This window comes from Sceloporus occidentalis, unplaced genomic scaffold (assembly GCF_023333645.1).
Source record: "Sceloporus occidentalis isolate IW3139 unplaced genomic scaffold, rSceOcc1.0.p SCAF_1, whole genome shotgun sequence".
NCBI lineage: Eukaryota > Metazoa > Chordata > Lepidosauria > Squamata > Phrynosomatidae > Sceloporus > Sceloporus occidentalis.
Window position 1 is genome coordinate 117,239,849 of NW_028316981.1, and position 144,179 is coordinate 117,384,027.

At 42.0% G+C, this 144,179-nt stretch overlaps 2 protein-coding genes across 10 annotated transcripts in view; both read right to left on the bottom strand.

Moving 5' to 3' along the window:
• Positions 1 to 34,560, bottom strand: part of CACNA1A (calcium voltage-gated channel subunit alpha1 A) — a 446,503-nt gene extending 411,943 nt beyond the window's left edge. For all 7 annotated transcript variants that reach the window (XM_089532659.1, XM_089532648.1, XM_089532678.1 and 4 more), the window contains exon 1: positions 34,477 to 34,560. The gene's annotated coding sequence lies outside the window, so the exon portion shown is untranslated. The remainder of the gene's footprint in view (positions 1 to 34,476) is intronic.
• Positions 34,561 to 47,084: 12,524 nt separating this feature from the next.
• Positions 47,085 to 102,170, bottom strand: LOC149321998 (low affinity immunoglobulin epsilon Fc receptor-like). 3 transcript variants are annotated; one of them, XM_089506183.1, is made up of 10 exons: positions 102,053 to 102,170; positions 92,027 to 92,077; positions 86,884 to 86,979; positions 80,640 to 80,756; positions 79,521 to 79,583; positions 76,786 to 76,875; positions 72,637 to 72,812; positions 68,823 to 68,932; positions 48,757 to 48,959; positions 47,085 to 47,908 (listed from the first exon to the last, which is right to left on the bottom strand). In XM_089506183.1, the coding sequence occupies exons 1-10, from the start codon at positions 102,129 to 102,131 to the stop codon at positions 47,823 to 47,825; spliced, it is 1,071 nt and encodes a 356-aa protein (XP_089362309.1). In that variant the 5' UTR covers positions 102,132 to 102,170; the 3' UTR covers positions 47,085 to 47,822. The 3 variants fall into 3 exon arrangements, with proteins under 3 accessions (XP_089362309.1, XP_089362239.1, XP_089362380.1); XM_089506113.1 differs by having other exon boundaries at positions 48,753 to 48,959; XM_089506254.1 differs by lacking the exons at positions 47,085 to 47,908; positions 48,757 to 48,959 and adding an exon at positions 55,240 to 57,489.
• Positions 102,171 to 144,179: the final 42,009 nt, after the last annotated feature.

The following is a 144,179-nucleotide window of genomic DNA, read 5'->3' on the forward strand; positions in this document are numbered from 1 at the left end:
TTTGTTTTGGTGTGATTTGTTGTATGTGAGCATCTGCCTCCCTGTGTGTTATCTGGTTTTCTTTGAGGGTGTGAGTTGTGCTCAAGTGTTTTGTTTTTCTGTTTCTCTGAGCATCACTGATTTCCTTCCTGTGAAACAGATATTTTTGCTTTGCTTTGCTTTGCTTTGAATGGGCAAATAAGTGTCTCAGAAATGTGGGGTCAGACAACACCTCTGTCTTGTACAGGGTTTCTTGGCCAAATTACTTGTCCTTGTTTCATCTTCATTATAATCATTATTCATTTTTGTCCCACTTTTATCCCAATAATGGGACTCAAGGCAGCTAACACCATATTTAAAACAATAGAAATTAAGAACAATACTACAAAAGTATTAATACCATTATAAATATAAGAATAAAAAACAAATAAACAATTTATGAAGTTAAAGCACTAAACCTTAAAATCTTAAAATGTATTTAAAAAATATAAAAAACAGAACTGCACATCATTAAAACTCAGCCCAAGTTTGTCTTCTGTGAAATGGGTGTTGGAACTGAAAACTAAGTACAAAAGAGCAGTTTCGTGGTTCAGAGTTCATGCACCACTTCTATTTTGCCTACAGGCATTTGAATAAGTCACTTTTAGTCCCATCCATTTGCCTTTTGGGAAAGTGATGTTTTTGTGACTGGGCAGCAATTTTATAAAAGTGCCCATAACACTTCTAAACACCCCCCCCCCCAATCATAGTTATTTGAAATGAACCCAACATAGCATACTCCCCTTTCAACAACTAACTTGTCATCTTCCCACCAGAAATGAGAACCCAAAGGTTAGGCAGCACCAAGGATAGCTCCAACTGAATATGTTTATTCTGAAAATGACTGGTGTTAAACTGAAGCCTCATAACCTGCTGGCCAAGGATTCCTCCATCCAGGTCTCACCACTTCCATCTGACAGAAAACTCCCTCTCCTACAGTGCAGCATTTCATTGCCTCTCCAGATGTTTCCATGAAGTGCACTTCTGACATTGGCATACTGGTTTCCACGATCTCCCTGAAGGGGGGAGCCTGTTCACACCAAATTAGAAGGTGCTAAAGTTGTCATGGTCCTCATGTTCAGGGGTGTTAGATCTGACCCACTCCAGGGTATCAGATTTTACTGGATCATGGGTGAGAAGTTGGGCCATCTCTGAGGCAAAGACCCCAATGGCAGAGGATCCAGGAGTATCAGCCTTGGCTAGCTCAGCCTTGCCTAACTCAGAGATGTTAGTTCCAGCCAACTAAGGGATGATCTTGGTTGGATGTCTCCTCGAAGGGCTCTTTATCCTGTGTCAATGTCCAAACCTCTACTAGATTTCTGTGTTGTGACACCACCATTCTTTTCCCTCCCACTCTTTCAAAAATCTACTCTCTCTCTCTCTCTCTCTTCATTCTTCACTTCTTCTCAATAGTTCTGTCTTGTACATCTGCTTCTGAATTTTTCAACTGGCTCTCCTGTCTGTCACTATAATTCCATAACATTACATTTTACTTATGCCAATCATACTTCCACTGATTCTTCTGTTATTTCCCTCCCAACAACCCAATATCTGCTTCATATTCTTGTCATCCCTTTCACTGCCTACCCATCCCATTGTACGTGCACCAGAACAACCAAGCTGGGCCATCAGGGGATTAACATTATCCCACCTGGACAGGGGAAATGATCTGCACATTAATTAGAAAAGAAGCCTGGAAGTAAACATTTGTCATCTATAGTCCTTTATCTTCAAAGAGAGGGAAGTAAACAATGTTAGCTTGGAATTTCAAAAGCATTCATATATGAATGCTCTAAGGTGTTCAGTTCACTGATGAGATTGAGAGGCTCATATGCCCTTCCGGCTAGACACCATATTATTGAGATACTAGCAGCTAAGCAAAACCAGCAGCCATAGAGCCAAAGGTTTTGCTAGAAACACCATGCAAAAGTTTGATAACTGTAAATTCCTCCTATAAATTTTTGCACTCTAGGTTCATATGAAGAAACAAATCTTAGACTATTTACTATTAGCCCTGGAACATGTAATACATTTTCCTCCTGCATGTTTCAAAATACCGTTTTCTCTCTTCAAGAAGTACCCTTCAGTTGAAGATTAGACTTTGTGTTCCTGGTTCATTATACAGTAGAGTCTCGATTATCCGACGTAAACTGGCGGTCCATAGGTCGGATAGCCGAAAATGTCAGATAATCCGGAGGGTCATAGGAAAAGCCTAGCAATCACTATGAAAAGCTTTCCAATCACTATGAAAAGCCTTCCAATCATTATAAAAATACAAATTGCAAAATTTTTTTGCTTGGAGCCCTTTCCAGCTGGGGGCGTGGCAAGGGCTCCAAGCCACGCCCACTGACCTATCCGACGTCGGATAATCCGGAATGTCAGATTACCTAGAGTTGGATAATCGAGACTCTACTGTACCTGTGAACTGACAAAGGCATCCTAACAATCCTGCTCTCCCATGTGACTGACACAGCTAGAAAACCAGGTCCCTGGAGGAAGTAGGACATTGCCACAACAGAAATTAAGAAGGGTGTTGTACTTAATGAACGCAGGAGCTTATTTCTGAACAGGCATCCATAGGATAGTCTTAAAGTAAATATCTTGATCAATGGCTCTCTGTGACAATGCAAGACACTTGTACCAATCACAGGAAAGTAAAGGAACAACTTTGACAGACCGCTTTAACTGCCCTGGCTCAATGCTAAGGAATTCTGAGAACTGTAGTTTTGTGAGCCATTTAGCCTTCTCTGTCAGAAAGCTCTGGTGCCACAATAAACTACAGTTCCCAGGATTCCCTAGAACTGAGCAAGGGCAGTTAAAGCGGTCTCAAACTGGATTATTTCTACAGTGTGTGTTTTGGACCTCTGTCTCCCTTGGTTAATCTTGCCCTTTCCCTCCTTGATGCCTTTCATCTCTGGAACTTTTTGTGCTATTACACTACAAAGAACCCTTGCATAGGAGATGCCCATATGGCTATATGAATCTTCCCAGTGGACATCACAACAACCCACATTAGGCATACTCAGAAAGAAATATTTTATCAACCACCATAGTTTTTCAGTGCAGGTAAAAATAATAAAATGTTTCTGGTGCCTACACTATCCCGTCTTCCAGTCACCCTGTTAACCCAAAAGAACTGGGGAACGTCCCAACCATACCACAAAACCCATACCCTCCTCCTATGTGATGCCAGGTCGGTTAGGAACAAAATTCACATAATCTATCATCTGTTAGAGCAGGGATAGGCAACCCTTTTGAGCCGGGGGCCGGGTTGCTGTCCCTCAGACAACTGGGGGGCCGAAGCCAAAAAATAAATAATTAAATAATTTTTTAAAAGTTAAATAAATAAATAAACCGGGACAAATGTAGGACAAAATTTTCAAATGGAGGGCACTTTTTAAATAAAAAATGGAGGACACGCGAAAAAAATTGCTGATTTTTTTAAAAATGTTAAGATAAATGCATGTTTCTGAGGCTTCTATAGACAATTGCTCCACCATGCCCCTCGCGTGAGACGCCAAAGGCCACGGCGGCAATCGGCGGCAGGACCGGGCTGGGGCCGGTCCCAAGGCCTCGCCAGGCCGCATCCGGCCTGCGGGCCGCAGGTTGCCTATCCCTGTGTTAGAGGAAGAGTATGCCAACCTGGCATGTTTTATGGAAATCTGGCTGGGGGAAGATAGTAGTGTTACCTGGGCTCAGACCCTCCCAGCCGGGTATGCCGTTAAGGAGCAGGTTAGGGAAAGTGGGCGAGGGGGGGGGAGTTGCCATGGTCCATAAAAGCACCTTCACATTGACCAGGAAAACTGTCCAGAAAACAGATCACATCGAGTGCATTTACCTGACCCTGAAGGCTAAGGACAGTCTGGGGATTCTCTTGGTCTACCGTCCACCCTGTTGCCTAACAGACTCACTGGCCGAGCTGACACAGCTCGTCTCGGAGATGGTGTTGGAGTCTCCCAGGCTTTTAGTCTTGGGGGACCTTAACATTTCCTTCGAGTCTGGCTCACTAGATCTAACAGGTCCAGTTTGGGAATTCATTATTTCCATGACAGCTGTGGGCCTGTCACAATTAGTCTTGGGGCCACCACACTGTGTGGGTAATACACTTGATGTACTCTTTAGTACAGAACAGGGATGTTCGTGGGCAGAGATTCACACCTCTGCTCTGTCATGGACGGACCATTTCATGGTCAAAGTGGGACTGAAGGCTACTACCCAAATCCCCCTCGGGGGTAGAGGACCTATTAGAATGGCCCGCCCTCAAAGGCTGATGGAACCAGTGAGGTTCCAGGAAGCCCTAGAGGGTCTTATGGTTGGGAATGACGGCAATTCTGTTACAGCCAGATTGGTCATCGGTTCGTCCAGGTTTGACCATATAACACCAGTTCTAAAAGCTCTTCACTGGCTGCTGATTAGCTTCCAGGAACAATACAAGGTGTTGGTTATTACCTTTAAATTCCTACATGGCTTGGGCCCGAGTTACCTCTCAGAAAGCCTTTACAGCAGTTGCTCCGAAATTGTGGAATGGTCTTCTGGAAGAGATCCGTCTCATTACCTCCTTGGAGGCATTTAAGAAGGCACTTAAGACAGATCTCTTCCGGCGAGCTTACCCACCTGACATTATGTAAGAAATACCCTCTGACTATTGTATAACTCTACTGCATTGCCACTATCTGAAGAGTTAGTTTTTAAGATTGTTATTAATTTTATTGATGTGCTTTTATATCCATTTTAAGTATTGATGTATGTATTTTGGCGGACTGTAATCCCGCCTCGATCCATCTGGGAGAGGCAGGAAAATATAAACTATCTATCTATCTATCTACCTACCTACCTACCTACCTACCTACCTACCTACCTACCTACCTGGGGTATGGAAAAAAGATCCATGTTTGCGCTACCGCTCTTGGAGACAGGGAGGGTTGGGCAGGTATGGAGAGCTGACCAATCCTAGCAGGCTTTGTATACAACAAGTTTTCCTGCTAAGTACCTGCATGTCATAAGCATTTGAATTAAAAGTATCGTATTGAAATCAAATCTGATGTTTTTTAAATTTTTATTTGGTGTGCGTCAGAAGAGGGGTAGTCTTATACGGCGAGTATATCCCAAACACTACATTTTAACTGGAAAAGTTGGGGGTCATCTTATATGCCCAGTCGTCTTATACGCCATAAAATACAATATGTATTATTTCCAATATTAGATAGGCAATCAAGTTTGTTTTAAATGCATTTGGGAACATTTACACACACAAATAGGGTGGTTTCAAATGTTCTGCCTTGTCTGTCTTAAATTTAAATTGAGCCGCTCCCTCAGTTTACTCACCTGGTAAAATGCCTCTGCCCAAGCTGCTTTTGGTTCAAAAGTAAAACAAACCAAAAAGAAATTAAGAAGAAGAATTTATATAAGTCTACATAGATCTGACTATATGGGCAGCTGTAATTCCTTGCAATACCCTTACAGTATTCAGGAGCTTTTCTCTTCTTGGGCTTTCCTTTTGTGTTTGACTTCAGCAATTGGGAATAAAAATCTATCTCTTACCTTAACTCTGGGGGGTATCCCCCCCCCCCATTGTACACATTATGGTAATGAGTAAGTAACAAGCAATACTATTTCTTACAAAATTCTAAACTATTCCAGAAGTTGCAAGCAGTAAAAGCAAAAAAGTGCTAACAAGGGGGTGGCATAGCTACCACTTCTGAGAAGCCTGTCTTGCTCTTTAAATGAAAACCAGAAGCAGCTTAGAGCTAGAGGATGTCGCTCTTGTTATTGAGTGGGGCTAGTGACGCTGAAGCCAATGGCAACTCACCACCTTCTCTTTCTGGAAGGACACACACACCCTCTGGCAGCTACTACCACCATGTTAGATACATCAACTAAGACAGCCATGTTAGATGCATCAACTATTCTATGTCCCTTCAAGCAAAGAGGCCTCATATTGTATAAATCCTCTCCCTATAAGCAATATCATCCAAAGGAAGGAAGATGCATTGTTGTTCCTGGTGCAGCCTGAGCTATCCTACAAAAGGAATATTTGTCCATTATCCTGGGAATAGACAACAAAAGTAGGTGGGTGTATCTTTGAGCTGAAGAGCAAAATGAGCCTCTAATTTTACTACAAGAGGTTAAGTACCATCATGTCCCAGGTACAAAATTTTATATATATATATATATATATATATATATACATACATATACATACATATATATATATATATATATATATACACACACACATACATATACACACACACACACATACACACACACACAGGATATTGGCCAATGATGCTTCCTCCTGCATTAAAGCATTTGGCTAAGTGCTACATTTACAGTCCATTCAAAATCAATACTAGAGCTCGAGGAAGTTACTTTTTGGGGACTACAAAACCCAAAATTGCCCAGCTAGGTAGTAACTTTTCCAAGATCTAATTAAAACAGAATTAATGCATTCTGCCTTATCTTCTTACACATTCCCAGCAACACATAAAGGCAACACTTATTAGGAAGGCAACAAATTATCATTCTCTGCTCTCCTTTCTTTTTATCAAAATTAGAAGCAAAAGGTGTACTCCACCTTCCTCTTATGACATGAATAATGGCACAGACCTTGGGTAGGGGGAGCAGCTGGTGGGGGTACAGAAAGAAGCTGAATTGGCTTTTTAATGTCTCTCGAGTCTGATTAATTAATTCCGTTGATCTACTCACAGGAACCACTGCATCCTTACCAATGTTTAGTCTAATTTAGAGTAGTGTATTATCTTACAAGAGGAAGACCCCAAACAGTTGTTTCATCTATTATGGCTCTGGATTTGATGTGGTGTCCAGTCACAAAATATCCTGTTTATAAATAAATATTCCATGGTAAATGGAAACAGTTGCTTTCTACAGGGGGAAAAACACTGAATACAATATGAGGAAATTCATGTTTAAATATATTGAGAAGGAAACATGTGAGGCATTTTTTTAGCCTGAAACCGCTCCTGAAGCATGATGTTCCAGTGATTTTGAAACCTCTGAAGACATTCCTATTTTTTTTCCTTAATACTTTCAAGGGAGGAGGCCTCAGGTGCTCACTAGTGTTCTGATTTACCAGAATAATTTGAATAAGTATGACATGATAGAACCTTTGTGAATTTCAAACAATTCTGTTCCATATGAATGTAAAAAGATACGGAGTTTGAACGCATTGTGAAATAATACCATCTTTGCATTACATAATCTAGGACTATGTTTTGTAGACACACAGGTGTGAAGCCAGATCTTCTGGTTACATAATATTCTTAGGCTTCAGAATAGAAATAAAATCCATATAAATTGTATGTTACATTACTAGTTACATTAATGGATGGCCTATGAATTAAGAGTAGTGAGGTTCTATAAATTAAAACTAATGGGTGTTATTGCAGTTCATTACAAATATATGTAGGATTCTTTCTTACAATAATATTAAGGAGGAATTACAGGAAGTTACAAACCCTTCTTGGAGGATGGAGCTGTCAGTGTCTACTAATCACGATGTTGTTGTTATCTGCCCTAGAGTTGACTTTGACTCACGGCGACCCTGTGGATGAGACATCTCCAACTCTCCCTGTCCTCCATTACTCTACTCATTTCTTTCAGATTCATGCCTGTGTTCTCCCTAACTGAGTCTAGCCATCTAGTGTGTGGTGTACTTCTCCTTCTTCTGCCCACAACCTTTCTCAGCATTATTGCCTTTTCCAATGAGTCATGCCTTTTCATGATGTGGCCACAGTATGGCAGCCTCAGTTAAATCATCTTGGCCTCTAGGGGTATTTCTGACCTGATTCACTCAATCTCTTTTCAATCCCTTCCCTTCTTATGGGTGCATTCAGATATGCAGCTTTGTAGTTTTGTGAAATATTTAGCCATCTCTGTGAGAGAGTTCAGGTACCACAACAAACTACAATTCCCAGAATTCCATAACATTGAACCCTGGTAGTTAAAGTGGTGTCAAACAGGATTATTTCTGCAGTGCAGAGACAGCAGTTAGAAAAAGAATCAAGGAGATTATAGGAAAGGGGTCCACAAAATGTTGGCGTTATAAAAGTTGGGAATAGCTAAGATGGGAGAACTTGTTCACACTTCCCCCTACCTCAATGCTCCTCTCTTCATTCTTTCCTTCTCTCTTTTATGTCCGTTGGATTTGGGATTCACTGTCTTCTCCATAAATGAGAGAAAGAAACTAAATTTGTTGGGTCTTGGGCTAAAGCTAACTCATGAAATTTCCCTCAGATATATGAAATTAAGATTCTCATGTCCATTCATAACTTTCCCTATACCCTTGTGTGAATTTCTCATTCCTAATTTTCCCATTTTGTGTCTGGATTTCATCCAGAGACACTACATCTCAAGACAAGTGTGTGTGTGTGTGTGTGTGTGTGTGTGCGCGCGCGCGCATGTGTGGTGCATTTTCTTTAAATTACCTTTGGTTTTCAACCTGTAAAAGCTTGTTGTCGGCTAAGCCTATGAAAAACTGACCCAAAAATAAATTAGATATTTGAGATCCAATCAGACTAAGCCAATTCCTAAAAGGGCTGCTTTGTCAAATGCTTCTGCTTACTTCTATTTTATTTTGGCTCATATATGAGACATTTGATTCAGACTGTGTCTGAGCACACTACATTCAATCTTTAGCAATCTAATATTCTTTATATCTAAAGCTTTGGCTCTTAAAGGCAGAAGGGCTGGAGGGTATAACAAATGTCTTATAGTTATTCTGCCTTGCTCGCTTATAATTCCATGCTGTCATAGCTTTAATAGTTGTGCTTTAGTCAGTGATAGCCATATTATTTCTATATTATTCTATACTATTATATTAGCCTATATTATTTATTTGCTATCCATATTATAGTTGCTTAAGTTGTTATGGTGTAACCATTTTTATTACTACCATTACTTCATACTTTATATTACTCACTGTTTTCATGTACTGCTTTGCATCAATTATATGATAGCCCTGTTTGATATGATTGGCCCTCCCACCCCCCCTCCACGCCGGAGGCTGGGATGGGCTTTTTGTTGCCCTCCTACTGGTGAAGACCAGAACAGTTAAAATCATGCCATGGCTTGTTGCCATGGCATCAGGCTTTAGGGAGTGTGGTTAAGGGCATGCTTTGCCTGCGGTGTTGAGTGTGCATTACACTAATTGTGGTTTTTCTGTTTTGTGTTGCTGGTGTGTGGCCACAGCATGGTCTACTGGGCTGGTCGTCACGCAAGTTCCAGTCACTTCGGTACCCAGTTGGGCCTGGGTGAGGAGGCCTGTCTGCAGTGGATGGGCAGACAGGGCCTGCATTGGCATGGCATGTTGCCATTGCTGTTAAAGGAGCGCCGTGGGCTCCACCCCAAGTTTTGGTTATCCACTGCAGTGGTAACGACTTGGGGTTGTTGAAGGGTAAGGTGTTAATCTTGCAAGTGGTGCATGATTTGACTCTTATCCAATGTTCATGGCCTGGTGTGGTCATTGTTTGATTAGCCATGCTTCCTCGGCTGGAGTGGAAGTGTGGTGGTGACCCGCTTGCTGCTTTGGGTAGAGCTGGACGGCTGGCTTACAAAGAGATTAAGAGAGCCCTGGAGGCCAGGCTATGCCTTTTTGCCCCATCCCCGAATTGTTTTTCAACGGCCTGAACTCTCCAGAGCTGGTGGCGTCCACCTTTCTGATTTAGATAACGATATCTTCTTAACGGACCTGCATAATTGTTTAAAGGCGGTGCTCAATGCCGTGGTGGGAGATAAGGACTAAGTAGACACTTGCCCATATCTGTGGCATAAATCTTTGGATTTGATCTAGGCGAGCACCTTGGACACCCCACTGGGTGTTAGAAAAATTTCTGTAAGCACCTCTACGGGCCTTGCAACCTGGGGGGTGGATGAAAGGACTGGACCTTGGGTCTGGCTGGAAGGTATACCCCGACTTTAATCTTCGCAGATTGGGAAGGGGGACTTCTTGCTGGGCTTCCTTATGCGGGCTGTTCAACAGCAACCCAACTTATGGACTGTCATTGAGGGCCCAGGTGTTATTGTCCTTGATAAGCTGCAGAGGTAGTCTGTGGTAAGACACCGGTATGCAGTTTTCACTGTCTCCCACATTTGTTTTGGTTATGATACTAGTTGCAGTTCCATTAAGAAATTAATAAATAAATAGGTCAATAAATGGCCCTGGTTTTAACCCATACATCTTGTGTCTGGTCTCTTTATTCCAGGGGTAGGATAGCAAAGCGCTGTTTAAATATTTGAAGGGATGTCATATTGAGGAGGGAGCAAGCTTGTTTTCTGCTGTTCCAGAGAACAGGACCCAGAACAATGGATGCAAGCTACAGGAAAAGAGATTCCACTTCAACATTAGAAGGAAGTTACTGACAGTAAGGGCTGTTCGACAGTGGAACAAACTCCCCTGGAGTGTAGTGGAGTCTCCTTCCTTGGAGGTCTTTAAGCAGAGGCTAGATGGCCATCTGTCGGGGATGCTTTGATTTGGATTCCCTGCATGGCAGGGGGTTGGACTGGATGGCCCTTGTGGTCTCTTCCAACTCTCTGATTCTATGATCACCTTGTCTATCATTTCAATAACTTTTAAATCTGCTTTTAAGTGTGCTGCTGGTTCAAAAACCATTCTTCCTTACTCACTGGAGCTATATACCAAAGGTGGTATAGAAAAAAGAACCCAGGTTTTCTGTGCCCAGACTTAAATGTCACAAAATATTATTCTGAATATATTTCACAGCTCACTAGCCGATGCCCACAGAATGTGACAGACAAAATTCTATGCTTTAGTAGGTATCCTTTAAAAATACAACTGTGCAAATAATTGAAAATATTAATAAGCATAAACTACAAGGAGTCAAAAATCTTAAGTCTTCCACCAGGTATGTTACAGAAAAGCGTGATGGGGTGGGTTATAGACCGCCGCTTTGAGGCGGTCTGCTGCCGCTGCCGTTTGCTCCGTAAGGGAGCCGTCGCAGCCACACCGCGCAGCTCCCTTGCAGAGCAAAAAGGAAGCTCCAAATTGGAGCTTCTTTCTGCGGCGCCCTAATGATGTCGCGAGGCACAGCGTCCGATACGTAAAGATGGCACCGGCCGTGTGGAACGGCCGGCGCCATATTGTACGGACAGAGTCGGTATTAGAGCCAGGGGCGTCTAGAAGAGACGCCCCTTTTTTAAAATGGGACGTCCTGCGGACGTCCCAAGTGCCGGTCTGTAACCCGCAGATGTTCCCCTACACCAAGCGATTAACAGCAGCTAATATCAATGGGGATTTGCATTTAAATTAATTGTAAGATACCAGAATGGTCATTACCCTGGTAGAAGCTGCAGAGCTATGTGAAAGTCTAGATAGTCTATTTGGAAAAAATGGCAGAAAAAGTATCTATTCAGAAGGAGGATTGTGCCTTACTAATAACAAAGCCTCTTAAAAATAGCTGATCATCTTTCCAAAGAAGACACACACACACACACACACCGCATGTTTTGACAGCTCCTGTAAGCAGTGCTGATTGTGACAATTAGTGGCGTGGGCAAAGTAAATAATAATAATAATAATAATAATAATAATAAGTATTATTATTATTATTATTATTATTATTATTATTATTATTATTTCCCGCCTCTCCCTGTGGATTGAGTCAGGATTACAGCAGTCAGCAAATTTCAACAATAAAAACATATTAACATAATGTTAATATTGGCAGCTTCAGAGAATTCTCTGAAGATGCCAGCCACAGATGCTGGCGAAACTTCAAGAATAAACTCTTCTAGAACATGGCCACATAGCCTGAAAAAAAAAACAAAAAAGAAGGAACTATTGCTTACAGAGGAGACACTAGAGCTTATATACCTTAGAATTATGTCCCAAGGTAACCCAATTTTGGAATCACTACAAAATGTTACACATCAAACAATTTTTAAAAGTGGGGCATTACTATTATTAGGATTTCAAGGTCAAGCACAACACGCTAGTACAAGGAATTGCTCTGTTACCTATCAGGAGCAGCAATACAGAATATAGCTGTGTACGGAAAAACTCTGGAAAGTCTTTCCATATGTTGATGGATGGATAGGATTTTGAACAATGTGTTCACAGAAAAACTCATAAGAAATTATATAGGTTTGAAAGGAGTAGCCATCAAGGATAGAGCTGAATTGTCTTGGTACCATTTTATTATCTTTGCAAACAAAATAATCCCTCCATATGGACCTCCAGATAATATTTACAATTCCTAGAAACATTTGAATATATATATATATATATATATATATATATATATATATAATGTGCAAACGTATTGCTTAAATTTTCCCTGGTCTGGCAATGTGAATTATGTTTTTATGCTTTAATGTTTATTGTTGTTTAATTGTTGTTGTTGTGTGCTTTCAAATCATTTCTGACTTATGGCAACCTTAAGGCAACCCTATCACAGGGGTTCCTTGGCACAATTTGTTCAGAAGGGGTTTGCCTTTGCCTTCCTCTGAGGCTGAGATTGACTTGCCCAAGGTCACCCAAAGGGTTGCATAGGCTGAGCAGGGATTTGAACCCTGGTCCCACAGTATCTTAGTCCAGCACTCAAAGCACTATACCACACTGGTTGTCAATATTAAATAGTATAATTTTTTAAAGTCCAGTTTGCCTCTGACTAGTAGTTGCTGGAAAACATGAGCAGAAAAATGCTGCAGAGGACTATGTCCTGCATGTGGAATTTCCACTGGAGCATCTGGTTTCCCACAGTGGAGTAAAGAACACTTGATTCAAGAGAGTTTTAGCCTGACCCATCAGGGCTCTTTGGTTTGATTCTCCCTCATCATTAAAAACTTTTTTAAGATCACATCCTTCCTTTTGAAAAGAAACTGCTAGAGGAGGGGTAAACTCCTGGATTACAATGGACAGCTCTTTATCTAATAGTTGTATGAATTTGATTGTGAATTAGAGCTATGGATCTTATCTAAGGTCACTAAGATATACGTACGAAAAAATATTAATAGCGGAAAACATCAATGACTTGGAACAATTACTAAGGAAGGTCATGGAAGAAAGTGCAAAGGCAGGCCTGCTGCTGAACATAAAGAAAACAAAAATAATGAGCATGGAAGACCTATATAAATTTGAATTAGACAATGAGGAAATTGAAATAATCAAAGATTTCTTCTACTTGGGTCAAACTTTACCAGGAATAAAGACTGCAATCAAGAAGAAGACTAGGAATGGGAAGGGCAATGATGAAAGAACTTCTGTATATACTCATGTATAGATCAAAAATTTAACCCCAAAAAACTGAGTCAAGCTATGCACGGGTCAATATAAGTACTATACTTTAACTCTTATTTCAAAGAATGAAAATAAGAGTAAAAAGCAAGAGTATAATCTGTCCTGGAAGCACTGAACCCCTCTAGTCTCTCATCCATCCAGCCTTAAAAGTGAACACAAAGTTATGTCTGCTGGATTTTTGAAATTTCTTTGACATTGTTTTGCTTTGCTTCATCCTTTAGATTCTTTGCTATATGCTCCTAAGTTTTATCCTCAACTTATCCACAGGTCATAGCAAAATCCACAATTCTGGCCCCAAAACTTGTCCTCAACTTATATATGAGGGCAACTTATAGTCGAGTATATATGGCAGACAAGATCCTAAAGAGTAAAGATATACAACTGAGTATCAAAATTAGAATTGTCCAAGCCATAACATTCCCAAACACTATGTATGGATGTGAGAGCTGGACTATAAAAAAAGGAGATGTTATTTGTAGAAAGCAGTAAGTAGAATATCTGTAACAAATAAATTAAATATATAAGGGAGAAAGAGGAAGAGAGGAAGGTAGAGGAAGAAAAAGGAAATACAGTGCTTTGTAAATTTTAAGAACTCTTTTTTGATAATTGGACAGGTGTTTTCAAGTGCCTGAGTTGAATTAAAATAGTAAGGAATATGCTGAAGAATTTATAGGGGAACTCAGGGGGCAGATTATTAGAAATACCAGGAAGATCAAACAGATTGTGATTACTTGTATGTTTGGTTGTATACCAGTGGAATTATTACTTGTTTGGCCAAAATATATAGAAGAAATGTCAATGAATAGAAAAGTAACAACTCAACCCATGTCTCACCCTCCCAAAAGACCATCTGTGGACTCAGTGCTCAAACCCACTGAATTCAACGAACTCTCAATGTTAGATGAGATAAGACGAATGAAAGAGGAATTGAAAGAGGACAATGCAAAACTGAGAGAAGATTTGAGATTGGAAATAAGGACTGTGATCCAAAAGGAAATGGGAGAAATAAAAGGATCCTTGGAGAAAATAAACAAAGATTTGGGGAAAATAACCAATAAAGTGGAGAATCTTGAAAGTATTTTAACCCAGTTGGAGAACAGTGTTGCACAAACAGAAATAAAAATTAATAAAATAGAAGAAGAAGGGAAAGCGGATAAATGGACAATAATAAGGCTTGAAACTAAACTGAGACAGAATTGTATCAAACTACGTGGGGTTCTAGAACAAGAACAAGAAAATCTCTATAAATTCCTGATACCAATACTGGCTGATTAAGTTGAGGAACCGGCTGAACAATTCCCTTGGGAAATTGACACTCTATACCGCATAAGTTCTAAAGTAGCAAGGCAGAGAAACCTGCCTAGGGACATTGTGGTGTATTGTGTGCGTAAACAAACACGGGACCTGATAATCCAACAAAGTTTCAGAAAGGAATTAATTATCAAAGGTCGTATAATTCAAATTTTTAAGGACATTCCAAAAAGTGTGCTCAAATCGAGAAAAGATTATAACTTTCTATCGGATCAATTAAAAGTATATCAGATCCCATTTAGATGGGATGAAGTTGAGGGATTATCTTTGACCTGGAACCAAAAAAGATACAAAATCAATTCAGTAGACAAAGCAGCGGATTTTTGGAAAAGGAACAGAAAGGAAATTGAAAGATCAAGAGAACAAGACCAAGCAGGACCCAAAGGAGGGGTGAGAACTAGACAAATGACGGCGAGAGAACGGGAACAAGAATAAAGTAAAAAGGAAGAAGGAAACAAACCTGAAGAAGATGATAAATCAGAAGGAGAAATAGAAGAAGAGAGGGCTTAGTAGAATAATAGACAACTGTTGGGGTGTTTTTCTTTTAGGCATATATCCTCTTGTGTTTTGCATTTCTATTGACTTTTTCTTTTTTTTTCTCTTTTTTTACTTGATTAGGTAATTTGCTTCCTCATATATTTGAATACTGAATTAAATAAAGTTTGTTTCTGTAGAACAAAGAAAATGAAAGTACTCAGTTGGAATGTGAATGGAATGAACTCCCCGCATAAGAGAAGAACGATTTTTCATTTCTTATTAAAACAAAAATGTGAAATAATCTGTTTGCAGGAATCTCATATTAAACAAGGAGAAGAGAAATATATTGAGAATAGAAAAATAGGTAAAAATTATATATCAGCAAATAAAAAAAGGAAAAAAGTAGTAGTAATATATGTGAAAGACCAACTAGAGTCTAAGGAAATTTACAATGATAAAAAAGGACACATATTGGGCATTGAAGTAAACATAAATGGTAAAAACATTTTGGTAATAGGAATCTATACACCACAGGAAAAGAAAGCAATTTTTTTTGAAGATTTACAAAATATTATGCTAGAACAAAAATATGAGAAGATAATTGTATTGGGGGAGTGCAATGGGGTGAGATAGGAATGCAAAAAAACCGATAAAAGATAAACAGGGTAAGCTACCAAAATCTTTTTTTAGGCTAATGGAAAATTTATGTTTGGTAGATACCTGGAGACATCTATATAACAATGCTAGGGAATACACACATACCTCTGCTAGACACAAATTGATGGCGAGAATTGATCTGATTCTAGTCACTCAAACGCTAACAAAACTGTTGAAAGAAATGGAAATTATGCCGAGAGTAATATCAGATCATAATCCCCAAATACTAAAATTGAAAGACACTACAAAAGAAAAAGCTTTTTTTAAATGGAGACTAAATGTTGATCTCCTGTGAAATGAAGAAACAACAAAAAATATAAGAACAGTTATATCTAACTATTTTAAAGAGAATTTAAATAAGGGAACAGAAATTGAGATTGTATGGGATGCTGCGAAAGCGGTGATAGGAGGAGCTTTAATACAACAAAATATAATGGCAAAGAAAAAGAAAAACCAGAAAATGGATCAATTAAAGAAGAAACTTAAAGAGAAGGAAAACTTATTAAACTTATTAGACTTTTGAGAAGATTTTCCTGGGTTAAAAAGTAGTCTTATACACCAGAAAATACTGTATGTGTCTGAAAGGGTGAAAAAACAACAGTTGGATATGTTTATCTGTCACCAAGTATGTTTTATAAGCTTTTTTTTAAAAGCCAAAACCTTGAAATATTTTTAATGTATTTAAATAAATAATTACACATGCCTGCAATTTAAGTCTTGTTGATTATTCATTTTTAGTTTAGAATTAAATGGTTTTATGTTGTTCTTAAAGTGATTTGTATTTCATTTTTAAGTCATTTATGGTTTTATTTGTAAAATAAACATTTTTGCTAGGTATATAGAAAGCCAGTGTGGCATAGTGGTTTGAGTACTGTACTATGACTCTGGACACCAGGGTTCAAACACTCAGCCTTGAAACCTGCTGAGTGACCTTGGGCAAGTCACATGCTCTCAGCCTCAGGGGAAAGCAACAGAAAACCACCCCTGAAGAAATTTTCCCAAGAAAAAAAAACATGATAGGTTTGCCTTATCGTCACCTAAGTCAAAAATAACTTGAAGGCACATAACACACACATAAAGTAATATATAAGATTTACTTAAAATATATAATAAATTTATATATTGTTTCGTAACAGTCATTATTTCTTTGACTCTTTTAATATTGTTGCTCCATATTCCTGCCTGTTATTTTTATTTCATATTTGCATTCATGTATAATGTTAAAAGTGCTTATCAAATTTGCAGATGACACCAAATTAGGAGGAGTAGCTAATACCCTAGAGGACAGTATCAAAATTTAAAATGACTTTAATATGTTAGAAAGCTGGGCCAAAACTAACAAAATGAATTTCAAGGAGAAATGTAAGGTACTAAACTTAGGTAGAAAAAAATGAATTGCACAGATATAGAATGGAGACACTTGGCTTGACAACAATACATGTGAAAGGGATCTAGGAGTCCCAGTAGACCACAAGTTGAACATGAGTCAACAGTGTGATGCAGCAGCTAAAAAAGCCAATGCAATTCAAAGCTGCATCAATTGAAGTATAGTGTCTAGATCAAGAGAAGTAATAGTGCCACTGTATTCTGCATTGGTCAGACCTCACCTGGAATGCTGTGTCCAGTTCTGGGCACCACAATTTAAAAAGGATGTTGAGAAACTGGAGCATGTCCAAAGGAGGGCGACCAAAATGGTGAAAGGTCTGGAAACCATGCCCTATGAGGAGAGACTTAGCCTGGAGAAGAGAAAGTTAAGAGGTGATTTGATAACCCTGTTTAAGTATTTGAAGGAGTGTCACACTGAGGAGCGAGCAAGCATGTTTTCAGCTGCTCCAGAGAATAGGACATGGAAAAACGGATGCAAACTCCAGGGAAAGAAATTCCACCTCAACTTTAGAAAGAACCCCCGGACAGTAAGAGCTGTTCGACAGTGGAACACATTCCCTCGGAGGGTGGTGTAGTCTCCTTCTTTGAAGGTCTTTAAGCAGAGGCTGGATGGCCATATTTTGGGGATGCTTTGATTGTGAGTTCCTGCATGGCAAGGGATTAGACTGAATGGCCCTTGTGGTCTCTTCCAACTCTATGATTCTGATTAAAACAACTAAAAGACAAGACGAATGTCTAGCATTGTAGCAAGGCTTTGAATTCCATCCCTTATTCTTTAGTTTCAGTTATTGTCAGGTTAAATGTCCTTTCCCTTTAAAAACCATACATATGTCTAAAAAGAAGGAATGAGGAAGACAAGTATGACAACAACAGCTGCCATGGCCCAGGAAAGAGATCTGAGGTCATGATGATAGAAAGAGCATTAATAAGACTTAAGCAAACACTGTTATCTGTAGTTCCAGATGCAGCATAAAGTAGAAGTACCTGGCACATATTCAAAACAAATCTTCAACAGCATCTATGACATATGTGTATTAATCTGAAAACAGCAGGGGTGGGGTGGGGTTGGGAATTGATCAGTTTGGTTAATTCAGCTGGAGGTTAGTCTGGAAAGGCCCGCCGAAAGAGATCCATCTATATCGTCTTTTTAAACACCTCCATAGATGTAATATGGCAGATCTCTTCCGGCAGGTCATTCCATATTTTAGGAGTGGCAGCTGAAAAGGTCCTCTGGGAAGTCACCACCATCCTGGTTTCCTTTGGCTGGAGTAGGTTCCTCCCAGAGGACCTGAGGGAAGGATTGTATGGGAGGAGACGTTCCCTCAAGTATGCTGGACCCAATGATGCTGGGAAGCTAGCTTGAAGCTTCCCAGCTGCCCAGACATGGGCAACTTCATGACGCTCTGGCGATGTGGTGTTTGCATGCCACCAGAGTGTCATGAAGCCAGCATATGGCCACAGCAGAGCTGGCAAAGCCAGCTTTTCCCCTGCCAAAAAAGAAGCACTTATCCACTGCTTTTTTGGCTGGGTTCAAGGTGGATTGGGGCCATGGCGCATTTGCTGTGGCCTCAATCGGTCTTCAGAAGGGGAGGCTTGAAGTAGCCCCTTCAGGGCCTTCTATTCTAGCCCTGAGTGTGTATCTATGCTGTAGAAATATTGCAATTTGACATCACTTTTAACTGCCATGGCTCCACCTACAGATTCCTAGGGTTTGTAATTTTATGAGACACCAGCACTATATGGCAGAAAAGGCAAACACCTTATAAGACTACAATTCTTAGCATTCCATAGGATGGAGGTACAGCATTTAACGTTTTGTCATACTGCATTATTTCTACAGTGTAGATGCACCCTGAAGGAGGCAGAGTCTGTAATGCTATGATAATAGTAATGGTGGAGAAAGAAAACTAGTGCTGGTGTGTGTATTTTGCTAAGCACCCCTGCATATCCTGCACTGTATTTTGGAGTCCTCATATTGTTATATCTCATATCTGGAGACAGCTTGTTTTTGAGAGATTGGTGACCTTTCAGGAACACTAGGTAAGGTTCTCAGGAAAAAAGGATTGTTTCCCCTGAGCCATGTGGACAGAAAGAGAGAAGCTTCCACTCAGTGCAATTAGAAACATGTGTGATCATAACTTTGCATGTACTTTGGCCCTGATGTGAGCAAAAGTGACAAGACCCTGCCCTGAGTAGTATGCAAACTAATTGTCGATAGCAGAGAGATAAGCAGAAGGGGAAAGGGCTGGCACATATGATGGGAGAGAATATGGGGGGGCGGGGGGGAACACCTCAATGACACACTTACAAAGTCTTTATTTTAGTGGAGGAGTTGGAGAAAGTATTAAGTCCAAAGGGGTGTCCACATTGCGGAATTGAAGTAGTTTGACACCACTTTAACTGCCATGAATCTATCCTACAGAATCCTGGGATGTGTAGTGTGGTGAGGCACCAGAGCTCTCTGACAGACTGGTGCTGAATAGTCCCCCAAACTAAAAATCACAGAATACTGTAGGATAGAATCATGGCAGTTAGTGGTGTCAAACTACTTTAATTCTGCAGTGCAGATGTGCCCAAAGTCTCCACACAAGAAGTGCAGTTTAAAGGAAGGAAGAATTGTGCAGTGTAGGTAGAGGCAAGATGGCATGGCAAACCAATATATATTTAAGGAACAGGCAGCTGAAGGTAGTAGAATTGGTAGAAAGAGGGCCATGGGCACAAGAGGGGGGGGAGCAGAAATGTCTTTGGGCTGGAGCAACATGTTTATTTGATGCTTCTTTAATAGTTTCTGGAAATGAAATTATACTTGTTATGGAGGAAACCACTGGCTCATCAGTAAACTTAAATGACAATAACTGATACCTTTTGATCTTCACTTTCAGTTACAGCCTAAATGCAGTGTCAGAAAAAGGTTGATAAGTGAACAATCTATTAAAGGTGTAGAAAGCAAATTGTCAAGACATTTCTGTAACATACAGTGGTGCATAAAGAGGCAGTTCAGTTGTAGATGAATGTCCTTGCAGATGAAAATATATTTTAAGTCAGAAATTTTCCTATAATGTGCCTTATTTACTACTAGCTAATTTTCTTTTTAAAAAAGAAAAAATTAGAGAGGAATAACTGATCAGCTATCAATCCAATGCATGGACAATCTCCAGGTCAGTCTACCATAACTGAAAAAACTGTTGAAGTTCAAATGCTAAATCAATCCACTTAGCACGTACTGAACACTACAGAGCTTTTTATACCATAGATGAGATCTAGACACACTCAGTAGCAGAGAGGTGGATTTGTCTCATTCTTCCTGTACCCCACATATGTGTATAGCTAAAGTAAGGCTGTTTCTTGCATGGCATCTCAAGTTTGCTATGACTGTGACACATTTGTTTAAAATATATTTATAAAACATCTCCTCAAAGGTTCAAAGCAAACAAGTTCACACAATAGGAATTTGCAGATTAGTGTTACAAAAACATTAACTCCTCAGTAAAATAAAGGATTGCCCATAAAGCAAGACAAATTTGACATGGAAAGCCACAAACACTACGTTGACAAGCTAGATTCTAAACCCTGACTTTCTCTGCAAGCAATATAAAATGCAAGATAGAGGTTATTTAGCTGTATAGTAAACTGCCCAGTATCCTTCAAGTCTCGGAGAGAAACAACAACGCAGAAAGAACCACAACCCGGAAACATCACCCAAGGAGACTTTCTGCTGTGCTTTCTGCAATCGGACTTGTTTATCTCGGATTGGCCTTTTTAGTCATCAACATGTTTTAGAAAGCGCAGGATGAGTCCTTCCTGAATCTTCGTTCACGAAGTAAAGCCAGAGAGGGAAACTGCCCAGTAAAGTTGCCAAGATTTCTACATAACCTGACAAACATATTCTGAAGAAGGTGCAAGCTTTAGAAAAGCTCTGCTACAAAGATATATCAGAAGAATTACATAAATTAAGTCTTTGGTCATCATAGCAAGCATCACTTTGGACAGGTAAATTCAAGGGAAAAAAAGAGGGTGGTAATTATATAAATTTTGGACCTTTTAAAAAAAACATTCTCAAATATAGTAATTCCTTCTAACATTAAATCCAGCTGGGGACTGCTAACAGTGCTTGCAAGCAAAACTGCCACTGAGTAACAAGAGGGGGCACTATCAACATAGTAGGAGAGGATCCCTAGGTTTGTAAGACAACAAGACAGCCCTTAAGGGGAAGGGGGGGCACTTTTCCTACCCATTTACAGCCTAAGGAAGAATTAATATGCTCTAAGGTCCTGAAATGTTCTGGGAGGGAGGAAGCAGAAAACCTGGAAGCAGGGAGAAAGTGAACAGAGGTCATGGCTGGGATGCACCCAGGAGAGGAAGCACCTCACATAGCAACATTTTGTTGCCAGATCTCACTTGCCTTATCCAATATCTGTAGTAGCGTGGCCAAAGCTTACATTTAAGATTCCTACCTCAGCTATTTCTTCACAATATGCAAGAGCCAAACCTAGGAAACAGCAGCCCTGTTTGAGCAGGCCAGCCCTTCCTACTCACTCTCACCCCACTCCTCCTCCCCAGGCTGAGTACAAGGTAAATCTGATGCATTCAGCTGGATAGTTCATTTAGGCATCTCTCCCAGGAAGAGAGAGAGCTGACAGAGTTCTCATTTCTCATGGGGCAACAAATAGACAATTGTGTTATCATCAGCGTACTGATGATGATACTCAGCCCTACATTTAGCCTTGAAATCCCCAAGCAGCTGTATTTATATGTTGAACAACATGAGGGACATTGCATTTCAAGTCTCCTGGGAGTGACGCATAACCATCCATCATCACCAATTAGCTCCGATGTTGTAGGTATGACTCAAAAGTGTTGATTGGCAGCTTTCATTACACCAGCAGAGCCCCTGAGCTCTTGTAGCAAGAATCCATGATAAAATGTGCCAAACGCTGTGGTCTTTCCACCCTCATCACCAGAGAAATAATCAGTCAGAGAAGTCCAGTCTCTATGGCTGGGGGGATTAAGAACAGTGGTCCAGATGAGAAATACCTCTAAGTTATGGCAAGTAGAACATATTTCTTCCACAGATGTCCAGCTTACTAGTGAGGAAAATTGTAGGGAAATGTATCTCCTGAGGTTTTTCATTTAATATGGAAACATATTTGCTATACCTAAAACTCTTCCTTTCAAGGTGAGAAAATGTATTATTGCCTTTCACGATCAAGAAGACAGGGCTATTTGAATGGGCCTTTTGATGGGTTTGACAACAAAAGGACTGGGCTCCCTCACTAGGATGCTGATTGCTGGGGGGAAAGCAATTAACAAAACTGAGAGAAATACAGATGCAACTGGCAGCTTAAAATGAATTTGAGCGTCTCCACCACACACTCCTTGTTCCACACAAAGAAACCCAGGAACTGCCTAGAGAAGCATATTCTTTTAATATGTTTCTGAATGCTTTCCTAAATAGTTTCCTTTTGAAGATAACAAAGTTTATTTATTAAATCTGAATCCCACCCTTCTACCAAATGGAACTCAGAGGAGCTAGCAGTAAAAAAATATAATATCTTTTGTCCTTCCACAAGCAGACAAAGACTTTTCTATTCAAACAAGATTTCAGCATCTGACTGCCTGATACTGTCTTACATTTTACATTTTGACCTTTTTAGTATTTTTATTGCCTATTTATTATTAGTCTGCTTTAAAAATTGTTTTCATTAGTATTTTAACAGTACAGTTGTTTAATTTGTACTTTAATATGAATAACTATTATTGCATTTTCACTGGGACCTTTTTAACTAGGTTGCATGCTGCTCATTTGTATCCCTGGCAGAAACAGTGGCCATGAATAATAAATAAATAAATAAATAAATAAATAAATAAATAAATAAATAAATAAATATTAAGAGTCTTATGGCACTATGAACACTAACAGGTTTTACTTGGTATAAGCTTTCAAGGACTGCAGCCTCTTTTTAAAGTGTGTGAAAATACATGTATTCATACCCTTCAACATTTCACAAATAAAAATTGTGATACATGTGGCCAAGCAACATCAGAGTGTGATCAAGAGGGCAAAATTTATTAATAAATTGGAATGTTTGGAGGGTATGTGTATCTGAAGAAGTGGTCTTCAGCCCATGAAAACTTATGTCAAATAAAATACATTAAACTTTAAGATGCCACAAGTCTTTGTTGTCTATGCTACAAGAGACTAACACACCTATAGCCTTTTGAAAAATAAGTATCAAAACACAACTAGGAAGTTAAATATCATTTAAAAAACCTTCAATTAAACCATTTCCAGCATATTTATAATCATTTTATGTAGTCAAAGACATGTCTGGATAAAGGATCTTTGTCTACCAAGCAGATAGTCATCAAAGAAGATAGGGAGGCCTCTCCTGAACATGGAAGCAACCAACCTTCCTTTTTCATAAGACACTCTTGTGGTCTAGAGAGTTTCTGCCAAAAGCACTTCAGATGCTGATCAGACAGAAAGAAGACAGTCTTGTGTGGGAAAACACTGTATTTTAGATAACTTTGTCCCAACTTGTGTGGGACTTTGCAGGTCAAAATCAGCAGAGTTCACCCAGTTCAGTGGCCTTAATCACTGATCTGGCTATAGCACTCTAAACTATGTGAACTTTCTGTACACCATAGACACTAACAGGTTTTACTTTAAAGGCAGTTCCATATTCAGCATGTTGCTATAGTCCAAGTAGATATAACTAGGGCACTAATCACATTGCCCAAACATGACATCTGCAGAATAGAGGCAACTGCCCCACTACACTTAGTTGTGCAAAAGCATTTCTGGCTCCTGCTGAAATAAAAGTGACTTCAAGACACAGCTGTGACTTCAAGACACCTTCTAACTGTTCTCCTTCTTTCTGCTCATCTACTTTTCCTGCCCACTTTTCTTTCTACCAACATGTCCCTCCTCATGTTATATCTCCCCAAGTATACACATGGAACTAATGTGCCACATTTGTACCAAGGGAACACACTGTACTGGGCTTAAATCAAAGACTATAGGTTTCCTTATAGATTGTATGAGATGACATGACCTTTATAGTCTGTGAAGAAATTAGTTCAGTCAGGTTAAGTTTGGATTGGCAACTATCGTGCCAGACATGTAGAAACAAGAAGTGGACCCCCCCAAAAGAAAGAAAGAAAGAAAGAAAGAAAGAAAGAAAGAAAGCAGTGGAGGCAGAAAGCCATGATTGCCAAATAAAGTTATGGGGAACATGTTAAGGATTTGGCAGACAGTGAGGGAAATCTAGATGGAACAGCACACTTACAATGCAAGCTGCACAAGGCTGAGGAAATGGCAAGGGGAAGAACAAAGAGCCAATACAGAAAAGAAGGAAGGAAGGAAGGAAGGAAGGAAGGGGCTGAAATGCATTTTTCAGAGGAAAATGAGTCCAACAGCAATCTTCCTCAAAGGATCACCATAGTCTGGGCTTTCATCAAGGGGGATCAGATATCAAAGCTACAAAGTATATCAATGCCATTACTTCACAAAACAATGTGGAAACAAGTCAACCTGCCTCTATGGAAACAAGTAAGAAGACTTCTTTCCTTCCAAAGCCAACAAAAGTTGTGATGGAAGGAGGTACACATTTTAGCTCCCCCGAGATCTCTATGCAGTTGCAAAAAAGGAGGAGGAGCAGAAGGAGGAAGACAGACAGACAAACAGGGTTCCCCTTGAACCTTCCTGTGTTAAAACCAGAAATGATTGACAATTTGGTTGACGATGAACTGACTTGTAAGAATTCAGATGCCAAACACTCTGGTTCCTTGTTGAGAAACTATTTTTAAAACCTCATGCTACTGTGGAGACCTGTTATCCAAACAAAGAAAGATTCTGTTGCTTTGTTGACTTTTTCCATCAGGGCACTGAGCAAATTGGACAGGTAGCTAAGCAGAGTGAGCTCTCCGTTATTGGAGTCCTGTATGCAAAATAGTATATCTTACTGTCTAATTCCTGCCAGTTTCAAGTTCTATCTTTTCCCCCCAGCTATCTTTTCTCTTTGTTTGAGTTTCATTCTATTATACTCTTTTTTCTTTTACAGCTCCGGTTATCTATTGCCCTCCTGGTTCTGCTACCCAGTTCCTCTCAGACTTTGAGTCATGGCTGACATTTTTCCTTTCGAATGCAGTCCCCACTTTGATCCTAGGTGACTTTGACGATTCACTTTGACAATTCCAAGAATCCTGTAACATCTCGCTTTAGGTCTCTCTTAGCAACTTTTGGCCTTCAACTACATTCCAACTCTTCAACTTATTCTCTCGGTCACTGTCTTGACATAGTTCTTACTGCAAAGTGTGTCATTTCTGACTACCTGGCATTTGACTTTCAGAAGAAAGGATAAAACATGTGGCTAAGGGAAGAAATTTTGGGCTTCTTAAAACAAAGGACCTGAGAATGCAACAAAGTAAGGTACTGGAGGATATGGTAATGACATAATTGGAGAGATGTTTGAGCTGGACTTGAAGATTGATATCCACAAAAACCCATGTATAAATAAATAAATAAATAAAGTTGTTGTTGTTGTTTCTTAACTACCTCTCTTCATGGATCAAGGCACAGAACAACAAAAAATTAACAATGAACAATATCAATTAAAACACATTAATTAAAACATGCAACAATAAAGGACAAATAAGACATATACAATTTAGAACAGTCCACACTTAAAAATTATGCATCCAAATTCACAATTTAAAAATTGTCTGCATAAGCCTGCCAGAAGAGAAACTAAACCATTTACTCTCCAAAGTGTTGCTGGATTCCTTCATCCTCCCACCTCTTTCCGCTTTTCCGGTATTTGTTAAACCAGCCAAGAGTTGCTCCTAACAGTTAAATTAGGTCACACAGGTCAGCTAGAAAAAATGACTTAGCCAGCCTTTCAAAGTAAAAACAAGATTCTGGATTCAAAGTGGTGCAACTAGAGCTGGACTTTGGGATCAAATTCAGGAACCACTAAATGGCCACTAAATGAGCACCTTGAGAGCAGAAGGTAATGGGTGCTGTGCCTGTATGTTTGCCATCACCACTTGGGCTAGAATGAGGCTTCTGGGGCCTGTCATGTGTGATGCTAGTGTGTGATTGCTCTAGCCTTTTTCCTGTCTTTTCTGCTTAAAAACATTTGATGGGGGTGGGAGCTGCCAAGCATGTATATGGTGCGAGATGCTTGTTTTATTATTTTGTCTTTTTTTAAAAATCATTTCCTGTCTTTTTCTACAGGTACACAAATGATGTAAACCTCCAGATGTTGTTGGACTGCAACTCCCTACAGCCCTAGCCAGGCTAATCAGAGTGGAGCTGCAGCCCAACAACCTGAAGGGATGCATGAATTTTACTCTGGCTTTAGTACAACATGATGCATATCAATGTTTAGCATCAGGACAACAGAAACAAACTCCACTGTATCCCTATCATCATGATAGTGCTGTAACATTTAATTACAATGCACATATGCAGAATATTTCTTCTTTCATCAGTGTTGGCAAACAAGTTTTTCTTTGTTTTTGTTCTAACACAGCATGGATATGGAAGCACTTATAGAGAGGCAGTAGTGGAAGGAAGGGACAAAAAGAAATGTCAGTTGTTTGCAGCTAAGATAATACAATATGGCCATCTAAAGGAAAACTCCCCGAGACTATAAGACCCAGAGCTGAGAATTACCTTAGCTGGACCACTCGATATGAGAAGCATACCTCAAAAATTAACTGTGCAGCAGAACACTCTGGTAACTATGCCTACACATGCAAGGAAGGCTATCTGGTACAAGGGCTCCGTGAAAAAAAGCAGCCTGTTATGAAACAGGCATATAAGAAATGAATATAGTGGTTTTCAGAATACCTGCTTACTAAGAGCCATTCTGATGGCAGTGGTGACAGCATACAATAGACTCCAATGATTTTTTTTCCTCCCACGCTTGTTCTGAGTACTCTGTAATATCCTAAATGTTACAAATCCATAGTTTAACATTTAACATTCAATTCTTGCCTCCAATTTCATTTTTCAGCACTTTAATGGGATTCAGCAAGCTACATCTTTATAAAGTTGTCATTCCAGTGTAGTTCAGCTATAGCCTATGTTGTTCTGCCCAGCTAGCATTGTGAACTGTGACTGTTATGTTTTAGCACTTGGGGAAACATTACCAATGACAGAATGCTGCCATGACAGCAAATTGTGTGTGCTCTCTACTATACCACTGTGCTCTGAAGCAGAAGTGGACAGAATGTAGATAAAGACTGGTAGATCTCTGAATTGTTTGCAGTAGGTCACCAAAGTTTTCTGACTTTAATAAGAGTAAAGAAGGAAAAAGCAGCCATTGTCCTGACTGCATATCTCTCAACGGTGTTTATCACACAGAGGTTTTTGCAGCTTTTTGCAGCTCTGATCCGACGTGACTGCGGGTCCAACGATGCGAATTCACATTATAACGTGATGTATTATCACACCTGGTTGCTTTCTATGGGGGGTTGTTCCGAGGTGGATCCACAGTGAAACCGCAGTGAATCCTCATTTTTGTGAATTCGGTAACATGCGAATTCAGAAAAATTGCTTCCAAGCTCACTTTGATTTCAGTCCAAATTGGTATGGTGTGGAATACAACTTTGCTTCCGTTCTGGTACAGCCCCCCAAACCTCCAAGGACCCACATTTCCCATGATGCCGTGATGCAATTTTGCCCCATTTGCTTCCGGTACCACCACCACCACCACCACCACCCTCCGCTTCCATTGCTGCCGAGGGGAAATGCAGTTGTTTCCGATGTTGCTGGGGAAAGGGCAGAGAGCTACTGGGGAATGAATGTATTCACATTTTAATGTGGACAGGAGACATGCTGGCAAGGAGGGGAAAACCAGCTGTTTCCGATGCCGCTGGGGAAGGCTGCTTGTGTGGCTGCAAAATGGACCATGTCTGCCATAGAAAAGGGTGCTTGTGTGCATGGAAAAATGGACCCTGTCTCCCATAGAAAAGGGTGCTAGTGTGCATGGGAAAATGGACCCTATCTCCCATAGAAAAGGTTCCTGTTGTGCATGGGAAAACGGACCCTGTCTCCCATAGAAAAGGGTGCTGGTGCACATGGGAAAACAGACCCTGTCTTCCATAGAAAAGGCTGCTGGTGCACATGGGAAAATGGGCCCTGTCTCCCATTGAAAAGGGTGCTGGTGCACATGGGAAAATGGACCCTGTCTCCCATAGAAAAGGGTGCTGGTGCACATGGAAAAATGGACCCTGTCTCCCATAGAAAAGGGTGCTGGTGCACATGGGAAAATGGGCCTGTCTCCCATTGAAAAGGGTGCTGGTGTACACTGGAAAACGGACCCTGTCTCCCATAGAAAAGGGTCCTGTTGTGCATGGGAAAACAGACACTGTCTGTCATAGAAAAGGGTGCTGGTGCGCATGGGAAAACGGACCCTGTCTCCCATAGAAAAGGGTGCTGGTGCACACTGGAAAACGGACCCTGTCTCCCATAGAAAAGGGTCCTGTTGTGCATGGGAAAACAGACACTGTCTCCCATAGAAAAGGGTGCTGGTGCACATGGGAAAACGAACCCTGTCTCCCATAGAAAAGGGTGCTTGTGTGCATGGGAAAATGGACTAGAAAGCCCAGAAAAAGAGTGCTAGTTTGGGTGCCAAATCAGACTCTAAAACCCATAGAACATGAGGTTGTCATTAATGTGTGGCAAGCATTCACATGAAAGTGGAACCAGGAAGTGTCTCCCTTCTTCACCCCGGAAGTGCAAAGGTTCTCCATGTGTTCAGAGCCCCACTGAGCATGTGCAAGGCTCCCAATTCGAATAGTTGAATCCGCATGGTATGCTTCGGTGTGGTAATACAATGTGCACTCACTCCACTTTGCGTGAATCCGCATCACGTGAACTGCCTTGGATTCGATTCCCCCTCAGTTTGGAAGGGCAACCAGGTGTGATAAAACATGTGCATTACAATGTGAATTCGCATAGCTGAACCAGGAGTCACCCCGGATCTGCACTGCAAAAACCTCTGTGTGATAAACTCCAACCTCTGGTTCCGAGTGCAATACAAGGTGTTGGTTATTACCTTTAAAACCCTACATAGCTCGGGACCGAGTTACTTGCAGGAGTGCTTCTCCCTACATAATCCGCCCCGCACTCTTAGAACATGTGGGAAGTTCTTACTAGAATATTATAATACCAGGTTAATGACAACTTCACATAAGGCATTCACTGCTGCGACCTCAAGATTATGGAATTACCTACCGGAAGAAATCCGTCTCATTACTACCTCAGAGGCCTTTAAGAAGGCACTCAAAACGGATCTCTTCTGGAGGGCTTATCCACTGAATTGCATATAAAAAGGTTATGACAACGGTTCTTCCTTGACTCTGATTGTTGGCTAATGGACGAATTGTAATTTTTAGAGAACTAATAGGAATTCTTGGTAAATTCAATGTTAGTACAATTTATAATCAATACAACAATAAAATACTAAGTGTCTTTTAAGATTGTAATCCTGCCTCGATCTGTGGGAGAAGCGGGAGGTATAAATAAGCTATATTATTATTATTATTATTATTATTATTATTATTATTAGTGAAATAGGAATACTGGTTGGCTGGTTTTGACTGGCTATTTGCACTGTTCTGCTGACCATTTTAAAAAGATGTGCCAGAATCCTCAACACATATACATAGGATGTTTGGTTCATAGGGTATTAGAGGTAATGATTTTGTTCTGGGATTTGGCTGATAAAAAAATAAAACAATGAAAAACAAACTAGCTCTTGTAGACCTGAAGTCTGTCCACCACTTCCATCTGCTGATGTTATGAAATGCCTATTTCAGGTAGCGTTCTGGGGTCCAAAACACACTGCAGAAATAATCCAGTTTGTGACTGCTTTATCTGCCCTGGCTCAGTGCTAGGGAATCCTGGGAACTGTAGTTTTACGAGAAAATTCCCAAGATTCCCTAGCACTAAGCCAGGACAGTTAAAGCGATCTCAAACTGGATTATTTCTGGAGTGTGTTTTAGACCTAGGACTGCCTAGTTAGGGCAGGACCTGTACACAGCAGGTACAGCAGGAACAAGATAGAGGCAGAGCATGAAGCTAGTAGTGCCTAACATCATGTGAGCTAAATTGTAGATGATTATGAATGCAAGTGACTTCAAAAGGAAATGAGAGGCAGCGCACCATGCTAAAAATGCAGCTAGATTAGTACTATCAATGTACAAAATACAGCACCATTCACTGCACTAGCATCTCGGTTTGTGATCCTGATAAACACAGGCCTACCTACATTGTTGTTGTTGTTGTTGTTGTTGTTGTTGTTATTATTATTATTATTATTATTATTATTAAGAAATCTAATCTATATGCCAAACCCTGGCTGGAAATGAGTAACAGCAGGGTCAGGTTATCATTCCATCATGAACAAAATCCAGAACTGTGTTAAATCCACTCTACTGACATACCTTTCTCTTGCAGCAGGCTTAGTACCCTTGTAGCTTTTTGTCTTGAGAAAGTACAGAAACAGTTAACTCTTTCCACAGCAGAGCAAGGGCTAAAATATAATCAGGTGGCCCATGAGCTCCCCATCCCCATGCCCTAAAAGTACCCATGTGGCCGCTAATTATCCCTATACATCCAAAAGTCCCCAAAGACCTGCCTGGGGAAGCCAGTAATCTGAATGATCATTCCGCTCCTGCCTATCATCCCATTAAGAGAAAGTGTTGACATCTCCACACATGGATCTCCCAGCAGCTGTGCCATAATGTACTTCCCACGCAGAACATTGCCTGCTGGGTTTCTCCCACAACACTGATCTTCCTTCACAATCAATATTCTCTACAGGCAGTAGTATGTCTTGCAAATCCACGGTAGTATCTTGACAGCCCCTTGAACACGGTGTACCTTCCAATATCTCCCAAGTGAAAAAGGAAAACTAACCAGGGCACAACTCATTTTGACAGAGAAAAAGAGACCAAGGGGGACCAGCCATGTTGTATTTTACTAGCTTCTGTTCCTTTGCCAGGGCTAGGGAAGTAGTTCCCTGGATTAGAGTGTCTCCATCTTTAGCTACCAGATCACATCTCCTCCTTTAGCTGCCTCCTCAAAAAACTCAGCTTCGACACTAAGATCTTTCCTGAACTACAACAGTTTCACCTTTCTTCATGCTGCTACTAGGTATGTCTCTTCTACCATTTCGTTACTATTCATTTAATTAAGCCTTGTTCTAGCCTTCCCCAACCTGGTGCCCTCAGGACATTTTGCATTTAAAGTCTCAGAATTCTTGACAATTGGTCATTCTGGCCAAGAGTGATGGGAGTTGAAGTCCAAAACACTGGACATCTCTCTAGACTTCTCCTTGCTCTTATGTGTAAGCACTTCAGCCAGCAACTGTGCTGCATGTGCAGAATCAAACACACAACTGATGCTAAATACCAATAGAACAGCACTAGTATTCAACAATATTAGTTGCTTTTAGTGTTAGGCACACATACCTTCCTCTCTTTCCCAGACAGCTTTAAGTCTTTGAAAAATAGAATTAGGAAATCATATCTGGACAATTTCCCCCCTGCTCCCTTCTTGTTCAATCTGTTCCAGATCCCAAGCCTGCCGTCTCCAGAAAACAATGGATTCTGACTGTGAGGCTATAGGAAAGTGTCATGGTATCTACAAACTATTACTTACTAGAAGGAGCTCAGAATGAAGGTTTAATTTTATAACAGATCTGAAGTAGGTTACAGTGAGCAATAGTAATTTGAGAAAGCCCATTTAACAGGGATAATAATCGTGTACCCCTTGAGATGTTCCTATAGTGCAACTCCTAGCAGCCTTAGCCAGCATAGCCAGTGGTAAGGAACAGTGGGATCTGAAGTACAACAACATTTGGAGCCATCAGAGATTCAATATGGGATTCTCACACCTCAACTCAGCACTATCTAACCTACTACACACATCAGTCATTATTATTTCCACCAATTAATACTTCATGTAGACCAGCAGGCCAGTTAAATCATCAGCTAAGGTAGGAGGCTAGTAACAATTAGGAGGAGCTAATTTCCTCTCCCCTTTCAGTAAACACAAAACAGAACTCACCCAGACAGTGCAGAGAGATAAATACATCTCTACCAACACTGAATGATCTAGGGAACATGTGGCCTTCCAGATGTTGTTGGAGTACAACTCTCAGCAGTCCTTGCCAACATAGCCAGGGATGAAGAATTCTAGGAGCTGTGTCTCAACAAAATCTCAAAGGCCTCATATTCTCTGACCTTGCTGTACACCTTGCCATACGTACTGACTTCCAAAAGGTTCACCGGAACAGTCTATACAGCTTTAGCGTTCTCAGATTAATGATTGTCAAAGATTGTCACATATCCATCCCCAAAATCCTGCAGTACTGTACTAGAGCCTCCTAGTGCTGTACCACTCAAACTAGATGAGCAATTTGCTACACGCTCAACCCCAAACGTCTTCATTCCAGGCTGGGGAAAGGTATTTAAGACATTTCTCCCTGTTATATAGCTCTGACCTGGAGGCTGACACCACCACCTCCAAAATCATTGGTTCTTATGGTAGACTTTACTGCAACTCATAGTCAACACCTGGAACATCCTGCACAAAGTGAGAGAGAAAGAGTCCTCCTGAAATAAGACATTTTCTTATCTTATCACAGTTGCTAGGTAAGATCTGTTCCTATTGGCTTAGGCCATTTTATACCGACTGCACCACATAGCATCTGGTGAAGACTGAGATTATTTCATCCATGGTACACTGAGGGAACATAAGTTATACAAACATTAAACTCACTCCTTCTCTCTCTCTCTCTCTCTCCCCCCCCCCCCCCCCATTAGACTCACTTCCATCACTACAGGTGTTCATGTCAGATGAGAGGATTCAGTTCAGCTCAGTATTTCCACTGGATCTAGCCAGCCAGTGCTGCTATCTTCCCCTCAAACCAAAGGAGTAGACTAAAGGAATAACATTTCCAGCCCATATATGGCTGTCCACACCAATACACGACAACAACCAGTTTTACATTGGTTTGTGGGCATTTCCCCCTCCAGTAGCTTCTTTGGCTTGTTTACAAGTAACTAGGTTGTCGTCCTAAGAGAACTGGCACAGAGATGTGGGAGCAGAGAGGAGAGATTCCATGTACAAGGTTCCATGTACAAACAAACCCCTAGAGAACTGGGAAGAAAAGGGTGGCCAAATCCAACTGTCATTGCTCCTTTCTGTGTACACACACACACACACACAGCTTCATGTATATATTCCTTCTCACTCTGAGGCCATATGTGACCCTGGTCTGTATCAAGATGCGCCCAGAAGCTTCTGCCTTCATAAACAGCCAGCCTCATCTCCTGATGTCAAAGGGCAACGCCATCTCCTCAGCTAGACTCTCTGAGCTGGCAGTTCCCTGGCCCTAAGCTCTGGCTGTTCTTGTTAAGCAGCAGCCAGGGACCTAAGGGGCACTCAGAAACGGCTTGCACTGTGCCTGCTGGAGGCATCTGTTCCTTGGAGCAGACGGTGAGACAAAAATAATTCTCCATCTCACCATCTTCATCCGTCTGCCCAGGGTTCCTTGAAAGCCAGGCAACCAGCCAGCCACAAATCCAGGTGAGCAGGAGCCAGGAAAGGAAAGGAAAGGAAAGGAAAGGAAAGGAAAGGAAAGGAAAAGCCAGAGGTACTTCTCAAGTTTGGCTGGGGAGAGTGGGGCTTTAGGAAGCAGCCCAGTAAGCAGCTTTGTGTTTCCATCTGCTTCCTTGTTTAATGCTGGATGCACATTGCATTGCGCAGTGAGAAAGAGAATGTGAGGGGAACAACACTGCAGGCTGAAGGAGCGAGCAGAGGTTAGAAGACTGTGTTGGGGGGGAGGGAAGGGGGTCTCCCCTTGTTTTTATCCCAGCATAGGCTCTGGATGGGAGAAGCCCACCTAGGGATGGACTAGCCACTGCTTACCATGCAAGACAGAAAATGTACCTAGGAGAGGACAGTGAACATACAGACAGGGAGCACCAAGATGTGCTGAGGGAAAGGGAGAGAGGTGGCAAGATTTGATCCAGCAGGTTTCCATTTGATAACTCGGGAAGCGGAGGAAATCATGTCATCCCCTCATTCCCCCTTCTCCAATGGCAAGCCTTTCCAATGAAACCTCTAGCACTGGGTTCTCCTCCACACTTCCCACGCTGCCCCCCAGAATAAGGAAAGACAGAAAGAAATGCCCCTGCCAAGTGTGCCAGGGGAGTCCTGGGGGAGGCCGGTCCCTAGCACCTGTCAGCCTCCCTCCTCCTCCTCCTCCTGCTCCCCTGGCAGCCAAGCCTAGGAGGGTGGCTCCAGCCCAGGTGCCACAGGCACTCACCTGCCTCGCTCCTCAGGGATCCGCGCTGGCAGCCAGCGAAGAGTTAACGCCGCCAAGTGGCCCTGGCCCCCTTCTCCGCCCAAGAGTCTCCTGCCACCGGGGCATCCTCCTCCTCCTCCTCCTCCTCCTTCAGGGCTGGACGGGGGACGGGGAGCGGGAGGCTGTTCCGGGGGCTGGCACTCAGAGGCAGCCTCAGGGCATGGCGGAGGGGGCGGGGGTGGTACCCAGGTGGGAAGGGGGCCAGGAGGATGAGCGGAGGGTGGAGGAAGGAAGGAAGGAAGGAAGGAAGGAAGGAAGGAAGGAAGGAGAGCGGGGATGGAGGGGGCACCCCCCCCCCGTTTCAAGAGGGCTGGAGGGGCACCCCCTTTTTGGAGAGGGAAGGAGAGGCTCCCCTTTAGTCGGAGGGGTGGAGGGGGCACCCCTTTCCTGAAGGCCCCACAAGCAGGGGAAAGAGCCCCCCAGCTCTCCTAAGGGTCCCACATGGCGCCCACCGCCAACTCCCCTCAGGGCAAGGTTCAGGGCAGGGGGCCAACTCAGGTCAGCCCCCGGACGGCTCCACCGACCCTCCCTCTCCCTCTCCTTTCTCTCTTTCTCCCTCCCTCCTTCCTTCCCTCTCTCTCCCCTCTTTCTCAGTCTCTTCCCGCTTTGGCTGCGCGGCCTCCCTCCCTCTCTCTCCCTTCCCCTGGCACGTGTTTATTAGGAGAGAACTAAGGAGGCGGGAGGCGAACCCTGGCAGGAGGAGCCCACCCTCCCTGAGGCCCACAACAAACCCCAAAGGGGCATTAGTACCCACTGGCTGCAGCTGCATCGGGGATGGACCTACAGAGGAGGCAGGGGAAGCGGGGGGGGGGAGGAAATAAGGGTCCCCTGCCTCCCCAGCACCCGAGAGAAGAGCCTGGAGAGGGGGCTCCCTCTTTTCCCCCTCTGCAAACACAGCGAGGAAATAGCAAAGCTTGGGGAAATAGTCATTAAAATGGCAATGGGAGGGAATGGGGGCCAGCCAGGCTCAGGTGCCCTTCAGGCGACTCCTCTCTTCCCGCCTTCCCTTAAATAATGGGGGGATGCGGTTGTTTCCCTTCTTTTTTTGAAAGAGCTTTTTATTATAGTATACGAAGAAATGAAATAATAATAATAATAATAATAATAATAATAATAATAATAATAATAATAGAGACACCATACACAAGGTATCATAACATCACACACAAAAAGAAGGGAACAATCAAACAAAACAGAGCATACTTATAATACAGCTATTATACACCTATTATGCTAAGATGTTTAAAACTTCCTTCACCTTCCTGAGGGGGACTGAAGTCCTTTTTGGATGAAGCAAGAATCTCTTGGAGAGCCTAGGTGTGTAAGTGTGTGCTTATTTCACATTTCTGTACCCCTGTCTGTGGAGATGAGGGTGAGAGGAAGGAGGTCCAGACATAGCTGAGGGCTTTGACTTTTTGCATGCACTGGGTTTAGGCTGCCATCCACTTGCTGTGGCCCTCCATGGGGCTTCCTTCTGAGGAGAAAGCTATAAGTCACATTTAGGGTTTGTTCCTGTTTCCGGATGGAGGTCTGAGGGAAGGCATGAGAGCAAATGTGGCACAGTAGTTTGAGAGTTGGACTATGGAACAATGGAGACCAGGGTTCCAATCCCACCCAGCCTTGAAACCTACTGGGCGACCCTGGGCAAGTCACATACTCTCAGCCTCAGAGGACGGCAATGGCTGAATGGACCCACAGAACATATCTTGCCAGGAAAACCACACCGGTTCTCTTTAGGGTCAACATAAATCATAAACTGGCTGAAGGCACACAACAACAACAACAACTGGATGCAAAGGGAGAGAAGCAAAGCTGAAAGGGCTGGTCCTGAATCCATTCAAAAATAATTGCTACAAAAAGAGAACCAAACACCTAGTGGATTTAAAAAGACATTTCCCACCAAGACTGGTGGGCCCTTGGTTTCCACTGGGGTTTGGTTTCAGAACCACCACCACCCAAGAGGATACCAAAATCTGTGGACGCTCAAGTCCCATTATATACAATGACATAGTAAAATACTGGTGGTGTTGGTTGTTGTTATGCACCTTCAAGTCATTTCTGACTGATGGCAACCCTAAGACAAACCAACCATAGGGTTTTCTTTGCAAGTTTCTTCAGAAGTCATTTGCCATTGCCATCCCCAGAAGCTGGGAGAGTGTGACTTGCCCAAGGTGACCCAGAAGGATTTGAACTCTGCTCTCCATTCTTAGTCCAAGGCTCAAAATTCTACACCATGCTAGCTCTTAGTGTCCTTTACATAAAATGGCAAAATCAAACTTTGCTTTTTGGAATGTGCACACACACACACATATATTATGTGTAAATTTATTTATAAAGCGCTGTATTATAATACAGCGCTTTATAAATTATTATTATTATTATTATTATTATTATTATTATATTTTCAAACCATCAATAATTCAATCCATGGATAAATAATCCATGAATACAGAGGGCCGACTGTCTTTTTAGGGGGCTCAGCATCTCTGAAGGAAGATAAATGGCCCTTGTGTAAAAACTCAACCTAAGCAATTACCATTTATATAATGCAGTACAACCAGAGCTGTGTTGGTGGATGAGTTTTTACGTCTCCAGCTTCAGAGTGGAATCAAGCTAAACTGAGAAAGGGAGGCAGTCATGGTTTTCCAACCCAATCAAGTTAGACCTAATTAAGTTTTATTTTTAAATCAATGACACAAATGATTATTATATATCTTGAATCAAACTAGGACAATAAACACACAGGCCTGGTTTCAGAATGAGGGCCTCCATCTGTAAAATCATTAGTTCTTTTACTTCTCTAAATCCAGTTCTTTTCATTGGGATTATATTTTTAAAATGTTATTGTAGCCAATGATATGGGCACTCTTGTGGAATAATCTCATGAAGAATGAAATATAGGATACAGAGTGTTTTCTTTTATTATTATATGCCCTTCCTAGATACTTTGAAGATAATTAACTTCCCTGTCTCTGTTCTAAAATATGATGCATCATTTCCTAACTGTGTTGTTTGCTGTATGTTCTGTTATACAATGAAAACTTTATATTTAATCAGCCCCAAGAAGATGTAGATCACTCCCCAATTGGCCTTCCAGGATCTCAGTCCCTCCATGAAACTGAGGCTTCTTTTCTTCTGAAACACTGAATGTTAGGGTTCTTCCAGATAACTTTTATTCTATATAATAACACAGCCTCATTCACAAAATTTTATCGGAAGTCAAGACATCATTATCTTCATTTTGGAGCCCGCCTACGTTTTCCCTTACCAGAAAAAAGACAGAATAGCTGTACTGTGCTTTTTGAACATTAGCACTAGAAGCCTTGTGCCTGGAAACAAACCTAGCCACCGTCAGAGGATGAATACTCGTTGTACTCCAATAGTTCAGCTGGGTACCATGGACAGAGCTCACTTTTGTACACATCTGAGCGTCCTGTTCCTCTTCTTAAATGCTTCTCAAATCACAGCCAGGGAAACTTTGGCCTGTCTCAAGTTTTAGACTTTACCTGTCAGAGGTCCCAGCCAGAATGGACAATAGGAAAATATGGGACTTGTTGTCCAAAACATTTGGAGGGTCAAATGATCCCCAGCCCTATCCCAAAGTCACATTTCTTTTTTTACTCACTAGCCTTATGTTCTGCTGTTTTGCTAGGTTCACATCTTGGAAAAATTGGCAATCCCATATCCCAGGATTTATGAAGCTGCTCACTGAAGTGGCTGCTGCTGCTGCTGGTGGTGGTGGTGGTGTTATTACTCCTTATACTTCTTGAGGTTTGATATTTATCTAGCCTCGGTGCCTGGCAGGCTGAAACTTTTGTCTGAACCCCTGTCTGCACACCTGGTTTTAGGGAAGATTCAGGCCCCCTGAACATTTGCTTAACAATTTCCATGATAAGCTATTGATCGAGAAAAGATGAATGATATTATTATTATTATTATTGTTATTATTATTTATCCTGACTTTTCTCAAACCAATATCCATACCAGCTAAGTATGGTATGTTGGTGAAACATGCGATTTCAAACTTTTCTAGAAACTGGATTTGAATCTTGGCTCCTCTGCAAGAGTGCTTCCTCTTCTGGTGTGTTAGTACCTTCAGTCTAAAATATACAAAAAGAATGAAGATCTTCTCATAGAGGCCTTATCTTCAGCCATAGTCAGTGCTTGTTAATCCAGTAATTTGCTTATGAACCTAAAATACACATTTGCCATCGATGCCCTTATCCACTCAGTTTGGAGTAACTTGAAGGGTTGAGCATTCAGGATGAAACAAGTTATGCTCTGTCCACTCTATAGGCAGCCTAATAGTGTTTTGTCCCGAGTCAGTTGATCTTCAAAGCTATACAGAGTCAGTCCTAGTCAGTACTTGGATAGGAGACCACCAATGATTACCAGTTGCTGTAGGCTATATTTCAGAGGAAGGAACTTGCAAAACCACCTCTGAGAATTCCTTCCCTAAAGAAAGCTATAAAATGCATGGGGTTGTCAAAGTTGACACACAACTTGAAGATACACACAAAAACATACTCAGCTATAGTATACATATGAGTGAGTAAGTGTATGGTTGTGCTGGAACATGAATCCAGGTCCTGTAACCATATCAAAGAGTCAAGCTATATGTTATTTACATTTCTGTGATTATTTTTGCCTATTTTTCCAACAGATTGAGAATGAGGAATGGTAATCTTTACATTCCTGCCAATTAGTGTCCCCCCCCCCCAGCCATTATGTTCCAACAAAGTGAGGGAAATGTATGGGGGGGGGGTGACAAATAGTTGGTAAATAAATAAACAGTTCCCTTCTCACTTGACAGTGCTCCACAGAACCTAAAGCCACTGCATTTTTGCTTAAAGAAGAAAATAATCTCAAAACTACACTCTTCATATTATGGAACCATCTGAATAATTGTCATGTTACTGTTATGTCAAGTCTTACAGATGTCCCCTTTACTAGGCAAGGAATTTGTCTGCTATTGATGGAGCTGGGATCCATCAAATGAGAAGTAATTTCTGCAGACTGTCATTAGCATCTGATTAATTTCTGATTGAAAACAGTGGTGTGCATGATTTCCCCCAGCTCCTCTTGAATATCTCTTTAACTTTAGCTCTTCAGGCTGACTTCTCAATTTTCTCTTCTCTCAGCCACCCAGTTATTTTTGCTACACACTGGCAATTCTGTTTGAAACTATTATGAGTGGCTATTGTTCTCTGCAATTCATAAGAAGGATTGCCAAAAAGTTCATTCATGTCAGTCTCAAAATTAAACCCAAATCAGAGGGCTAGTCTAGACGATTAAAATATTCCTCATTCCAGTCAAATACAATATGATCCATCCACACACAATTTGTAGGAGTTTGAGCTTTTTTTCATTGCAGGGGGTTAAAAACTCTTTAAACTCTTCATGAAAAGGTTTTGTGTTTCTTACTAGTGTATCTGTGGAAATCTGCAGAAATGCACATTATCACATGTGGGGCCATCTGTTTGGTACACAGGGATTCGAATGGCTCCACATTTTCAGTAGAGGAAGGGTGATAGATGTGAATAGATGAGAATTTGCACAAGAACATGAAGACAATTAACGATCAATATGAAGGTGTGAATATTTGCAGCAATTTGCATAATACACTTATATGTATACTAGCCCAGACTCAAGCCTTATAGCCACCACACTTCCATCTTTAAAAACTAAATATCCCAGCACTTAGGAAAGGAAGACTTGCAGTCTTTTCTGTCAGGCCCGGTACAAACTGATGGAACTGTATTAGTCCATATGTTTGCAGGGGGCTAGGAGAAAATACTGAAAGAACAGGCAAAAACAGAGGTTGAAAAAAGAGGCCTAGCTTCTCTCCTACATTCTAATTTTTCCTCAATGTGGTTTAGTGTTTTTTGTGCTGGACTAGGCATCTGGGATTCAAATTCTAGTTCAACCATAGAAACCCACTGTGTGGCCTTGGGCAAGTCACACTCTTTCAGCCTCACAGGAAGGCAAAGGCAAAACCCCTCTGAATAAATCTTGCCAAGGATATCTGATTATAGGATTGTCATAAGAGAGTTGACCTAAAGATGACAACAACATCTTAAATGCTTCAATAGGGACAGATTACTTGATTATTTCCTATAATTGTGGGGTAAAGTTGGAGCAGGAGGTAATAGCTTATAGGAATAGAAGGCATTGACTTTTAACTCCCACACTTCAGTTTCATTCCCACAGTAGTTCCATTATTTCATCTGGGAATGGAAACAGGGATCCTGGGAGCCCTCAAACTGGTATGGAGTTTTCCCATTTTTCAAAAGCATGCAGGTAAATTCAGAACCAATCTAAGAAGAGCTTTGAGAAGCTTGTCCACCTTTAGTCCATAGCATTAATGCTAAAGCCCAAAACTAGACAATTGGTAGATCTATTGAAGCCCCAAGTACAGGCTAGAGTACTTTGAGAAGATAAAGAGACTGAAGAGAAGTTAGTTGCAGAGAAACTGCAAAGCAGAGCATGTGGACTCTAAGCAGCTGCAGCTGAGCTCTCTGTTTTCACACTCTTGAATATGAAATGTCTAGACTCAAGAACAGGTTTCAGGAAGCACTGATGCATTGAAAGAGTAGTAAATCACTAAAACCAGGCAGTGTTACACCAACAATTTGGAAGGAATTTAACCAGATGTGACTCCTTTGTAATAATTCTTGTATTAGATTACCTATTCCTTTGTTTGGACTATGATTGGCTGAATTATACTCATACAGCACCTAAAGGTTTTTCTAGATGTACTAGTAAAGAGACATTTTGAGAAATTACAGTAATTGTTCTTTGCCCAAGAAAGGGGCCTGTGGCATCATAAGAAATAGAGACAGCATAGATCGCAAGAGGAGTTATTTTACTTCTGCCAGTTGATTTGGAGGGATTTCAGTGCAGGCTGAAGCCAGAGAAGCGTGACCTCAGCCTGTACTGAGATCCCTTCAAACCAACTGAACTACATCAATACAGAATGTCGGCCTATAACTCCAACACATTCCTCTTTCTTCTTCCTGTATGATTTTTAACATCTTTTGCCTGATGAAGAAGCCAGTGTAGTTTGAAATCTTGTACTATATATTTTGTGCATTTTAGCTGGTCAAAAAAGGTGTTAACACATTTATGTATTTTCTTTTATTTCATTGTAATATATTGTTATGCTAGCCCTACTTCCCCAAAGGGGAAAAAGTGGCAAAGGCATGACACTCATTCAGGTTCAGAAAGACATCACTAGAGATCTCCAGCATTTTGTAACATTTTAATATATTTATCAATATACATACTGACCATAGGTATAGCCACATTTTTAAATGTGTCTCTGAGGAAAGACCAGAAGGTGTGCGATATTTTGAGAGTTGTCCTTGACTCTGACTCTGACTCTCTCTCTCTCTCTGTGTGTTTTTGTTTTTGGGCTTTTCTTTGTTTGTGGCTGTCCTGAAGCACTTGGTCTAGGAGTGAGGGCTTCTGCTGAGTCACTAACTTGCTTGCGGGTGAAACTACCAGACACTAGTTCTAGATAACTGCTGCTTCAGTCTTTGGAGCTCACTCTCTGAGGAAAGAGCAGAAGGTGATAAGCTGTGTTTTGGGGTCATCCTTGATTCTTTTACTATGTTTTTTTAAGGCTTGTGAGGGGGCTTTTCTTTGTTTTTTGCTGTGTGCTCTCTTTCTGGATCAGAAGGTGAAGGTATTCTTGAGAAGGTGGCAGCAACAGTAGTGGTCTGCACAGTAATGTCTGATCCTGTAAGTTTTCTGCTTTCTGTGAGACTTTTGCAAAACTGAAAGCCCTTCTTGGATCAGCTTTGCAGAAGAACCAGTCAGTTCTGGCTGCACCAGGTTTTGGTGGATGAGATCTCATGTCAGAAGGAAATGGTGGAGAACTGAGATATTAATGCTGGATGATTATGACATCTGCCTGTACCATTTTAGGATGATCAAGGATAGTCTATTTGAGATGGCAGATATACTAAGATCCCAACTAGAGTGTCAGCAAAATATTTATTAAAGAGGTTACATCCACTGAATAATTACTGTAGCTCTCTGGGACTATGTATACCACAAGCCTGCTGCCTGGTTTGGTGTTGGGTTGTCATTAGTCTCAGAGAACACCATAGAGCTGTAGTGGTGAACCTATGGCATGCAAAGCCATTTTTCAGGGTACATGGAGGGTGGGGAAGAGGAGAAACAGGTGCACACCTGTTCCTCCTCTTCCCAGCTGTCCCAGGCCTTCAGCTGTCTCTGGAGAAGAAGCTGAAGGCCCAGGAGAATGCGGGAGGAGAAGGAGCAGGTGTGTGCCTGTTCCTCCTCTTCCCAGTTACCCCAGGCCTTAAACCAGGGACGTAGCCAAGGGGGGGGGTTCTTGGGGTCCGGACCCCCCCTTCCGTTAGATAAAATGAATGGTGTGTGCTGCTGTGCCGCCGCACCCAAGCCCCATTATAATGGTGGCACTTAGTCTGGACCACCTCCTTCCCAAAATCCTGGCTACGTCCCTGCTTAAACTGTCTCCAGAGAGGCAGGTGAAGAGCCAGGAGGGCAGGGCGAAGAAGTCCCACCCTGGAAGTCCTGTCCCCAGCACCGGGTAACACTCATTGCCGGAATGCCTTTTAGTTTGGGCACTTGGTCCCTAAAAGGTTTGCCATCACTGCCAGAGAGGTTTGCCTCACCATTAAGCATATACTGATAATTACTGAACAACTAAGATATGCCTCTCCTTAGTTTTCCTTTGTTGCCATTCGATTCTGGTATGGGGTGGCTCTTTGATTCATCTTCCAGCCAGCCAATATTTTGTTATGCCCATGTTTTCCCTTATGTAAAAATGTAAAGGTTGTCCCTTGACAAGAATGTTTAGTCGTAACTGACTATAGGGAGTGGTGCTTATCTACATTACTAAGCCAAACTGCCAGCGTTGTCCATAGATGACTCTGGTGGTCATGTGGCCAGCTTGACTTCACCAAATGCTGTTACCTTCCCACCAAAGTGGTACCTATTTATCTACTTGCATTTGCATATTTTTGAATTGCTAGGTTGGCAGAAGCTGGGACTAGTGGTAGGAGCTCACCCCATCATGCCCCACTCAGATCTTGTACTGTCAACCTTCCAGTCTTCTGATCATCTTAACCGCTAAGCCAGTGCATCTCTGATATAAGTACAGCGCGCCTGTGCCATATGCGGGCGCGCCATATGCAGCCTTGAGCATACACGCTCAAGCTGCAGGGCGTGCGCGGGTCGGAAGGGGCGGCACGTCCCATTCAATTGAATGGGTGCACGCGCCTGTTGCGCCCCGCGCGCGCCTGCACTGCCATGCACGAGCCCCATTGTTTCCAATGGGGCTCGAGCATAGGCGGAATTCGCCTTATGCGGAGGGATCCGGAACGGATCCCTCGTGTAAGGCGAGGACGGACTGTAATAAATATATGTATTTATTTCCTAATATTTGTGCATTGAATCCCCTTCACACCTTTGAAGGCTTCTGTACCACACAGGGGGATGTTCTGTAGGGGAAGGGGAGATATATTTAAGTTGTCCCTCTTTGTTAGAAAATTTCTGATTTAATTGATAACTTACCTGATTTTAACTAGTTTTTGTCAATGATCTGGAAAGCCACACTTTGCCCATCCCTGGGTGACAGTGTTGTTGTAGTCACCAAAGTTATTCACTTAATACAGGATTCTGTTAGGGACATCTGCACACTTACGTGCCTCTTACACATATGGATCTCTTTTTTCAAGTGCTGTGGGAACTGGTATTCCCTTCCTTCTTCTGCAGTGCCCAATGCCCTCCCTCTCCAACTTACTAAAAAGCCCCTCAAGCCACTCCACACAGCCAGTCTGTGCTTTGTGGCAAGAAGACAGGATCAGAGAAGCGACTGCCTACATCCCCATAGCCAGATGCAAAATTATGACATCAGCACTGAAATCTACTAGGGTCCTCCAGAGGTTTCACCAGTGCTGTAATCAAAATGTGCATCTGGCCATGGGGCTTGACCTGACAGTTTTCTGATCCTGCCTGCTTGTCCTAAAGTATGGAGTAGCTGTGCAGGGTGGCTTCAGGGGCTTTACTGCAGGTGAGGGTGGGTATATGGCTCAGCGCAGCATAGGGCTGCATGCAGATATTTACACTACACTGAGGGGATGTTGGATTGAGGCCAATCTGTATATGTGGGATGAGTATGCTGCCTTCTGTCCTATCTCCATGGGGAAAGATATTTGTGGATAAGCTCAGCTGTAACAGAGTTTTAGTTTCCTGCATGACAACCACTCATTAACACACAATGGATGCTTCCTTGATGTGACACACTCAGATTAAACAGACCAGAAAGTAATTAATTCTGTTAATTCAATCAACCCATTAACTGCTAATCATGGACACCAAGTAAAATAAATAGAAAGGGAGGAGGTTGTGCTAGCTGACATTGACCTAACATCACATCCACACAGGCAGCCAAATACAGCAAGTGTCAGCCCAGACAGTATTAGTGTTGGACTGTTAGGGCTGTGTGCCTCTCTCCTGTAGGCTGAAAGCTGCAGCTATCTCCAGGTTCCCTTTTCTCATAGTATTTGTGTGAGCAGGGAGCTAATTCTCAGTTGAAAGTGTTAACAGGTCCTGTACAAGTCCTACAAAACAGGGCAATATTATGGAAGATGTATTCTCTTCAGTCAGGGTCTAGAATCAGTACTGGAAGATTCTGCATCTGTTTCTTTTGAAAGCTTCTTTTTCCCATGATTAAGACATTCCTGTTCATTAATAATAGTATCACACCAATTAGATCAATAGTGTAATAAAGAATATACAAACAGGTGAGATGAAAATGTGTAGAAGAGAAGCCATGTGCTTTCTAGTGGACTTAACATGGTTGCTATAATGGACTTGGGCAGGAAACCCATTATTGACTGCAACTTTCAGGTTGATGAAATAGATGGCATACATGGGAATGAAAAGTCTGTAAGACCATTTTCCAAGATGGTCAACAGCTGTCATTCTGAAACACTTATCATATGAACTGTCGCACATTTCATATAAGTTATGTAAATCTAGGGCTATAACAAAGCCCAATGGAAATACCTTCAGTATTTTCAAAACTGACTGTGACAAAGGTGCAGTACAGACCAGCAGGGAAACGCTGGCCCTTTTGGCTGTGCAGTGTTGCTGTGGCAACCAAACCACGCAGCACATCTGCTCAGCAAAAAAGAAGCCACCTGGAGCAGCTTCGTTTTTGTGGCGTCGTAAAGGCTGCAACCCAGCCCCATGACGCTGCTAAAAGACATGTGGGCGCTCAAATGTCCACATGTCATCCATACGCCCCCTGTGTGGGCGGTGCTGTGCAATAATGGTGCTGCCCACATGTAGCAGGGCACGGGAGTATGTGGTTGGTGTGCGCTCCCGAGCCCTACTATCACTGCCAGGACACCACTTCCTGGCCATGTGCACCAGGCCTAAGATATTTTTTATTGGTGGTTGTAAAGATGGAGTTTCAATAGGTGTGTTTAAAGGTTCTGGGCCTCATTTGTGTTGCCTCTAGCCTCAATTTCCAAGCATTGGTACCTGTTCTTTGGTGGAAAAGCAGGAAAATATCTCCAAAATTATGTTGGAACCTGGAAAACTGTGCTATATTGCTGAATTCCTAGGTATAAGTAAAAAGAGATGCTCCTCCTTCTGTCATGTGCTCTCACCTTTCCCCACATGTTACAATAAGCAGAAATGATGTGTTGCACTTGCACAGCAACTCTAAGAAGAGGAAGTAAGAAGACTGTAGGGGAGAAGTGTGAATAAAAACACAGCTGCTTCATCTCCTTCTGTATCAGAACATTATGTAGAACATATCTTCAGGTTCCAACCCAACAAATCCATGTCTTTAATTAACATTGTTCAGTGGTCCTTGGAACAATGAATGATACAATCAAATGGAATTCAGACAAAGAGAAGCTAAAACTAGCAAATTGTGAGAGGAATGAACAATAAAGAAAAAGGTCACAAGATGGCACTTAATATAATACAATGTTGCTGCCAGACAATCTTCTCAGCAACCAGGGGTCCATTTACACAGAATTACAGAGCTATTATTCCACTTTAACTGCCGTGGTTCCTGCCTATGAAATCTTGGGGTTTGTAGCTTGTTCAGAGGCACAATAGGAGCTCCCTGGCTGGGGATTTTAAAGGCCCCTATCTAAACTCTAAATCCCAGGATTGCATAGGAAAGCAGCCACGACAATTACACGTGAAATAATGATAATGTAATTCTGAAGTGTGCATGGATCGCAGTGTCCACAACTGATTTCGGTCTTTATCCTCCAAACCTCTGCAAGGGACAGACAGGTACATAAGACAGGAGGCAATTAGAACAATTGATGCAACTGTCCATAGATAGCTCCATCAGAATACTCCACTCTTTGAACCTGAATTTAAGTTGCTGTTGCTGTTCTTTTAAAGTACATTTCCAGTGGCTTGAATCTAGTGTTCCTTGGGGAACAAGGGCAGATTTCTACAACAACTCAGCAGGAAGTAAACCAATTTTTCAGTGTTCTGAGTAATGACTGCAAAAGCATGTAGGTGAATAATAAGGAAGTGGCAGTTATCTTTAATTGCATTTTTACATTGGCATTTAAGTGAGGCCTATGTACATTTATTTGGGTATGCTGGCAGCTCATGGTCAGTTGGATCTCCCCACCCCCTACTTAGGCATGAGTCCCACTGAGCTCAGCAGGACTTACTTCACTTCTGAGTAAACATTCTGTAAGGCTGTAAGTAAAAGGAGGACACCTGGAGATATTGGACTATGTTTCCATCATCTCTCTTCATTGGCTATGCTGACTATGGCTGATGGGAACTGCAGTTCAACAACATCTTGATGGCCACACATTTTCCTACTCTTCATATAAATAAATATAAGAAATTAGGTTACATTCTATTTATTTTCTGTTCTATTTTGTATCAACTTGCACTTACCCTACCACATGCATCCTTACACACCACACACACACACAACTATCCCAACCCATTTCTATCTAAAGGCTTGCACAAAGTTCCTGTTTGGTTAACATGATAGGGAAAGGAACTGTCACAAAAGGGACATTTGGCTCCAAAATGGATCAGTGCATGGTTCAAAAAACAAGGACAAAATAAAATAGAGCTGTGTTGGGTCCAGTTAATATATTCTCTTATCCACAATGTTTTGAAGCTGGGGGACAAACAAAAAGCCTGCCAGACACTTTTCTGGAAGAAAGAAGTCATCTCAATTCTCAGCCAAGCTTCCAGCTGTTGGATCTGGGAGTGAGTTCAGAGAAGTAGCTGCCATGGTGAACTGCAGCACCTCACACTGGTCTGCCTTGGGTGTGCAAATCCTCTGCCTCTCCCTGTGACTTTGGGATCCTTGATGGTATACCTGTACATTGGTAGTCTGCAAAGGAAAAGACATACATCAGTATGAAAAAGAAGACAGATGAGACTTCAAAATGTGTTGAAAATTATTTACTAATCTAATGCATTTCAAATTTTGCCATTCTTCAGTCCCATCTTGTCTGGGCAGTTCTGGGCTTTCTTAGCTGAAAAATAAATGACAGACAGACAGACAGACAGACAGGAATTAACTGTTGCCTCATAGTCACAGGCAGATGGCAGAGAAGCCCAACAGGAACTTATTTCCACAGCTTCCTAAGAACTGGCAAAGGCCTCCCTCATGATCCCAAAAGGACATAGAAAAGGAGGAAGGAATAGTGGGTGGCACATTCTGCTCCTGAGTCAGCATTAGTTGCCCAAATAGCAGCAGGGAGCACTATTCCTTGAAACTCTCCCAGTTCTCCGGATGGGTAGGCAGGCTAACCTAAAAATTAGAAATGTTACTTTTTTGAATGTAGTTCCCCTCATCAGCAAAAAAAAAAAAAAAAAAAAAAGTACATTGCCAAACTTTGAAGGACCCCTCCCCGCCCTTCCACAGTTGTTGGAACAACTTTGATGAAGCTCTAGTAGTCCCAGGGAACACATCTTCCCCCTTTCAGCAAAGAACTGATAGAAATCCCAAGGATATGTAATAATGCCATTTTGCTTACCAACTTTTGGTGTCTCCTCTAGTACTAGTGACTTCAGAGGCACATAATTATATATTCTGTGTGTGTGTGTGTGTGTGATTTTCCTGATGTATATTCTCATTTCCACTTTGCCTTCAACATGTGTGCTAGTTGTATGCATACTGAAGGAAATTTGAGGAGAAAGAAAGAAATGAAGAGAGGAAAATGGCTACTTACCTACCCACATGCACATCACATGTAGATTGATGTGTGCTCTGTGGCCAACTTTCAACACCCACTGCTTCAGATGTTCTCTGAATTTCTTCATCAATGAGGTTAGGATGGTATGAGAATTCCTTTACCACTGCTTGAAATATACTGGTTTGGATAAAAGGGAAGGCCAGATTCAAAGCTATTTGAAGAAGCAAATCAACTCTGCCTAATCTGGAAAAAGTAGGGATGTTAGAGATTTGCAGGCAAACAGGAGTAAAGAAATCAACCTCATCTTCAAGTATGCTTCCATAGCTAACCAAATAACCAACTCTCCAACCAGTATTATGCTGTTACTGCCTCCTCTGCTAATGTCTTCTTCCTTCTCTGCCCATAACCCTTCCCCTTCTAGTCCCACTCTTCTTCCCCAGCTGTTTTTTTTAATTCTACCTGTTTGCCTTTCATGAAAATTCCTGCTACCTCATTATATAGAAATCAAACTAATTGGACAATACCATGATCTAAATGGCTTGGGCCCAGGGTACTTGGAGGACCGCCTCTCCCCATACAGTCCGCCCTGCACTCTCAGGTCGGGTGGGAAACATCTTTTGAGAGTTCCAGATGCTCGATTTAGTTCATCTCGGAGGGCATTTTCAGTTTCGGCCCTTCAGCTCTGGAACTCTCTCCCCCATGAACTCCGTACAGTCACCACCCTTGATGGTTTTAAGAAGAACCTGAAGACCTTTTTATTTCGCCAGGCTTTTCCCCCATGAGCCTGTTGTCATCTTTTCTCCCCTGGCAATGTAATTGGCAGATTCCATCTATCCAGCCATTTGTATGGGGTTGTTTTGTAGGGTTTTAATTGTTTTTAATTGTTAATTGTTGTATTTTTATGATATGATGTATGTTTTACTTGCTGTTGTACACCGCTGTGATCCCTGGAATAGCGGTATAGAAATAAATTAAATTATTATTATTAATTATTATCTATCATATAATCACCACAATTGTTCATCATTTCTGTTGGTCTGACAGTGAACTAGATGCTAAGCAGAATTCTCCTTGTGCAAAGCTCTTCAGTCTGCATTAGATGGAAAAGGCAGGGAAGTGGGAGAACTGCTGTGTTTTACAATGCATTTTGGGAGGAAGTCAGGTGGAAGAGTAAATGAGATGAGGAGAGAATGATAAAGAAAAGGCTTTTTAAAAAAAACAAAAATGGTCCAGAATATATTCCATCATTATATGTCTTCAATAAGCTGTAATACAGAGAGAGGAATAGTTCCAGGCATAGAATATGGCCTCTTGAAGACATGTAATGATAGTAATGTGACCCATTTAATGATGATCCTGCTTGTAACCATTACAAGACAACACTGCATGAGCTAGGATTTGAGAAAAGGCTTGCAGAAAGTCCTCCTCTCCCAGGAGAAGAGGACAAAGATTTCAAGGAAATGAGAAAGAATTCCCAGACAACAGAGAAGAAGGTAAAAAGAATAGTGTTGATAGTTAATACCAGATACATTTATTAATTGCTCATTTTTAAAAAGATTATTCCTGCATGTTTATTCTCAGCACCTGCCGCTGCCTCTTCTATTCCTTTGCATTGTAATTAGCACTCTCTAGGCAACTGAAACTGAGGAAGGAAAAGAGTTGTTTTGCTCCTGGACAGTACTCATTACAGCAATTTATCTGAGAAATCCACACTCTCACTATGAAGTCCCTGATGCAATAGGAAGGGTAAAACACAGGCTCTTTCCAAATATGCCCCCCCCCCAAAAAAAAAAAATCCCTAGGAGCAGGTGATAGAAGAAAGGCCTCTCTGTCACAGTCAGGCCTGGGAAACCTGCAGCCATCCATATATTCTTGGACTGCAAATCCCAGCGTTCCCCATCATGGGCTATGTTAGTCTCCTAGGGTTTATTTATTTTATTGCTTGAAAACATTTACAGTATATCCCACTATACAACTCAATATCATATGGCAGCACACAATAAAATTAATGTAACTCATTTAAAACCATTTAAAACAGACAAAATATATACTAAACCAATTGACAGGACAGTTTTAAGACAGTCTGACTATACTGGGAAGGTTGCATTATTATTACACCTGTCCTAAAGAGTTGCTGCTAATTAGAATAGATGATCCTGGAGTATGACACATTTGCTGTTTACTCCCTCGTTTACCTAATATACTACGTTTCCCTAAAATATGGCTTGCTACAAGCCTCTTTGTTGTCTTTGTTGTCCTGAACAAAACCAGGTAAAATCACCAAATGTTTTTTAAATGGCTGCCCCATATAGTATATATTAAAATGATTGCACCAAGGTGCAAGTCACATGAGTTGCCACAGCCAGGTTGGAAACTTTCAGAATGGTCTCAATTGTCCAGTCACCTTAGGGTAGGCAGGCGCAATAAGGGACATCTACACACTTAATGCTTACCCGTTTGTGGCATAGGTGAATTAGGGTTACCATCTGAAATATGAGACAGGACTCTTGGCAGAGCTTTTTAATGATTGTGAAGAGGAAAGAATGGGCAAAGCCACCTCTGAATAATTATTGCCTAAGAAAACCCTGTGAAATTCAGGGGGTCTCCTTAAATCTACAGGTAAAGCCATCAACCAGTCCAGAATTCTTGATTACTGGGAAATGTCATTCATCCTTTGTTACCTGGCCAGATAATCCTGGGGCTAGTTTTAGGGTAGAAATGAGGTTTCTAAATCTAACTTCTACAAACACAACCAAGCCCACATACACACCCACATACACACCTGCACTCTGTGTATGTTCTGTGTCACCCTAGGATCTCCTAGTCTGAACCAAAGTCTTCTCCTCACATAAGTAATTATAACATCACTGCAAACTCCTAAAACTCCACTATCTTATTTCCATATTTCCATTTTGGTTAGCTCTGAATGCTGTTTCTATGTAAATTGCTATCTTGTGTGTGTGGATTGCACTCTGTATATTTTCTAAATAAATAACACCTTCTTAATTCACCTAAAACCTGGAGCCCTCTCAGTTGGTACTGGTATACACTGGTGCAAACTGTCCAAAGGTTATGCAAGCCTCTCACAAAAGAAAATTTCCCCAACATTTGAAGTATCACTGCCAGTTGGTGGGGACCAACCAGCCCCCCCCCCCATCTTTGGTAATAAAATGGCAACTTTAATTCACCTGCACCCAAAAAGGTAAAGCTTAAATGTATACATGACAAAGCCAGAGCAGGCCTGAACAGATTAAATTGGGGGTGTCCTGTCTCACTCTAAGTTTAGAAATTTAAATATGTAGAGATCTCTGGTTGGCAACTAACCTAGGGGTTAGTAATCTCAGAGACATGACAATATATGACATAACAGATTTGCTCAGCTCAGACAAATGTCCTTTGGAGAATTCTACCTTTGGCTAAATTGTGGCGCCTCCATTAAAAATAAAATAGACTAGATATGTTATAAAGTGAATTTTCCTTCAGATACAGGTTTTGCTAAAATTCTGAGCAGACACCAAATGTCAATGGGAATTGAGGCCCATTCTAGGCACATCTGGAGTAGATTGTATAAAACCAATATTCTCCCACTAGCTCTGTAGCAAACTACAAGATTTAGCATATAAATGACAGTGAACAAAACATAACCATTGGCATTTTTGCATGTCAGCACCTACTGCCATTTTGGATGTTTTTGAGCACTCTTTATGTGTGTGTGTTTTTTAAAAAAAGATATAGGCCTGTTACAGACAGCCAAAATAAGGCTGCTTCGAGTCACTTTGAAGGTATGGTATTTCAATGATATATGCGTCCTAAGAGTCCAAAGGCCGCACCAAAGCCATGCTCCAGTCCTAAGGACTGGAGTGCAGCTTTGGTGAAGCTTCCAGACCCGTAGGGCTCATGCATCATTGAAATACCATACCTCCAAAGTGACTCGAAGCAGCTTTATTTTGGCTGTCTGTAACAGGCCATAGAGAGACAAACTACATGTGTTAAGTATCTTTGCTTAAAAAAAACCAGTGGCTAGGTGGCAGCATTGTTACAGTTTCTGATAGTTGTACTGCTGGCTTTTCCCCTTCAACTTGTTTCATTGTTGTAACACTGTGTCAGGCTTCTCCAGGGGCCAAACAATGCCCCCCCTGAGCCAGTTGGTGTATGTCATGTTTCTACTTAAAATATAAGACCAAAGTCCATTCCCATGAAAGCAACACAATGTGTTATTGCCTCCAGCCATCTTAAGTGATACATCTCCTCTACATATTGGAAGAGAGCAAAGTTACCCTTGGTGCCTTTGTATCTAAATGAGGTCACCTCTCCAGCAAATAGGGGCACGGCACCCCAAGACTAAAAAGAGATAGAGGGAGTTATAGTTAAGAAATGGTTCAGCAAATATTATTAATGGTCAGTACAGTATATGGTATAGCCAGCCCCACCATTAGGCAGATCACTCACCTTAAATGAGAGATTTTGAATTTCTCTTTGGGAAAGGCTGCATTCGTGTGACCAGAACCCTGAAGCAGATTCCAATATAGGAACCCCTTCTTGCACATGTGTGATCTATTTTTATGAGTAGTGGCACAGAACTGAATAAATACATGATCAAATAATAAATAAAATACAACATATGAAAAACAGTAACAACTCAAAATCTTGCATGTGTGAGCCTGTTTTCCATTCTGCAATTTCAGCGAGACTAACTGCTGATCCCATTTTTACTCAGTTATTCAAGTAATGCACAAAAAGTTGATGACAGCGGAAACATTAGGAGATTCAGGAAGTGACTGTGGAAAGAAGGGAAGCAAACTACCTCTTTCTCCCTTCAGCACTGGGCCTACTAGATTGTGAGGGGCCTGAAGCAACTGCACCATTTATAATCTGATGCTACTAATGGGGCAACAAATTGTTACTTCTTCACTTAGTTATTACTGTATATTTACAGGTAGGGGGAGACACCTGTGAGATTTCTGCCATATAAGTGAAAATAACTGGACTAACATTGGGTATTATATAGTCTGACCTGGGTAGTATCATGTGCTGCTCTAGCTGAGAAAACAGGCTTTTCCTAAGCATCTCTTTCTAAATTCTTTGAGTGAAGAACCTGGTTATGTAACTCATGGATTAAGGAAACAACTGACATGCATATGCTTTCTCTGTCTTGCTGACTAATATTTTTATCCAACACAGCTAAATAAGCACAAAAATAAGGAACTGAGATCTCTCCTCTCGCGGCCTGTCTGGAGTCAGTAATGGGCTGGATGAGGGAAAACCGACTCAAGCTGAATCCAGAGAAAACGGAGGTACTAGTAATAGGTTCTCCTGGTCCAGGAATGGCGGTGATTCCACCTGTCCTGAACGGGGTCACGCTCCCTGTGAAGGACTCCGTGCGCAGTCTGGGGGTGCTTCTTGATTCGTCGCTTCACCTGACGGCTCAGGTGAATGCGACGGTCAAGAGCACCTGTTATCAGCTTCGGCTGATTCGCCAGCTGCGCCCATACCTGGCCCAGAGGGACCTAGAAACTGTCGTACACGCTCTGGTAACTTCGAGACTGGATTTCTGCAACGCACTCTACATGGGGCAACCCTTATACCAAACTCGGAAGCTTCAAATGGTGCAGAACATGGCGGCCCGGCTGGTCACTGGTGCTCCCAGGACCAGCCACATAACACCGGTTTTAAGAGGTCTCCATTGGCTGCCCATCCGTTTCCGAGCTCAATATAAGGCGTTGGTAATCACCTATAAAGCCCTAAATGGCTTGGGCCCAGGATACCTAAAGGACCGCCTCTCCCCGTACATTCCGCCTCGCACCCTCAGAACGTCTGGGCAGCAGCTACTGAAGGTGCCTGGGGCTAGGTTAGCCTCCACTTCGCGGAGGACGTTTTCCATAGCTGCCCCAGCCCTTTGGAATGCGCTGCCCATAGAGCTCCGCTCGTCTACCACCCTGGCCCAATTTAGGAAGGACTTGAAAACCTTCCTGTTCCAACAGGCATTCCCCGAATAGATCTCCTGCGGGCCTCCCTCCTCTTTCGTGGCCAAGAGGCTGGGCCAAGGGGCTTTTTACTGTTGGGTTGAGTTTTTGTAACTCTGTATGTGTATTTTTATTGTATTTTTATTGAATTGTATTTTGAATTGTCTGTTTTTATGCTGTAAGCCGCCCTGATCGAAGGAAGGGCGGCATATAAATAAAATTTTTATTATTATTATTATTTATCTTGCTATTGTACCATGTTCTGCAGGTCTTAGCACTGAAATTGGGGGAGGTACCCTAAGTTGTTCTGTCACACATGGTAAGCCAAGTGTGTTAGAATCTTCCTAATACCACAATTCCATGTGTGTCTACTTATACATAAACCCCACTGTGTTTGGTGGTGCTTACTACCAGCCAAGTCAATTTCCATACTTACATAGAAGTAAATACCACTGAATTCAGTCAGGCTTACATCTCAATAAATAAGGATAGGACTTCATTGCACCTCATTTATGATGCATAAACTTAAAGATATTAGACATTAATGAAAGGAAGCTGTAGATTTTTGCACTGATTATTTTAATGAGCATAAAATGAAAGATCACAACTAAAAAGGATTCAGTGAAAAATTATAAATCATGGTTAAGAATGAAATTAGTTCAAAAGCACACACATGCACACCCATTAACATAGTAAAAGGGAAAACGTAATCAAAGTGATTTGTAGATTTCCCAGAGACTTCAACAGTACAGTTTTCAAAAGTAAATTGGCTTTTTCCTCACCCTAAAAACACCAGCAGCCGCTGATATTATATGACTGTACTGCTGCTATCTGTGTGAAGCCAAAATTGATAGGCATGCTTAGCTCAACTAAAATATTTACACTGTCTCTTTCTCAAACCTAATTACTGTTTCTATCTGCATCACCTTAAAAAAGAACATCTACTGACTGGACACTGGGAGTTGAAACAACTGTGAACATAAAGCTCAAGCCACTCCCTCTTTTTTTCTATCTTTTCCTATAATGCTTTGGCTGACTTTTCCACATATAGGAAGTCATAACATTTCCTGCTACATGTCTTCAAGTCAACACTGACTTATGGCAACCATATCATTGAATTTTCTTCACAACATTTATACAGAAGGGGGTTTGCCATTGTGTTCCTCTGAGGCAGTGTGTGTGTGACATGTACAAGCTAGTGGGTTTCCATGGCTGAGCAGGGATGCAAACCCTACTCCCATAGAGACCCAATCCAACAATTAAACTACTACCCCACACTGGTTCAAATATATGCTTGCTTCAAATATATACAGTGCCTGCCATTACACTGGAGTGGTCAGCTTATTTTTGTCTAGCAATGGCAGTTTGAAACAGAGGTGTAAATTCTTGCTTACTTCATTCTCCACATTTTTTTTCTCCTTGTCTGTGTGAGAGAAAAACCAAGATATATTCTGGCAACCCAAGACAGTTTTTACATTTGCAAGAACAAATTTTAGCATAAATTGCAAAACTGCATACATTGCTTCAAAGCTGCTGCCTTGCTGCATGAAGTTTGAAACATTAGAAGCATCCAATTGGCCATCTAAAACTTTTTGATAAAACAGCCATTCCTTTTATGCCTGCTTTATGTGTGTGCACCCACATACTTTACTTCTCAAAAGGAAAATACTGCATTGTATTGCAGATGATCTTTTGCAAGAATTGCAGGACACCCCCCCCCCCCCAAAAAAAACACCACCTTATTGGCTTTCTTGTTTGGATGGGAACTGGAGTTTGAACTTATCTCTTCCCCAATCAGGGAACCAAAGTAGACAATATGCTAAATGTGTGCATGCATTTAACTTATATCATTTTTCTGATTTATCTAGCAGCTGGGGCAGATGGGTAGGGGTGGAGCAATACTGGGACCAGTTTTACGTAAGAAGGCTGATATTTTCACTCCAAACTCTCCTCACATAATCCTGCCCTCATTAAAAAACAATGGTCCACTGAAGCTGTTATTTCCCCTGGGAGGAAAGACTTGCATTGGCCCTGAATTAAGCTAGTTGTTGTGTGCCTTCAAGTTGTTTCTAATTCATGGTAATCCTAAACTGAACCTATCACAGACTTTTTTTTTTTTTTTTTTTTTTTTTGGTGAAGATTTGTTCAGAGAGATTTGCTTTTGCCTTCCTCTGAGGCTAAGAGTGTGTGACTTGCTTAAGGTCATCCAGTGAGTTTCCATACTGAGTGGAGATTTGAACCCTGGTCTCCAGAGTTCTGGTCCAACACTCAATCACTACACCACACTGGCTGTAACGTATTAAGGTACATTTTTCTTAACACTGGTGCTTACATGGAAGATCAGGTGCATTATGTCCAGTCTCTCTCAGCAGAGTGTGCTCTCCCCCATCCACATGGTTGATGGGAACAACTGTGCAATCTCCTGGGAATATGCGGCAGCTGGGTATGTTCACTGAGCTTGCATATAAGGAATAAGGGCTCCACCAGCCACACAATCAGCCCATGAGTTTTGTTATGAGCTGTGGTTGGGTTCACATGTGAAAAAAGTTCAGGACAGTGATGGCATATATTATCTTAAATCCAGCTACATGCCAGCAGCAAAGCATTGCAGGGGTGGGGTGCAAACACAACAGTTTGTTTACAATCCTTTCTCAGGAAGAGATCCAAGACATTGATTTCAGCAGATCAGCCTTTTTTTACAAATCCAGTGGTGGTGAAAGGAACACACAGCAGACGCCCATGTCCCATTGGGTTGTATGATACCACAGTTCTTCTCATGACTCATCTGTGGCTCTCCTTTATCCCAAAATCTTGAAAAAAGACAAGAGAATAAGTGTTTTCAAAATACAGCCATCAGTGGTCTCCCCCTTCTCCTTGCCATGTTGTCCTCATACTCAGCCTTGAGGCCAAGATGTTAATGTAGGGATGGGCCAAATGTGGTCCCTAAGACTGTGTTTGTGTAACTTGATCCTTGCAGACTCCCTGGATCACCCTTCTTCTGACCAGAGAGAGAGAGAATCAATTAAGTCAGCTTTAATTTATGCAGATCCTATGATTGAGAGATCTCCCAGACACCTTGTCATCAACAGCCCTGCCCAGATCCTACAAACTAAGGTCTGTAGCTCCCTTACTTCAATTTATCCACCTGCACTATAATCCTCCTCTTCTCCTACTGCCTTCCACTTTAACAAAGAATAAATTTACTTGTCCTGAAAGCCTGTAAGAGGGGAAATTCATTTTATGGCCCCCTTTCCACTGCTGAAATTTAACATTATTTAAAAACAGTTTTTCAAGATGAGAAGTGGACTACTGGCCACTTCTAGTTTTCAGTTTGTTATCATTTTAAAGCAGTCCATGTGTCCCCTGAAGGTCGCAGGGGCAGAAAAGGGGACCCTGGACCTGCCACATTTGCCCTCCCCTTGATGGAACTAACTATTTTAAAAGGTCTGACACACTTGACTACATCTGGAGGTGACAGCTAAGGATAACAAAGAATTAGGTCTCTTTCATGCTACACAATTACAGTTCTTTGATTCCACTTTAACCGACAAGGCTGCATCCCATAGAATTCTGGGGTTTGTAGTCTGAGCAACTAGAGCTCTTTTGTAGACATCCTAAACACCATGTGAAAGTATAAATATTAAGATTCCACAGGATGGAGCCATCGCAGTTAAAATGGATCAAAGTTCTATAACTGCAACATTTAAGGGATGCTAATAGGACTTATGAGACTTATAAAAATAGTAAAATATATATTTTAAAATGGGCAACTATTAGAATGAAGGAAAAAGCTGAATTGCTTTGTTGTTGCTTTGTCGAGGACACAGTAGCTACAGGCCAGAGGTGGTGTCATGCAACAAGTATCGGGAGAGCCATTTTCCCCCAGGTCTCATTGCAGTTTCCACCATGTGCAATAATCTCCTAAACTACATCCTTTCACCTATTCTGCTTTAACCTTATTTAAAATAAGGATAAATAAGTATTGGTAGAGATTTTAACAGTACAGTCAGCCTTCCATATCCATAGATTCAACCATTCATGGCTTGAAGATGTTCCAACTTTTTCCGAAAAAGCAAAACTTGATTTTGTCATTTTATATAAAGAACACGATTTTACTATACCGTTGTATATAATGGGGTTTGAGCATCCATGGATTTTTGTATCCATGAGGCATCATGCAAACAAACCACAGTGGCCAAGTGCCCACTGTGTAATGAAATCATTTATGGATTTAAGGGGTGAAACAGTCAGGCAAAATAAAGTGATTTCCAGCCAATTGGAAGTCAAGGCATTTAGACAACGCATGCCTTTAAAGTGGCTGGAAACTGGACTGAAACTGCACTCCAGGACTAAAAATCAGAACAAAAAGATAGTTCAGCTCAAGGTGGAAAATATGCATCTTCGTGCCTGCATATAAATGCCCCGACATGAGTGCGGGGCTGCAGCAAAGCAAAGAAATGAAAGTATGACAACTCAAATGAATGTATTTACAATATACACAAAGTCCAACAGGGGGCATGGGGTGAAGGAGAGCATGTATGAGTTGCATGACTGTGCTTTGCCAATGTGTCACTAGCACACTGATGCCCTGTACTGGAGTATCAAACATGACTGTGTGGCTGATCAAAGGGGTGGTCATGCAATGGGCTGACATCTGGGTGGGCTTGGTAGGTACTTGGAGGTTGCAAGTGGTATGTTTTGTGCAACAGTGTGCATGTATGGTGGGGAGGCAACAAAATACCCACTACCCAGTGGCACAGCTTAACATTGTGCTGTGCAGTTGAGCTGTGCATATTCAGCCCACTTTGGGAGTGAGCCATGTGGACAGTAGAGGTTTGACCCGCTTTTGGAAAAAGCAGGATTCAGATGCTTTTTCTTGTCTGTCTGCTCCAGCCCTAAATAAATTACAAATGGATCACATTTCCTGAAGACATTCAGGAACAGAAGTGATATGGGAAATTGGAAGTGATATTAAACTTCCCCACAAATGCAATGCTGAGTGTGCTGTTGTCCCTTAGCAAGAATGAGGTATGCAGTTCCTCCCAGCCTTTACAGTGCACAGGGATTGTCCCAACAATCATCCCCTGCAAAAAGCATGGGTAGAAGACTGGCAATGTGTCAGAAAGTGAGTGTGGCAGCTATGTTGCCAAGATGCCCAAAATGCCTCAGTTGGGAGAGGACCAGCCCAGCAAGCTCCCTGCAATTCTCTCAGCATCATCCAGTCTAGCAGAGACAAGAACCATTCGACCAGAACATTTGCTTCAGCTAGAATAAGGAGGCTAAAAATGTTGACTCTTGGTAATACAACTATCTGATATACAAGATATATATATATATATATATATATATATATATATGAATGAGATATGTTGTATGCCCATTTATACATTTCCCTCTTCAAACCACATCAGAGCTATCCCAGAAATTATATAATTCTAGGGATCACTTGAATTCAGCAGAAACATTCCTTGTAACCCTAGCTTTAAAGTGATGTTGTATATGCACCACTTTGCTTGTCTTTCAAATCAACTAAGCTATTAAATTCAAATTCAATTGCTTTTGACCAAAGGTCATTGCACAGCACAACAATATAACAATACATATAACAATATAAGCTGTTAAAGTGGTCAATTAGGACTCTTCAGTGAGGACTCTTTCAGGCAATCCAATTCCACCCTGTCTCCTCTGATTTCCTGTTCTCCCACAATTCCCTAGGAATCCTTCTTACCTTGGGGAAAGATCAGGGATAGCAGGGATGTAGCCAGGATTTTGGGAGGCGGGGGGGTCAAGACTAAGTGCCACCATTTTGAGAGGCTAAGAGCCCCCCCAGACACAAAAAGAGGGTCGAGTGTTTACCCTCGACACCTCAATGGCACCACTTTAACTTCCGTTATGGCTTCATGCTATGGAATCTTGGGATCTGTAGTTTTGAGGACCTGTTGAGTCATCTGTCAGGTGCCACAACAAACTACAAATCCCAGCATTTCACAACATGGAGCCAAGGGCAGTTAAAGTGGCATCAAACTGAATTATTTTTTCAGTGCAGATGCAAACTGAGTCCTTCCTCTGAAGGTGTTTACATCAGATAAATTCAGCTCGATAAAGCAAAGTGCAGCTGCTCACACAATGAGCGGCAGCCACTCTGTTCATGCTCAGAGACACTCTGCTCATGCTTTGAGACACTGCATTCCAACTTCTGAGCTGAGCTAAGAACCCAGGCTGCATCCACACAACATTTCATTCCCACTTCCAAGAGGGATTTTTAATTCCAAGACATATATATATATACACACACACACACACACACACACAATTTTTAATTCCAAGACGCATCTATCTATCTATCTATCTATCTATCATAATTTTAAATTCCAAGCCATTATACCTTCCTTTCTTTTTATGAAAAACAAACCCCTTTAAGAGAATCCTATTTTGGGAGAAAGGCAGGGTATAAAATCAATCAATAAAAAATTATAGCGCAATAGTCCATCAGTGCATGGCTTGCATTATAAGACTTTATACCTTTATACATTTAAAAACAATTAAAATCACAGTAGGCTTAGAGTGCTATAGAATCATGGAATCATAGAGTTGGAAGAGACCCCAAGGGCCATCCAGTCCAACCCCATTCTGCCATGCAGGAACTCCCAGTCAAAGCATCCTCAACAAATTATGTAATGGAGGTGTCCATCTACATTGTAGAAAGATATACTATAGATTAATGCTATGGAAAATCACCACCTTGAGTCCGTATATTGGGAGAAAGGCGGGATATAAGAAAATAACAACAACAACAACATCTGGGTATTGTAGTTTTGTGGGACATTTAGCATTCTTTGTCAGAGAGCTCTGGTGGCACAACATACTACAAATCCCAGGATTTTCCATAGCATTAAAGTAGTGTCGAACTGGATTATTTCTGCAGTGTGCAGCCTTATTAGACTGCAGTTCCCAGCAGTCTGTGGTGCTGCTGGATGATGAGGCCTGCAGTCTAGCATTGCCTGGAGCAGGGCCATAGGACTCAACAGCCCCGATTCATCATCTTAGATTGATTCCATATATTAATTAATTAATCATAAAATCATAGAGTCGGAAGAGACCCCAAGAAGGGCCATCCAGTCCAACCCCATTCTGCCATGCAGGAACTCTCCGTCAAAGCATCCCCATTGACATGCTAAAAAGGGGCCAGCTAACTGTATTTTATTCTATTTGTCTTTTAAAAAAGAGAAAAAACAAGGCTGGAAGGAAGCCTCTTGCCTTTTTGCATCACAGACCCTCCTCTTTTTTGTTGTTACAAAAATCCAGAAATGACTGTTTTTGAAAACATGAGTCCATTCTCAGGAGAAATGTCCAGAGTAGAGTCTGAGTCTCCTTTCTCTGGATTTCCAAAACCCCAAACTGACCCTGAGAACATCTGGTCTGACCCCCAACTCAAGGAAACTTGGAAATCCTGAAGGTTTAGATCAATTACTGAATTACTGAATTATACAAGGAATAGTGGTCTCAGGGTTTTGCTGAAGCTCAGTGTACAGAAGCACAACATTATTTTGAAAATATTGTGTATTAAATTACCTTCAGTCTATGTCTATGAGATGCATATGAGACATACATTGATCCCATCTCCCATTATATCCCATTAGACATACTGTATATAAATATACCAAACTCTGAAAAACTCCAAAATCCAAAATACATCTAGTCCTCAGCATTTTGGGTAAGGGATATTATTATTATTATTATTATTATTATTATTATTATTATTCTATATTGTATATGGATATAACTGCTGAAAGGAAAGTTAAAAGTCACCTTTTCTTTTTTATATTTCCCTTTAGAAGCTTCCTTCCTTCCTTTTTCTTTCTTCCTTTCTCCCCTTCCTCTTCCTCCCTTTCTTTTCCTTCTTTTCTTCAGTTCTCCCTCCCTCCCTCCCTCCCTCCCTCCCTATCATTCTTCCTTCCTTTTTCCCTTCCTTTCCTTCTTCTTCCTAAGAGACTTTTATTCTGGCAAAAGCACAAGGGAGGAGGGGGGAGGAGGCGGAGGAGTGGAAGCTGGACTCAGATGGAAACGAAAGAGAAAGAAATCACAAGGACCCCCTCCCTCCCCCACCTCTCTCTCTCTCTCTCTCTCTCTCTCTCTCTCTCTCTCTCTCTCTGAGCTTGCATTGCAACTTTTGTTTTGTCTTCCCCCTTTTCCCTCTCCGAGTTCTCCGTGGTTTTGATGGAGGGGAGGAGGGGGGAGGAAGGAGCTTGAAGGCCCCCAGGGCCTGAAGAGGGGGGTCCGGACCCCCCAACCCCCCCCTTCCCTACGTCACTGGGGATAGGAAAGTGGAATAAGTGGTGGAGGGCAGAAATATGAGGTTGTGGTCTTACGTCTTCCATGATCCCCAGCTGCAATTAATGGCTGAGAGGAGGACCCATAGACCTGTCAAAGACTTACAGCTAGGTATTGGGAGGGTTGAAGAGCCTCAAAATTGCCAGCTGCAACTGCTTGTTGACAACTTAATTATTATTTTATTGAACTTTACTTAAAGGTTTCATAAATAGACTGAATGGGGTTACATATGAGAGGCATCATCATTTGTATCACTTCTTGATTAACCAGGCAATTAAATAAAAAGTAATGAAAGTTCATGTAAAAAAACAACAGAGAATCAGCATAAAAATGGATAGACTGGGGGAGAGAGAAGAAGTTTTTAGCCTTTTCGATTAAAAAAAACCCTCTAAGCCACTAAAGACTTGATCTTCACTTGCCAAGCCTCCTTTGAAAAGGTAATAAAACTGATAAACTTTTAGCCCATTATGAAGCTAAAGAATATCAAGGGGGAAAGTCCAAAGAGCTGCAATTAATAATGAGGTGCTTAATGATCTCACGAACTCTTACAAAAGATTATATCAATTAGTTAACTTTGATTTAATTAGTATTATGATCTTTTTGTAGTTAGAAAAGTGTCAAATGTACAAGAGAATGAAAAAAGAGTCCAAGGGTTAATAAAAACTGAATAAAACCCTGGCCATATTTGGGGTTCCAGTGGGATTTTATTAAAATGTTTGTGGACTAACCTTTTAAATAACCATTCCTTCACTCTCCCTCCCCCTCCCAAGAAATGCTATATTATGGTCTGGAAACAGTGAAGGTTGTTCTGGGCATTCTCTTGGTATGCTACCCTAGGAATGAGGGAACAGAAACAAGAGTACCACTTCTCCGCTTCACTGTTCTCATTGCTGTCTGCACACAGAAAGCAATGGTTTGCAAATAACAGTCTGACATATAGGGTAAAGTTTAACCAAGATATACAAATCTTGATTTTCCAGCATTTGAAAATTTCAAGGAAAGATGTAAAAGAATGCAAGACATCTCTTTCACCATGCTCTTGGTCTTCCCTCTTGAAATATTTCCAATAGAGAAAGTAGGGAACTGGAGCAAAGATGTAAGACATCTCCATCTAGTATCAGGTCATTGGTTATGCCCAGTATGCAGCTATTCCTCCTATTTCTCTTTCCATTGCCCACATTTTCAGAGGGCTCTTCTTCCCCTTTCCCAACCAGGGTTGCCAATCAATTGCCCACAGAAAACCAGCAAGCAGCAGGGCAGTGCATCTCAGGCTCAGGCTCACCACCAGTTAATAGGCAGACTGCCTCTGATACTGGGAGGTGATAAATAGCTATCCTGACTGTATTTTCACTGTTTGGATTTTCTTTTTTGGCTATTATTTTTACTCATTTCATTATTATTAATGAAAATAATTTTGTTGTGTAGAGAAAGGGGGTGTTTAAAATCATCCGCTGCAGGCGTCAAATGGATTAGGTACACCACTGTCCCTGCTTAAACTGCATATCCCAGGATTCTATAGGTAGTTAACATGGCAGTTAAAGTGGAATCATTGTGCCACAATGGTGTAGTATGAAAGGGCCCATGATGTTAAACATATATGTAACCTAGGTCTTCTATCCCAGGGTCTCTCTCTTTAAAAGTACAGCATCTTCCAGCAATACAAGCAGGTTAAACCCTTTTATTACTGCAGTATTATTTTGGCAAGCTTTTAAAGGCTGACTGACTGCTCAAGGTGATTGGGGCTTGCAACATTTTTGTTTACAGTATTTGTTAGTTTTAATAGTTACATTTTAAACTGGTTTTAATTTATAATAAATAAATAAATAAAATTTTAATTTCTATCCCGCTTTTTGCCAGGCAATCAAAGCGGCGTACAACAGGTTAAAATACATCCATGTATACATAATACTCCCCTTAAAACAAGATTAAACAATGTAAGATTAAAAGCTACATATTAAAACCGACTAAGTTAAATAAAAGTCATCATGGGCAGAGTTCACTGGATGGGAAGTCTTATTTGTGGCTGAGCATTTTATTCCAGGAAGGCTTGCCGGAAGAGATCCGTCTTAATGGCCTTTTTAAAGCTCTCTAGATTGGTAATTTGGCGGATCTCATCCGGCAGGCCATTCCATAAATTGGGAGCGGCTGCAGAGAATGTCCTCTGGGAGGTCGCCGTCAACCTGGTCTTTAAGGGCTGTAATAAATTCCTCCCAGAGGACCTGAGTGTACGGGGCAGATTATATGGAAGCAGGCGATCCCTTAGATAGGTTGGGTCCAAGCCATATAAGGCTTTAAAGGTGATAACCAACACCTTGTACTGTGCCCGGAAACTGATAGGCAGCCAGTGGAGTGACTTCAATATTGGTGTTATATGGTCACTCCTTGCTGTTCCTGTGACCAACCTGGCTGCCATATTCTGTACCAACTGGAGTTTCCGGACAAGGGTAGTCCCATGTAGAGCGCATTGCAAAAATCAAGTCTTGAGGTTACCAGTGCGTGTACTACAGTTTCGAGGTCACCCTGTTCCAGGAAAGGGTGCAGCTGGCGTATCAGCTAAAGCTGATAGCAGGCACTCTTGGATAATGTAATGATATTTTTTGCTTTTGTATTTAGTATATATTTTAAAATCTATAATTATTTTAAGTGCAGTAATCTGCCTTGAGTCCCAAACTGGGGGGAAAGGCAGGTTATAAATAAATATCATCATCCATTGTGCCATCCATTACTACATGTGAACAGCCTGCCTTTTCTGCGATTTCAAGATCCACAGATAGGAAGCCTTTTGATGTGTTAAGGCTGCCAGAGGTAACCAGAGCCATCTCCTTTTCAACAGATAATTTTCTAGCCTGCCTCTTAAACCCTTCAGGTGAGAGGAGCTCTTGGGCCTTACTAAACTACAAGTTGCACAATTCCACAGGAGGCAGCTGTAGCAGTTAAAGTGGAATAGTTGTGCTATAGCAGTGTGGTGTGATATTATCTTTAGTCACCACCACTGACCATCTGAGAATGTGGTAAACTGAAACCACCCAGGTACTGTCTACTTTTCTGAGTATACTCTTCTAAGAGTTTTAGTGCTAGATAATACCTCCTTTCTTTTTCTCCCTCTCTACCTTCTTTGCCTCCCTTTCTTATAAGTAAGGTTTTGTTTTACTTCTCTCCAAGCTCCGAGATTTTGGAATGGGCTTGTGACAAACTAAAGGCAGAGTCTTCCCCATCTCAATTGTTTGAATTACACTCCAGACTTTTAAAGTTAAAGAGAAGTACAGATGGAAGGGCAAGCTCGGGCTTGACAACACAAGGCTGGCTGACATTCACACTCCAGAGCAAATCTGCCATACATCATAGGAAGTGCTCTTGCAGTTGAGTTAGGCTGAGTAGGACTAGCATTGCATGGTGACAGTTGCCATAAGGCAGAAGAAGTATTGCTGGCAGCTTGCCCTACAGGGATGGCATTAGAATAGCTGCTATTCTCTGTCTGCAGTATTTCTGCTCAGCCAACATTACTGCATACTAGACAATTCTCCTGACATTACCCAGGTTGTGGATGATGATTTTATCTTGATAATTGTTTATCGCTTTAAAATATAGTAGGAAAGATGAACTCAAAGATGTATTTCAAATTACAATGCAGAAGGTATTATTTTAAAAATTGAATTAACCTTCCAACTACAGTATAGAGAAACTATGGGGCTAAACATACTGGCATTATACACGGGGGTGAGGGCGGCATGGGGTCATGCCATATGCATACAGGCCACCCCCATGCCACCCCCACACTGGCATCATGCCGCACACCCAACCACATGGTGGGGGCATCACGGCGCTCCCTTGCTGCAACATTTAAACATGCTGTGCCAAAGGAGTGCTGAAAAGCCGCGGTGGCAGGTGCAAGAGCAGCATTTTGCCATTCCTTTTAGCACTGACAGATCAGGGCCATGGCTTGTAGTTGCTGCGGCCTCAATCCAGAGCTGAAAGGGGTAGCAGCAGGCCGCTCCAAAGGGGCGGTCTATTTAGCCCTATACATGTAATTAAGGCATAGGGCACAATGGCCAGGACTGATCCCATCAAAAAATGACGTACAGAAGGCAGCAGTCTAAGCTGTGTGAAAGCATTCACAGATAGTCACCAGATAAGTGCTTGTTTGGGAAATACTTGAAGATGTTGGTGGACTGGGCACAAAGCTTCACTATGTTCTTCAGCTTGGTCTCATTAGATTGCACACCAAATTTGATGACTCTGCTCAAGCATGTTGATTTGTGTACCATGGCAGGCAGGAAGGTAAACATTTCAAATCAGATTATAAGCAGGGGGCATTTATAACAAATGAACTGACTATTGCCTAGTCAGAAGCAATATACAGCTAATCACATGTGGCTTATCTTTGGAAGATATTTGGTTACCAAAAGAGCAGTTGCCATAAGTAATCAGAGTAAATGCTGGTGGCAAAACTTATCCCAAACTGTTGTTGTTGTTACTACTATTGTTACTGTTGTTGTTGCATGCCTTCAAGTCATTGCTGATTTATGGCAACCCTATTATGGGATTTTCTTGGCAAGATTCATTTAGAGGATGTTTGCCATTGCCTTCCCCTGAGGCTGAGAGCATGTGACTTGCACGAGGTCATCCAGTGATTTCATGGCCAAGCTGGAAATTAAACTCTGGTCTCCTGAGTCACAGTCCAACACTCAAACCGCTGCACTATGCTGATTCTCAACTGTACAGAACATGAATAATACTTGGCCCTTTACAGACCACCCATAAGGGTGGTCTGCCGGCACCCGTGTTTGCTGCATGAGGGAACCGCAGCAAACTGCGCGATTCCCCCGCACAGCAAGAAGAACCCACAAAAAGCGGGTTCTTCTTGCAGCGCCATTGTGACATTCGCAAGGTGCCAATGGTGCCCTTGCGGCATCATAAGGGCACTGAGACGTGCAGACACTAGGCGTCCATCACGTTAAAATGGCGGCACCCATTTGTATAGGGCACTGCCATTTTGACACCCTCATTACGTGCAAGGGGCAAGGCGCATCAGGAAGCGCCACCCCTCGTGCGTAATGACGGCGCCCAATAGGGCCCATCTGGAACGCGCCACTTGTTATTTTCTTAAATGTATTGAGATAATAAACAGACTTCCCTTGGCTAAGTTATAAATAAATGAAGAAAGGGAACAGCAAATTATTCTTCATTGAGGAACTTGTCAGGGACATCCCCTCTCTGTTCTTTTGTATACATTGACTATCAAACCATTACCTGTGTAATGATAGCAACCTATTTCACTCTTCATTATCATTCTTTGAACTTTCCAAGACTTCACCTTTCATCTTGTCTTAATGGATTATATTTTCATTTTGGGGTGGCTCCTGCACCACTGAATATTTGTCCTTTGCTGTTGTGCTAGCAGAGAGCTTCCCTTCTAATTGCCAGTGTTTGTAGTCTGGGGATGAAATTTACATCTAAAAATCTGCTTTGCTATAGCCGTAAAGCTTTATTATTCCACTGTATTGAAAACTGGATATTTTATGGCGATGTCTCAAAGGTTACCTCCACCAGTATAAAGCATAATAGACAGTGGCATCAGGCTGATGTCACTCGATGTGGGGAGGGGGGGGGTCAAACTTCCTTGCCCCCTCCCAGCCAGACTACTGCAGCCTCCCCGCAAAGGCTTTCAGGGTCTATCATGGCTGCTGCCCTCCCCCAGAGACCTTCAAGGTCTGCCATACCCCCTGCACCCCCTAGTAACGCCACTGAAAATGTCCAATGTGAAACTGTCAAGTTCAACTTTTTTAAAGTATTACAAAAAAAGTGTACTCACGTGGTTGATACAAGCAGATTGCCTTCTTTCCATTTCCACTTTCCTTCCCTTTCTATGTCAGTCATACCCAACCAGTGTGTCACATTGTTGAGCTTATCCCTCAGAAATTCCTGGGGGGAAATAAATAAATCTTCAAATACAGTCCCCCCAAACTTGTTAGTAAATCCCACTAAATTCACTTATGATTAAAGATGCTTAGGATTGTAATGTGTAGTGAGTTGGCCCTCTGCCAGTAGGCAGATGGGTTTTGGTGTTCTTGTTAAGCTCAGGGCCAAACATTAACAGCTATCCAGTGGCAAGAAAGGGTTCATTTGAATTGTTGACCTTGTTGGATACCTTTGCATTCACTTTGCCGTTTTAGGCTTGGAAATGTAATGAAGGCAGAAAACGGACTGGGTGAGTGAATTTTTCTCTTGCTAACTTCTTGTGTGGTGGTGGTGGTGGTGACGACGACGACGACGACGACAATACCACCTTCACTCTTCCTTTATAAGTTCCATCTTCCAGTGCTGGCCTCAGAGGCCTGAGATTTCAATTTCTTGGAAATGAGTCACATATAGATAACCCCTGACTCCATTCTGTGTTTTAACATAGGTGAGAAAGAGAGCTTACTCCTTGATTTCCATTTTGTTAATTACATTCCTTGATTACATTTCTTGCTTAAAGTAAAAGACTTTCTGATTAAAAACAACCCAGTGTTCCTGTTGATTGAATTTCCTCAGCTATTTGCTTCTTTGTGTATGTTACTTTAGAGTCTTTAAGCCTTTATTAGTCTTTACTTGTATGCTCCCTCTTTCTATTTCCCACACTTTCACCTTGCCGCTTTTTGACCTCTCTTTTTTACAGTCCTGCTTTCTCAGACTTCCTCTCACTCTGCATTCCTTTCTCCCCTTTCTCTCCAAAGGCAATCAGAAGTGTCCATGAAAACAGACTGTAGGTTTGTAAGTCCACAAAAGTTTATGAAAGTTTGCAAAGTAAGCTTTTTATTTGTAGTTCCACTCTAATTTGAAGATGGGTTCTTAGAATCATAGAATAACAAAGTTGGAAGAGACCACAAAGGCCATCTAGTCCAACTCCCTGCCATGCAGGAAATCTAAATCAAAGCATCCCCGACAGATGGCCATCCAGCCTCTGTTTAAAGACCTCCAAGGAAGGAGACTCCACTACACTCCAAGGGAGTGTCTTCCACTGTCGAACAGCCCTTACTGTCAGGAAGTTTTTCCTAATGTTGAGGTGGAATCTCTTTTACTGGAGCTTGCATCCATTGTTACAGGTCCTAGTCTCTGGAGCAGCAGAAAATAAGCTTGCTCCCTCCTCAATAGAACACCTCTCCAAATACTTAAACAGGGCTATCATATCACCCGTTAACCTTCTCTTCTCCAGGCTAAACTTCCCCAGCTCCCTAAGTCGTTCCTCATAGGGCATGGTTTCCAGACCCTTCACCATTTTAGTCGCCCTCCTTTGGACGCTGATGTTTGAAAGTAATAAACATCGGCTTTTGATGGAATTAGATAAATTGTTAACTGAAGTTAAAAGAAAAGTGGTAGCAGTGCTTATGCCGCTTAAGTGGCTGCCTTGTTGCAGACATGACTGGCTCCATTCCCTCACTCACCTCCATGTCTCTTCCTTGATGTTCTCTCCTCCTTATTAATCTTCTTCAATCTGGGATGCCTGGGAATGTTGGGGAAATCCTCTGGAGCTCCTCTGCTTCCCCTCCACTTCAGGGACACTTCTATCAGGTGATTTAATATTTTTCTCCCAATCTAGCCCCCGCAACAGGCAACCATCTATCAGAGTGACTTCAAAGAGATGGTCTACAAATGCCATGCCACCAGAAGTCAGAAATAAACTTTGATTTTTACTCACTTTTGCTAATGAAGACCAATCTGCCAGGCAATGAACCTTACTCTTGTGACACTTGTACAGTTCTCATAGCTGTCGGGAGGAGATGAGTCACACTTGTGCATTTTGAGTTGTTTGTTTGTTTGCTTCTGCTGAGTGATAGTCTAGGTAGAATTTGTTTTGGGCCCAGTTCTACCATTGGCTGGGAATGTTGGACTCAGCAAAAGGGATGGAATGTCTTTGTACTGTGTACCATTTGCTGCATCATTTACCACCAATAAAGCTTATGCTATAGTAATAACATGTGGCAGTGTTCTGCATTGAAATGATGCCTGGAACTACACCCAGTTCTGGCATAAGACACCACTGTTAGGTACACTTAGTAGACGTTTATATGAATGATATGCTCCTAAATGCAACTGAATGACACTACAGAAATACATCAATTCATTTTAAAGTTTAAAATTTATTTTGCATAGCTATATACTGCCTAATAAAGAAAAGTCTCTTCTTTAAATATAACTGATGTAAATATGAAATCTAAAACACCAGATAACCAGAATATAAACAACAGCAGATAATGATATAGAAATAAATGATCTAAAATATGCTAGAATTTTTTCCAACATGAACACACCTGGATTTTTTAAAAGGGTATTCGCTTGCTAGGTAGCCAGTGTGGTGTAGTGGTTTGAGCATTGAACTACAACTCTGGAGACCAGGATTTGAATCCCTGCTCAGCCATGGAAAACCACCGAGGACCTTGGACAGGTCACACTCTCTCAACCTCAGAGGAAGGCAAGGGCAACACCCCTCTGAACAAATCTTGCCAAGCAAACCAAGAGTGTTGTTGTTGTGTGCCTTCAAGTCATTTCCAACTTATGGTGACCCTAAGGTGAACCTATCATGGAGTTTTCTGTGGCTGGGAGGGTGTAACTCACTCAAATCACCCAATGAGTTTCCATGGCTGAATGAAGAATCCTAGTCCTGCGCTCAAGCCACTATACCATGCTGGGTCTCTACAGCATCTTTAGAAATAATGCACTTTAAGTGCTGTACCTTTATCCTATGACTGTGCACTTCAAGTTTTAAGTACCAAGTAGAATTGGTATACATGGAAGAAGGTAATCCTTCATGAAATCTGAAAGCAGCACCACCATCTTACACATACCCCACAAGCATTTATGGCTTTGAAGTTTAACATCAGCATTTACTACTGAGCCTGGAAAAAAGCAGAAGCCAGTGGAACCATCAAATTACTGGCATACAAATACCATATTTTCCAGTCTCAGTTAACAATACAGTATTGCTGCCCTATTTTGGATCAGTTGATATTCCTGGACTGCTTTTAAGGGCAGCCCCAGATACAACAAATTCTATTAATCCAAACATAACATAGCAAATATTTAACACAATCTATGTGTATTGCATTAATACCTTTGAATGCCAAAGAGGAAATATTGCAAAGCAATGCTGATCTGAACTCCCCCCCCCTTCACAGATCCATTTGCAGCCTGCAAAAGGGGAGGGGGTCTCTTCATGTTCTCTCTCCTTTTGGTAGGGTATTGCCAATATGTGAAATCAACTTAATTTCAGTTTATGGCAAACCTATAAAAGTGAGACCCCCAAGAGCCCTGCTCCAGTTTTGCAAACGGCATCCTTTGGAATATCAAATAATTTAGGTGGAACAATAGCATTCCATTTTTAATGTATTAAGAATAAAATATTTTAAATGAAATGTATTAGTTTTTAAAAATCGAATTCCCTTTCTTAATTAAAACACCTATGTCCCACTCTTTTGAATTAAAAGCACCACCCAGAAGCACACTCATTTAAAACCTTTCCTTCTTAGAACACATTAGTAGCCCATTCCTCCAGGATGCTGTGTGCATCCTGGAGGCAGTCTTGTATCTCACCCATCCTGGTGGCAGTCTTGTATCTCACCCATCATGGCAAAGGCAAAAGGACTTACCTGCTCTTCATCAGACCAAACACTAACCAAATTAGCCTTCTTATTAATACAATGCCACAGAGCATTGGTCCAGTTTTTCTTCTCTGCTGAAAAGTAATAGCAGTTTCTTCCTTTCATTTTCCATTTGGTGGGGCATGAATGAGAGACCAGGGACTTTCCCTCACCACAGATGGATGCTGCAGAGCAAACATGGCACAACACTCTATTAATGCTTGACCCTGTTGTGAGACCTCAGAGTGCTCAGAGGCAGCTGGCAATTCAGTGTCTCAGTGGGCAGGGCATACACATCATCACCCGCTTTCTCAAACACTGCAGGCAATCTGCATTTGCTTCTTGGCTCTGTTTCAATCCCTAAGATATATTGAACACTGCAGCCTCCTTCTGGAATGCAGCTTCTTAAATATTCTGGAGCCAGTTAGGAACATGGGATTCTCCATCCTAATTTTCCCTATTGTATATGAGGTCAGAGCCAATATGGGGCAATTTGTTGCCCAAAGAAGTGCAGAAAATAGTGTCCCTGGAAAAGAATAGATGCATAAGTCCTTTGGTTTTTAGAGCTACTTGAGATATCTGGGCTTCTGAGGCAGAAAATCTTTCAAACTATTGTTCCCCTTTCTGGCAGATAAAATGATAATATATTAAAGTAACTATTCATATTCTGACTTTTGCTGATACCTAAAATATGCTGCTATATTGTCTTTCTTTACCTAATGACAAGGCTGCTGTTGTCCATCTCTGTGCCAATCTCATGCCACTCTGGCAAACAGAGCAGGAAATTAATTCTGACAGGGCAACTCAGCCCAAAAGCAAAGCTTACCAAGCAGAATTGTAACTGTATATATTTCCGCAAGCATTTGGAGCGATAGGGCTTCTGGCCCATGAATGTTTATTGGTTTTGAGCTCTGTAATATCTAGGATAGAGCCTAAATACCCGAAAAGATCCCAGATCCCAAGCTAAACAGGGTCAGCCCTGGTTAGTACTTGGATGGGAGACTACCAAGGTTTGTTGTTGTTATCCACCCTTGAGTCAATCTCGATCCATGGCGACCCTGTGGATGAGAAATCTCCAAGATTCCCTGTCCTCCACTGCTCTGCTTTTTTCCTGCAAAGTCATACCCATGACATCTTTTATAAAATCCATCCATCTAGCATGCAGCCTTTCTCTCTCTCTGCTTCCCTCCACCTTCACTAGCATTATTGTTTTCTCCAATGACTTGTGCCTTCTCATGATGTGCCCAAAGTATGACAGCCTTAGTCTAGTCATCTTGGCTTCCAGAAAGATTTCTGGTTTGATCTGTTCTAGCACCCATTTGTTTGACTCTTTGGCTGTCCTCAGCAAAATCCTCAGCAATCTTCTCCAGCACCACATTTCAAATGAATTTATTTTCTTCCTGTTTTGTTAACTGTCCAGCTCTCGCATCCATGCATGGTAATAGGGAATACAGTGACTTGTACAATTCTAACTTTCATGCTCAGTTGTATATCTTTACATTTTAGGATCTTTTCTAATTCTTTCAAAGCTGCCCTCCCCATTCTTAGTCTTCTTATGATTTCTTACTGCAGTCCCCACTCAGATCAATGTTTGATCCTAGGTACTGTACCAGGTACTGTAGGCTGTATTTCAGATGAAAAAACTGGCAAAGCCTGGCAAGAGTATTTCTTATCTCAGAAAATGCTATGAAATTCATGGGGTCACCATAAATTGACAGGCTACTTGAAGGCGCTTACACACACACACACACACACACACACACACACACACAATATCTAGGTGGGTATGATGTTATTGGTGCCTTGCTTACCATAAAACCGAATAGAAAATCAAGTCAATAACTTCTGAACACTTTAATTTTTGGAACAGCTATTTAAAAAAACTGATAATTTATGCTGCACCAAGCTCATCCATGAGGGAGATATTTGGTTGCTTTGGGGTGGGCAAAACCTCTATTGCCAAACAATGAACCTAACTTATGTGTAAAAAGCAGAAGCTGTGAATACAAACAAAACCAAGAAACCCAAAGGTGCACCACCAGTATCTGTATTCAGGATCCACACTTACTAACATCTGATTAAAGTTTTGCAATAGAGTGTGTTGCCGTGGAGAAGGTTAATCAACGTCTTTTATATGAGATTTAAAACAAATAAAAACTCTGAAAGGTGATCATATTACAGATGGTATTTTCTCTGCATCAGGACAGCAGCATTCTACACCATGAGATTTCAGGGACATATCTTGAGACTTAGGGACAGGCTCTGGTGCTGTTTTTAAGCATGACACCCTGTTGCTCACAGCATGTCATCCAAATTAACACATGAAGACTAACAAATTAGTAAATATATTCAGGGTTTTTTTTTTTAAAGCTCTGCTCTAAGGGGTGGGGGGACACAATTTCTTGGCTCTGCAGGCACTGTCTCCAGTAACTTATGGACATTGCATTCCAGGGGCATCACTAGAGGGGGTGCAGGCCACATCAGGTTACATCCTAAAGAAGGGGTGACACCACTGCTCTACAAACATCTACCTTTTGGCAGAAACCAATTGTGGCATTCGCTTGCATCCCCTTACAATCCTGACAAAATGCTGTAAGTAGGGTGATGTTCAGTGAGAGGAAAAAGGAGAGGTCCCAGGTTTTCTTATAAAATAATTTACTTTAAAAAAAATAAAGACCAAAAATTTAAAAACCATTTTTTAAAAAAAATATTTTTAATTTTTCTTTAAAAGCATCACATCTTACCAAATTTTCACTTTAACCACATGAAACTATGAACATGTAACTACATTAGTACTTTTGTAGTGTAAAGGTATAATTTTAATTTTTCTATTTTTCTATGGCACAAGTATTGCTATTATATTCAGTGATAAGTGAGAATAAATAGTAACATTAGTACAAAAAGCATTACAAAGGATTCTGTGTGATGTGGTATGAGAGGAGGTCAGTGGCTGCCATGATGCCATGAGTTACCGCCCCAGGTGTCTCCAACCATAGCGATGCCACTGCGTAATTTTCCAAGCAAAGATACAGATTTTCAAACTCTTTTTGAAATATTCTGATTTAAAATACTGTGACACTAACATGCCATACATATTTCAAGGTTTTCTTGGTGGTGGGTGGCAAAAGAAAAAAAAAAACTGGACAAAGAGGAGATGGAAGTTGATGGGTATAGCTAAAAGCTGGAGGTTGAAGGACAAAAAGGATGAGAGAGGCTGCTGCCACACGGCAAAATAAAGCTGTCTGACACCACTTTAACTGCCATGACTCAATGCTATGGAATTCTGGGATTTGTAGTTTTGTGGTATATTTAGCCTTCCCTGTCAGAGAGCTCTAGTACTGCATCAAACTAGAAATCCCAGAATACCATAGCACTGAGTGATGGAAGTTAAAGGGGCTGTACAGATCGCCCCTAAGGAGCAGTATGAAGCCACCTCTCTCTGTGCCGGATCAGGGCCATGGCAACCACATGCTGCAGCCCAGATCTCGCCTTTCCGCACCGCAAAAAGGAGTCGCAAAAAGCAGTTCCTTTTGCACCCCAGAAATGGCATTGTGGCCACCAGTGTATGGTTTTTCTGCACTTTTTTGGTGCTGCGTCATTTGGACACAGCACCAGAGGAGCACAGTTACACTGTGTGCCATGTGGTGCAGTGCATGGGTCATCATGCCGGCCTGGGGGTGGAGTCAGAGCATGCGTCATGTGGGCACTATGCCCTACTCTGCCTCCAGGCTGGTCTTAATGGCCCGTCTGTACAGCCCAAAAGTGGTGTGAAATGGCTTTATTTCTGCAATGTGGCAGCAACCAGAGAAAGAAAAATAAAGTTATGGAGGGAGGTTCTGAATATAGCAGTGGATTCTTATTCCCTTTACCTTTCCCCTGTTGTAGGTTAGAATGGAAGGCCAGGACCATCAGCAGGGTTATAGTTGCTGTTCAGAGCACAGTCTGGGCAGAACTGCCTCCCTCCAGCCCTTTGCTATTATACTGTCCTAGGCAGAAAGTCTTATGACTCTAGGGAAGAGGGGTTAGGCATGTCCCCTGCTTCTCTTGCCTTTCTAGTGGCTCTGTCTATTGGGTTTCTTTCAGAATTCCCACCTCTGGCTGATCAAGCCAGAACTAAAATAGGCCAAATAAAAACATGCCCCAGGGTTCCAGCCTCACCTGTGATGTCCTGAAGTTCACTGAAGTTATTGCTTACAGTCCTTTCCATAATCTTTTGTGCTTCTTGAATATTATCCAAGTCCTGCCACACTGAAAAAAAATTGAAATGCTCACAAACAGTGGTGAGTTAGCGCTGTCAGGTCACCTCTGAGGCTGCTCTGCAGTCCAGCTGCCAGTTCAACAGTGAAAGAAAGGGTTCAGGCTGTCTGAGGTGAGGATGAAAGAATAAAGCACTCAGCAGCATGGATTCATATTCTTTTCTCACTAAAAGTCTAAACTGCCTTAACCTGAAGCGCTCTGGGAGGGGAAATGATTTCATGAAGAATCAGATCTGTGAAGGAAGTAAATTATCCTTAATAGGCTTGAATCAATGAAACCTGGCTGCCAATCAATATATAGAGTGATCTCTGTCTGGACTCTAGACATAACAGATTCCAGCACTTCACACTGAGATTGCTTTGAAGTGCTGATGTTGCTTTCATTTGACCATGTGCTGCTTCCTTCCTGCTTATTCAGGACCAGCCTTATAATGAGCAAAAATGGGGTGTCTGCCTCAGGTAAGAGATGTGCGGGAGGGTACCACAGCCTGCTTACTCCATCATTTCTACACTTGGTGGCATGGGCTGAGAAGTGTAAGGTCAACAATAAATTACTTTATACAAGTCATTTTATTATCAGTTATTCTTTTCATATTACTAAAGGAAATACATTTTGATCTCATGATTTGAGGAGGGAAAAATGACATTCCTAAGCAGTATGAGTGTGTCAGTAGGTCTTTCTGTATCCCTTTTGAGAAGCATCTATTGCCTATTTCTTAAAATAAGATAATCACATGTATACCATTTTGTTTCCAGTCAGCATGATGGCATATGTGAGATTTTGTATGTTTGGATTAGTTGTGATTGGTATGTTTGCCCTGTTTGCAAAGACTGGCTTTCAATCAAATTCTTGATAAGTTTTGTCTAGATTACTTGTGGTTGGTTCTTGACTCAGGCAGCAAGAGGTCTTTGATCAGCCCTGGAACCATTATTTCAAATGCAGGGCAAATAGTGGGCCAAGTTGTGTGTGTGTGTGTCACAAGTCACCCCACCTCAATTATGTATCATAGAATAAACTCATGGTTTAAATATATACATACCCATCCAATGGATAAATGTTCAATGGTAGACCATGACCCACTCTATGAAAGTGCCTGTTAACACAGTGGAAATGACTAAACATCTTACAAGTGAGTCCAAACCCAGCAGAGAGCTCTCCCCTCTATCCCAACAGAGAGCCAGTGTTGGGTTTTTTTGGAAAGAGAACTAAAGAAAACTGCTTGCATTGAATGGCTTGGCTACAGTGACACATGCCTTAGTTACATCCTGTCTGGATTACTGTAATATGCTATGCAGGGGGCTGACTTTGAAGAGTGTTTGGTAAGTTTAATTGGTCCAAAGAGCTGCAGCCAGACTACTGAATGGCGCACGCCATTCATTTTTCTAACGGAAGGGCGAGGTCCGGATCCCTCAGACTCCTCCCCCCCTTGGCTACATCCCTGGAGCAAGGAAAGACTTTGTTACAATAGCCCCACTTGCTATTGGTCTGTTTCCTGGCACAATTCAAAGTTCTAATTCTGACCTATAAAGCCCTATAAGGCTCAGGTCCAGGTTTTTTGAAATGCCATTTTCTTCCATATGGGGCTGCCCAGGTTTTATGGTCTTTGGGTGAGGTCTTTCCCTCTGTCCCACCACATTCACAGGGACATCTAGTAGGGACACAGGAGAGAGTCTTCACAGTGGCTGTTTCTCAATGTTGGAACTCCCTTCACAGAGAAACTAGACTGGCCTGTTCAAGGGTGGCCTTCTAGTAGTGAGTGAATAATTATTTCCCTTACAAAAGACCTTTGAGAACTGTTGATATGGAAACTGCTTTTAATAGTGTAGCATTGTCCATATGTGTTGCTTTGTAATGGACATTCTTCCAAATTGCTTTTAATTCTGTTGATAGTCTATATTTTAATTTTTGTATGTTTTTAACGAAGTGACCTTTTGTTAGCATCTCTTGTAAGCTGCCTTGAGTCCCGTGGCTAGAAAATGATGAGATATATCCAGTTCTAGTAGTAGTAGTAGTAGTATGTAAAGGGATATTGTAGTACCTTTGAGACTAACTGAGCGAAAGGCATTGAAGCATAAGCTTTTGTACACTTGTATGGCTGGATGGAGTGAATTGATGTCTAAGAAGGACCTTAACAGTCAGACTATGGCCTGTTACAGACAGCCAAAATAAAGCTGCTTCGAGTCACAGTGGAGGTATGGTGTTTCAATGATGCATGCATCCTAAGAATCCAGAAGTCGCACCAAAGCCATGCTCCAGACTGGAGCATGGCTTTGGTGTGGCTTCTGGACTCTTAGGACGCATGCATCATTGAAACACCATACCTCCATTGTGACTCGAAGCAGCTTTATTTTGGCTGTCTGTAACAGGCCTATATGAATAGCCATAGAAATGCAAAATTTGTGGGTGTGGAGATGAGGTGACAAGTTCAATTTTAACTATGGTCATTCAGGGACCATGGCAGGAGAAAATATATTGCCTATGGCCAGAATGGGTGGATGAGCATAAGTTTGGGGATATGGTGTGTGCAGACTGGGAACTGGAAGGAGAGGGGCAAGAGTGCCCTCATGGGGCTGGGGTAGGAGTAGTAGCAATAATAGTAGCAACAATAGTAGCAACAACAACAACATAGTACCTACCTCTCATGAGCATCTCTGAATAGTTCAGGTTTAAGGCCTGTACTTCCTCTGACACTGTTGAGACTGAAGAAGGAAAATGAGACAAAGACATGCTGTTCTTATTCTTTCTTGTGCTACCAAAGTAAGCCTTACTTTGAGCCATAGTTTCCTTTTGGCTCATCCAATGCCCTCATCCCTATGCCAAGACCTTTCTAATAATGGTGGCAACTAATTCAGTGGAAAACGGCAGACAAAGAAGACATGATGAGGGGGTGTTTCTCGCTTGGAAGGCAGAGTATCTGACAGTAGATGGTATAAATGCAAAAAATAATGAGATTATTTTCAGGAACCCAGTATTTTAAAAATAATTTTTCAGAAACAGCTGTCAGAACAGAGTCCTATATAGCTGTCAAGTGGAAGGCACAAATTTAGGATCAGAGTTAGCAGACAAAGCTAAGTATGTTGGAGCTCAGGCAAAAGTAAGGATAGCTCTTCCTGTTGAGGAGAGCCGATAGTCAAGTCACGAACAAGCACCAACTGATAGCTTTTTTTGTGTCTTTCCTTCCAAATATTATAATCCATTCCTACCTCAAAAGTCACATCATTGTGCAACAATAATATACAATATGCACAGTGAAAATACAATATTTACATTGTCCAAAGAACTGGACAAATACAGGTCTCACTTATCTGACATGGTTGAGGCCAAAAGTGTTTTCAGTTTCAGAATTTTCGGATTTTGGAATATTTGCATACACATAATGATAAATCTTGGAGATGGGGCAGAAGTCACATAGCCTGAAAGTAATTTTATACACAATATTTCTAATAATTTTGTGCATGAGACAAAGTTTGTTTACACTGAACCATCAGAAAGCAAACATGCCATTATCTCAGCTACCCATGTGAATGATTTTGGATGTTGGATTATTTCAGATTTCTGAATTCTGGATAAGGGAGACTCAACTTGTATATGTATGTTTTTAATATATGATCATAACTAAAATGGTTGGAACATGTTGCTTTAGCCATTAGCTCAGCATACAGGTTAAAATGCACAGCAAGATGCAGAGAGTTCTGATTGCTCCAGATCCACTTGACAGGAAACTGATTTGGTTCTGACTGAAGAAGATCACTTACATTTTATCAGGACCAGAGACAAGAGACCTGCCCACATGGCTAAGCATATGGCCACCAGGACATAAAGAATTATCACATGATATCTTCTTTGGAGGGTAGACTCAGTGGTGGAAAGAACTGTGGAAAAGAAGATTGGCAGAAGGATTTAATTTGGAGCAAATCAAACAGTTTTAAGGAGGAATAGATTGTTAGAAATGAAGCAACATAAAAATGAAATTAATAATATTGTTTATTTTCTAGATAAAAATAAATTCTAGAAAATGGTCCTTTGTTTCTCAGTCTCCTTATCTTCTGTGCAAGGAGGGGCTCAAGTTATTAGAGCCACTATCCAGTCCTGTCATTGTGCCCACAGAAGTAGCTGCAAGCAGGAGGGATATAATTTTCCTTCCTCCCACAATATTCCATGCACCCTAAAAGCCTTAGAAACCTGCTCCAGAAGGCTGGGAAACTCTCTGAACACATTTTCATCACCTGAGAGGACTGTAAGGTACTGGGAAGGGGAACATTACTGTGGACATCACATTAGATTTAGGCCTTTTCCTTTTAAAAATAGTGCTGAAAGTTATACATTAAGTACCACACAGGATTTAGAAAGCAGTCTTGGGTGTGGTCCAGACAGTGCTTTGCGCCGGCCTGACCACATACTAGAGTTTCATGGGGACAGAGTGACTGCACGCCCCGCAACCCTATTATGTGGCGGTGACATAATAATGGCAGCACCCTGTATACATGGGCACAGCCATTGTTACTTAAGTACCGTGTGGCATCCACACATTGTTGCACTGTGCTTATGTAGCCAGTGCGCCAGTGGCGCACTTCTTACGCTGTCCCTGTGGCTTTAAAAGAATCCACTTTTCACAGGTTCTTTTTCCGCCGGAGAGAAGCTGTGCGGTCTGGTGGCTGCAGCTTCCCTCTGGGGGGAAAAAGGCCACTGCCGCTCTGGACATTCTCCAAGGTATGTAACGGTCCTAAGAAACAGAAGTCAACAATTGTATAGGATGCCAGATCTATCCAGTCAAATTCACAATGGAACAAAACAACAAGTATGTGCTGAATAGCCACAGGTATTTGCCACAGCCCACAGGTAAGCCTTGGCTCTTAATTTCTTCTGTTTGGGTATGTGGTCATCTAGAGCAGTGGTCCCCAAACTGTGCCCTTTAAGAGATTTTGGACTTGATCTCCCAGAAGCCTCAGCAATGGTAGCCAATTGTCTGGGATTCTGGGAGCTGAAGTCCAAAATCCCACAAAGAGCAGTTTGGGAACCATTGATCTAAAGTAGGGGTAAGAAGTAAATTTGGTTTTCCTAGTAGATCTAATTTGCTATAAATCACCAAGGATTTCATCTGAACAATGAAGTAGAACATGGCCTGGTAGCCAAAAAACCCAGGGTTCATTCCCACTACAATTTGCAGTGAATTGCAGATCGAAGGTATATGACCCTCATTCCCACTTGAAATCAATTCCGATTCTTATTTGATTGATTTCAATGGCAATAAAGTGGAGCAAACACAAAAAAATGGGTTTTCCAGAGAGTAGTTTCAAGTGTTTGTTTTCCAAAGAATCGATTCTGAAGTGAATTCAATAAGTGGAAACAACAGCTCAGAATCAATTCATTCTGAGGGGAGGGACGAATGGCACAGGAGTGTTTTCCATCCCTCCCCAGTTTTTTGGAGATGTCACACACCTCCAATGCTGCCTTTTGAGTTTGTGGTTCTGTCCAGGACTGCAGCCAGCACTCACAGACACACTGATAAGAGTGGCTTAGTCCGACAAGTAGAAGCAAACCACAGACCTTGCAAGGAGTAAGCATGAGAGCAGTCAAGCCAAGGTCAGGATACCAGAAGTCAAAGCAATCCAAAAGCCAAGCCAAAGTCAGGAGACAGAGGGGTCCAAACAGTCCGAGATCAAAGCAGCCAGAAGATAACAAGGGTCCAATCCGAGATCAAAGCAACAAGGAATCAAGGTACAAGAAGCCAGTGCTAGCAGCAATCACGCCAAGGGATCATGCAATAAACTCTGGCAAACAGTGAAGGTCTCTCAATAGTTTAAGTAAGGGAAACTCTCCCCCGTGCCACCTGAGGCTGGTTGGCTAATTGCCTCTCTGCAATCCTCTTGGATCTGCGCCTGCAAGCACTCTCAGCCCTTCTCTCTTGGAATGTAGGCACCTCCAGGCAAGCTTCCTCCCCAGAGTCACCACTAGGCTGTTGCACCATAGGAGGCCCCTCTCTAGCACTAGGACCTGGTTGGGCCTCCTCCTCAGGGGCAGGAATAGTACAGCTGGGACCTGGCAGAGAGGATTGCCACCTCAATCAGCTCTTGCTCTGGAGGAGGCTCATCCTCATCCTCCAAGAGCTGATCTTGGCTGGCCATGACAGGTTGTGACATGGGTGCTTTTTTTTAAATTAATCGATGAATTGAAAGATTGATCTTGCAACTACTTGCAAAGGCAAGTAGTTGCTAAGCCATTTTATCAATTTAGCGCTTAATTTTTTTTAAAAAAAACTTGCCGTTTTTCCTGTCCTCCCCCTCCCCCTCCTGGGTACCTTCCTTCTTTCCTCCTCCTCATTCCTCCTTCCTTCTTCCTCCTCCTTTCTTTCCCCAGCAGCCTGAGACGTGGGCAAAGGCTTGCATCCGAGCACAGGGGAGCACACACCCACACACCCCTCCATGTGGGGAGGAGAGGAAGAGAGGAAAGCCACCTGAGGCAGGCAGGCAGGCAGCCCCACAAGGAGGGGAAAGCTGTGATGGTGGCAGCCGGAAGCTTCCCCGCAGCCTGGAAAGGAGTGTCCTTGGGGCTTCATGCCCCAAGGACACCCCGACAGCAGAGGGGAAAGAGAGAAAGGGGCTGCTCCGGCCCTTTCTCTTCTGTATCACTGCTGAAGTTGTTTAAAGGCCACTCCAGCAATATGTGGGGCGAAAGGAGCTCCGTTTCGGAGCTCCTTTTGGCGCCGCTGGAAGGGCGCCACAAGCACCCTGCAGCAACACGCGCACATCACACCCGTGGTGTTTAGCTGCAGTGCAGCTGTGACATCATAATGGCGGTGCCCATGTAGACAGCGCACTGCCATTTTGACGCCACGGTTACATACTAGGGTTGCGGGGCATCTGTAAAGGATGCCCTGAGGCAACCTGAGCATATATTCAGGCTGGCGCAAAGCGCTGGTCTGGATACCACCGATATCTGAAGAAGCTCCTTGAGAATATGTTAATATTTAAAGATTAAACGCATGAATTAAAGTGATTGGATTTATGTGCTGACCTGAGCAAGGATGAGATTCTCAAGCAATATAAAACCCCAAATTTTTGTGCTCAGAGAACCACTCTAGGAAGAAAAATGTATGCCCTGAGAGATTGAGAAGGCTAGATTCAATTTTAAAATGCAGGGAAAGAGCTTTCTTTTTAAAAGTGTAAAGCAGAGAGGAATTTGCCAACTTGCCCTTGTAAGAATTATGCTAACATTTCCTGGAGAAACAAACAGGCTCTGGGAAGACAGTCAACTTTTTCTTTAGCAAAGACAATGAACATTGCAGTAGCAGATAACTCTGGGCACTTGGGCAACAGGTTGCCTAAATAGCAGCCAGAATTTTGAAAACTCAGTAGCATCCAGAAAAATTGGCAGGATTGGTTTGTACTTTGCTAGCCTGGAATAGGCTATGTTGTTTACACTGATGTTTCAGTAAAGGATTACCATAAGTTTAATAAAGGAAGAACATTTGTAAGGCATTTATGTTGAGTTTTGTGTTGGTTTTTCAGGCTGTCTGGCCACATTTTGAAAGAATTTATTCCTGACATTTCTCCTGCAACTGTGACTGGCATCTTCTGAAGATGCAACTTAGGGGTCACCAAAGTGGATTTAGGCACTGACATGTCAGGAGGAGGTGAGGAAAAGCCTATACAGGATGTATCCTGCCTCTCAGGATACATCCAAGATGGGGAGGAGGGTTGTGGAGCCAGAGCTAACCCTCCACTGTCCCCTCCACCTTGGATGCCTCTCAGGATACATCCAAGGTGGGGAGGAGGCTCAGAGAGTCAGGTGGAGCCAGGTGGAGGGGAGAGTGGAGGGTTAGGTCTGGCTTTCTGAGCCTCCTCCCCACCTTGGATGTATCTCGAGAGGCTTCCAAGGTGGGGGGAGGGGGGCTGCCAAGGAGAAAAGGGGGTCTGCTTTAAACCAGATCTTTATCAGGAAGCCTTTTATAGGGGGTTGTGTTCTATTTGTGTTTTTTTAACTTATGTATGTTTAATGCAATATAGTTTTAGAAAATGATTTTAAATGTTTTTATTTTATTGTAAAATTTTTAACTGATTTTATCTGTGAGCCACTTGGGTCCCTTTTTGGGAGAAATAATAATAATAATAAGTTTATTTGTATTTTTCCGCTTCTCCCAATCAAAGTGGGATTACAACCAAAAATCTCCATATAGGCAATCATGTCTAAAATACATATCATAAAAACATCACAAAGTATAAAAATTTCAATTACAGTAATTGCAGGGCAGCAGGCAGTTATGCTGTTATGACCGGAAGTGGGGTTTCCTAAAGTTCTTTATAGAAGGTCAGGTGGGTATGCCCACAGGAAGAGATCTGTCTTTAGTACCTTCTTAAAGACATCTAGGATCGTGATGAGACGGATCTCCTCCGGCAGATTGTTTCATAACCTGGGGGCCATAGCTGTATATGCTCTTTTGGAAGTAACTGTTAGTCTGACATTTGAGTAGTCTAACAGATTCTTCCCTGTTGTCCTTAGGGTGTGGGGCAGATTGTGTAGGGAGAGGTGTTCCCTCAAGTAACTCAGGCCCAAGCCATGTAGGGCTTTAAAGGTAACAACCAACACTTTGTATTGTGCCCAGAAGCTAATTGGCAGCCAGTGTAAGGATTTTAGGACAGGTGTTATATGATCTGATCTGGAAGTTCCAGTGATCAATCTGGCTGCTGCATTTTGAATTAATTGAAGCTTCCGAACCTGGTATAAAGGTAGCCCCATGTAGAGCGCATTACAGAAGTCTAAGTGAGAGATTACCAGTGCGTGTACCACCGTTTCAAGGTTCTTTTGGTCCAGGTAGGGACGCAGCTGGCGTATCAGCTTAAGCTGGTACCAAGCACTCCTGGCCATCGCATCCACTTGAGATGATAACTGTAGAGATGGGTCCAGGAGTACTCCCAAGCTGCAAACTTTGTCCTTAGGGGGTAAGTGTGACCCCATCCAGGACTGGGTGACAAATCTCCATCCCTGGACTTGGGGTGCCTATCACGAGTACCTCCATTTTGGCTGGATTCAGCCTGAGTTTGTTTTCCCTCATCCAGCCCATTACTGACCCCAGGCAGGCATCCAGAGGAGAGATGTCATCCTTTGTCACTGTATCAGTCGAAGACATAGAGAGATAGATCTGGGTATCATCAGCATACTGATAAAACCGTGCTCCATGACTCCGGATGATCTCTCCCAGCGGCTTCATGTAAATGTTAAATAGCATGGGGGACAGAATGGCGCCTTGAGGGACACCAGGTGTCAGCTCTTTCTTAGAGGAGCAGCATCACCATCTGGAATCTGCCTGAGAGGTAGGAACGGAACCAGTGTAGCACAGTGCCCCCGATACCTAACTCTCTCAGGCGTTCCAGAAGGACACCATGGTCAATGGTATCGAAGGCCGCTGAGATGTCCAAGAGCACCAACAGGGTCACACTACCCCGTCGATGCCCAGACGGAGATCATCAACTAAGGTGACCATGGCCGTCTCAACTCCGTATCCCGCTCTGAAGCCAGTTTGAAATGGGTCCAGATGATCAGCTTCGTCCAAGACCACTTGGAGTTGGAAGGCGACTGCCCTCTCGATCACCTTGCCCAAGAATGGTAAAAGGGAGACCAGTCTGTAATTGTTTCTCAACTGGGAAATGGTAAAAGGGAAACCAGTCTGTATGCCCAAGAATGGTAAAAGGGAGACCGGACTGTAATTGTTTCTCAACTGGGGAATAGTAAAAGGGAGACCGGTCTGTAATTGTTTCTCAGCTGGGGATCTAGGGAGGCATATAAATGAAATAAACAAATAATAGAAACCTACATGGTCCCTTTTGCTGAGACAGGAACTTTCTTAACTGTTCAATTCATAAGTCTCAGCATAATGTAATGAGTGAGCCATACATTACTAGTGTAGCTCCAGTGCTCCAAGACTAATATAGTCAATGAAAAGGCTATTATGATGAGTGCACACACATTAAAGAAGACTAGAGGCTAAAGAAATTTTCATACCATTCTTCTTGTCCATGCCCTGTCTTTGTTCCACAGCTGGAGTTATAGCCCCCCCATCATCATAATCATCATCCTCATCCGGACCGCTGGGTGAATCTGTACAGAAGAAAAGTTGGCCTTGGCTTAGAAGACAGAGCAGAATCATTCATACAAATGAACTATTGTAAAATTTTTGAAGTTGCTTTTAAAGTCAAACCAGTTTCTGGTCAGAAAATCTAGATTCCTGTTTATAGAATCTGGCCAAGCCTGTCCTTGAATACAATTCTACAGTGCTGTCTCTTTGCCCTCCTTTGATGCCCAGTTGTATAATCTCTTCAGAGGGTAGAGCAGATCTTAGAGTGTTAAAAAGGAACTTGTTGCTTTAATTGTTACAATAGTCATCCATTTGCTTGTTACCATCGTCCACAAAGATAACATGTGGAGTTAGTATTAAATTGATAGTGTTCCTATTATGCCACTGTAACAGACAGGAACGTACTCTCTAGTTCCCGTAAGTGGCCAGTTGAGACACTGCACCTTTAACAAAGCAACCCAAGCATTTTCTTCCCTCCTGAATTCCTTGAAGAACCACCCCCTCATATAATCAAGTTGGATATAGTATTTCCATCTTATACAGTTGCTAAATTTTTAGATTCCTATGATGATTATTGTTTCAGCCATGTGCAGTTTTATACAGCCAGCCCAGGAAAGTGGCCCTCCCCGCTCCCTGCCCCCCCCTCCTGCACTCCTAGGGGGGTGGGTAATACCACTTTGGGTTTTTTAGGGAAACCAGATTTTGCAGTTCTTTCTTGCCCAGTGTAAACAACTCAGCTCCTTCTTACACCACGTCATTATCCTGTTATAGCAGTGCTCTGGTCTTGCTTTCATCTCAGCCGATTCACACAACATCATGGCTCTCCCTTGTTCTGTTGTGCTGTACAGCTGTTGGGAATATTTTTATGCTGATAATAATCCACTAATGACCTCCTTTACAGCTTTCTTGACTCAGTAGCCAGTTTTAGTGCAGAGGTCTTATTCCACTTGCAAGAATGACGAATTGATGGGTGCAGTCTGGGCATTGTCTGGTTGTCCCTCCCTTGGAAATTCCCAAGGAAATTTTCAGCAGGGAAACCTCAGTCCACCTCTGGTGCTTGGGTGCTAAGGACAAACTACCAAAGGGAATAGCTGTGCTTGCTGTGGTCTACACCCTTGAAACTTTTTTCAATATATATATATATATATATATATATGATTGGTTTGTAAGCCAATTTCCCCCCAACAAGCTGGGTACTCATTTTACTAATCTATGGATGGATGGAAGGCTGAGTGGACCCTGGAGCCCTGCCATACACACACACACAAACATACCTACATATGGTTTGCTGTTATAGCACAATAACACTGCAATCCTGATCTGTGGACCATTTAAAATCTCTATTCTGATGATTTACTGGGTATGTTTTCCAAAGATTTTTCCACTGCTTTACTGTAGTACCACACACCAGTGTTTCTACCATAGTGTTACATTTTTAAAATTGTTTCTGTTTTTAAGTTAAAAGTGTAGTAATACTATGATGTCATGCTGCAATACATTATTATGGCTTAACAAGTACAAATGAAGTGGTGTTCGTACAAGACAACCTGAACAAAACTGACAAGCATGAGAAACACTTTTGTTTTTCACAGGAGAAAGATATCAAAAATGCTGGGGGGGGTGGGGTGGTCTATTTCTTTTCCTGTATCACTTCTCACAATGCAAGCTCTAGGCAGTGATGGGTGTATTGTAATGATGTTATGTTGTAATGGTGTTATTACAGTTTAATAAGTAGAAGTGAAGTGGTTTTGAACAGGAAAACCCGAAACAACTGATGAGTAAGATAAGCAATTTTGTTTTTCATAACAGAAAGTCACCAAAAATGGTGGGAGATGGTGTGGTCTGTACAGTATCTCTTTCTGCACCATCACCCAGATGAGAGATTTGGATAGTAATGAGTGTGCCATAATGACATTGTTCTGTAATGGTGTTATTACAGCTATTCTTTTTAAATGAAGCAAATCAATCATAAAACACAATGTGGAGCAAATGGGGTGGTGATAATAGCTTTAGTGCAGCTAAAAAAATCTATGAAATTTGTGGTATTACAGTGCAAATGTGGCAAGGGTGTGATACATAGCATCAACAATCAGCTATCATTATAAGTACAGCTGAAGTGGTTTTTCAAACAATATAACACAGCATAACAGGATGGTATGATAAGGGCCTGAAAATCAGTAATAAGTTTCTGTGTCCCCAAAGCCTTTTGTATTTACTAGCAGGGACCTTTGGAATATTCTGCCAGGGAGCTCCTCCTCTGTTGCCTCTGAACAAACTACAAACACCTCGAATTCCACAGGATGGAGCCATGATAGTTAAAGTGAATAAAACTGCTATAACTATGCCGTGTTAAAGTTCCTTCCCACCTTGATTCTTAGCATTCACTACTGACTTTGTTAAGGTCATCACAACATCTCCTTCAAATAACAAATATAAAAGATGAATGACTTTGGTTAATTGAATCATTTGGATGAAGCTGTAATAAGCTGAAGGGGATCTGGCGCCAGTGTTCATCCAAGTTGGTATGATCCCAGTTTCTCTTTTGTGTCTAGGAGAGATTTCCTCTGTGATACTTTTCTCTTTTTTAAATTAAAGTTTAATATTAAAAAGAACAACAAAACAACATAACAGTATCTATGACACTTTTCATGGACAGAATGGCCTATGGGGTTGTTACCTGGGATTCCCAAAGTGGTGTGGATGAACTGTTTGATTGCATTTGTGAAGCATTGGGAAATTACTTTCGTGGGTGTTGGGCACACTCTGTTTTCCAATGACCTGACCATCTACAATGGCATGTTGAAGTCCCAAATAAAGTAAACCTTTGAATTAAGTATTTGACTTACAATTCAGTTGGTTTTGTATATTTACTCTAAATCTAATGGAAATTAAATATAATGTAGGCTATTCAGTTGAAACATGCACACTTGGGAATCTTCTTTATGAAGAATGGCTAACAAAGACAGTTAACACATATATATGCTTCTATTTTACCAGTAGATAATTTATGAAACAGATTTAGGTGGGCAAAGCTCTTTCACAAATATGCAGTATTACTAGAACAAGGATTTCTCTACTCTTTCTTACATATTCCAGAGACCCTCAGAAGCCTAATAAGCAGAAATCTTAATGATCCCAAAGGTCACTCCTTCCTTACATTTATACTCTAGCCTTTTCTATAAAATGTGCCCAGGGTGTCTAAGAGTAGTAATAATAAAGAAGTGGCATAAGAAAAAAGATAACAGTGGCAAGGCTTTGCTCCTTGGAACAAGGTCTATCACTAGCCTGACATAACCTCCACATTTCACAGATGAAAACCAGGGCACCAGTGGCCAAACAACATCAGAATCTGGTGAAGATGGTAAGTGTTACTAATGAGGAAGACTATACAGTACAAGCTAGGAGAGACTGCAGCAGTTTGAGCTTACTGAAAGGTGCAAGATTCTGCTCTTTCCTCTCCCCATTACATTGTTAAAACTGTTTTTGCACTTTGAACTCACTTGGTAGCATCTGAAGTAAGCAAAGGGGGAAATGGGAAGAGGAGAAAATGACTGTGACATTTTAGGACCTTACTGCATGAGCTTCCTCTCCTGCTACAATTGTGTCATCTTTAAAACCTCTATTCAAGCAGGATTGCTTTCTTTACTATTGCACCTTCTTAACCATCACAGAATTGTAGCTTCTGATAGTGCTAAAGCTGTATACCCTCCACAATAAACTAACTTCCTCAGCAATTGGACGGGGGCTGGGGGATGTGTGTGTGCAAGCACGCATACACACACGTACTCAGAATTCCCACCTAAGGCAGGGGGATGACTGCAGAGGGGGAGCATGGGTATATATGGGTGGAGGGAGGGTCCTTTCTTCCTTCATATGTTTTCCCCTGGGGGCATGGTAAGGCTCTGGAGGGTATGAGGGACAGAGAGGGCAGGCCATCAAGAAATTGGGCTATTTGCAGCAACCCAGACTCCAGTCCCCAGCCACCCTCCTCCTCTGTGTTTTCCACTGCTGCCTCACATGATGTACCCTCTGACTGGAGTTTCGAGAGGCTGTGAGTGTGTGTATGCAGGTGTTCATGCATGTGTGTATGCATACACACACTCCTGCACACATGCCCTCTTTCATGTACCAAAGAGGTCTCAGAGTGCCCAGAAACTGAATGCATTTCTGCTTTTGACCTGTTCCAGTTCCTGAAAGTCCTGTGGTCCCTTAGCCTATTGGATATGCAGGAGCTTCCTGTAAAAGCTGTGATGCTGGCCAGACACACAATAGGTTACATTTTAGCCTTTCTTTCTGCCAAATTGGACTAGCAGCAAGATCTTTTGGGCTAACCTGCTAGATCCTGCCTTGTATCTGAGCAAGGAGAAGACATTACTCTCTTTCCCTCATTGGCTAGACACCCAGAAGGGGGCAGTTTTTGACTTAATCACTTTGCTGCTGGTCAAATTTAGCCTTTTAAATAGTGTGCCACTGCACTGTAGCCTCAACCAAATGGCTACCAAAGCCCTTTGCTTTGGTAATAGGAGAAATAAACACTGGTGTGAAGTTGTAGGCTTTCACAGCTGGCATCCATAGTTTTTTGTGGGGTTTACAGGCTATGAGGCCATGTTCTAGAAGAGTTTGTTCCTGACATTCCAGCTGCTGGTGAAACGTCAGAAATAAACTCTTCAAGAACACGGCCTCATCCCCCAAAAAACCCACAAAAAACTATAAACACTGATGTTGGTACACCAGTCACTGCTAATGAAAACAAAGAGGGAAGAGCAGAGAAGCAGGGAGATGCTGGACAGAAGCTAGGAGCCCCTTGAAAGCAGTTTTCTCAGAGCCCTCTCAAACCTGGTGGTATCTCTGGATATCAGACAGAACCAACTCCCTGTCTAGTTCCTAGTACAGATCAGCTATAAAGATACCCAAAGCAGTCTCTTTCCCATAAAGGCCTGAAACCAAACTTGAATGAATCTAGACAATCCATGCTTATCCAGAAATAATTTTATGGAGTTGAGCTACCACCATGTGCCAAAACATCTTGCCCAACAATGGACATGACAGAATGGGACCATGCCAACTTACTTGTTTTGAGAGGAAACGGAGGTGCTGTTGGCGCAGCGAACACATAAATCCCTGTTGACACAAAGAAAAAAAGAGAATTTACGAAATTGATATTTTGAACAGGAATAATCTCCATTGAAAAAAATAATGGCACTGCAGCCTGAAGGACAAGCAAGCAAGTTAAGGAAGCTATTGCTGTTACATGTCTTCAAGTCGTTTCCAAGTTACAGTAATCCTAAGGCAGCATCACCCTATCATAGCATTTTCTTGGGAATATTTATTCAGAGGGGGGGTTGCCATTACCTTCCTTTGAAGCTGAAAGAATGTGGCTTGCCCAAGGTCACTCAGTAGGTTTCCATGGCCAAACAGATATTTGACCAATGGCCTCCCAAATTCCCAGTTTAGCACTCAAACAACTAAACTTTTCTGGTTCAAGGAAGCTGGCTCAGCAGAACGGGGTGATGCCCTTACTTTCATGCCAACACGGTCACAAAGAGATTTTCAGAAGTTCCTGTTTAATGGCATAGAATTCCTGGTTCAAGTTTCTGTGTTATTAAATCAGGATATTGGATCACATAAATCAGTGGATAAGGAACTGACATGTCTCACTCAGTTTCTCAGGCTTTTATATTCTTGCATTTGCAAAGTACTTTCACAAACTGAGATTTAGCATGCAATCCTAAACACGTTTAATGTGGACTAAGCTCTGTGGCTCAAGAAAATTTACTTCTGAGAAAATATGCATAGCATTGCAGTGTAAATATTCTGCAATAGTTAGAGCATACATCTACTGGTTGACTTTACATTGTTGCCATCTGTTTATAAAATCACACCGTACATAAATCCAAGCTGCAGTAAAAATATGAATGTGTTAAAGAAAGGTCTGTCACTGGGTGTATGAAGTTGCCTTAATCACATAATTTTGCTATCCTTCTCAGTCCACTCTGATAGGCTGGAATGCATTCCAAGGTCTCAAGCACCTTCTGCCTAAAATGCTTGCACTGGGAGCAGCATCCTCTCTCATAAGAAAGCCAAAGCTAACCCAGCACTACTGGAAGCAGTTGTTGTTAGCTGCAATGCCAAGATTAGAAAGCTTCTGGTATTGATCTGTGGAACAAGATTTTTATTTTTATTTTTTTAAAAAAAGCAATTTGCAGTCTATGGCTATTATCTGTGCCCCTATATACTATGTAACTGGTGAATAGCACAGCCCTACATAGCTCTGCTCAGAGGTAATTCCCACTTTGTTAAATGATGTTTGTTCTCCAAGTTAGTAGGTACAAGACTGCAGCATAGCAGCGAAATCCCATTCAGAACTACTCAAGTGTAAGGCATATTGACTAGAATTCAGGTTCTTGTAGATGTGTATAGGACTGCAGCCTAGATTATTTTTTTTAAAGAATAAATAAACAAAGGATGAAAGATGAAGAAAAGGGGAATCTATACTGGCACAGGATTATTGTGATCTGCCACCACTGGAGGCTAGGTTCTTACCCATAAAATAGATGCTTTTTCTGAAATATGGTCCGTGTTGGCCTTGTCATTAGGCAGGGTGAGGTATTCGCAACATTGTTTCTTGAAAAAGGAAAGAATATTTTCAACCCTTTCCCTTCAAAACAGGTAAGACATGTCTTTACTATAGTAGAGGTGCTGTCTATCATCAGTATAGTATAAGATTCATCTTACGGTCTGATCACTCTCTGTAGTGTACCTGTGATGGTGTCAGTACCATCTTGTCATTTATCTCAGGTAGTAAAATGTTATTTAGTCAGCCCTAGCAGGCAGACATATCAGAAACAAAACAGATTGATATGTTATCAAGTAGAACATTATGTTGACAAGGGATGCACTACTGGGTTTTTCTACTCTCTCGGGTTGTGATAATTTTTCAAGCTAGCTTGCAGGGATGTCCAGAATGTCTGTCTGGGATTTGTTCAAGGGAACTCCCCATCTCATGCCCCAGTTTAGAGTATCAAACAACAGATGCCCAGGTACTGGCCAGAACCAAATAATTTGTGTGTACATTTTATGGAACTATGTGGAAAGCCAATTCATGCAGAGTGTTCAAGTTCTGAAAGATAAGGAACAATGTGCAAGTCCAAAAACCGACTGTCAATAAAAGATGCAAAACTTCAGGATATCTATTTGCCAAGCCTTAATTTGGACAAGACAGTGGTGGCTAAAAAACAAAACAAAAACCATTATCTCTTTAGAAGTGGATTGCACCTTGATAAAACCTCCTGTTGCCTCTGATGACAACAGCAAAAGGCAACGTTACAGAATTACAATATGTCAATATACAATGCAGATGTCATTGCACTACAAGCTTTTGTTGCTACAAATAAGGTGTGCAGCAGATTTCAGGTCTGTAGAATGGAGCTAAAATTTATACAGTAAGGATTATGGCAATGACAGCGCATGTCCATTTACACATGCATTGAAAATAGCAAAATTTTATGGTTAAGAGAATAGTATTTACCCAACAATTATTTTTATGCCCTGGACAGTTTTGTTTACAACCATTATTTATATGCTTTGAAAAGGAGTGGTGTCTTTCCTTTCCTTAGATTACAGTTTAGTAGTTGATACCATACATGTAGCAAACTTGATAAGTGGGTTATACTGACATTATCAAATAATTGTTTTTTTTGTCCGTTAAACAAGTTTAACAAGCTGCTAAAGTTGAAGCATATGGAAATTCAGATAAAACATCTTAGATAACAGCTGAAGCACAAGTGTAGTAAAGCAGATATTAGTTTTCTTCTGCTCAGCCTGTAACAGCAGTTGGCATTCTTGATATGGATACCCAGATTGGCCCTACCATTCTGCAGACTCCAACTGCATCTACACTGCAGAATTAATGCAATTTGACAACACTTTAACTGCCATGGCTCAATGCTATGGAATTCTTGGATTTGTCCTTTTGTGAGATATTTAGCCCTCTCCGTCTGAAAGATCTGGTACCACAACAAACTATAAATCCTAGGATTCCATAAAATGGAACCATAACAATTAAGTGTTGTTAAGCTGCATTAATTCCACAGCATGGCAGCAGCCTGAGGCAGGTTAGACAGTAGCTGGACAATGCTGTGCACCATGTAACCTACATTCCCTCCCCTAAACTAGCCTGCTCTGTATTCCTTATATTAGCCTGCTCTCCATAATTACTGTGGGAAATGCTGGCCAGTTGTTATTGTCAAAGTAAGATGTATCTGACAGTCTATTCAGTTTCTGTCCAAGTTACATGTAGGTCCAGCATTTCAAGCAGCAAAATATCTTAGGTTGTCATTCCTAGCCCAGCTATTCCTGTTGTTTGGTCTTTACCTTCAATTTATCATTACTTTCTCACTTTCTTATCGCCAAACCCTTTCCCCATGCCATCAGCTCTGTTCCTCCAGATTATCTCTATTACCACCAGGCTCAATGTTCTTTCCCTGCTGTGTTCCGGTTGATGGCATAGTCTCCTGACAAGTTTGTCTCCTAAAAAGATGTCAGTCAAAATCTATTGTCAGTATTTTGTTGATTTTGGACTGTTCCAAGATATAATGAATGGCCAGGCAGCCTCTTATGGCACAGAATAATATTTTTGTGACATAAAAACATTACATTGATGCTTCCCTATTTTCCTATTTCCATTATTTTCCTATTTGTAAGAGTTTTTAAAAACCCTTCCCATTTATGAAGCATTCAGAAATGTCAGCTTGTCCATAATGCTGTGATCAGACTGTTTCAGGGAGCAAATGACAACCTTATTACAACTTTGGTGGCTAATAGTCTGCTACTGGATACAATTCAAAATGCTGATTATTGCCTATAAAGCCATATACAACTTGGATCTAGGTTATCCAGAGGATTATATTATTCATATATTGTGTCCCAGGTGTTTAGATCTTCAGGGGAGGTTTTTCTTTTAGTTCTTCTACCCTCAGAATTATGTTTGGTGGACCTCTGGGATCACAGGCAGATTGTGGGGGAAATCATAGGAGCACCATAAAAGTAAATTTATGATACAGTAGCACAGTTTTTGCCATGCTAAACTAACAAATTTAACACAGGCCTTTGCAGCTGTTTATCTCTCTATTTTACTCTCTAATATGCCCTTGGAGATGTTTACCTCTCCTGCAAGGGCATAGTAGCTGAACAGTTTTCAATTTTAAAAATTCACTAAGCAGAAGAACATGTAGGAACAAACTTTTCCATTTCTTCACTGTTACAAACTGCTCAGATCTTCAAGTACCATAATCACACTCTCACTCTTTCATTTTTAAGAATCTTAAAGTGGTCAATCTTTTCCATTTTCCCACTATTTGGCATTTTACCTTTCGAAGCCCCTACATGGATGGACTCTACAGGTACTCTCTAGGGATGGCTATCTGTGCTCTATTGGGAGAGTCCTCCTGCAGCTCACATTATTGGCCAAGGGTTTGGATTCCTCCTCCAACCGCTGTTCCTGTTATGAATGACCATATACTGCTTTGCAGTGGCGTCCCCACCCTGGGTGTCACCCAGGCAGGATGGGATGGGATGCAGGGGGGGCAGCGGCAGCCAAGAGGGCATGCTTGGTCTCTCCACTGCCGCTGCAAAGGCCTCCTTATGAGGAGGTGTCCACCACCACAGCAAAGCTAGGACGGATGCAATGGGAGGAGAGCCCAACTGAGTGTTACCCCTCTTGTGGGGTATCACCTGGTGCAGGCCGTACCCCCTGCATCCCCAAAATTTCCAGGAAATGTTGCACGGTTGAAGGTGGAAATTATCCTAAAGATGTGTGCCAAACAGTGGTGTTATATCTGAGAACAAGTTTAGTGGTTTTTATTTAGTATAAACAGCATACTTTATTTCAAATAAATATCAATAGATTCCTTTGGTTTGCAGTTTCCTACCTGGGGGGAGGGGGGGTTATATGCATTTCAGGGTTAAAAGCAAGGGCTAATGTCCATCATCACTCACCTGGAATAAAGATATCTTAGTGTGAAAAAGATACTTTCCTTAGACAGTGCTGAAGAATAATTTACAGCATAGATTAGATGTGTCTTTATACATTTTGGAAATCTTTTCTGGAGTTAAATGCCAATGATACATAATCTTGTAGAAGTTCTCCTTTAGATCATAACTCAATGTAAATTTCAAACCTTTTTTCCATATATTTTCCCATTGGTCCATTTGTATGTTATGGCCAATATTTTACGCCCATTTCACCAGACACTCTTTTACTTTCTCAATTTTTAAGAACCTTTTACTCATGTTAGTATTAAGTTATCATCATTTGAAAGTCATTGCATTTCAAATTCTGATCTAGCAGTATCAAAGCCATTTAATTTCTTATCCATTTTAAATTGCTCAGACAATTACCTATACAAATATCATTGAATCTTATTTCACTTATACGTCGTCTATAAATTTCATTCAATATTCATTTTTCTCAAGTACTAAAAGATCTCTATATGTAGTGCCTTTATCATTTTGACTCTTTTCTCTTGCATAAAAAGTCTCATGTGGAGAAGTCCACAGACGTATCTTTGAGCAACTTCTTGCCTTATATTTTATTCCATAGTCTTAATAAAGTTTTTCTAACATAATGATTATTAAACTGAGTATTTATCTTGATTTTGTCATACCAAAGAACTCCCATTCCAACCACATCTTAAATCAAAACCTTCCAACTGTAACAGTTCCTTATTTTGTAACATTATCCAATATTTTAAGCAAACTAAACAACAAACAGAAAAATATACTTTGAAATTATTTGCAGATTATTTGCTTCTCATGTGAATTATGTAGTGACCATCTAATTCTTTGTTTCTTTGTAGGTACATAGGCAAAACGATGTGATGCCCACAGGCAATATGTACTACCGATGGTATCTGAATACTGCTTTGTTCTCTTTTCTTTTTAGCAGTTATTCTAATGGTGAAAATAATTCAGGTAGAATCTTTGAATCTTTGTTGTTCACATGCATTTTGAATGCACCCGATTGGGTTTGGGGAGGGGCTGCCAAAAAACACACTTAACCCAGGAGAATCGATCTCGTGTATTTTCCTGAGTTTTTCTAAAAGATTTGCATTGTTGGCTGTGTGAAAAACCAATTGAATAGGCCTGGGATAAAACTGGATAAAACTCTATGTACCTTGAACATGTTTAAAATACATCTACATCATTGATTACGTCTTTATTTGAGTGCTGGCACATGTGATCAACAGAACTCACAGAAATGTGAATAGATGTGGTTTATAGTGTGAACAACAAAACTGAAATACATGAGAGAGAGTGACTATTTGCATTGTTACACTAAAAAACAAGCTGTCTGAATAACCCCTTAGCCATCTTTTTTTTCTTACGGGGCTCTAGTACTTTTAACTATGATAGCAGATGACGATATTCAATACATATATAGGCACAGAAATAGTAATGCCACAAAGCTTGAGATCCTGCTTGAGGTATCAAGATCAACACTTGCTAAATGTGGAACTGAAGTCAGCCAAAAGAGAGAGAGAGAGAGAGAGAGAGACGTAAACAACCATTTCAGAGCAGGGAAAGTTGTCAGTGTGTGTGGACTTTTACCATGTCCACAGAATAAGAACAAAAGAAAAACCATGGTGGATGCTTTCTTACTTCTTAGTATTATCTGGCTATCTAATACAACATGCCATCCTCACAAAGGCCAGCCAGTTGCCTAAGGGAAGCCTACCAGCAGCATGCAAATACAATTGAACTCTCTGTCTCGTTTTCCCCAGAAACTGGTACACAGAAACACAGTGCCAGGGTACCACAGCCACACACAAATGAGTAAGCAAGCAGATAACTCAAGTTATTAAGTACCTGTTTCAGAGCCAGAGAAGGGTTTCAAAGCAAAAAGTTCCCAAACCCAGAATGTGCAAGAAGGAGTAGCAAAAAACCTCCAGTGAGCAAAAACCTCCAGTGCAACCATTCCATTGGCAAAATGGGAAGAATACTGACCTCACTGAGGGTGAGTTTTATTTATTTATTGAATTTATTCTCACCTTTCTCCCAAACTGGGATTCAAGGTTTGCTTTTAGACTTATTGAGCTAATGTAGGGAAAGTGTTTTGTAAGCTCAAAAACACCCTAAAACGAACAGGATTCTGTTTTGAAAAACGAGTGAGGATCAACCCTTTCTGAGCATGTGCAGAAATCTCCCCAATTTTGGCATTGTTACCATTGTTGTTGTTTTTAAAAAAATTAGTCTTATGCATGTTACAGACATCAGAAATAAATACTGTTTAGCTCACTGAAGCTTCCTCCTGGAGAAACTGATACAGGGTGGATTGTATCCCAGAAAGAAAAAGCAACCCTGAAGGGGCACCCTTCCTACTCTCTCAGTGTCTATCCACACTATACATTTTTATCTTTTTGATTCTGTTTTAACTGCTTTGGCTCCATTCCACATAACCCTGTGATCTGTAATTTGATGAGATATTTAGATTTTAGAGAAGTGTAATGCTGTATTTCAGAGAAGTGCAATAATGAATGATAAGAAACCCCACCAAATTATAAATCCCAGAATTCCATGGCAGTAAAATAGATATGAAGGTACTATAATTATGCAGTATGGATACAACCTAATTCTCTTACTTTCTCTTTCTCATATGCGTGCATGCATGCATGTGCGCGTGCACACACACACACACACAGGAACATTTTTTTACCTTATTCCCTCCTTCTGGCTCAGAAAAAAATGCAAAAGAGCTGTTACCCATCCAAAGAACAATGTCTTGTGTTCTTTCCATGGACTCCTCTGCATTTTTTTTTTTCTGAGTCAGAAGTAGGGAAGAAGGTTAAAATATGTCCTTGAATGGCCAAAAGTAAGACTGGCAGCAACACACCAAAGAGCTTATTCTGCAATAGCCCCAACTCATTGGAAAGCACTTCCGGAAGAGATTCAATTGAGTTCGACATTGGAAACCTTTAAGAAGGTATTAAAAACTTATCTCTTCCAGATAGCATAACCCCCCCCCCCCCCGATTTGTAGAATTTGGTCCCTATGGATGGAGTTTTTTATCTAATGCCCAACTGTTGTTATATATGTTTTGAAAATTTTGATAGTATTTTTGGAATTGTATGAATTGTTCGATATATTGTACTATGACTTGGATCATATAGAGTTTTAATGATGTAAACCGCTTTGATCGGATGGAAAGGTGGTATATAAATAAAAGTTTTATTATTATTTTATTATATAAAATGTCTGTGTGTGTGTGTGTGTGCGCGCACACACACACACACACACACATATGAAAAAGAGAGACACACAGAATGATGAACACAAGACATTGTTCTATCTTCTCTTATCACTTTTCATTCGGAATTTAGGTCTGAACACTACCATTTTAACCCTTTAATAGCAATGCTACATGTCATGGCAGCATGCAGTGTGCAAATAACCACCACTACCACCATCATTATGAATGAATGAATGAATGAATGCCTTTATTTCAGTTAACAAATCATAGGCAGTATAAAAGCAAAACAACAACAGCAACAAATTAAATAACAGTAAGAGTAGTACATACACATTATCATCATCTGTATGCTGCCTTTCTTGAAGAGTGGGACCCAAGCTGGCTCACAGAGACAGTCAGTTAGAAAACTTTCATAGTAATATCTGTATGTGGTAGAGAGATCAGTAGATCACTCTACAATTTTAAATGTATACTACTATGAAAATTTCAGTCATAAGTGTGTCTTCATTCATTGCCTAAACACGGTTAAAGGTAGTTACAGTCTCATGTCTTGCAAAACAATTGAGTAGAATAGTGAGTGCATATTTTGCTACATCTCTCAGATTCTACAAGGGCTACTGCAAGGATGGGAATCCTGAGGCCCAACAGATGTTGTTGGACTGCAACTTCAAGTACCGTAGACCAAATCATCATAGCTATTGGTAATGGATGGTGGGAGTTACAATCCAAAAACATCTGGATGGCTGCATGATTTCTACCCATGAGCTAGAGACTTGCCTTGAAGAAGAGGAGGAGGAGGAGAAGGAGAAAGAGAGAGAGAGAGAGAGAGAGAAAGAAAGAAGGAAAGAGCTGGCAATCTAGAACAGCTAATGATGTCAATGAGTATTAGTTGAAATAACCTGGATTTGAGAAAAACTGGTAAATATGGTGATATGCATGATCAGTGGGACATGAGGTATTGTGCGACTATAAGAAGGAGCAGTGGGGCAAAGTAATCAGTTTTCTAATGCTTACTCTGGCAGTGATTACAGCAATTTTTCCTTGATCTATTATGGTTCCCTGGGGAATGGGCACATGGGTGGGAAATGGTAAGTTCTTAGTTGCTACTCTGAGGAGCAGGACAGGGCCTAATGATGATGTCTTAAGAAGCAGCAGGTTAATGAGAGCCTGACAGATCTGTAGCAAAGCCAGGTCTATTTGGGAATTAATTTAATTATTATTCAATTTCAATTTTTATTAATGCTTAAGCCAAAGGCCATTCACATGATTAAAATGTAAAACCGATGACAGAAATTCAGAATTATAAAATGCTCCAAATGTCCACTATTACTCTTGCCCAAATTTTGATTGCTGCTGAGGCAAACAGTGAAACCTTATAAGTTACCTTAGAATCAATATCAGACAGGAGAATTTAATTATTAATATCTCTGATTGTTAGCTTTCCATGTTAATTATACAACATGAAAGTGTTATTTTTTAAAAAGCTTAATTATTCCATCATTAATATATTCCTGGTTAAGCTTCTTAGTTGTTTAACAATATAAATAATAATTCTTGATGAAATTTCTATGAGTCACTCATCTTAAGAGACTTGAATGAGACTTGAATTCATTACTTCTATTGAACATTTTTAAAGATATGGAAACTACTTATATTACCTAATAGCTGTGTTGTCATTACTTCCATTATCCTGTGGTTTTTTGTCTCTCATTTTCTAAGTGGTACCATGGTCAGACTGGAGAACCACTGCTGTACAATGAGTAGTCCAGATGTTCCACATATCATAGCAATGCACAACATAAGTGCTTCTGCTTCTATGTTCCCTCCCTCAGCCCCAACTCTGATCTTACCCTTCTGTTGTGATGCTGTCATGGTACTTGGATGCTGGGGAGCAGGCCACCAGTTTCCATACTGCTCTTCCTGTGCCATTCTTCCTGGCTGTGAGATTCGTAAGAAGGGAAGATGTTTTCATCCCTTTCAGCTCCAGTCATTAAGTGCCCCAGCCACTTCTTTTCACCAACTTTGGCTACGCCTAGTTTCAGTTCCTTCTTTTAGCTGAGTTCCCCTATGCAAAATACCTGCAGAAGCTCATTTGAAATCCATCAACTGGCTGCTCTCCTCCAGCAAATGTACTTCACCCAGTAGGGGTCAGAATTGTTAAACACTCCTTTGGGAGACTACACTGGACATGTTGGCTAGGGATGCTGGGTGTTTTAGTTCAAATGTAACTTTTCTAAGCTCAGGCTCACTTGATGGCTTCCAAGGGTCTCCCCAGAATGCTGAATGTAATCTACATAGATGATGCTAGATTTAGTTTATTAAAGTATATTGTCATGTGCAATAGTTAACTAGTGGGAAGCTAGAGCTGGATTCAAAACCCTATTCAGCCATAAAGTTCACTGGGGGATTATCTCTCTGCCAGATGCATTTCAAAGGGTTGTTGTGAGGGCAAAATCATAGGGTGAAAGAGAGAATTTTCAGCCCCTTTAAGGAAAGGTGGGGCACTATAAACGTAATAAATGCATGCCCTTTAAAAAAAAAAAAAAAGAGGGGGAGTTCCATCCTAAAATCCTTGCCAGAAAACCCACATTAGTTTTCTAGCTGCAGGAATGCATTTTCCCATGTGCAAACAAAATATTACCCTGGAACTCACTTCCCTTTTTTAAAAAAGAAGGATATGCAACATGGTGATTTACCAGATGTTAGTCTACCCTACACCCCTCTATCAGGAATATGGGGTTGCATATTTTCATATTTGATATCTAGAGTCAGGTATGTTTTTAAAAGGTCACAATAATGTTTGGAACATAAGAAAGTTTCTCATGGAAAAGGCACACTGCCTTGAAGACATGTGGAGGATCTAGACAGCACTAAATAAAGGTTAAATAGGTTTGCTGATCATTCCGTCCTCCCCCATCCCAGCAGGCTTTCTGTATATCATTTCACAATAGGTACTGAGTGAGTCCCATTGCAAAGCAGTAAAAGACCATATTTCCTTCTCACCACAGGCTGTGTCCCTATTCACCTCTTCCTCTCCAACCATGCAGGGGTTGTCTCAGATCCAATCAATGTTTTGTTATTTCACATTTAAAACCATTAATCATTCTGGAATCCTGTTGTTCGTTCCATGGAAAGAAGGCTATCAGGTTTTTGTTACACTGTGTGGGAACGATAAGTATTCCTCAAGATGTAAAACACAATATAAATGTCCACCCCATACAAGGCCACTTTGTGTATAAATCTACTACAAATTGAGGTTCTGTCCCACAAACTGAAGCTTTTCTCTCTGTATCATGCTCAGATTTTGTCTGAGCCACTCTCCATCTTCCATGGAAACCCTCTGTTCATGACTGATAATTATTACCCTTCTAAGTCCCAATTTCTTGCTAATCACCTTTTCACACCTTTCTGTTAGTCTTGTATGGTTCCTGAAGTTGCATTGGTTTTGTGAGGTTGCATGCACCTTTGCACATTTCTAAATAAAATTCTTTTATTCATTGAAAATAGAGTCTCTCTGCAATCAATAGTCACATACTGTCAGAACAATGAACGCAGAGTCCTTGTGCAATTAATGACTCTTGTATGATGAACCAGAACACAACTTTATTGAAGACACAATGCCAGAAATTTACCATTCAGTATTTTAGCTGGAACTGTCCCCCAGAAGCACAAAGAGTATATTAAAAAATCCCAATCCACAACTCGCCTTTGATGCAAACTATTATTATTATTATTATTATTATTATTATTTGTATTCCACTTTTTCACAAGGTATCAAAGCAGATTCCAACAGTATAATTAAAACGTCAAACAATTAAAAATTACAGTTTAAAAACCCTCAAACCCCAACCCTCCCCCCAATAATAAAAACAATGATGACCCCATAAAAAGAGATTAAACATCAAAATTTAAAACTGTCCTATAGGAAAAAAAACTAAAATTTCAGGCAGATTAGCTCAAGAAATGAGGGGGGGATGGGGGGATAGTATCAATCATTTTTGATATTAGAACAATATTGATATCATTAGAGGGGGGAGGCAAGTCTAATGGATCTAACCTAGTCTGTAAAGGCCTGCTGGAAGAGATCCATTTTAATAGCCTTTTTAAAGGCTTCCAAGGTGGTAATATGGCAGATCTCATCTGGCAGGTCGTTCCAGTGCCTGGGAGCAGCTGATGAAAAGGTCCTCTGGGTCACCGATGAAAGTCTGGTCTTCTTAGGTTGTAGCAGATTCTTCCCAGAGGACAGAAGTGTGTGGGGTGGATTGTATGGAAGTAGGCACTCCTGCAAGTAGTCAGGACCCAAGCCATGTAGGGTTTTAAAGATTAGAACCAACACCTTGTACCTTGCCCGGAAACTGATAAGCAGCCAGTGGAAAGATTTTAGAACTGGTGTAATATGGGCAGTTCTGGATATGCCCATGACCAGCCTGGCTGTATCAGTTGGAGTTTCTGAACTTGGCATGAGGGTAGCCCCATGTAGAGCATGTTACAGAAGTCAAGTCGAGAGGTTACCAGCACATGTACTACTGTTTCAAGGTCTCCCTGCTCCAGGAAGGGGTGCAGCTGGCGTATCAGCCGAAGCTGATAGCAAGTGCTCCTGACTGTCACATCCACCTGAGCTGTCAGCAGAAGAGACGAGTCAAGGAGCACCCCAAACTACGGACAGAGACCTTCAAGGGAGGTGTGACCCCATCCAGAACTGGCTGGCATAACTCCATTCCCGAATTAGGGGTTCCTATTACAAGTACCTCTATCTTACCAGGATTCAATTTGAGTTTGTTTTCCCTCATCCAGTCCATTACCGCATTAAGACAGGCATTCAGAGGAGAGATACCATCCTTAGTCACTGCATCAGTCTGAAACATAGAGAAATATATTTGGGTGTCATCAACATACTGATAACACCCCGCCCCTTGTCTCTGGATGATCTCACCCAGCAGCTTCGTGGTGAACAGCATTGGGGACAGAATTGTGCCTTGAGGGGCGCCTGACTTGAGCTCCCTCTTGGCAGAATAACTATCCCCAAGCGACACCATCTGGAATCTGCCCAAGAGGTAGGACCGGAACCACTGCAAAGCAGTGCCCCCAATACCCAACTCTCCCAGGCATTCCAGAAGGATACTGTGTTCAATGGTATCGAAGGCTGCTGAGAGGTCCAAGAGGACCAGCAGGGTCACACTTCCTCTGTCAATGCCCAGACAGAGATAATCGACTAAGGCGACCATGGTGGTCTCAACTCCGTAACCCGTCCTAAATCTGATTTGAAATGGATCTAGAAAATCTGTTTCTTCCAAGACTGCTTGGAGTTGAATGGCGACTGCCCTCTTGATTACCTTGCCTAAGAATGGTAAAAGCGAAACTGGCCTGTAGTTGTTTCTGTCCAGGGGGTCAAGGGAAGGCTTTTTTAGAAGTGGTTTAACCACTGCCTCTTTGAGGCAAGATGGAAGACAGCCTTCCCTGAAGGATGCATTAATTATGTTTTTAGCAGCATCTTGATGGTATCCCCCCCCGCCCAGGACGGCCAGCCAAGATGGGCAAGGATTGAGAGAGCAAGTCGTCTTTTTCATACTCCCAAGGAGTTTGTCCACATCCTCAGTACTAACCAACTCCAATTGATCCAGAATAACAGCATAGGCAGAGGCACTGGATACCTCTTCTGTCACCTCTGTCGTAAGGCCAGCATCCAAATCGGCTCTAATCTGAGAGATTTTGTCTGCAAAGTAATTAAAACCATCACAGCAGGCTTTTGTGGATTCTAATAAAGAGTTCAGGGTGGGGGGCACTTGAGTCAAGTCCCTTACCACCCTGAACAGCTCTGCTGGACGAGACTTTGCAGATGCAATAGATGCAGAGTAGAAGGACTTCTTAGCTGCATCTATGGCCACTCCATAGGATCTAAGAAAAACCCTATGGCGTGTCTTATCAGGCATGAGTTGATATTTCTGCCAGCAGCGCTTTAGCCATTGTCCAGCCCGCTTCATAATTTTGAGATCTTGAGTATATCATGAATTATGGTTAGAGGCAGGTTGGAAAGGACGATCGGGAGCGATAGTGTCTATAGCTCTGGTAAGATCGTTGTTCTAAGTGTTAACCAGAGCTTCAACAGAATTGCTGGCATTACCAACCATCAAACCCTCTAGGGCCTCTTGGAACCTAGTGGGTTCCATTAGCCTTCAAGGGCGGACCATTTTAATAGGTCCTCCACCCCTGATGGGGGGAATAGTGGCCTTCAGCCCAACCTTGACCAAGAAATGATACGTCCATGACAAAGCAGAGATATTAACTACCTCCACCCAAGGATATGCCTGTTCTGTACAGAAGACCACATCAAGAGTATGAACTCCACAATGCATGGGCTCAGAGACTATCTGGGAAAGGCCCATGTTTGTCATGGTGACCATGAACTCCCAAGCTGCACCAGATAGATTCATTAAACCAGCCTCGAAGGGGATCTTGAGGTCGCCCAGGACTAAAAGCCTAGGCGACTCCAACAGCAGCTCCGAGACCAGTTGTGTGCTCGGTTAGGGAGTCTGATAAGCAATGGAGTGGGCGGCAAACCAACAGAATCCCCAGACTTTCCCCAGTCTTTAAGCTGAGGTAAACTGTAGCTCCCTTCCTACTATTCCCATGAGCTAATCCCCTCACCAACTCCCCTTTCTTGCTAATAAAGAGGCAATGGATGCAGCGAAGAAATCTTTCTCCCCTGCATCCATTGTGTCTACAAAGTCTCGTCCAGGAGAGCTGTTCAGGGTGATCAGGGAACTAACTCATGTACCTGCCACCCAGTACTCATTATGAGAACCAACAGTAGCCTGCTGTGATGCTTTGAACAACCACTTCACAGATAAAATCTCTCAGATAAGATCCGACTTGGATGCCAGCATTATTGCAGAAGTAGTAAGAGGGGTATCCAGCAACTCCGTCTATAATGTTAAACTGGATCAGTTTGATTCGGTGAATATCAAATATGTGGACAAGCTCCTTGGCAGTGTGAGAAAGACGACTTGCTCTCTTGACCCTTGATCTCATGGCTGGCTGTCCAGGGCAGGGGGACACACAACTAAGGTGCTTTTAAGTCATATAATTAATGCATCCTTCAGGGAAGGTTGTTTACCATCTTGTTTGAAAGAAGCGATGGTTAAACCGCCTGGACAAAAATAACTACAGGCCAGTCTCCCACCTCTCATTTTTGAACAAGGTAATAGAGAGAGTGGTTGCCAATCAACTCCAAGTATTCTTGAAGGAAGCAGATTCTCTAGATCCATTTCAAACTGGTTTTAGGACATGATATGGAGTTGAGACTGCCATGGTTGCCTTAGTCGATGATCTCCGTCTGGGTATCAACAGGGGAAGTGTGACCCTGTTGGTGCTCTTGGACCTCTCAGCAGCCTTTGATACCATCGACCATGGTATCTTTCTGGGATGCCTGAGAGAGTTGGGAATCGGGGACACTGCATTGCAGTGGTTCTGATCCTATCTCTCAGGCAGATTCCAGATGGTGATAATTGTTGACACCTCTATTGCTTCTAACACCAAAATTGTTTGATACCATCACCCCCGCCCCCCCCCCCTCTGCCTCTAGAGGAAGATTCATTTCTTCTGCTAATTTTAATGTATTTCTATTGGATATTTTTTTAATTTTTTGATGTTTAATCTCTTTTTATGGGGTGATCACTGATTTTATGATTGGAGGGAGGGTTGGGGTTTTGGAGTTCTTAAACTGTAATTTTTTAATTGTTTGATGTTTTATTTATACTGTTGGAATCCGCTTTGATTCCTTTGTGAAAAAGTGGAATACAAATAAATATTTTTATTTATTTATTTATTTATTTATTTATTTATACCCTGTTCTTCAGCCAAAAGGCTTTCATGCTTGTGGACAACTGTTCGGCCAAGAGGGAGCTTAAATCAAGGTGTCATTCTGTCCCCAATGCTATTTAACATTTACATGAAGCCGCTGGGCAAGATCATCTGGAAACATGGAGTGGGGTGTTGTCAGTACACTGATGACACCCAAATATATTTCTCCATGTCTCAAACTGCTGCAGTGACTAAGGATGGCATCTCTCCTCTAAATGAATGTCTTAAGGTGGTAATAGACTGGATGAGGGAAAACAGACTAAAACTGAATCCAGATAAGATGGAGGTACTTGCTGTAGGGACTCCAAATCTAGGTATGGAGATATCTTCACCAGTCCTAGATGGGGCCACATTTCCCCTAAAGCACTGTGTTTGCAGTTTGGGAGTGTTCCTGGATTTGTCGCTCCAGTAATCAACTCAGATAGACGCGACGGCCAGGAGAGCTTATTAGCTTCGGCTGATACGCCAACTACAACCCTACCTGGAGCTGAGAGACCTAGAAACAGTGGTACACACTCTGGTAACCTCTTGACTGGACTTCTGTAATGTGCTTTACATGGGGCTACCCTTGTACCTAACTTGGAAACTTCAATTAATTCAAAACATGGCAGCCAGGTTGGTGGCCGAAAAATCTAGAGGTGACCACATAACACCAGTTTTAAAATCTTTACACTGGCTGCCAATTAGTTTCCGGGCACAGTACAAGGTGTTGGTAATAACCTTCAATGCCCTACATGGCTTAGGTCCAGCTTACTTGCGGGAGCGTCTTCTTCCATATAACCCATCCTGAACACTCAGGTCCTCTGGGAGCAACTAATTACAGCCAAAGAAGCCAGGCTTGCTGTAGTTACCCAGAGGACCTTCTCATTGGCTGCTCCTAAACTTTGGAATGACCTGCCAGAAGAGATCCATCACATTACAACTCTTGACGCCTTCAAGAAGGCTGTTAAGACAGATCTCTTCTGGTGGGCATTCCCAAATTGATAAATGGGCTGTCCCATTGTCCCACAACTGTAGTTGCTTATTCATCCCACAATGCCTCATTTTAATGAGGGTTAATTTTAGATTGATTTTAGTAATTTGATTATATTTTATGTTGTTTGTAGTTTTTTTAACTGGGGGTTAGGGATAATGTTAATTATCGTATTGTGATATTTTATGGTTGTTACCCAGCTCGATCCTTTGAGAAGAGGCGGGCTATAAATAAATAAATATTATTATTATTATTATATCCAGCCCAAGCGCTTCCAAGCTACCCCACATCACCACCACATTCCAAGCCGCATCCAAAGCTATCTGCCAGGCACTCAGATTCTCAAGGCTACACATCTAATACAGCCAGCCACCTGCAACCCCATCCCTCAAGCATTATAAGCCAACTTATCCTAAGCACTATAACCAAACTAAACGTAACCCAATAATCCCATGAATCTCTAACCCACAATCCTAACTACTGACAGAACCAGACGGTTATGCCTGGTTCTGACACATATGTGGTTGTAAAGATCCCCTTAAGATATCCACCTCTCCCAGGCTTCCTGTTGAGCTAATAAATTCCCCCCAAATATCAAGGAGAGACTGTCACTGTAGGTGGGAAGCCCAAGTTCCCCCACCTTTTGGATAACATGGATCTCTTGCTACTTTTTATTATTTTTATTTTATCTACCAACTCATCTTTCCCTTATTTAGACAGCACTTTATGGAAATTCTCCAGTGCTTCCCACTGAGTAAGCCCTATCATATAGGGGTAATACTGTACCTTTAATAAAATTACACAAACAACCTCCTGGTACAGGATAAAGCAAAATAGTTCTGCCACTGTTTAGAAGTCCTTTATTGTTATATAGAATTATTTTTAGCACTAGCAATACTCACTGGGTGACCTGGGCAAGTCACATGCTCTCAGCCTCAGGGGAAGGCAATGGCAAACCTCCTAATAAATCTTGCCAAGAAAGCCCCATGATTGCCTTAGGGTCACCATAAATCAGAAGTGACTTGAAGACAACCCCCAGATACAATATAGACTAGTGCTTTGAGTGTTGGACTAAGACTCTGAGAGACCAGGGTTTGAATCCCCACTCATGGAAACTCTGTGGGTGACTTTAGTCAAGTAACATTCTCTCAGTCCCAGAGGCTGGCAATGGCAAGCTCCCTATGAACAAATCATGTCAAGAAAACACTAGGATAGGGTTGCCATAAGACAGAGTTGACTTGAAGGCACATAACAATAATACTAGCCCCCTCTTCAATCACTACTGTCCAAATCTTTGGGATACAACTCTCATACATCCAAGTCAGCATAACTAATGATCAGGGATGATGGGGGTTGTGATAAAAAATTTTGGCAAACTCCAAGTAGGAGAAGGTTGTACTGTTATTAGATGCTTTCATGTGCTTTCTAACTACGGTGACCTTCAGGTGAAGATATCATAGGCAAGTTTTGTTCAGAGGGAGTTTGCCATTGTCATTCTTTGAGGCTGAGATAGTGTGATTTGTTTATACTACATGTACACATGTTGTACTACATGTACACATGCTGTACTACATGTATACTTTTAATACCTGTTCCATAACCATGAGGTATAGAAGCACGCTCTTTTTTTTATCCAGAAAGCTGAGGAGACAATAATTCCATCTCATGACTATATTTCATTGTCTTCATTACAATGACAGTAATACAAATATTCAGACTTCCTTCTGTTTCTTCATGGCATTGGTTTAACCCAAGCTATTTTGAGAAACAGAAGCGTTTCTATCCCTGCAGATGTTGGTCTGAGACAATCCTGATATAAATAAGTCTCAAATGAATCTATAGAATCATCACTGACAGCAAACCAATGTAACCAGTTAATATTAGGCAAAAGTAGGAAGAAGAGATATATGCTTAGAGTTTTATTGAAATATGGACCGTCTGTGAAGCCATGATATCATGTGTGCATACTGTGTGCCTTCAAGTCATTTCCAACTTGTGGCAACCATAAAGTGAACCTAACACAGGGTTTTCTTAGCAAGATTTGTTCGGAGGAGGTTTACCATTGCCTTCGCCTGAGGCTGAGAGAATATGACTTGTCCAAGGTCACCCAATGGGTTTAATGGCCAAATGGGTATCAAACCCTGGTCTCCAGAGTTGTAGTCCAACACTCAAACCACTATGCCACACTGGATATCATACATAGATACAAAAAAAAATGACTTCATTAAAATATTGTTGGCATCCTATACCCATGGATTCTTTATCCACAGATTCAAACATCCACGGCTTGAAAATATTTTTTAAAAATATAAAATCCATGATTTTGCCATTTTATATAAGTGTCGCCATTGTATAATAGCACTGTATTTAATGGGACTTGAGCATCCACAGATTTTGGTACCCATGGGGGTTCCTGGACCCAACCCCTAGTAGACACCAAGGGTCCACTGTAGTACTGCTAGTTAAACAATCAATTTTAATTTTCAATCAGTTTGATGAAAAAATATTCCTTCTTTGGGAGTAAATTCTTTATCAACTGGCTGCTTTCCACCAACACATACCCTGCCATTATTTATTTATTTAGCATGCATAACAAAAGATGATTCTGCAGGGAGATAGCACTGTTGGTTGCAGATGTTTCCCGTGTGCTAGCGAGTACTACAATATTTGACTTGTAAATATTCTGGAGACATATTGGTTAAAAATAGTCTTTTGGTTAGTCAGGTTGCTACCAAGTGTCATAACTCCAGCACAGGGTGAAGAGAGGCAGAACACATGTCTCACTGCTTCAGTTCAAGGCTTTCTGTGTTTCTGGACTGAGGTTCATAATTTTCTCTCCTGTTTTTGTAGGAGCAGAAAAGTAAGAGAGGAGAAAACCAGTATGGTGTAGTGGTTTAAGCGTTGGACTATGACTCTGGAGACCAGGGTTTGAATCTCTTCTCGGCCATGCAAATTCACCTTGGGCAAGTCACACTCTCTTGGCCTCAGAGGGGGGCAAAGGAAAACCATTTCTGAACTAATTGTGCCAAGAAAATCCTATGATAGGTTTACTTTAGGGTCATCATAAGTTGGGAACAACTTCAACATCAGCAGAAAAAGAAGCCCCACATAGCCCCCATATAGAAGGTGGAAATCCCCCTTATACACTCAGGTACAGTATATACTTTTTTTAAAAAAGAGGTTCATGAAGATGCTTTCTACTACGTACTCTGGAATACTCATATTCAGCAGCACCTGCATCTAAACAGGCAGGCACATACGCTTATGATTGCATATCAGTAATACAAGCAGTGCACAGCAGGATTTGTGATAAGATGCAACTTAATCGAGGCCAAAAGAGAAGCCTAAAGCCACCACACTTCAGAAGAGAGGCAGGATCAATTTGCATAAAGGATGCTTCAGTGTGATTCAAAGTGAAATGAAATGTTTGTTCCCTATCCCTGAGCACTGCAGGAAGCAGAATCTGCAGTCAAGCATTCAAAAGGACGGTGCATAACATCAAGGGCCGGAAGCAGCTGAGGATGTCTGCAGCTTAGTGACTCTGATTCTGAGAGCTTATGGGAGCTTTTCTGAATGTGATGTGCATGTCTTTGCACTGATGCCCAATAAATGTCACACCCTAAAATAGCCCCAGCCCCTCCCTCCCCAAGCCAGTGTGCTGTAGTGGTTTAAGCATTGGACTATGACTCTGCGAGTTATTGTTAACTGCCCTCAAGTCACCTTCAACTCATGGCGACGTGGTGGATGAGACATCTCCAAGACACCTTGTTCTCAACTGCTCTGCTCAGGGTCCTGAAGGCTCAGGCCCATTGCCTTTCTGATTGAGACTGATTTAGCATCTTGTTTCCTTCTCTTTCTTACTGCCCTCTACCTCTCCTAGCATTATTGTCTTTTCATATGATTCATGCTTTCTCATGATGTGGCTAAAGTATGATAGCCTCAGTTTAATCATCTTCCAAGGAGATTTCAGGCTTGATCTGTTCTTGAATCCATTTGTTTGACTTCTTGGCTGTCCACTGTATCCTCAGCACTCTTCTTCTGCACCACATCTCACATGAGGTTTTTTTTTCTCTTCCTGTCAGCTTTCTTCACTGTCTAGCTCTCAATGAGCCAGGGTTCAAATCCCTGCTGGGGGACCTTGGGCAAGTCACATTCCCTCAGCCTCAGAGGAAAGCAAAGGTACCCCCCCCCCATCACAAATCTTGCCAAGGAAACCTTGTGATGGGGTTGTTTTAATGTTGTTGTACTATTTTAAACTGTATTGTTTTAAATTTGCTGTTCACCACCTTGAGTCTCTATATTGGGAGAAAGGTGTGATATAAGATAATAATAATAATAATAATAATAATAATAATAATAATAGAATTTATTTATATGCCGCCCAATCACTGGGAATCCGGGCGGCTTACAACAGAGGGGATAATAGACGGTTTCCTGCCCTCAGACTTACAATCTAAAAAGACATGACACAAAAGGAGAAGGGAATGGTGAGGGTGAGGGGATCAGGTCCAGCATTCTTCTCTCCCTCTGAGGCCTGGACCAAGGCAGATGGACCAGAGGGAGGGCTCTTTTTCTTAACTGAGGCCAGGTCCGAAGGCATGGGCTTGTCCTTTCACTCCCTCCCAGGCCAGAAGATGACAGTTGGAAGGAGGGAGGGGAGGGCTCTTCCTCTTCAGGCCCGATGACATTGGGCCTGTCCTTTTGCTCCCTCTAAGGCCAGAAGATGACAGTCAGAAGGAGGGAAGGGAGGGCTCTTCTTGTTCAGGCCCAATGGCGTTGGGCCTGTCCTTTCGCTCCCTCCCAGGCTAGAAGGTGACAGTTGGAAGGAGGGAGGGGAGGGCTCTTCCTCTTCAGGCCCGAGGGCTCCCTCCCAGAATAATATGATAAATAATAATAATAATAATAATAATAATTATTATTTAAGGTCACCATAAGTCAGGAGTGACTTGAAGGCACACAACAACAACAAATAACCCTCAAGCTGCTACAGAAGGAGTGACTTTGCTTAGTTGAATATTATTATATTCATTTATATCCTAAATTTTTGTCTAAAGTTAGGACTTAAAGTAGCTCACTATTTAAAAGAGTAAAATAATTTAAAAATATACAAAAAACATGGAAACAGAATTAAACTATTACAGTATTAAAACAAAGCATACTAAAAAAATCACACAATAAAAGAATAAAATGCAATAAAAGGATTAAAGTTCTTTAACAGTTGTTAAAACCTTATAACATTACAAGTGTAGAGGTGTAGAAGCTGGACTAGCATTATTGTTTACAGCATTGTATAGAAAGAAGCTTGACTAGCATTATTGTTTTTAAAACACAAAGCATTCATCTAGTTTTCACTGACTTACAAAGTGACATTGTCTTTACTATTATGTCCAGGTTTACTGGGCTCTCCATTCCCTCCAAAGCTGAAGGTAGCAGTTGAAAAGCCAAGTTCAGAAGTGGGATATAGACTGTAAAAATAGATCAGAAGGTATTATGTGTCATCCTGAGATAGGAATGATGGATATTGTGGCTCAACACCCCTGAAGACTCCAAGATAGGGAAGGCTGACTGCAGAACTATTGCTTGCACAGAAGAGGTCCACTGAAATGGGGACAAGGTGGGGAAGGCTGGGATTGCTTAGGTTTTGGAGTGGGGGCGGGGGGGAAGGTGTCCAAGGTGGTATAAGGAGGTCTATAAAGGTGTGAAGAGAATGGGTGTTTAGGGGCACCCAATTAAATTTATTAGTAGAAAATGCACTTCATAAAACCTTAATCATTTTATGGTGTCAGTTCACTTGTGTACAAGGATTGCTGGATTTCAAAAGATTTGAAACTTGTACAACATAATCAAAAGGGCATGATAGCTGATTGCTGTTTGAAGAGAAAAGGTTTCCCTTCATCAACTTGGTCAATAACAACTTACAGCCAGTTGTGTCACTGGAGGGGTGTGGGGTGTGAGCACCGGGTGACACTGCAGAGGGGAGTGACACCTGGTTGGGGGGGCATCCTGCCCCTCCTTGCCACGGCTTGGTTTTCCTTGGGAGAACCAGGTTGAAGCAAGGAGCTGGGCCAAGCCGATGTGCACACACCCCGCACCTCCTTACCACAGCAAGTAGGGGTGGGGGGGCTGCCTGCACTTGGCCCAGCTCTTTGTCACAGCTCGGTTTGCCTCAGGAGAACAGGGTCACAGCAAGGAGCCAGACTGAGAGAGCACATGTGCCCCGCCCCTCCTCACCACAGCCTGGTTCTCCGCTGAGGAAAACTGAGCAGCAGCAAGGGGGGCAAGGGGCACGTCGTGGAAAGGAGCTGGGCCAAGCTAGCACATGGACCATCACTGCTTGCCACAGCTTGGTTTTCCTCAAGGGACAAGTTGGGGCAAGGAGGGTCAGGGAGGTGTGCGTAGCTGGACTGGCTCCTTGCCATGGCCTGGTGCTTCCACGGAAAACTGAGCCATGACAAGGAGGGGTGGGGCACACCTCTTTGTGGAAGCTTGCCCCTTCTTGTCAGAAGCTCTGCCCCTGCACTGCCTGTTAGCCTTGCCCCCTGCACCAGGTGACACCATGGCCCAGCACAATACAACATCCAAAATCCACAAAACAGCAAGACCTTTATTGGATCAACGAAAATGCTCAAAATGCTTGTTGCAAGCTCTCAAAGTGCCACTGGCTTCTTCATGAAACACAGATGTTAAAAATCATAAAGGAGAAAGAACAGTATGATAATATTAGAGTCACAAGCCTACATTTTGTCAATATGTTGTTGTTGTTGTAGCTCTCAGTTAAGATGGTATGGAAGGATATTCATGTAGGCAAGCCATTCCTCCTTCAGGCCATGTGGGTTCAGGGAGACAAAGGGGCTATACATACAGCCCCGAAGGGGCGGCCTCCAGATGCTGCTTTCCTAGCCAGATCGGGGCTGCAGCAACTTCACGCTGCGGCCCTAAGGACATGATAGCTATGGCGGTGTGGCTATGTGGTGTTCCTTTGGTTCTGTGTCGTATGGACGCAGTGTTGGAGGAGCACAGTAGCGTGCGCAGCATCACAGTATTCTGGGGGCACAATCGGGGTATGCATCATGATGATGCTACACCCCGACTTCACTCCCATGTCGCCCCAAAGTGCTGGTCTGTATAGAGCCAAAGAGTCGTAAAGTCCAGGAAATAAAAATAAAACACCATTAGCAACACAAAAAGATATTTCCTTTGAAGAACATACATCATGTACAACCTCCATCACAAATTTGGGGTTTTTGGAAAGCTGTCTTGACTGATGCGCCAATAATGACAGTAGAACAGTAACTTTTGATACGCAGATGTTTATTCATTGATATAAGTATTTACAATGAAATCACATCCATGTTCTGTTGTTTGTTTGACTTATTGCTGTTTAATTTTTGAAAAAAAATAAGAAAAATAAAAAATAAAAATGTAAAACACGAAAGTCAGTTTTGATAGCCATTTAGTTCTTTGTTTTAGCTATGTATCTCTGACTACCATGTACTGCAGACAAATAAAATGTTAACAGCTCTTAGCATCATCCTCTGTGAAAAGAACCTGATTGGCCTCTATCAGAGATCAAATGTTGGCCTTGGTGGAATTTTGACTTGACTTTTGTACCATCAACAATGTGGGGTTTGTGCAGATTTCACACCTTCAAAACTTATGGTTTCCATACAAAGAACATAAAAGTGTGCTGTTGAATCAGACCACAGAAGTACCTGGTCTCATATTCTGCTCACTCAGTGGTTAACCAGTTGGTTAACCCATGGGAAGTCCATAGAGCAAGTCATGAAGACAACTGCAGCCTCTGTTGTGTGTTCCCCACAGGAAGCCCCAAATATTGTCACAAAACCAATACTTCCATGTGAACCTGTAAGAATGCTGAAGATCTTCAGCAGAAGGTTATCTCTCAGTCCCTCTGCCATCAGAGCCTCATCTTCTCAGTGGCTGCTGTCACCCTCTAGAACTCCCTTCTGCAGAAGTCCAGGATGGCCCCTTCCCTGCTCTCCTTTCACCAGCAGGGAAAAACATTTTTGCTTAAGCAGGCTTTTAATATGCAGCCGTGCCAAGGAGGATTTTTTTACTGAGGTGTGTGTTTTTGACATTTATTTTACATTTTGTACATTTTAAAATAATTTCAATTGTTTTTATTGTTTTTAAATTTGCATTGGAAGATTTTAATTTATTTCCTTCTGTGAGCTACCTTGGATCCCACTGTGGGAGAAAGAAGGCATATAAAATAAGTAAGTATGGAAATAAATATTTCCTGCAACTTGATAGCACTGAGATCACCCCTCTCTCCCTCCCCAACCCTCTATATATTGAGAAAAGTAATAGTGCCACTCTATTCTGGTTTGGTCAGACCTCACCTGGAATACTGTGTCCAGTTCTGGGCACCACAATTTAAGAGGAGGTTGTCATACTGGAGTGTGTCCAGAAGTCAGTGACTAAAATGGTGAAATGTTTGGAAACCATGTTCTGCCAGGGGCAACTTAGGGAGCTGGCTATGTTTAGCCTGAAGAAGAGAAGTTTAAGAGGTGATATGATAGCCATTTTTAAATATTTGAAAGGATGTCATACTGAGGATGGAGCAAGTTTGTTTTCTGCAACTCTAGAGACTAGACGTTTTATCACACATGGCTTTTAAACTGCGATTTAATTTGGAGGGAAGCAGCATCAGCAAGGCTGATTGCATGACATCACTTCCCTCCTGTACCTGTCCCATCCCCCAGCTATCCCTACTCATTCAAAGGGGAAGCCCATGAATGAGCTGCCAATTGCACGATGCGTGGGGTGCAAAAAGCCATTTCTGGGGCATTTGTGCAATTGGCAGTCACATGGTGTCACTATCTCCTCCTCCCCTTTCCCCCCTCTCACTAATTTTATTTTTTCCTCCCCTCAGATTTTTACACTATTTTGGAGCTCCACAGCCTCAAGTTTTTTTTTAAGATTAAAGCATTAAATTGGAGCCGCAGAGCTCCAAAATTGCACAAGAAAAGTTGGGGGGGGGGGGGGAGACTCAAAGACCTGCCAGGGGATGAGGGAAGGCAGAGTTAAGGGACAGGATGGGAAAGGAGCACGATGAGGGCATCAGCCCCCAGTCATGTGAAAGAAATGTATTGCAGTAAATTCAACAATAAAAGCCGTACATTGCCATTTTAATTTTTTTCCATGACTGAAGCAGGGAAGGGACTGGTATGATAAAGCCCTAGGACAAGGAGCAATGGATTCAAAGTACAGGAAAAGATATTCCACCAAAACATTAGGAAGAACTTCATGACAGTAAGAGCTGTTCATCAGTGGAATATGCTGCCTTGGAACCTCTTTGGAGGTTTTTAAATAAAGTCTGGATGGCCATCTGTGAAGAATGCTTTGATTAGGAGGAACTTACTGACAGTAAGGGCTGTTCAACAGTTGAATGCACTCGCTTGAAGTGTGGTGGAGTCTCCCTCCTTGCAAGTCTTTAAACAGAGGCTGGATGGCCATCTGTCAGGTATGCTTTGATTTAGATTTCCTGCATGGCAGGGGGTTGGACTGGTTGGCCCTTGTGGTCTCTTCCAGCTCTATGATTCTATGATTGTGTATTCCTGTGTGGTATGAAGGGTGCCTGCCAAACCTTCACCTTACTATTCTTCTTTAAGATGGCAGTCTTGGGATTTTTCTTATCCCACCTCTACCACCAGTGTTTTGTAACGTGAGTAGCGTAGTATTAACTCAAGTCTAGGCGTGTACTTCTTTTAAAAAAAAACAAGTCAAACTTTATTTATAAGAAGGTTTAACAATGTTGTTTTTGATAAGATGTTTCATGTATTTGTTGCTTTCTGCTTTGTTACAGTTACCATTGTTTTTATAACTCTCTCTCTCTCTAAATCACCACTTCCTTATAGCTAAGACCCACTCCCTTAAATTTAGATCTGACAGCCACACAGGCCAACGATATCCCTCAGGATAGTCTACTGCAGCCGCTCCCTTTCCCAGAGTCGTGGATATATATATTTAACGAAAGGGAGCCTTTTCCTACGACTCTACCCCAACCATCACTGACTAGCACTAGCCCCTTCCTATCAACAGTTTTTCCTCTAGACTCCCCAGAACCTCCCTCTCTAGATTCCAAACCCAACTGACTAAACCAATTGCCACACAGAGTATTTAAATTTCCCCAGCCACCATCTGATTGGCTTATGGCCTCTGGCTAGTGATTGGCTGCCTTGTTGGTCTTTTCACCGGACGTGGCAGAACAGGATTAAGCTGGATGGCCTTTGTGGTCTCTTCCAACATTATGATTCCATTATCTATATGAGAAATGTTATTTTTGTACTGTTGGTACCCAAGCAGCATGAGCCCTGGGAATTGAAATCATTTTGCATTACATTTAGACCTATATATATTAGCAACAGCCATTCTACCAGGCTACATCAAAGGCAAAATTGGTAAGCAAGGCTCCATTTGGTCTCTCCTCTTTCTGAACAGTTTCCTTCCTAGCTTGGCCTTATTATAATTCCTGTATGACTTTAAGGAGTTTATCACACTGGGGCTAATTTCGGCATTAAAGAGAGATTAAAGAGCATTTAATGCATCCCACAAATAAAGCAAAAATAGTGAGTAATTGCGTGAAGGATTATCACAAGCAATTATGCAAATGAAGTGATATCAGAAATGCATTGTCACTGAAATCCCAGAAGTAAAAAGATGTGCGTTGATGCTTCTTTGGGACCACTTTAATGGCAAGTTTTGTGCAATGTTGTGTGAAATCATTTTGCGTAATTACACATTTTTTCCGGGATATTCACAAGATAAACTCCCGATCTCCTTTGTGTGATAAATTGCTAAAAGTCAGTGCCATTGAAAAAGCATAACTAATCACATTCCAAGCAAGTATGTACAGTGGACCCTTGTTATATGCTGGGGTTTGGTTCCAAGATCCCCCGTGTATAACAAAATTTGTGTATGCTCACGTCCCATTAAATATAATGACATAGCAAAATGGTGTCCTTTATAAAAAATGCAAAATCGAGGTTTGATATTTGATATTTATACTTTTTTGAACATTTTCAGACCGTAGATGCTTGAATCCATGTATAAAAAATTCGTGTATAAGAAGGGCCGACTGTATTGGATTCTAGCCTAAAGATCTATGTAGTGCAGTATCTTTTTCCCACAGTGGTCCATCAGATAACTTGTAGGAAGCCAAGAAATGAAAGCAAGAGCCCTCTCTTGTTGTTTGCCTCTCACTCTCCCCACAACATCTGGCAGAAAATGTGTAAATCCAGTATGTACTGTATGAAGAATTGCATCCTTGGATCCAGAGTTTGGAAAAGTTCTGAGCCAACTGGATAGGGCATTATGGGGACTATAGCCCAAATGTAGTTTTTCTCTCCAAGTTCTCTTTTGATATGCTGTCACTCTCTTCTCTAGACACTTCATCGGGAATCTCTGAATTCTGGAATTATGAGAGAAATCTCTCTCTCTCTCTCTCCCCACTTTTCCTACACCATTCATGCTCTCATAAACACCCAGAATTTCTTTCCCCCTTAGGTCTCCTCCTTTTAAATCCACCAATGCTTTAACCTTTCTTCTTAGCTTTGCCTTGTGTTTTTAGAGGCACAGACTCAATTGTCTAGGGAAGGTAAGAAAGATCTTACAGACTTTAAAGGAGGAAATGATAAAATGTTATGTTCTAATAATTCAAACTGTCCTATATAGCCCCCAGGAAAGCATCCCAGAGGCCACTGTTAGATCTCTCCTTCTGATGTGACAGGGACCACTGGCCTTGAAGGAGATGAACTGTCTTCAGACCTTTCTTCCCCATCCCAGCAGAAAGTTCTGCATCACATACCACCTCAACATCTTATCACCAATTTCATAAAATGTGAAAAAGAATGGATCTGAGGCATGGTACAAACCGATAAAGGGATGGTTCTGTCTTTAGCTTCCAAAGTTCCCATTTATCCTGCAGACACCCTCAGCACCAGGGAAGATATGGATAAGCTGTAGAGTAGGCATAGATGGTTCATCTTCTGTTGCTCACAATGGCAGAAAAATAGCTGGAATTATTATTATTATTATTATTATTAAACTTTATTTCTATAGCGCTGTAATTATACACAGTGCTGTACAAAGTTGATAAAATTAGGAGTAAATAAAAGCCTGCCCAAGGCGTACATTCTAAGATAATAACAATTAAAAGAGGAATAGATAAAATTACCATATAGAAAGGGGAAAAAAAACAGATTAAAAACATCAAATATCAAACAAATCACATCACATCAAATATTGTCAGACAGCCAGATAACAATCACAAATTCCCTGAGAACGCTTCCCTAAACAATATGGTTTTCAGCTCAGCTTTAAAGCTGGTTAGGGAAGTGATGAGCCGTGCATGCAGAGGAAGAAGGTTCCAGGAATGAGGGGCAGCTAGAGAGAAGGGACGGATCCGGGACGGGGCAGAGAAGATCCTGGGTTGAGAGAGGAGATTTTGGCTACCAGAGCGGAGAGTGCGAGTAGGGATGTAGGGAGAGAGAAGATCAGTTAAATAAAGAGGGGCCAGCCCATGCAGGGCTTTAAAGGTGAGTAGCAAGAGTTTGTACCTGATGCGGAAAGGAAGAGGGAGCCAGTGAAGGGAAGACAACAGAGGGGAGACATGATCATAACGGCGAGCAAGTGAAATAATGCGTGCAGCTGAATGCTGAACAGAAATTAATGGGTGGAGGTGAGAGAGAGGAAGCCCTGCCAGGAGGAGGTTACAGTAGTCTAATCGTGAGACCACTAGGGCATGGACCAGTGTTTTTGCGGTAGAAGCTGAGAGATATGGACGGATTTTGGCGATATTATAGAGAAAAAATCTACAGACTTTGGCTGTAGTCTGGATCTGTGGGATAAATGACAAAGAGGAGTCAAAGATGAAACCGAGACTGCGGGCTTCCTGGACCGGCTGGATCGAGATGTTATTGACGGAAATAGAAAAGGAATAGTGAAGGGTGGGCTTAGGAGGGAAAACAAGAAGCTCAGTCTTGGACATATTGAGCTTCAGACGCCGATGGTGCATCCAGTGGGAGACAGCTGTTAAACAGGATGACACTTGCTGCTCTAGCTCTGGTGAAAGATTAGGGGTGGAAAGGTACAGCTGGGTATCATCGGCGTAAAGATGGTAGGAGAAACCAAAAGAACTGATAAGTTTGCCAAGGGAGAGTGTGTATAAAGAGAACAGAAGGGGACCCAAAACAGAGCCCTGAGGAACTCCAACAGATAAGGGGACAGAAGACGAGGACTGACCACCCGAGACCACTGAAAAAGATCGGTCTGACAAGTAAGATGTGAACCAGTCGAGAACAAGGCCCGAGAAACCAAGGTCAGAGAGTACATCTATTAGGAGACAGTGGTCCACGGTGTCGAAGGCCGCAGACAGATCGAGTAGGACAAGGACAGAATAAAGGCCATTCGCCTTGGCCCACAAAAGATCATTTGAGATCTTAGTAAGGGCCGTCTCTGTGGAGTGCCGTGGGCGAAAACCAGACTGGAAGGGATCCAGAATGGAGTTGGTTTCAAGAAACTCAAGACAGTGTGAATAGACGACTCGTTCCAACACCTTGGAGAGAAAAGGAAGAAGAGAGATTGGACGATAGCTAGCCAAGGAAGAGGGGTCGAGAGAGGGTTTTTTCAGGATAGGGGAAACTAAGGCATGTTTGAAGACTGAGGGGAAGGAACCCGAAGAGAGAGAGAGATTAAAGATATAGAGGAGGGAGGGTAACAAAGAGGGGGCTATAGAGATTAGAAGATGAGAAGGAAGTGGGTCAAGAGAACAGGTGGTAGGTTTGGATGAGTTCAGCAGCGAAGAGAGTTCTTCCAAAGAAACAGGAGGAAACACAGAGAGTTTATTAGTAGGAGGGGCGAGGAGATTAGTGGTGGGAGCCAAATCAAGAAGAGTTAACTCAGAACGAATGGTAGTGATCTTTGTAATGAAGTAGTTGGCGAAGTCGGAGGGAGAAAATAGTGGCGAGACGGAGGGAGGAGAGGGTTTTAACAGTGTGTTGAAACAGGAGAACAAGCGCTGCGGGCGCCTCTCATTGGCGCAGATCAATGATTTGAAGTAGTCTTTGGAAAGAAAAAAAGAAGAAAAATCTGCAGAACCAGGTGGATGAGGTGGCAGTGTTCCCACCTCACTTCCACCTGGTAGGTGGCAAGGCATTGGTATGTTAGACACTCTGACTTTAAAACATTCAGAACCTGCAGATGGTATTATTGTGCCCATATTGTTGCCATTATGCTGCCTGGCAGATGACAAGAAATCATGGGCTGCCTCTCCAAAGATTTTCTGCCAGTTCTGGGTCTTCATATAAAGATGGCGCACTCATGTACATTGCAAAGAGCCAAAACCTGAGCTCATAGAAAGTTCCCAAAAAGGCAAGACAGGAAGTAGTACAGGAGAAGACATTTTTCTTCTCAGGCACCTATGGTCCAAATAGGCTGTACTGTAGTGTTTAATTTAGGCTTTGAGAAGGTGAAATGACAGCAGAGACAGGAAAGAAAGAATGCTTCTCTCTGCAAAATAAGATTAGAGACAGTGTTTAGAAAGCACCAAAGAACAGTCTGACTGAGATTAGGTAGACGTTTCCTCCAAGAATATGTCATTTTATCATTATTATTTTTTACATGTACTGTAAGTGTTAAGCCAAAATGGGAAAAAGTTCTTTGAAATGGATTTCATAGCAACATTCCAAATATTTGAACTGATGCCATATTGAAGATGGAGCAATCTTGTTTTCTGCAGCTCCAGAAACTAGGTTATGGAACAATGGATTCAAGCTACAAGAAAAGAGATTCCACCTAATTATTAAGAACTGCCTGAGGGTTAGAGCTGTTTGACAGTGGAACACACTCCCTCCGAGTGTAGTGAAGTCTCTTTCTTTGGAGGTTTTAGAACAGAGGCTGGATGGTGTATTCTTCATAGCAGGAGGTTGAAGTGGACGGTCCTTGTGGTTGCTTCCCACTTTATGATTATATTATTCTGGCAGAACTGCTGGCTGGCTAGGAAAGGGAAGTGCCATGGCAGCAGCAGTGGCACCACACTGCCATAATTGCCTCCTTTTCCTGTCCAGCCAGCTGCCAAATGGCAGCAGCAGCTCCCTACCACCACTGCCTACTGTTCCTGCTTCTCTGCTGTCTTGGGCTCCTGAGATGGTGACAAAAGAAAAGGTGGAGGTGGGGGGGGGGGGGCATTTGCTGGTGACAATGATGTGGGGGAAAGGGCTGCCTGGCTGCAGAAGTGCCCCCCCACACACACCTCCTATTTCTGCTTCTCCGTTGCCTAATGAGGCTCCCAAGGTGGCAGTGGGCAGTCATTTGAAGGCAAATATGGAGTGGGGAAAGGGTCTGCTGCTGGTAGCAGCACTCCACACATATCTGTGGTTGCAGCAGGCAGGGGATGGTGGCTGGGGTGTGCCAGTCAGCTTGGGCAAGACAAGGAGGGCAGTGAGCACCCCTCCTTGCCTGCTACTGCTTCTTGTGCTCCTGCCTCCTGCTCTTGCCACATGATGTCTCCCTTGGAGTGACAGCATGCCTGGGGGTGGCAACATGAATTACTGCACTGGAGTAACACCAATCCTTTTGATGCCCCACTACACCACAATGGCTCTCTATTGGATGGCTACCTGGTTTGAAATATATATTTTACTTGTACAAAGGAATACCTTTCAAAAAGTTTAAGATGGTAGCTATGTTAGCCCTTTGCAGCAAAACCAACAAGATCTGTATTCTTACAGATTATCCTTACCTACCCAATAGTATCTACCCTTAAAGACTAACAAGTTTTATTTTGCAGTCTCCCGGCCACTTAATCAGATGTATGGAGTGTTACCTCAGTTGGCAGATAATTACACACATGTTTGGGGCTGGAAGATCTAATTAGCGAGGTGAGAGAAATGGAAATGTAAGAAGAACAAATATTTATTGTCAATTTAACTGGCATTCACAAACAATAATTGCGTGGGAACACAGTCATCCTAGCATATATGTGTTGTTTAGCATGTATGTTGCTGTTAAAAGTCAAATAGGAGAAATAAAGTTCAACTAGACTATTTTCTAGTTTTAAAAAAGTATTTAATATGTATCTCTGAGGAAATCACCTCATACATTTTTTTGTTCAATTACTGCTGCTTATCCTTACTTTCTCTGCAGCTTGCCTTGTGAATCAGATGGCAGTAACTTGTAAGAGTCCTATAGAGTTTTCATGCATCTGTAGTTTTTTGAAAACTGATGGCAAAAAAATATATAGTGATCTGATGAGAGTGCTACTGGAAGTTCCTGTGCATGGCAAAATATTAATATTATTGTTGTCTTATATTTGCACTGAACAGGGAATGTACATACACTTGTTACATGGTTCCCCCTCCTTATTCATCCCCAAAGCATACCCTATAAGGTAGGTTTTGTGAGAGTTAATGGTGGCTCAAGATCACTTCATAAATTCTGTGACCAAGCAGAGAATTGATTTTCCCTGTCCCAAGTCAGTATGTTAAACATTACTTTGTCTTGGTTCTCTTAAATCAGTGGTGGCTGTAAAAAATAGTATAAAGACTGAAACCTAATGGAACAAAAAAAATCTGCCTAATTTGCATAAGTATAAAATTAGAGAAATGTACATAATTCAAAAAAGATTCACAGTATGCAAATTAGATGCCCACATGTGAAGAATAGTAGACTATCTATCACACACACACACAACGGAACTATATTAATCTCTGCATATCATCTCTATCCAAGTGAGTTAAAGTTCTTTGCAAAATTTCCTGAATTTTTTAGATAAACACATTTTAAAAAAATAGTCTTAAGATCAAAATGTTTACCTACTTAGTACAAGTACAAGTACATGTGAGTCCATTCATGGCCAGAAATATGGAATTACCCTGGAAGAAATAGTGGATAGAAAAAGAAGCCTCCAGCACATGGGCAACCATTGGTAGTGGTGAGAAAAATCACAACCAAATATCACATCTCCCACACCACAAAAATCAGAAATGGCGGGAAACAGACAGGCGTAATGGCATGCATATCTGCAATTGCAGGATGGTCCTTGCCACTTCAGTGCAATCACACAACTGCAGAAAAAAAACTATGTTCCAAGGAATGGAGAAAATGTGAGCTTTTTCCTGTGTACCATTACGTCAAGACACCAGATGTCAAGTGACTTTCCCCTGCTCCAGCTGAGCTAGGCCTAGAATTAAAACCATGACTCTTGCACTATCACAACCTCAGCACCATGAAATGCTCATACTAGAAACAGTAATGGAATAGTAGTGATACTGCTATCATTTACAGGTTTTTCCTGTGAATGAAAAAAAATCACCCCAATGAGTGGATTAATGCAATGCAACAATGGGAGAGAGAGTCATAATGTCATATAATAAGACAAAAAAGCAAACATGGAATTAAGTCAGTGCAATAGTGCTCCTTTTACCTAAATCTTTCTAAATGTTACTAGTTTTCAAAGAAGTGACTATGTTAGTCTCTTGCAGTGTAAAAAGGAGGAGAGAAGCAGGGGGGGGGGGGGGCCGAATGTAGCACCATGAAGTCAGAGGCTTTCATGGCTGGCATCCATAGTTTTTTGTGGGTTTTCCAGGTTATGTGGCCATGTTCTAGATGAGTTTCTTCTTGTCGTTTCACCAGCATCTGTGGCTGGCATCTTCAGAGGATGCCAGCCACAGATACTGGTGAAATGTCAGGAAGAAACTCTTCTAGAACATGGCCACATAGCCCGGAAAACCCACAAAAAATGTAGCACCACTTTTAGGATTAATTGGTTTTTGTAATTTCCATACTCTGTCAAAACCCCACTCATCACTACACACACAGTTGGCCCTCCATATACACCGATTTTTTATCCATGGATTCAAGCATCTACATCTTGAAAATATTCCCCTCAAAAATAAATTCCAATAAAGCAAACTTTGATTTGGCCATTTTATATAGGAGACACTAGTTGATTATGCCATTGTATTTAATGGGACTTGGGCATCCACAGATTTTGGTATCCACAGGGGGTCCTGGAACTAAACCCCAGTGGATAACAAGGGCCTGCCATATTTACATGGCTCCCATTTCCACCCAGAACCACTACCAAATCTATTGTTTACAGCCAAGCCCTCTGATACAATCACCTCTGCTCAGACCCACACTATATAGACTCAAAACTCTTATATTTACAACAGGCATTTCTCAGACTGCATTACCCACATAAGGAAGTAAAGAAACCAACCAACAAGGCAAGATTAACATCTAGGGACTATCTACTACTAGACGGACCAGAATCACAAAATTAGAGAACATCCCTAGTTGTTACCTACAGTTCCCAATAGAGAACATTGAAACACATCATCAATGAGCTACAGTTCAGGAGAATAACACAGCCCTCTCACAAGCTCTGGGAGGCACAACTTTATTGAGCTACAGAGAGCCTCCAGATCTTAAAGAACTACTCCTTACAACAGGATACATAACATGGATCATAATACAAGGATAAGACCCTGCCACAAACTCAGATGCCAATTTTGTCCCCTCATCTACTGTGGGAGCAATATTATAAGTTCCAATAATAACATAAGAGGTCCATGTACTTGCTCTTCCCCCAGTGTGATATAAGCCATTTTCTGCCAGTGATGCCCCCTTACCCAAAAAGGTGGGGGTACTGGAGGGTCTCCACCAATTCTGTAAGGATCTTTAATGCTTGTGGAAATGCTTAACTGAAAGGGATGCTTATGAGAGGCTGAGTAATCATGAGCATCATTTTCACCTGTGTATATGAGTACTACCATATATACTCATATATATAAGTCTAGACATTTTAATCAAAAAATTGACACAAAAACCCTAAGTTGACTTATCTATGGGTCAGTGTAAGTGCAGCAAGTACTGTACTTTCATTCTTATTTTTTAAAAATAGGAACCATCTCCTGGTGAAAGGCAAGAGTGTAATCTGTCCTAGAAACACTGGCCCCTCCCTACTATCTCACCCATTCAACCTTTAGAGCAAGCAAAAGCAGTTATTGCTGCTTGAAATTTGTAAGTTCTGTGGCATAATTTTCCTTTCTTTTACATCCTTTGTTACATGCTCCTACATTTTACCCTCAACTTACCCATGGGTCACTTCAAAATCCATAATTTTGGTCCCAAAACCTATCCTTAACCTATGCATGAGGTTGACGTATAGTCAAGTATATATGGTAATTGTAAAAGAACTCCAGATTTGTGAATAAATACTGTTTTATTTGGGAATATGCAGGAGTGCAACATGATAGTAATTCAAACAGACACATCATTCAGAGCTAACCAAAATAGAGGTATAGAAATTGGATAGTGGAGATTTAACGTAGTAAAGAGGTAATATTTACCTGTCCTGAACAGTAGACCATGGAAAGTGGTGTATGAGGCAGTACAGACCGGCACCTTGTGCCGGCCTGACTGTGTACTAGGGGTGAAGAAGGGCTGAGCGTTCACATGCTCCAAGCCTTTCATCTTCCACCAGGGTACCATCTTGGCACGTGCCCGTTTACACAGGGCGTGCCACAATGATATTCCTCATGCACAGTGACCAAACAGCACTCCACACAAGGGACATCATAATGCCGCACCGCGGCAGTTATGGTGCCCCTTCTATGGTGCAAAATAAGCCACTTTTCGGGACTTCTTTTTGCTTCATGTGCAGGCCACGGTGTTTGGTTGTCGCGGACTGCTTCTGGGGCTGAAAGTTGAGCTGCCCGTCTATCGAGCCCGTAAATCTCAGATGATGTCTGGGGGAGACACAGTGAGTTGAAGACACACAATCTGCATGAGGGGGCTATGTTTGGGACCAATATTAATACCAGAGATCCTAGCCTTGAGGTGTACTAGTTGCTATCTTGCAATGTAACAAAGACCTAATGGTCTTTTAACCAACAATGGGATTCCACAAAAACTGAAGGCTTTAATTTAGGAGTAACAAAAACAGTGATTGGATTTAGGACAACTCAGGGATGGATGAATAGGAACATTGGCTAGGAACATAACAGAAGGTCAGTAGGAACTGTTGGTTTATTTGCTCTTGCTTTTTCCTTTTTCTTCAGTATGAGTGGATATGCAGAAAGCCTGAGAGAAGATCAGAATAATCAGCAAACCCATTCAGCTTTCATTTTGGTATTACCTGGGTCCTTCTCATGTCTTCGGGTCTATGCTCTTTTCCTGTGTTTCAAAAATTATTGTGATTTCTTAAAAACATGCCTAGCACTAGATATGAAAGTATGTAAAATATGGAAGTTTCAAATATTATGAGGTATGTTATGTATGTTAAAACTCCTCTACACTCTACATTAGACAAACAGGAAAGTCCCAATGCAAGAAGATTAATGGACACACATTTGATACTAGCAATGGCAAGATCCAAAAAACTGGTTGTAAACATTTCAACCTTTCTGGACATACAGGGATTTACAGGATGTGGTCCTTGAACAAGGACATTACAAAGAAAGACTGGAAAGAAAAACTGCTGAATTGAAATATTCATAAATTCCAGTCCTTTCACAGAAGTATGAAAAAAGAAAATAGCTTCATGGCACACAACATATATTAACACAAGAGCCCTTGCTACTACACATATAACAAAAGGAATCTTCTCAGAGGTGCAGTACAGGCCGCCAAAAAACGGCAGCCTGATGGCGCCTGTTTTTACTCCGAAGGGAAGCCACAGCCGCCAAACCACGCAGCTTCCCGCCGGAGGAAAAAGAACCCAGGAAAACCAGGTTCTTTTTCCACTGCCATTGTGACGTTGCGAATGTGCCAATGGTGCATTCATGATGTAACTGGTGTGGCATGACATGGAAACGCTATGCACCCATTACATCACAATGGTGGCGCCCATGTACACGGGGCACAGCCATTGTAGAACCGCCAGTCCATGCTACGGTTAGGGACCATGTGGTTGCCACACGGTCCCTAACCCTAGTTGCACCGCTGCCACGCTACAAAGGGCCTGTGTCCCAGGCCAGAGAGAGTTTTGGACCTAGGCAAATTGACTTTTAGTAAGCAGATGTGTTGCTTTCACATGAACTGACCACTGTAAAGATCTGAAAGACATGTACCACTTCACCCAGCCCTTTGCAAATTTAGGGCAAGGAACATATTTTGCATCTTTCTGGATACTATTACATTCTATTCCACTCCCATGATTGTATAAATATGATTTATACCTGAGACATTGTGTGTTGGATTACAGCCCTGGAGATAAGGGTTTGATTCCCTCCTTCACCATGGAAACCTACTGGGAGCCTTATCACATGGAGGTTTTTGCAGCCTTTTGCAGCTCAGATCCGACGTGACTGAGGGTCCAACAATGCGAATTCACGCGATAACGTGATGTGTTATCACATGCGATTCTTTTCTATGGGGGCTCCTTCCGTGGCACTTCCGCAGTGATTCCAAAGTGACCCCTCATTTTGGTGAAATCGGTAAAAGCGAATTCACAGAAATCGCTTCCAAGCTCACTTTGATTTCACTCTGAATTGGTCTGGTGTGGAATGCAACATTGCTTCTGTTCTGGTACACCACTGCAAACCCCCTGGGTTGCAAATTTCCCATGATGCAGCACTGTAATTTCCCCCCCATTTCCTTTCAGTGGTCCTTTTACTTTCAGGGCAACTCATTTTTTTATATGTGTGTATGTGCGTGAATGTGAATATACAGATATGTCTATCTATCTATCTATCTATCTATCTATCTATCTATCTATCTACGTGTGTGTTGAAATTGCTGAAATGGAAGGGAAAATAAAAAAGGGGGATGAAGAAGACACAGAAATATTCACGAGGCAAATATTCATGCAATCACGCAATTATGCGAAACAGGGAACAAGAACTTGCGCCCCTTTTCACCCCAGAAATGTACAAGGTCATGTTGCGTTCAGACCCCCACTGAGCATGCACAAGGGTGCCGATTCGAATCGTTGAATCCCACCGGTGTGGTAATACAATTTGCACTCACTCCGCTTTGCTTGAATCCGCATCACGTGACTTGCCTTGGATTTGATTCCCCCTCAATTCGGAAGGGCAATGGAAGGGCAACCAGGTGTGATAAAACATTCATGTTATAACGTGAATTCGCATAGCTGAACCAGGAGTCACCCCGGATCTGAGCTGCAAAAACCTCTGTGTGATAAACACCAGGGTGACCTTGGACAAATCATTAGCCTTCAGCCCCAGAAAACTGTGTGATAGGTTTGCTTTAGGGTTACCCATAAGTAGAAAACAGCTTGAAGACACACAGCAACAAAACTGCATTTGAATAAGTGGGTTTATATCCATGAAAGCTCATGTTAAAATAAAAACCAGGTAGTCTTAAAGATGCTGCTACATTTCTTTTTTTCCCCACCTCCCTTCCTCCTTTCTAAATGTTACTAGTTTCTTCAAACCAGCTTTTAATTTATTTCATTTTAACAAGATGGGAAATACAGAAAATAAAATGGAAAATATTTCTTAGAATGGGGTAGAAAATGTATTGGTTTAAAATAACAGCAATGGACTGTTTTTCACCTTAAAATTGATAGACCAGAGGTAATGCCACTTATTGGGTTCAAAAGGGGATTGTCAGATTGGGACTAGTTTTGTGGGAAACCAAGGAGAATCCCTTAGACAATCAAGATCCCCAGGATCCAGGAGATCATTCTCTTACCTGTCCTCTAATTTCATTAATTCATAACTCAGTATTTTCATTTCTCATTACATTAAGGCTCAGGTTTGATAACAAATGCTTTAAAATGTAAACAATGGATTAAAATGAACATGAAAATTAACATTAAATCTGCACTCTTACCTTCCTCTCCTTAGTAAAAAGGGGAGTGTGGCTCTTACTCTCTTCTTCAAATCAAGAAGAGAGTAAGAGCCACACTCCCCTTTTTACTAAGGAGAGGAAGGTAAGAGTGCAGATTTAATGTTAATGAAGAGAACAATTCCACTGGCCTCATAGGCAGTAGTGTAAGGAAGTCAGGGTTCATAGGTTCACTACACAACTCCTTATATATACAGCTATACAGTACTGTATTACAGCAGTGCAGAGGAGAAGGGGCTGTTAACCGTTTAGCCTTAACACATAATCAATCACACATTTTATTGTGTACTAAAATGGGAATAGCTATCATGCTGCAGTTACTGATTATCCATTAATTGTTAATTACCCAAATATAGTTCCATATTCATTATCACAGCCCATTTCCAGAGAGGTAGTTTATTAACTCTGGAAATCAGGAAAATGTCACCACTGTGGCTTCTGCAACTTCATTGACATCAGAGCAGCAAAAACCTGGTTTCCACACTCTTGATGTGGAACATGCTCTTTGCTTTCCTGAACTAATTATTTTTACATACTCTTTGCTTTCTTGAACTAATTATTATGTTTTGTGACAGACTGGAGGTGTAGAAATTTATTTATTGTTAATGTGGGTGGTTTTAACTTATTGTATTCAGTTAAGGTAAAGGATGACTTATTAGTGTATATTCATTAATATATTTCCCTTGATTTGTTTATGTATTTTGTTAACCGCTTTGATCTGTGGAAAAGTGGTATATAAATAAAATAATTTATTATTGTTGTTGTTGTTGTTGTTGTTGTCCTGATAGTGGACTACACAGAAAATCCTCCTTCCTTGTCAACCTTGCCTGCCATATCTCTCTTCTAGGTTACTGATTTCCTTTTCCACTGCAAATTTTACTTGCTTGAAATGGTCCCATTTAATGTTTGATGTTTTCATTTCCTCAGCTGTGAAGAAAACTTGATAGACAGCTTTCATGCAAGTCCCCAGAGGGGCAGCCATGTTGTTATAACACTCTCATGAAAATAAAAACCCAACAATTCCTTTGGCTAGGAGATGGACTGTGGTATACTCTCATGAACCCAAGACACTTCTTCACATGCCTTTTATGCCAAGGAGTTAATAGAACATCATTGCAAGAATGAATGAGTGCCATTATCAAATCATATTTTCTCTATTCCCAGCTTTTGTAAGGTTCAGAATCAAGGCAGGACCTTCCATTAAACAGAGCAAAGCAATTAATTGTAGGTGTCACAAAATTGCAGCAAATAATTTGATCACAATGGAAGGGATGGCTACTGTTATAGTAACAGTAACAAAAAATATGAGGCATGTGAAGCAATAGTCAATATTGTCATTTCAGAGGGCAATTTTGGCATGCCCTTCATGTTAATCCAGTGGAATCTACCAGCAAGCCATATTATCTTCATGATTGTCTTCAAGCAAGACATCCACAATGTTTGCCCTTAGGCATGGGGTGTGTCTAGTTCTTTCTCAGCAACTCCAATATAGTGATAAGCACAAAGGGTCAGGCCAACAACAACAAACCACACAGCCCCATGGTAAATGAGTCAATGTCATAAAGGCAATCTTCGTTTTCTTCAGAGTTTTGGAGCATGGTATTGTTTGTGTTTACTGTGGCCAGGAAGTAACACTATTTCATACAGCTTTGGAACCAGCACACCTACTTATTGTCCCACAGTGACCTGGCAAAAATGCTAGCTCAGCTTATCCTAGAAAGCTGTCTTCATGGAAGAAATCAGCAGCTCAGCAGCTTTGCCATCTGAAATGCTGCCCCAAGAATTTCTGTCTGAAGTTGGTCTCAGTTGTCTGTCTACTCATCAATCATCAGAAACTTTTAAAAACAAGTCCAGAATGCCCTGGTGCTTTCCAGATATATAGCTCCCATAAAATCCAGCCAACATGACCAATGATCTAGAATGCTATGAGGAATTCTAGTTTGGAATTCCTGGAATTGTAGTTTAAAACATCTGGGGGTCTATCAAGGCAATAGAACTGAGGAACAGGAGCAATGGCACTCAGTTACGGCATAACTTTACATAATATTCAGTTGTTACAATTTGCTACTTTTCTCTACTTGTACAGAGCAATGAACTGGCAAAACCAATTTTGAGTGTTCCTTGCTTGAGAAAACCTTATGAAATTAATGGAATCACCATAATTCGATAGGGGCTTGAAGGCACATATAGACATACATTTAGGAGCTTATCCTATGGCTTACTAAATCGATTTACTTCTATCCATCTTAAAGCTTATTTCGGGCAGCATCCTGATGTTATCAGAAGGCTTTTGCCACTGAATTTGCCACCAGGGTCCATCCCCATTTCCAGGAGCATTCATCCGGGGGTTTTCCATCTTTAGAAAATGGCCTGCTGGAGTGCTCCTGGAAGCTGGGATGGATCCAGTCTGTATTCGGGTGGCAAATTCAGCTGTAAAGACCTTCTAATAACATCAGGATGCCTCCCAAATTAAGCTTTAAACATGGATAGAGGTTAATCAATTTAGTAAGCCATGGGATAAGCTCTTTCCTTATTGCCAGTATTCCTACTGGCAAATTTCCTGTTCGCTTGTTTTATTGTCTTTCTGTATCTTGGATACTTGGATAAAAGATCAAACAGGGAATACCAAGAATTTCCAGATAAGGCTAGAATGCTGCCCAAAATCCTATAGAACAGTGGTGGAGAACCTATGGCACATGTGCCATCTCTGGCATGCGAAGCAATCTCTGCTGGCATGCACACCAGCTCCTTCTCTTCCTCTGCCCTCCTGAAGCCAGTTAAAGGCAGAGGAGGACAGGGGAAGAAGGAGCAGGCATGCGCCTGTTCCCTCCCCCCCCCATACCTTTCACTGGCTCCCAGAGTTAATTAAAGGAGTGAGAGGATGGGGGAAGGAGTGGAGGGTGGTTTACCTTTGCTGTCCCTTGGGACTGAGAGAGCATGATTTGTGTGTGTGGTGCCTTCAAGCCATTTTCAACTTATGGCAACCCTAAGGCGAAACTATCATGAAGTTTTCTTGGCAAGTTTCATCAGAGGGGGGTTTGCTATTGCTAGCCTTAGGCTGAGAGACTGTGCCTTGTGTATGTGCATACACGCATGTGCGTGCCTTCAAGTCATTCCTGGTGACCCTGAGGTGAAACTATCATGGGGCAAGCTTCATTAGAGGGGGCTTTCCATTACCATCCTCTGAAGCTGAAAGAGCGTAACTTGTATGTGTCATGCCTTCAAGTCATTTCTGATTTATGGCACCCCTAATGTGATACTATTGTGGAGTTTTCTTGGCAAGTTTTGTCAGAGTAGGGCTTGCTATTGCTAGCCTGAGGCTGAGAGAGTATGTCTTGGGTTTTCCCCCCCCAGAAGGCCTGCCTCCTGAATTTCCACCCCTGGAAGCCCCCTCCCCCTTCCTGGTGCAGGAACACCACTGAGTTGGGGCTCTCGGCCTCTGAAAGGTTCGTCACCACTGCTAGAGAGGTTCTACCAGTCAGTTAACAGTACTGGCTTGATAAATAAACAGTCTGATGGACCATTGGTATAAGGGCACTACCTTCATTTTCTATGGGGACAGGAAGTGGGAAACCAAGGTCAGATGTCTCACTATAAGGAGTGAGATTTTTCTTGATTTGAGAGGAATATCCATTCTTTGTGGGCCCCACAGTACTATAGGAATGGGATAAAGCCCCTCTCCTTTGCCTCTTAATGCAAGAATAAGCCATGTGTTTATCATCACATGTCCTCCCAAAAAGCATTTACTCCGAATGGAAAGCAAAAAAGATTTTATATGTGAGAGCATCTGTGTGTGTGTGTGTGTGTTGTGTGCCATTAAGTCATTTCTGATTTATGGTGACCCTAATGTGAAACTACAATGGGGTTTTCCTTGGCAAGATTTGTACAGAGGAGGTTTGCCTTTGCCTTCCTTTGTGGCTGAGGGAGTTTGACTTGCCCAAGGTCACCTAGTGAGTTTCCATTTCCTAGTAAGGATTTGAACCCTGGTCTCCAGAGTCATAGTCCCGCACTGAAACCACTACACCACACTGGTTCTCATGCGAGAGCATACATAGCCATCTATAGCCCAAAATTACAAGACAAATTTTAAAAAGAGCTATATTTAGATATGACCGAGGAACTGAGCTAATAGTAGCCATTGTAGTATTCAGAATAGAATTATTATTGAAGTGCTCCAAACTGAAATTTACCCAAAATTTTATAACTATACATAAAATTGTCTCACTCATTAAAAATAATAGTTGGTAGATAATATAATTAAATTTCTATTAAATTTTTATATAGAAGAAAAGTAGCATTAATCTGTATTTTCACAGGAGAAGAATAGAAAATAGATGGTCACAGGAACTGTGGCTGTAACAAGTGGAAAATACACACTTACAAAAAAAATTACAATATAAACCAGATATAGTGAGCATATTGAAAGGTATGATTGCACACAGAAAGGGGTATCTTTGACATGCACCAGAGGGATCAACATGCTAAATAGGGTTGTATCTACCACATTCATATTGAGCAATGCACATTATTCCACATTTTTTTCTTTTTAAACCAAGCCTCCATACTTCCTGTGCATTTTTATGTCACCTTATCTCAGGGCAGCATGCATGCAGAGATTAGACATGAGGCTAATCCAAGACCCTCTGGGCTCTGTGACACAGGCATGGCTGTACTGAGGGAGAGTCCTTGGACCTTATCACACATGGGGGGGGGGGGGGGCGGTTGCAGCTCAGATCCACAGTCACTCCTGTTCTAGCAATGCAAAGCGTGATGTTTTTCCACACCAGTTCCAGAGTCACTCCTGTCTAGCAATGCGAATTAAGGTTAAAACGTGATGTTTTACCACACCCGGCTGCCTTTCTGTTGCCCTTCCGAAGTGAGGGGGAAGAGAAGTCAGTGTGATGCCCAACAAGTCACGTGATGCGGATTCAAGCAAAGCATGGTGAGTGCACATTGTATTACCACACCAAATCATACACGGGGCCCATTCAGACTACACTTTACCCAGGATCAGAAATCGATCCTTGCATGTGAAGTTCATATTGGCCCAGAATCTGTCACAATCCATTTCAAGGCATGCACAAGCAAATGCCCTTTAGCCGGGGTCATCCACAATCGGGGCAAAATCCATCTTTTTTTTTTAAGGGTTCTGCGAAATATGAACTTGCCCCCGATCATGATCGGGTCAAGTTCAGGGGAGGGATTAAGGTCAGAGGGCAGGGCAGAGGGCAGGGCATTCCCTCTCCTCATCGGAGGAGGAGGAGAAGGACAGAGCCAGAGGAAGGATGCAAAAAAGGGGAATTTGACAGGAGGCAAAGGAGGCAGAAAGGGGGAATGGGGTGACTGACAAGGTCAATTCAGGGCAGGCTAGGGGGGCAGAGCAAGCCAAGGCTCTGCTCTCCAGCAGGGACCTTTTCCCTTTGATTTTTATTTTTTTTTAATTATTTTTGGCAAAAAATGTGCATGTTTTTTGCAATAGATATATAGGTAGAATGTGAGCAGGAGGAAGGGTCAATTCAGGACAGGTCAGGGGGCCGGAGCAAGCCAAGGCTCTGCTCTCCAGCACGGACCTTTTCCCTTTGATTTTTTTAAAAATTATTTTTCTCCACCTATGCGCATGTTTTTTGCTTCATCTATATTTAGATAGAATGTGGCTAGCTGCTTGTTCACTTTCCCTTTCCTCGCTTCCTCCTGAAAGGAGCCCTTTGCAAGAGGCTTTTTTCCTTTGCGAATGAATGCTATACTGCGAATGTTACAATATGTTTCTCTTTCCAATTTGGCAAACTGGCAAATTGATACCCAGAATGCTTTTGCTACTGTCTCAAAGGGGTAGCCTAGGAAATGCAAAGAATGCATGGCATTGCTTCCTTTTCTGGCATTCCGAGGTGAGGAATTTATTATTATTATTATTATTATTATTATTATTATTATTATTACATATGTATGAGGCATTCTGGGGTGGCAAGGAGGGGGGATACAAGATGCAGAGATGGCATTAGCTTGCATTTTGGGGTTGAAAATGCGGCCAAGGGCAGATCATAACCTGCACTGACCCAAATGCCGACACACAGGAGGTTTTTAAATTTGACAAAATGTGCGCATTTTGGTGCCTGGTCCTTTAAAAAAAAGGAGGGGGGAAGCATACTGCCAATGCCCCAATGAGTGCTGGAAACGTCACCTATGACGATCGTGGAACTGAAATTTGATTGATAGCAGGCGCCTTCATTTTAAACCCGATTTCTCAAGAGGGCATTCGGGGCAAAATATCCCTGGTTAAGTAGTGAGCACTTGCTTCCGGAGGGATTCAGGAAGGGAGAAACCAAAGCTCCCCAGTTCCTTCCAGCGCAAAACCGCCAGTGAGAATGGGGCCTTTGAGGGGTCAACGATTCGAATCAGCACCTTTGCACATGCTCAGTGGGGCTCTGGACGCTGCCCTCCTTCCCTGCCCCCTCCTTAGCTGTCATCCTTCATCGGGGTGAAGAACCAGTCAGGGGAAAATGGGATAGGTCACTGGGGCCAGGATCGGGAGGCAGGGGCAGTCAGAGGATGATGGGATAGGTCACTGGGGCCAGGATTCGGAGGCAGAGGCAGTCAGAAGATGATGGGATAGGTCGCTGGGGCCAGGATCGAGAGGCAGGGGCAGTCAGAGGATGATGGGATAGGTCGCAGGGGCCAGGATTGGGAGGCAGGGGCAGTCAGATGGGATAGGTCGCTGGGGCCAGGATTGGGAGGCAGGGGAAGGCAGGGGATGATGGGATAGGTCACTGGGGCCAGGATTGGGAAGCAGGGGCAGTCAGAAGATGATGGGATAGGTCGCTGGGGCCAGGATCGAGAGGCAGGGGCAGTCAGAGGATGATGGAATAGGTCACAGGGGCCAGGATTGGGAGGCAGGGGCAGTCAGAGGATGATGGGATAGGTCGCTGGGGCCAGGATTGGGAGGCAGGGGCAGTCAGAGGATGATGGGATAGGTCGCTGGGGCCAGGATTGGGAGGCAGGGGAAGGCAGGGGATGATGGGATAGGTCGCTGGGGCCAGGATTGGGAAGCAGGGGCAGTCAGAAGATGATGGGATAGGTCGCTGGGGCCAGGATCGAGAGGCAGGGGCAGTCAGAGGATGATGGGATAGGTCGCTGGGGCCAGGATTGGGAGGCAGGGGAAGGCAGGGGATAATGGGATAGGTCGCTGGGGCCAGGATTGGGAAGCAGAGGCAGTCAGAAGATGATGGGATAGGTCGCTGGGGCCAGGATCGAGAGGCAGGGGCAGTCAGAGGATGATGGAATAGGTCACAGGGGCCAGGATTGGGAGGCAGGGGCAGTCAGAGGATGATGGGATAGGTCGCTGGGGCCAGGATTGGGAGGCAGGGGCAGTCAGAGGATGATGGGATAGGTCACAGGGGCCAGGATTGGGAGGCAGGGGCAGTCAGAGGATGATGGGATAGGTCGCTGGGGCCAGGATTGGGAGACAGGGGCAGTCAGAGGATGATGGGATAGGTCGCTGGGGCCAGGATTGGGAAGCAGGGGCAGTCAGAAGATGATGGGATAGGTCGCTGGGGCCAGGATCGAGAGGCAGGGGCAGTCAGAGGATGATGGGATAGGTCGCTGGGGCCAGGATTGGGAGGCAGGGGAAGGCAGGGGATAATGGGATAGGTCGCTGGGGCCAGGATTGGGAAGCAGAGGCAGTCAGAGGATCATGGGAATGATGGGATGGGTTGGAGGGTGGCAGAGGGGGCGAGATAGTATGAAGGAGGAGGAGGGGAATGACAGAGCAGGACGCAGGGGCCAAGGGTGGCATTGGAGTGCTTTTCCGCACCAGATCAATTCACAGTGCAATCGAAGTGAGCTTCAATGCGAATTCTGTGAAGTCCCTTTTTTAACGGTTTTACCAAAATGAGGGATCACTTCGGAAACACTGCTGAAGCGCCTCACAAGGCGCTCCCATAGAAATCAATGGCGTCTGATAACACTTCACTTTACGATGTGAAACCGCATCGTTGGAAGTGCAGTCAGGTCGGAAATGAGCCGAAACTGGGCCAGAAAACCACCCAAAAGCTCCATGTGATATACTCCCTTGTCATTTTAAGGATGACACATTCTTTTAAGCCAAACACAGAATGAAAGCTTTTACAGCCTAAGCCAGATAGTGATGGGCCTCCTCCACACCCATGGTAATAAATACATTACAGTAAATCATAATCAACAATTTGGTCCTTTCAATTACACCCCACAATTTTTGGGGTTGCAGGATTGATTCTGTATCAGCTGCCTCGTGGTTATGAACGGAGAAGTCCATGTGGACAGTGGGGATCTCTCCTCTGTGCTGACAGTAGATCCATGCCTGTGGTGTTTCTTGCAGGTATACCACAGAAAGGTAATTTGCTGAGTTGCTTGTTACTAACAAGTTACTTTTACTGCACCATGTGAAAATACAGGAAAATGTTCTCTATTCCCACCACATGAACAATTAAGGTATTGCACCTTAAAAATACTGAGATAGACTGCAAAAGACATAGCAAAGGGCGCATCTATACTGCAGAAATAATGCAGTTTGACACCACTGTAAGTGTTGTGGCTCCATCCTATGGAATCCTGGGATTTGAAACTTTACAAGGTCTTTAGCCTTGTCTGCCAAAAGTGCTGGTGCCTCATAAAACTACAGATTCCAGGATTCTGTAGGATGTAGCCATGGCAGTTAAAGTAGTGTCTGCATTATTTCTACAATGTAGATGCACCCTAAGCTATCTTTTCCAGCTGTAGCATGAAGCAGCCATGCATGTGTCCCTTGCACCCTCCCTATATTTCTCAGACTCAGCACATACAAAGTTATGAATATCAGTTAGACAACCTATTCCATTGTGATTCATTACACTGAATTATAGTTCTGGCCATTACAGTCAAAGAAGTAACTCTCATTATTATTACTGCAAAACATAACTAGCTAAAAGGTGGACAGTGAAGAAAGCTTACAGGAAGAGAATCAGTTCGTTTGATATACAGTGCTGGAAGAGAATTTTATGGATATCATGCACTGCCAAACAAAAAATAAATGGGTCCAAAAGCAAATCTCACTAGAAGCCAAGATGACTAAACTGAAGCTGTCATACTTTGGACATATCATGAGAGGTCTCATTGGAAAAGGCAATAATGCTCAGTAAAACAAGCCAGCATGGTATAGTGGTTTGAGTGTTGGACTAGGACACTGGGAGACCAGGGTTAAAATCCTCACTCAGCTATGAAAATCCACTTGCTAACCTTGGGCAAGTAACAGTCTCAGCCTCAGAGGAAGGCAAGGAGAAACTCCCTCTGAACAAATTCTGCAACAAAAAACCTGTGACAGGTTTGCCTTAAGGTGGCCATAAGTTGGAAACGACTTGAAAGCACACAGCAACAGCAACACAAAAAGTGGAATGCAGTAGCAAAAGAGGAAGAACACATTATAGATGAATTGATTAAATCAAGAAAGCTACAACCCTGAGTTTCCAGGACCCGAGCAGGGCTATTAATAACAGGAGGTCTTGGAGATCTCTCATTCATAGTGTCACTATATGTTGAAGCTGACTTGACTGCAAATAAACTTCAGTTGATACGCCAACTGCGACCCTACCTGGGCCAAAGGGACCTTGAAACTGTGGTACATGCTCTGGTAACCTCTCGTCTAGATTTCTGAAATGCGCTCTACATGGGGCTACCCTTGTACCAAGCCCAGAAGCTTCAGTTAGTACAAAATATGGCAGCCAGACTGGTCACTGGTACATCTAGGTTTGACCACATAACACCTATTTTAAAAGATCTTCACTGGCTGCCTATTCGCTTCCGAGCGCAATACAAGGTGTTGGTTATTACCTATAAAGCCCTACATGGCTTGGGCCCGAGTTACTTGAGGGACTGCATCTCCCCATATAATCCGCCCCACACACTCAGAACATCCGGGAAGAATCTTATGGAAATTCCACCTTCCAAATATGTTTCTACATCCCAGATGGCCTTTTCAGTGATGGCCCCGCGAATCTGGAATAGCCTTCCCAAGAAGCTCCGTTTGACAACCCCCCTAGAAACATTTAAAAAAAGGCTTAAAACCTTCCTTTTTTGTCAAGCCTTCCCCACTGATAAATGAAGTTGTGTATGTTGATGCCATTGATTCCCTGCCTTACCTTGCTGTATGACTGTGTTTTAAATTTTGTATAATTGGTTTTTATCTAGAGATGTTTGTAATGGTTTTTTATGGTTGTAATGGTTTTCTATGGTTGTAAACTGCTTTGATCTGTGGAAAAGCGGTATACAAATAAAATTTATTATTATTATTATTATTATTATTATTATTAAATAAGAACAAGCATGCCATTCCCTTTCAGTCACATTTTTTGTGTGTGTGTTGTGGTTTTTAACCACAGTTAAAAGCTATTCCTCTCACATTAGCAAGAAATTAATTTTCTCCTTTCTAATTATCAACTGCAATAAATTAATTTTTAAACCTAACATTCCAAGCTCTGGCTGGTGATGTACTGTGATGTGATCCTGAATTACAGTGTAGCAAGGCTTTTGTCAAACTCTTCAGCTGATGGATCATGTACCTTCAGTTAGAAATCCTCAAGGAGGCACGTTGTTATATGGAGAAATGCAAAGTTGTCCACAAACTTTGTGGACAAAGTGTTAAAGTTTGTTTAAAATAAGTTGACAGCTTTTCTGGAAAAAAGATATTGCTCTCTACAAGCAAACATCCATCTCTCTGTGCGGTAGAAGTAATATAATATTAACATAGATCGGTTAATAAATAATGCCGACAAAAGTAATGACAATAGATGCAAAGATGGCAATAAAATCACCGCCAAATTAAAAGTGGCAAAAGGGGACTGCTATTGAGTGAGACATTTCAGAACGAAAGAGTACAAACATACAGTACACTACTCTTATTATTAATAATGTACACAATAGCTTTAATGTGAGTGCTTTAGAGGCTTTAACTTGCTTGCCTCAAAAACTACTGCATGAAACGGTATTTTTCCCAGTTGAGATAGAGAAACCAGAATTTGGGAGTATATTTCTTCCTCGAGGCCAGGGGTGGGCATCTGCAAACAGACAACAGGCCATTTTTCCTTCCTGCACCCACACGGCAGGCTGCTGCAGCATACCTGAAGTGACACAGTGCCATTTCTGATCACCATTTTTCCCAGTTTGGGCTGGTTGTTTTTCCTTTTTTGTCTGGTTTGGGGAGGTATGGGGAGGGGCTAGGGTGGTTAGAGGAGCAAACTGTAGGTGGTTTGGGGAGATTTGCAACTTGGAAGCAAAAAAAAATTGCCCCAAAATCAGCCTGGAGAAAAAAATTCAAAATGAGGGGTGGGGCTGGGTGCTTTGACAGTCTTCCTGAGGGGTTCCATGGGCCACACTTAGGGGTCCCAAGGGCTGTATGTGGCCTGTGGGCCACACTTTGCTTGCCTCTGCTCTAGGCCCAGATGCCCTGCTTAGGGGCAATACAGACCAGCAGTAAGCACCAGGTTGGGAGCGACATCTGAGTGTGGTTTTTAGATGCCACATGCTCTGACACTAGCCCCAAGTCACTGGGAAGTTGCATGGCTGACCATGCATGTGGCAGCTTCACAGTGTTTTGGCAGTGCAGTGTTTGCATGTGTCTAAATGCCGAAATGCTACAGCAGTGGTGGTGTGGCAAGGGTGTCCCTTTTCTGCCCGCTCCTTTCTGGGCTGGAAAAATGCCAGATTGGGGCTCCAGAGTTCATTGTCACAGCCTGATCTGGTGCTCAGAGGGGCAGCGTGCCACCACCCTTTTAGGGCCATCTGTTTTGGCCCTTAGTTACTATTTGAAGAGATTTGGTATATGTGCACGGATATATGTTCATGGATCAGTAATAAAACTAAATTTCTCCAAATTATGAAACAAACATTGTTACCTTTAAATACACACACACACACACACACACACACACAGTCAGAAGGACTTGAAAAATGTGCCTTAATAATGCTGCTTGACAACACAACCAGTAGGCATTTGTCATCATGGCTTGGTGCTACATAGCAGCTTGAAAGAGTGGTGCTCCATCTACAGGCTAATAACAGTAGCTAGTACGTAGTAGCTGAACAAGCTATACCAGTTATGTTTCTGTGTCACAGTGTTTCTTTATTGTTCATTTCTGTTAGCAATCATAGCATCCCCCACTCCCATGCCTGACAAATTACTATGGGGAAAAGTTGTGACTAAGCCCATTACTGTTTCTGACAGGTTGTGCATCTATCATTCCACTCGCTCTGCCAGTTGGTGAGCACAACAGTGTGATGAATGGCCCTGGTCCATGGTCTAC

Bases quoted from the DNA above. Each gene is read 5' to 3' on its own strand.
- LOC149321998 (XM_089506113.1), bottom strand. From the start codon at position 102,131: ATGGCACAGGAAGAGCAGTATGGAAACTGGTGGCCTGCTCCCCAGCAT. The intron at 86,980-92,026 runs GTAAGTTGGCAT...TCTTCTGTACAG, and splicing joins TCCGTTTCCTCTCAAAACAA to ATTCACCCAGCGGTCCGGAT. The intron at 68,933-72,636 runs GTAAGTCCTTTT...ATTTCCCCCCAG, and splicing joins TTTGGTCTGATGAAGAGCAG to GAATTTCTGAGGGATAAGCT.